Genomic DNA, 135,191 nt, shown 5'->3' on the forward strand with positions numbered 1-135,191 from the left:
TCGGTTCCAGCTCGCATCTCAGCCTGCCTGTTGGATATTTCACACTGGATGAAAGATCATCATCTTCAGCTGAACCTCGCAAAAACGGAAATGCTTGTAGTTTCTGCCAACCCGACTCTACACCATAACTTTCATCTTGTAACGCTGGACAGAATGTGGCCCAGGATATATGCTCAGTGCACGTGTTAGCAGTTGCAAGGCAGCAAAATACCTAATTCGTCCCTGGGTGGGCTTGAACCACCAACCTTTCAGTTAACAGCCGAACGCGCTAACCGATTGCGCCACAGAGACTTAGTATGAGGTCACCTACAGTGGTAGAAAGGCGGAACTTTGTTTCAAAAGGTCTGCTATATAAACCCTAATGAAAGTTTGCTAATAGAGGCAACAGAAACACCCAACGTGGGGCTCGAACCCACGACCTTGAGATTAAGGTTTTCATGCTCTACCGACTGAACTAGACGAGCTGATGAGGAGTCCTTTCAAGAGCTAGACACCGTTTACTGTAATACCTTCCCTACCCGTGTCAACCTTCTGCTAAATCCTAATTTCATTTTTTAACGCTGGACAGAATGTGGCCCAGGATCTATGCCCAGTGCACGTGTTAGCAGTTGCAAGGCAGCAAAATGCCAAATTCGTCCCTGGGTGGGCTTGAACCACCAACCAATCAGTTAACAGCCTACAAACTAACCTATTGCGCCACAGAGACTTAGGGAAAGGTAACCTACAGTGGTAGAAAGGCGTAACTCTGTCTCAAAAGGTCTGCTATATGAACCCTAATGTAAGTTTGCTGTAAGAAAGAGAGAAAAGTAACAGAAACGCTCAACGTGGGGCTCGAACCCACGACCCTGAGATTAAGAGTCTCATGCTTTAACGACTGAACTAGCTGAGCTGATGAGGAGTCCTTACAAGAGCTAGACACCGTTTACAGTAACACCTTCCCTACCCGTGACAATTTTCTGCTAAATCCTGATTTCATCTTGTAACGCTGGACAGAATGTGGCCCAGGATATATGTCCAGTGCACGTGTTAGCAGTTGTAAGGCAGCAAAATGCCTAATTTGTCACTGGGTGGGCTTGAACCACCAACCTTTCAGTTAACAGCCGAACGCACTAACCGATTGCACCACAGAGACTTAGTAAGAGGTCACCTACAGTGGTAGAAAGGCGGAACTTTGTTTCAAAAGGTCTGCTATATGAACCCTAATGTAAGTTTGCAGAGAGAGAGAGAGGCAACATAAACATCCAACGTGGGGCTCGAACCCACGACCCTGAGATTAAGAGTTTCATGCTCAACCGACTGAACTAGCTGAGCTGATGAGGAGTCCTTACAAGAGCTAGGTACCGTTTACAGTAATACCTTCCCTACCCGTGACAATGTTCTGCTAAATCCTGATTTCATCTTGTAACGCTGGACAGAATGTGGCCCAGGATCTATGTCTAGTGCACGTGTTAGCAGTTGCAAGGCAGCAAAATGCCTAATTCGTCCCTGGGTGGGCTTGAACCACCAACCTTTCAGTTAACAGCCGAACGTGCTAACCTATTGCGCCACAGAGACTTAGGGAAAGGTCAACTACAATGGTAGAAAGCCGTAACTTTGTCTCAAAAGGTCTGCTATATGAACCCTAATGTAAGTTTGCTGAGAGAGAGAGAAAAGTAACAGAGACACCCAATGTGGGGCTCGAACCCACGACCCTGAGATTAAGAATCACATGTTCTACAGACTGAACTAGCCGGGCTGATAAGAAGCTCTTTCAAGAGCTAGACAACGTTTTCAGTAATACCTTCCCTACCCGTGACAATCTTCTGCTAAATCCTGATTTCATCTTGTAATGCTGGACGGAATGTGGCCCAGGATATATGCCCAGTGCACGTGTTAGCAGTTGCAAGGCAGCAAAATGCCTAATTCGTCCCTGGGTGGGCTTGAACCACCAACCTATCAGTTAACAGCCTACAAGCTAACCTATTGCGCCACAGAGACTTAGAGAAAGGTCATCTACAGTGGTAGAAACGCGTAACTTTGTCTCAAAAGGTCTGCTATATGAACCCTAATGTAAGTTTGCTGAGAGAGAGAGGGAAAAGTAACAGAAACGCCCAACGTGGGGCTCGAACCCAGGACTCTGAGATTAAGAGTCTCATGCTCTACTGTTGGAATATCTTGCCAATTCTATGCGTGTTCAATAAGAAAAGGTCTGGAGAGGGTTTTCTTCAATGCTAAAAATATTAGTAATTTATTAGATACAAATGAATAATTCGATGACAGAGCTCTGGGTTACATTACCCCAATGCAATACAAGAATTACATTCAAGATGTTCGCAACTAACATACATTTCCTGACTCCAGCATATATACACAACTGACCTTAACAGGTGGAGTTTTGGTTTAACGTCACTTATCAGTCATTCTGCAGTCCCTTGGCCCTTTGTAACCCCTGGACATTACTTCCTCTTTCTAAGAGAGAGAGAAAAGCCACCAAATGGCTCAAACTAAAATAATCTTCAAAAATGAGTTCAAATAAAAGAATCTTAAAATCATCTTCAAATAAAAGAATCTTAAACTCATAATGATGTGTTTAAAATAAAATAATCTTAAAATGTCTTAAAATAAAAGATTATGAAAAAAACATACAAATGTCTTAAAATAAAAGATAAAAAGCATAAAAGTTATTAAACACTTAAAAAAAGTTATTTTATTAAACACTTCATCACTGTCTGACTGTCCTCTTTGCTTGCTGGCCACTCCTCCAGCCATTCATTATAGCTGTTAATCATGACTAGGAGATAAATTTTTATTCACCTGTTCTCCCATATCTCTATAATCAATTATAACCTCACCCTCATTCGTCTCTTGCAGTTTCTGATCTCTAAATATAATGAAAGTCTATAATTCATATTAGTCTTATTACCATGTGTTTTACATTCACCAGTTTACAGTTATTTGAAATGGCTTATTTATTTGGCGATCTGACTCCACTTATCTCAGACACCACTCATCCTAATATTGAGGCGTGTCATCTAATCCCCTATAATTTTTACTTACTTCCTTTAAATCTAGTTCCATATAAATGTCATAACACCTGTTTAATTTCAATCAATTAGGTGTCCACTGTTTTTCTGCACGTAAACTTTTATCAACATGCTTAATCAACACCACTCTCTCTAATAATTCAAAAATCAATCACTTTACATTTTTTCATCAGTATGACCATATTTCTGCATACACTATTAACCTCAGCTTTAAAATCTATTCTCCTTAATTGCTTCTAAATCATAGACTAAACACAATCTTATTTTGTTTGTTGCTTACTTGTAAAATTGTATTCAAATTAAATTAGTCACATCTATGTTTATAACTCAGTTAAAATTTAGCTTAAATAAAATTTCTAAAACAGATTCCATATGAGCTTGTCTAGGTGTTTCTCTTAATTGCTCAACGACATACAACCTCTTCACTACGCTGGTTAATTTTATAATCCTCCATTTAAGTATTTCACTAATAATCAATCAGTTTTTGAATTTGACACTACTTTTGATAATTCATTTTCTCAACTATTTATTACTTAGTTTCTTCTAATCATTTTTATGATTTTCTTTTGGCTACTAATTAGTTCTACGTCATTTCGGTTCAACTAGTTGCCCATACACTTTTTATATACTTTTATAAGCTAATTAAAAAATCACTAAATTTTCTCATCCGTTTCTTTCAGCTGTATTTTGACTTCATCATTAAACTTCTTCACATGGTTACATGTGAAAGAAAATCTGTTTTCTTAAACTCTTTGATTCTGTTTCAATTCTTTTATCAGATTAGAACTATAAATTTTTTACCCGATGACGTGAGTTAAATTTTTTATATTTCCATTTCTTCTTTACGCATAAATATTTTTTTTTCTGATACCAACCTTTTCTAGTTTTTAATATCCTGTCTTAATTTAGATGATTCAACATAATATTTAGTTTTAAGTAAATCTTTACTTAAATAATCAATTCCATCAAAATTTATAATTCAAATGACTTCTTCAGTTACCAATAGTTGTTTCTTCTTCTTTAGTCACCACCATACATTGTACTTCCTCCTATATCCTGTTCATGCCCTGTATCAGTAAACCTATGAAAATTTGCAAAAATAGTTAAATATCATTTCAACATTATACATTTAGAGATTCATTGAATATTTTCCTCTAAGCCTTTTTCTTAGTTATTATTTTCATAACAAAACCTTAATAAATTCTGTCTCCTTCATATTACCAGTCATCATATGGTCTCAAATGGTTCTTGACAGCACCCTGCCTCTTACTTTACCCACAAGTTCCTTTTTCTGAGTGTCTGATCTCCAGACATATTTAGCAGTTCGCTGTGGTCCGGTTTGGAGGAGCCCACATTTCTGAGGCAGACTACTGATCTTTCACAGTGCCCCTCAATACTCGGATGCTCTAGGCCTTTCAAGCATCACTGCTCCACTCCACAACCATCTCACTCAACACCTGCCTATTGTACAGGTGCCTAGTCTTCCGCGACAAAATTCCTGGCTTAGGTCGCTCCCGGTGGCCAACGAGAGTCTTACCCGTCTTTGGAATAATGTCTCATGGAGACCAGTTACTGCTCTTCTCCACTGCAACCTCTTTCTCAGTTTTCCTTCAGAACTTGGTATCTCTGATGTTAGGGAAACATGCACTCAAGAACTATGTGAGCCATAGTGACCACATTCTAGAGTTTAACCAATGAGACAGGTTTTATTAAGTTTAAAATCAATTTGACCTCCAATAATAGTTTTAAGTAAAGTTTGGCATCTTCACTCCCATCCACTCAGCACTATGGTCTGCTTAGTCTGCAGGCAAAGCTGTAGGGCACTATGATGGTGGAGACTAAAAAACAAGACACAGTTGGGTTATTATTCATAAAACACAAATTATGACATGGCCTACCATGTGATAAAATTGTTCAACATTATTGCTATATCTCAGGGTTCATATTAGGCCTTGACCCCTCATGTTTGTTTAATATATATTTTTATATCTGAAATGCAATGTTTAATTATCGATTTCTTTCTTGGTGTTTATCCTTTTTAAATTTAGAAAAATTAAACTCACTTCATCTTGTTCATCCACATCCACTAAGTGTCCATGATTTTTCTTTGACCCTAGATGATGGCTTAGATAGTCTTATGCAGCTGACTTTCATAGATGAAAACAGCCAGTGTAAGCCATAACAATTTTTTATTTATTTTTTTAATCATTATTATTACTAATATTATTATTCTATTTAGTTTTTGCACCTAAACTCAATCTTGTCCTCTCACATCAAATCTCAGTTCCTCAAAGTGTTACTTCCTCAAAGTGTTACAAGTGCAACTATTTTTCTAGTTTCTATCTCATCGGTTTAATGTCTCTGTCTTTCTCTCTCTCTATGTATATAATATTTTTCAAATATATTTTAACATATTGTTGGAATTTCTATCTCTATTCCATGCGTGTTCAAGAGAAAAGGTCTGGAGAGGTTTTTCTTCAATGTCAAAAATCGTAACAATTTATTGGATACAAATGAATAATTCGATGACAGAGCTCTGGGTTACATTACCCCAATGCAATACAAGAATTACATTCAAGAGGTTCGCAACAAACATACATTTCCTGACTTCAGCATATATACACCACCGATCTTAACAGGTGGAGTTTTGGTGTAACGTCACTTGTCAGTCATTGTTCAGTCCTCCATTGGCCACACCTTCGACATACTTCCTCTTTTTCTACGAATTCTCTGCCCAACAACAAAGTATACATCTTTCTATGTTTTGTGTTCAGTTTTAACACCTCTCTTCAGACAGGAAGTTTCTGCAGAGCTGAATTTAATTTTGGACCCGCATCTATCTACTTCTGCAAAAATGCTAATTAGTATGCACAGCACTCACCCACAACATTAGAAGTTCAGTTAATATATGACCCTTACATGACCAATACAAATAATTGTTTGATTAAAAGAAAAAGAGACAATAATAATAAAAAACTAATTGCTATTTTACAACACAACCTACCACAACTCTTAACCCAACCTCACAGTAACAAACCTCCATGTGGGTTTCATTGATTCAATGTCTTGTACATGGCACAGAATACAACCTATTGCAGTTTATTAAAATCACACCTACCCCAGCCCTAGGCCCAACCTCACAGTAACCCGCTATGTTTTATTCAATTTTACACCTACCCCAACCCTAAACACAACCTCAGAGTAACCAGTTTTAATTTTTTTTATTTTTATGAATGTCTACTACAGCTACATCAATCGCAAACCCAGCCTACGTGTGGCATAACTGCCGACCCCTTAGAGGTCATCCAGCCAACTTGCAGTGTAATCTCCTCCACTTGTAGGTCTCTGAGCTGCAGCAACACCTAAGTGCTCTGACACAGAGACACAAAAGACTTTTAACCTCCTCTTGGAGAGGAGAGAGTCTCCGACCCTGGATCTCAGGTCTTCTATGGAGGGACTGTCAGGAATCCTGGAAGAGCATCCCATCCACACAACCTCTTGCCATAAAAACAAAGCAGAATGTGTGGTGAAGGAACTCCGGGTTGACAGAGCCTTGTCCTTGCTTCAAGCAATGTGCTAACAAGGTGCTGAACAGAGTGGCACAAAGAATAGCGCTTATGACTATGGATCAGAAGATTCTCGTTACGGAAACCAAGAAACTGTGAATGAGAGAATGTGTAAGTGTATGAGTGGCACTTGTTAAAGCGGAGCAGGGACGTGCCAGCGATCAGAAAGAACTGGAGTTTGTGCCAAGACTGGGTTTCAAAAGTGGCAATTTTCATATGGTCTAGCAGTCAGGATTCCTGATTTTCACCCAGGTGACGCGGGTTCGACTCCTGGTATGGGAAGGCTTAAGTACTTTTGCTCCTGTCCTTTTTGGCCAGCGGTCGGACTGCAGCTACCTTATAGGGTGTGGTTGTGGAACTGCTACGTTGGACTTCGAAAGCTCAGTTGGTAGAGGGAGGACTGTAGGACCAATTCTTAGGTCGTAAGTTCGACTCCAGCTCAAAGGACGTCTTTTGTGCTCAGAGCCGCTTTCTTGCTTTTGCGAAGATATCATCGGCACCACTGCTCGAAGTTCACCATGGAGGTGAAAAGGAAGTTCCCTGACAAGGAATCGAACTCTGGCCGCGGCGTTGAGAGCGCCGAATCCTAATTACTAGACCACCAGGCTAGACCATCAAGCCTAGCTGTGGGCTTCCACCCAGGTGTGCTGCAGCTGCTCTGACAAAAATAACTCTAACATTTGTAACCTCCTCCTGGAGAAGAGAAAGTCTCAGAGCCTGGATCACAGTTCTTCTTGGGAGGGACTGTCACATGCTCTGTGTTAGAGCATCCTATCGACACCACAACTTGCCATGACAAGAAAGCACAGCAAGCGTTGAAGGAACTGCATGTTGACCGAGCCGTGTCCTCTTTCCAAGCAGCATGCTAATGAGCACTGCTGATGCAGACTGGGCCAGTGGCGCATACTGCCACCTGTAATTCGTGGTTATTCTTGGTTACACCGGCCAATCACGTTTCGAGTTGGAACCAAGATTTTTTTTAATTCTTGGTTACGCTGGCCAATCTTGTCCTGAGCTGGAACCAAGAATCACCCTATTCTTGGTTACGGCAGCCAATCATGTTCCGAGTTACAATGAACGCTATGGCCAATCAGAGCCCTTATAACATTCATGATTTGTACTGTATTAACAGATTTCGTTGTGGATTAATTCGGACAACAATTACAAAGTAAGTATTTTTATAACAAGCTGGTTTAAATGAATAACCATTACAGTAACATTAATTACAACAACACAATTATTATATGATTGTTATAGATGTTATATGACGTTGTTTGTTAAGATTAATGTTAGCCGACCAAGCACACTGTACAGTTTTACTACAAACATTTTAATGCAGTTATTATACATTACTTCACTTTATATTGTCATTTACTACCATAGTTACAATAATGCCCGTGCATTATTCTCACACATTAATGAATCACTTCACTAATAATAAATATAAGGCTCAATTCATCAGTCACTAATTATAAACAAATACTATAATAACGCTCACATATCACTACATCACTAATCATAAACTAATCTAATAATGCTCACGCATAATACATCACTAATCATAAAGCATAAAACAATATGGATCACGCATGATTGCATCACTAATAATAAAACAATAATATAAGGGTCACAATTTAATCCATCACTAATAATAATAACATTATTATTAGTGATGTATTGATGTGTGACCCTTATATTGTTGGTTTATTATTAGTGATGCAATCATGCATGATCCATATTAATTAATTAATAACTGCATTAAAATGTTTGTAGTAAAACTACAGTTTGCTTGGTCGGCTAACATTAATCTTACCAAATAACGTTATAAAACATCTATAACAATCATATAATAATTATGTTGTAGTAATTAACGTTACTGTAATGGTTATTCATTTAAACCATCTTGTTAAAAAAATACTTACTTTGCAATTGGTTTCCGAATTAATCCGCGACGAAATCTTTTATTACAATACAAATCATGGATGGTATAAGGGCTCTGATTGGCCATAGCGTTCATTGTAACTCGGAACACGATTGGCTGCCTTAACCAAGAATAGGGTGAATCTTGGTTCCAGCTTGAAACGTGATTGGCCTGGTAAAACCAAGAGTAAAACAAATCTTGGTTCCAGCTCACAAAGTGATTGGCCGGTTTAACCAAGAATAACCACGACTTACAGGTGGCAGTATGAGCTAACCGGCCACTTACTGCCAAGCTTAATAAAAGTCTTCTAGTTGGTGCAGCCCGGGCTAAAGAAAAAAAAATGTAAAAAAAATAATAATAAAACGGCCTTGCCAGAAAGTAGCAGAATGTCAATACAAGGCGGTGGCAATGTGCATTGATTTCTGAGTAACTCGTCATTCGGCGTACAGGGCTCCTCACACGTTTACTGGAGCAGGACCAGGTAGGGCCTTCAGTCACCTGCCCCTTGTGCACAAATTAAAACAACAGCACTGTTTTGCCTAAACCCGGGATCGAACCAGGAACCTTTATATTTTCAGTCTAACACACTCCCAACTGAGCTATTTCGTCTGCCCTTTCAAAAGTATCCTGCAGTATTCATGTCTGTGAGACTAAGCAGAATCCTGAAATGCCTCTGAGGCCTTAAAGGGTAAAAGCTTGGCCAGTACGGGGATCGAACCCAGCTGAGCTAACCGGCCACTTTCTGCCATGTTTCCTAAAAAGCTCAGAGTAACTGTCATTTTCCGGCCTTCAAGAGATAAGAATGCTATTCCAGCTTTTTTCGTGCGGTGCTGGTAAAAAAACAAAGTCCCACCGAGATTTGAACTCGGACTGCTGGATTCAGAGTCCAGAGTGCTAACCATTACACCATGGAACCTCAAGTCTTCTAGTTCGTGCTGCCCGGGCTAAACGGAAAAAAATGTAAAAAAAAAAAAAAAAAAAGAAAACGGCCTTGCCAGAAAGTAGCAGAATGTCAATACAAGGCAGTGCCAATGTGCATTGATTTCTGAGTAACTCGTCATTTGGCATGCAGGGCTCCTCACACGTTTACTGGAGCAGGACCAGGTAGGGCCTTCAAAAAAAAAGCGCACTATTCCAGGCATTTTGACGACTAAACGGCAAGCAGGGCAAAGAGGCCACCACAGAGCAAATGTGATCTTTTTTTCTAATTTGACCACGTCGAAAATCGCCAATTTTTGATTGCTCTGAGGGGAATTAGCTCAAATGGTTAAGCGCTCGCTTTACATGCTAGAGGTAGCGGGGACAATGCCTGCATTCTCCACCCCTGTTTTCATGCCTTTTTACATTGGCTTTTTTTGCAAAGCTGGTGGCACCTTGAGGGTTTAAAGCGAAACTACTTACGTCAGCTTTGCCGGTTTCTGTGTAGTACATATCATTGCAACCCTTCAGAAGCCCTATCAAGTCACAGTTTTCTTTTATTCAGCAGCGTGTCCGCAGTGGGACATCAAAACGCTAAATACATAGCATTATAGAGTGCTGTCGATCAGGCCATTGGAATCATCGCCAGAAGCAACGTGACTATCTGGGAGGAAGATAGCGTTTTGGTCAAGTGGAAGTAGGTGGACTTAAGGGTGAAGCAGCTAGGCTTTTTGGGTGACTTTCAGTCACCTGACCCTTGTGCACAAAATAGAACAACAGCACTGTTTTGCCGAAACCCGGGATCGAACCAGGGACCTTTAGATCTTCAGTCTAACGCTCTCCCAACTGAGCTATTTCGGCTGCTCATTTAAGGTATCCTGCTGCATCCATGTCTGTGAGACTAAGCAGAATCCTGAAATGCCTCTGAGGCCTTAAAGGGTAAAAGTTTGTCCAGTACAAGGATCGAACCCACGACCTTGGCATTATTAGCACCACATTCTAACCAGCTGAGCTAACCGGCCACTTTCTACCATGTTTGCTAAAAAGCTCAGTATAACTGTCATTCTCCGGCCTTCAAGAGATAAGAATGCTATTCCAGCTTTTTTTGTGCGGTGCTGGTAAAAAAACAAGGTCCCACTGAGATTTGAACTCGGATCGCTGGATTCAGAGTCCAGAGTGCTAGCCATTACACCATGGAACCTCAAGTCTTCTAATTGGTGCTGCCCGGGCTAAAGAGAAAAAAAAAAAAAAAAAAGAAAACGGCCTTGCCAGAAAGTAGCAGAATGTCAATACAAGGCAGTGCCAATGTGCATTGATTTCTGAGTAACTCGTCATTCGGCATGCAGGGCTCCTCACACGTTTACTGGAGCAGGACCAGGTAGGGCCTTCAAAAGAAAAGCGCACTATTCCAGGCATTTTGACGACTAAACGGCAGGCAGGGCAAAGAGGCCACCACAGAGCAAATGTGATCTTTTTTTTTCTAATTTGACCACGTCGAAAATCGCCAATTTTTTGATTGCTCTGCGGGGAGTTAGCTCAAATGGTAAAGCGCTCGCTTTGGATGCGAGAGATAGCGGGAACAATGCCTGCATTTTCCACCTCTGTTTTCTTGCCTTTTTAAAGCGAAAAGGTTTAAAGTGAAACTCTCCTGATTCAATCATTACCAGAAGCGACGTGACCATCTGGAAGTAAGATAGCTTTTTGGTCAAGTGGAAGCAGTTGGACTTAAGGGTGCAGCAGCTAGGCTTTTTGGGTGACTTTCGGTCACCTAACTCTTGTGCCCAAAACAGAAAAACAACACTATTTTACCAAAGCCTGGATCTAACCAGGGACCTTTAGATCTTCAGTCTAACACTCTCCCAACTGAGCTATTTCAGCTGCCATTTAACGATTTAATATTTCATAGACTAAATGGCGGGCAGGGCAAAGAGGCCACCACAGAGCAGATGTGATCTTTTTTTTTTTGACCACGCCAAAAACTACCAATTTGAATTTTTCCGAGGGGAATTAGCTCAAATGATAGAGCGCTCGCTTAGCATAGGAAGGGGCCCAATCTTCTCGCTCACTCGCAAGCGAACAAGCCGCAAAAAACGGAAAAATGCGTCAAATTTCGCTTGCAGTAGTGTTCGCGGCTTTGTCACTGTGCATAATGTGGTATTTTGGTTGCATATTGCATGTCATTCTAAATGTCATTTTTTGCATGCTGGATTCGAACACACGATCTGTGTAACAAAATATCCAATCAGTGTCAGTTTCAGCGGAGCCAATCAGCTGCGCTCTTATTGAAATTTTACTGACGTAACACAGGCAATTATATTGATATTACTATTATTATGTGGATATTGTTCTTATATATATATTAATATATGTTATATTTCTTTATGTAATAACTTTAAATGAATGCACACAAAAACAAGTAATATGCAAAATGGTTTATTAAAATGAATACAAATATTAAAATCGCAAAACAATTTTAAAAATGTAAAAAACAAAATAAAAACATATCTTAATATATAAACTATATAATATACAATAAATAAAAACAATACAATATATATTTATTTATTATGCACATATAATATATTAAAACAATACTATATATAAATATATTTATTTATTATACACATTATATAAAAACAATACTCTGTATTTATATTTATTTTTATATACACAATATATTAAACAATAATATAAATAAATAATAAAATGCAAGAGTGGGGGCACTTATTATATAAAATATAGTATTTAAGCAATGTATAAAATGTTATTTTTTTAAGAAATATAAATATATTTTTACATAAAATGCACACAAATATTAAATAAGAACACAAGACAAAATAAGAGTGGGCCTATAAGTGCCACTTTAAAATGCTAAATATTAACACACAAAAATTAAATAAAATGAGAGAGAGTACCCATGTAACATTTACAAAAATATATATAGCAATTTGTCCTTTATTCTGGAGCTGGAGTTTGTCCTTTATTTTGCTGGTGCTATTCTGCCAACCAGTCCTCTAAGGATTTGCCATTTGAAGTTTGCAGGCAAAATGTGGCATTACCAAATCGGCTATGGCCAAACTCCTTAGTCTTTGGTTGCCCACATTTGCTGCAAACATTAAAAGTAACCGCACGCACATACTTCCTTTTGTGGACTCCACTTTCCTTCTCCTGTTCCCGTGGAGCAGGTGCAGGTGGAGGAACAGCAGGTGCAGGTGGAGCAGGTGCAGGTGGAGGAACAGCAGGTGCAGGTGAAGCTGGGACTGCACTGGATGTTGGTGCAGCAAATGATGGAATCACCATTGACACACTCAATTCAATTCAATTCAGCTTTATTTGTATAGCGCTTTTACAATGTAGATTGTGTCAAAGCAGCTTCACATAAATGGTCATAGTAACTGGAACAGTGTGGTTCAGTAACTGGAACAGTGTGGTTCAGGTTTTAGTATTTAAGTTCAGTTCAGTTCAGTTTAGCTCAGTTCAGTGTGATTTAATCATTACTGAGAGTTCAACACTGAAGAGCACATTCATCGATGCGTAGCTTTACCAATCCTGAACCATGCGAGGCAGTGGCGACAGCGGAGAGGGAAAAAAAACTTCACCTGATGGGAGTGAAGAAAAAAAACCTTGAGAGAACCAGACTCAGTTGGGCACGACCATTTTAATTTCTCCGCTGGCCAAAAGTCTTGTGCAGAACTTCATTCGCCGTGGTTTAAGCTGGAAGATGGCCTCAGCGAAGACTCGTCTGTCCCTGGAGCGTCGCTGGAATCAGACTCATGTTCTCCACTCCCCACGACCATCAGCGCAGCAGCAGCTCAGGATATGGCCTGGTCCCGGATATGGAATCCTTGGGATCATCACGTCGCTGGTTTTGGATCCAATAAGTGACTCCGCATAATCTGAGGACCTCGGGATGAGTATCCCCAGGTGAAAATAGAGAATAAAGAAAATAATTAGCGTAGCTGCTGTTCATAGTGTATATAAGCAAGATGCAGAAGCCAGTGTGGAACCCGCTAGGTGATGCATTGAGTGTATGCTTTACTAAACAGATAGGTCTTTAATCTAGTTTTGAACTAGGAGAGTGTGTCTGAGCCTCGGACGTTATCAGGAAGGCTATTCCAGAGTGTAGGAGCCATGAAAGAGAAGGCTCGACCTCCTTTACTTGATTTTGCTATTCTAGGTACTACCAGAAGCCCTGAATTTTGAGATCTTAAAGAGCGAGTTGGTTTGTAGCGAGACAGAAGGTTGGTTAGATAAACAGGAGCTAGATTATTTAGAGCTTTATAGGTGAGAAGTAATATTTTAAATTCAATACGAAACTTAACAGGCAGTCGTTGTAAGGAGGATAAAATTGGGGTTATATGATCATATTTTCTAGACCTGGTCAGAACACTGGCTGCTGCATTTTGTACTAATTGAAGTTTGTTAATAGAGGATGCTGGGCAGCCAGCAAATAGAGCATTACAGTAATCCAGTCTCACAGTCATAAAAGCATGGACTAGCTTTTCTGCATCTGAGATAGATAGCATATTTCGTAATTTAGCGATATTTCTCAGATGAAAGAAGGCAGTTTTTGTGACATGGGATATATGGTTTTTAAAAGTTAGATTGCTGTCTAATATGACACCCAAATCTTTTATAGTAGAGCTAAAGCTAACTTTGTATCCCTCTAATTGTAAATTGAGTTGCGAGATCAGCTGTGTGCAAGATTTAGGCCCAATAAGTAATAATTCTGTTTTGTCGGAGTTTAAGAGAAGAAAATTGTTGGTCATCCAGTCTTTGATGTCTTTGATACACTCAGTTAGTTTAGAAAGTTCAGACGTCTCGTCAGGTTTAGTTGAAATATATAATTGAGTATCATCTGCATAGCAGTGAAAGCTGATCCCATGTCTTCTAATAATGTCTCCCAGAGGTAGCATGTAAATTGTAAACAGTAAAGGGCCTAAAACTGATCCTTGAGGCACCCCATACTTTACTGGGCAGATTTGTGAAGGCTGTCCATTAAGATTCACAAACTGGCAGCGGTCAGTTAAGTATGACTTAACCCATTGTCGAGCCTGTCCCTGGACACCTGTAGACTTTAAGCGATTTATGAGGATATTGTGGTCAATGGTGTCAAATGCCGCACTAATATCGAGTAAAACTAATAGCGAGACGCACCCTCGGTCAGCAGCTAAGAGTAAATCGTTGGTTATTTTCACTAAGGCGGTTTCTGTACTGTGGTGAGCCCTGAAACCTGACTGAAACACTTCAAAAATATTGTTCGTCTGCAGAAAAGAGCATAATTGAGTGGAAACAACTTTTTCTAGTATTTTAGACATAAATGGAAGATTTGAAATAGGCCTATAGTTAGCTAAGTTGTTGGTGTCTAGTTGCGGTTTCTTAATAATAGGCTTAATTTTGTTGGAATTGAGTCCAGCATACACGTAGCTGGTTTAGAGCTATTTATAATTTTTACTAACTCTTCATGTTCTATGATTTTGAAGCAGTGTAGGTTATTATTATGATTTAATGAAATATTTACAGGATTTGGAGTATAAGCCGGTGCAGAAAGTTTGGCATCTCCTATTTTCTGTCTAAAGCCTTCTATTTTATTACTGAAAAAATTCATGAAGTCATCACTACTAATTTGCGGTGGAGTAGTTTGTTCCAGGGATGACCGATTATTTGCTAATTTAGAGATGGTGTTAAATAAAAATCTAGGATTGTTATGATTATTTTCTATCAGTTTGCACAGGTGCTCAGTCCTGGCAGATTTTAGAGCCCTCCTATAGCTGGACATACTGTTTTTGTACGCAATTCTAAAGACCTCTAAATTAGTTTTTTTCTATTTACGTTTCAGGGCACGGGTTGCTGTTTTGAGCGCACGAGTATGACTATTATACCATGGTATAGTTTTAATCTCTCTAGCCTTTTTTAATTTGATGGGTGCCACAGTATTTAGTGTGCTAGTAAAGATGGCATCCATACTGCTGGTTACTACATCAAGATCATTTGAGTTTGCGGGTGCATTACGAAATAGAGAGAGATCAGGTAAGTTATTTATAAATTCATCTTTAGTTGACGAAACAATAGTTCTACTAGGGCGGAGTATTGGAGCGGGTTTGCTGATTTCAGGTAAACACAGCTTATATAGTAAGAGGTAGTGATCTGTAATATCATCACTTTGTGGTATAATGTCTACGTCAATAACCTTGATTCCATAAGACAGAATTAGATCTAATGTATGCTTTAAGCGATGGGTTGGACCCACAACGTTTTGCTTTATCCCAAGTGAGTGTATTAAATCCATAAACGCGAGCCCTAATGTATCGTTAGTGTCATCTATGTGGATGTTAAAGTCACCTACAATTAGCATTTTATCAGTTTTGACTAGTAAGTCAAAAATAAAATCAGAAAATTATTTTAGAAAAGTGACATAGGGTCCTGGGGGTCTATATATGGTGATTAAAGCGAGAGATAACATAGCTTTTTGCATAGTATCTGGAAGCTGAACATTAAGCGATAATACTTCAAAGGAGCTAAACATAAGTCCTTTTCTCTAATTAATATTAAGGAAATCACTAAAGATTGATGCAACTCCACCACCACGACCAGTTTGACGAGCCATGTTTATATAAGAATCCTGGAGGAGTTGCTTCATTTAAGCTAATATAGTCATTTTGTTTCAGCCAGGTTTTAGTGAGACAGAGTGCATTAAGATTGTTTTCTGTTATTATTTCATTAATGATAAGTGCTTTAGGTGCAAGTGACCAGGGGCCTCATGTATCAACGCTGCGTACGCACAAAAACTTTGCAGACGCCTGGTTTCACGCTCAGAATATAAGGTATATAAGGTTTCCATACCATACATTTGACCAGCTAAACATTAAAGCACAATTTGCAGCAGTCGCCTGTTTTCCCAATGTAATCTGAGCTATCTACCACACGCACATTGCTATAAAGACACTATCTGAAGATGAATTTGCATGCGTGAATCAGAAACATTTACATTCAATAAATGTGCAAATAAAATATGATGCTTATTGATATGAACTTATTGATGATTCCTACTTGTCATTCTCGTGATAAATAGTTGGCAAAATCTGATATGTAGCGGGGGAAAAAACAAGAAAGAGTTCATCAGACGCTGGATTCGAGCCGAGTTCATGTTCAAACATATCAATTCTTGATCACATGCGTCTTACGAGTAGTGCCACTGAGACTGTTAAGCGTCCTGCAACATTTTACAGATATAAACCACACTATTTCTTTTTTTTAACACACTCAGTGCGATGTTCAGACCCAACTGTGTTGACCGCATCAGCTAAACTCTCCCACTCTATTTTTTTCTTTTGTTGTTAATTCCGGAGAACAAACTTGCAAATAACACCGCTTTTCTCCGGTCTACCTCCAAAAGCAGCACCTCCAATTCACATTCTGTTCAAAGTTTCTCTTTTTGCTTGCTTTGCCATTACTTTTTCGTTGGGTTTTGCCATTAGCATAGTCATTAGCATATTCATACGGCAGGAGGCAGGGAGGGGTTTAGTGCTCGTGTATGTTGCGCTCAGTTTCACGTTCATTCAGATGTACAAAAGAATATGCGTGAGATTCGGCGTACGCAGTGTTTCATACATCTGAATTTTTTTCTGCGTACGCACATTTACGCTTTGTGCGTACGCAATGTTTTAGTAAGATTTCCACGCAAGTCTTCGTACATGAGGCCCCTGATGTTTAGGAGACCAAGCCTTACGAAATTTGTATTTTCACTTTCTACTGGTTTTTCTGGTTTGATTCTTAATAGATTTTTTCTGGAGCACACAGTACGTTTATTTCTTAATCTAATAATACGAGGAAGAGACACAGTCTCTATAGGATTTGCCAGATATGCGTTACTGATGTTTAAGTGGGACGAACAAGAGTCTAGGTGGCTATAATGTGAATTTTGTGAATTTTTACCTGCTAGTCAGATGGTGCGAAGTAATCTGGAGATGTTGTCTGACAGGAGTTCAGCTCCGGCTCGACTGGGGTGCAGGCCGTCAGCACGGAAGAGCCTAGGACGCTCCCAGAAAAGATTCCAGTTATTAGCAAAGAGCAATTTCTGTTCTTTACACCATGTTATTAGCCATTCATTCAGAGCTAAAAGTCTACTGAACCTTTCATTTCCTCGGCGGTAGGTAGGAAGCGGCCCAGAAACGATGATCTGCGAGGCGGGCGAGGTGCGTCGAACCGCCTCGATCAGGCTCCTGAAGTCCTTCTTCAGGATCTCCGACTGCCTGAGCCTGGTGTCTTTTGTCCCCACGTGGAGGACAACGGCACCAGGGCTCTCGGCAGCACCCAGGATGGTTGGAATCTGTGTAGAAATATTTCTCACACGGGCACCAGGAAAGCAGAAAGTACGTACTTTATTACCTTTTGAGGAGGCGGCACGGACGTGACGAACGATCGAGTCACCGATGATGGCCACATCGGGACCCGACTCGCGGAGAGGGGAGAAGCGGTTCTCCGTGGAGATCTCGAACACGGGAGGAGGAGACGTTCTGCCCCAGGATCTGGCAAGCACCTTACGCGGCTGCACCCAGGCGCCGTGGTAGCCGGGTGTCGGTGTGAATGACGCCTGGCCGAGCCGAGCCGCGCCCCGGGTGCGCTGTGCCTGGACAGAGAAGGACGCGGGTTGAGGTAGAGGGAATGATGTGGTTGTAATTTCCACGTACCTTAGATGATGAGGCGGCCTTAGCATTAGGCACAACAAGCAGTTGTTCCTGCAGCCGCGTCCACCTCATCAGAAGTGCCCGGATCTGGGACTCCACTTCTTCCAGCTCCAGCTCCAACGCCTCCATCGATGCTTCTCCTGCACACAAGGACAGAGACGCAAGCAACATTTTACAGGGTAAAGAGCAAAGCCAGTATGTCAAAAGTGTATGGTAAAAGAGGTTGGTAGCTTTAGCTGACCAGCGGTGCTAGCAGGCTAAATCTACAAACAACAGGCGGATGCTCGAGGGACAGACCGTTTTAAAGCAGTTTTGTTTGTATAAATGTATTAAGGGTTTGTTCACCCTAAGTAGGAGAGAAAAATAGTTAGCGAATGAGGAAGAATTTTATGATTAAGATTTAAATTGCGAGTAAATAGCGAGTCCAAACTTCAAGAAAACGCAGTAGGCGACCGAACGGAGACAGTGACGTCAGTGACGTCACTCGAGCCCTTGCAGGTGTACTGTGTTTTACAGGGCATTATGTCTTACGTAAAAACGACTTTCAAAGAATTCCAATTTGTCAGCAGATAGTGTCGCCACATATAATATTTCTTGCATAGTGGCTTGCTGGTCTAGGAGTATGATTCTCGTTCATGCCATGAGAAATCCTAGGTTCAAATTTCAGGTGAACCCTTACAGTTGTCTTTTGTTTTGTAAGGGCGTTGTGGCTTACACAGAGGCCTTTTTTCTGAGAATGCCAGTTTGTCAGCAGATAGTGTTGCTATGTAAAGTGGCTGTTTTGCAGTTGCTCGTTGGTCTACGGGCTTGATTCTCGCATAAGGTGCGAGAGGTCCCGTTTTCAAAGCCTGGACTAACCTTTGCAGAAGTCCCGGGTGCAAATGAAGCAAAAGCCCTGCTTCAATGTTTGTAAGATAAGGATTTCTGACCATCTGTTGCTTCTGATGTCTTGTGATATATTCAAGCTTTTGTGGCTTGTTGGTCTAGGGGTATGATTCTCGCTTAGAGTGCGAGAGGTCCTGGGTTCAAATCCGTGACGAGCCCTTGCAATTGTTCTGTTGTTTTACAGGGCTTTATGGCTTTCATAAAAAACGTTTTTCGAAGAATCCCAGTTTGTCAGCAGATAGTGTCGGCACATAAAACATTCCTTTGCATAGTGGTTTGGTTGTCTAGGAGTATGCTTCTCGTTCATGCCGTGAGAAATCCCAGATTTAAATTTCGGTTGAGCCCTTACAGTTTTCTGCTGTTTTGTAAGGGCGTTGTGGCTTACACAGAGGCCTTTTTTCTGAGAATGCCAGTTCGTCAGCAGATAGTGTTGCCATATAAAGTTACTGTTTTGCAGTGGCTCATTGGTCTAGGGGTATGATTCTCACTTAGGGTGCCCTTGATTCGTTAGAGAAAGTTTTCTGACTATCTGATGCTTTTGAGGCCATGTGAAACTGTTCCAATTTAGTGGCTCGTTGGTCTAGGGGTATGATTCTCGCTTCCGGTGTGAGAAGTCACGGGTTCAAATCCCGAACGAGCCCTTGCAGGTGTCATGTGTTTTACAGGGCACTATGTCTTTCATTAAAATGTCTTTCGAAGAATTCCAGTTTGTCAGCAGAGTGTCGCCACATAAAACATTCCTTTGCATAGTGGCTTGCTGGTCTAGGCGTATGACTTTCGTTCATGCAATGAGAAATCCCAGATTCAAATTTCGGTTGAGCCCTTACAGTTGTCTACTGTTTTGTAAGGTCGTTGTGGCTTACACAGAGGCCTTTTTTCTGAGAATGCCGGTTTGTCAGCAGATAGTGTTGCCATATAAATTTGCTGTTTTGCAGTGGCTCGGTGGTCTAGGGGTATGACTCTCACTTAGGGTGCCCTTGATTCGTTAGAAAAAGATTTCTGACTATCTGACGCCTTGTGAAATTGTCTCAGTTTTATGGCTCATTGGTCTATGGGTGTGATTCTCGCTTCGGTTGCGAGAGGACCCGGGTTCAATAACCGGATGAGCCCTTGAAGGTGTACTGTGTTTTACAGGGCATTATGTCTTTCGTAAAAACGTCTTTCAAAGAATTCCAATTTGTCAGCAGATAGTGTCGCCACATAAAATATTTCTTGAATAGTGGCTTGCTGGTCTAGGAGTATGATTCTCCTTTATGCCATGAGAAATCCTAGGTTCAAATTTCAGTTGAACCCTGTGATGGTTGATGGATCAGATGACATTAATCATTTGAGACGCAAAAGATCACTGATGTATTCTGATATTCCTATGCGTAAAAGCACAACTCTTAGTGATGAAGTGAAACGTAAGAGGCAGAACAGAAGGCTCCGGCAGAGGGCGCGCCGAATCAACAAACCAGCTGGACGAACTCTCTGTGAACCTTTAGGTGCCTCAGGCTACCCCCTCCTGTGTACTTTGAATGAACCCCCTCCCCGTACTTCTACCGAGCTCTCTACCCAGCTCCTGGCCGAGTTTGAACAGCTAAATCTGGGGTATAACTGAGAGAAGTGAGGCCGATATTACAAAGGCCCATGTATTGATTTTATGTACTCATATATCTGTTTTCCTATTGTTCAAGCGATTTAGCATGCTCCTTGAATGTATGAATTAAGCAGTTTTTGCATGATTTATGAACACTATTATATGAGACACTGAGTATAAAAGCTGACTTGTACTGTTCAGCTTTGCGCTTTCTGACTTCTGTATACTGGGAGTTGTAGGCCCTTTATTCTCACCGGAGAATGAAGTAAGGATTTTGTTTCTGTTATTTGTCTTTTGTTTATTCTACTTTTTCACTGGATTTTGTTTTATTAATAAAAGTGTATTTTATTACTTTTCTTCACTGGAGTGGACATTGAATTCATTTTCCAGAACCCATCAGAGTTACCCTGTGTGGTAAAGTATGATCTAATTTATTCTTTTGCAAAATACATTCTTTAAAGACGATCCTTTAACTAAACTCTAGCTAAGAAATATAGCGAAGGGAGGATCCTGATTTTAACTTTGTTTAATTAGGGTGATTAAATAAAGGCGAATCAGCACATGGAGGCCCCAGCGAGGAATGTTAATATTTTTGCGAAAAGAGAATTAGATTAAGAGAGAAAGTAGGGGACGCCCGAAAAAGAAATCTCTCGAGCAAGTATAGAATAAAGTGCACATAGACCTAAAGAAGGATCTATATTCTATACAAAAACATGACTGACGCTTCGGGTATTCAAATCCATCTTATCTCAAATGAGGAGTTGAAAACACGTAAAAAGGAGAATCCTTTACATGTTTCGCCTCAATCGTGTACAATAGGTAATTGTGTTTACATAGGCGTAAGCGATCAAGAAAATAACTGGCTGGAATTGTTCGACGCTATAGACAAAGCTACGGGTACCGGTGAACAGGTAGATTTAATTCTACATAACCATAAAGGTCCCGTACAATTCCCAGAGCGATTCAGAGGACGAATAAGAGTGCTAAAAAATAGCACAACCGTGAGCCCTGAATTTTATGCTGAATCAGAGGATGAAAGAGCTGGTTCAATTTTGGGCGAGCAGGCTCATGCCGCCGCTCCATACAGGTCGGAAATTACCTTTTTGCCTTCGCAAAGAGACAAAGAACCTGAGACTGATCGACAGATTCAGTGGGGTCCATCTACTAGTACACCGTATGATGAAACCCTAATGCGAAAAGCGAGAGCTAAAACAAAACATACCCCTTTAAATCCTCTAAAAGCCGCAACAAATAGGATTCACAAAATGAGTCCTTTAAGAAAAGACAGCTCGAGCGACTCGTCATCAGAAGAAGATAGAGTTCTCCAGATAAGGGGTAGGATCAGGCAAAAGAATGCCAGGCCGAGCTCAAAAGACAGAAAAACGTCAGCTCACGTTGATGGGCGCTTTATTGAAGCAGGGAACAGGAGAGTTACCATCCCCAAAGGGTTTAAAATACAGCTGAAAAAGGTTGAGGGCAACACGCGCTCAGAGCAGAAAGATAACGCTGACATGATTTACCTGGCGACAGCATGTACCGCAGATGAGATCCTTGAACGGACAGATATAAATCAAAAAGCCAAATTAGACATGGTATGCGAGCTTGCCGACGCGCTTCAAGCTTTAATCAGCGGAATAATCTGGTCCGGGATGACTGAAGATGAAAACGCGTCGAGCAAATACGATCCTAAATTAGGAACAGTACATAAGATAAGAAAGCACTTTGCTAAAAGTGACTACCAGACAATCACCGGGGGAAATAGGAGACAGGACACCCCGCTCCCGAGTGAATCAAGCGAGACTGAAAGCTCTGAAGCAACAGGCTCCTCCGATGATGAATTTTCAGTAAGAAAATCCATCATGCTGGCGGGAAAAAATAAAAAGACTAAATCTTCTCAGGTCGTTAGTGAACTAAAAGAAAGAGCCCTCTATCCGCTATCTCAGCTATCTTTTCCTGCGGAAGCAACCATTATGGATAAAGCTCAAGAAATTGTTAGAATGGGCGAACTTTATAAAGCGGATGACGATCTAATAGAAGCTATGATCGTGCATCACACGCGCAAAAGAATTGCACCCGCTACTGTAAGGTTGCAGCTAGGCACAATTCTGGGCAAGAGCCCAGAAGATGAAAGAAACGATCGCGCTGAAATGATCAGAGCAATTGGAGTTTACCCGTATTGTCTTGATAGACAGGGTAAAGTCGAATCAGTGTATGCACTGATAAGAGAACTCCAAGAGGTGACAGATTTAGTCCCTGGCTTAGCTGAAGCGAGACTTTTAGGGCCAGAAACCACCTGGATAGAATTATCTAATTTCGCCATCAGGTGGGAGAGGAAGAGAAGGTTAATCTCAGAGAAGCAGAGAATTCAGCCTCCGAGAGCAGCAGCTCAGAGAGCACAAAGAGCCCCGCCCGCAAGAAGAGGCAGGCAGCAGAGACACAGAGCAGACGCTGCTGCTACAGAGAGACATCAAAAGTCAATGCAGGAAAAACCAAAGAGCAGAAATAAATTCCAAAAATCAGATTTCAAGCAGAAACCTGCAGAAAGTGATTATGTCTCAAAAGAGAACTGGGAAAGAATGACCCCAGAGCAGAGACAGGAATTACTAGATAAAAGAAATAAAAAGAAGCAGTCAAAATCAAAAAATAAAACTAGAGAAGTTAAGAGCAACGAGAGAGTCGTGAATAGTAACCGAAAAACGCCCCGAAATCAAGAGGAATAGGGTTGCCTGACTCCAGGAAAAAAGGCCATAATGTCTAAACAGGTTACAGAAACGGCAGATATGAATTTAAACATAAATTACGAGGGAATATTATTTGATCTTGATACAGGAGCAGATGTTACGGTAGTAAGTCAGCTGCCTAAAGAAGCAAAAGAAACAAAAAACGCGTTTAATGTAAAAGACTTTAGAGGTAATATAGAAACGCATAAAGTTTATGATTGGAAAAACTTGCAAATTATCAAAGGTGTTAATAATTTAATGACACTAAAAGATGCCAGTACAATAATAGAAAGCAAACAAATAGGCTGGTTAAAACAAATAAACCTGGAGCAGGAAATAAAAAGAATGGCCGAAACCAGCAAAGCCGACCGTACTAAAGTTACAGAGATATTAAGAAAATATCAAACTCACGCCGCAAGAAGTAAAAATGATTGCGGAAAATTATCTGATAAATGGCAGTACGAAATAAAAGGTGGTATTCCACCACCACAAAGGCAGTATCCGATTAACAAAAGCGCGTTGCCTGAAATAAAAATCACAATTGAAGAATTAAAACGAAAAGGGATAATTAAAGAAGTTGATAATGCGCCAACAAATTCCCCTATTCAAGCGGTAGCAAAACCCGACGGGGGGTGGAGGTTGGTAACAAATTATAAAGCATTAAACAAACAAACTGTACCAGATACAAGATATCTGATTAATGCAAGAGATGCTACGGGCGCAGCCCCAGAGGGGAGACTGTTGTCCAAAATAGATCTTGCGAATGGATTTTGGTCTGTGCCGCTTAAGCCTGAGAGCAGAGCGCGCACCGCATTTACCTTTGAGAACAAACAGTATGTATATAATGTTCTACCACAAGGATTTAAGAATTCTCCAAATGCTTTTCAAGCCATAATGATGGAAATTCTTAAAGGCCTTCCTATTGTAGTGTACATAGATGACATTTTAATCGTTACTAATGATGAAGAAGAACATCTTAAAATACTAGATGAGACCTTAAGCCGACTAACTAAAGAAGGATTCAGATTAAACTACAAAAAGATGGAAATCGCTAAAGATGATGTTGAATTTTTAGGATTTCAAATAACTGGTAATGAACGATTTCTGTCGCAAACTACAGAAAATAAACTGAAGGAATTGAGAGGAAAAGAAATAACCACTTTAAAACAATTACAAAGCATGCTGGGCACATTAAACTTTGTAAGAGATTTAATCCCCGGATATGCTAGACATGCGAAACCTCTTTATAATGCGACTAAAGGGGGAGTTTTAACTTGGAATGAGAAACTTTCCGAAATAAAGGCTAAACTCATAGATGAAGCTTTAAATAGTGGTCGTCTTGTGAGAAGAGACGAAACCACTCCGTTAGTAGCAAAGATAGCTAATACGGAGGATGAAATTGAGATAATAATTTACAATGCGTCAAATGAAAAACACCCTGTTAATTTCATATCCTACAGCAAGCCAGCAAACCAGAGAAAGCTGCAGAACATGAGTGGCGGCGACCTTTTAGCCACACTCGCTAAATCTTTACTAACTCTGAAAGCCCTCGCACTAGACCAGCAGATACTGGTTAAAGCCAAAGGTGAAGGAATAAATCAAATAGTAAGGGAATCGAAAAATTTAATCTGTGAAAATAGACGCGTTCACCGTCATACGTGGGCTAAGTGGTCGTCAATCTTAAACGATACTCAGTTCAGCTTTCACTCTGACAAAATTCCTAAGGCCGAAAAGACTACCAAGGTCCCCATAGACAAAGTCTGTTATTATACTGACGGCACAACCGAGCAGGGAATAACTAGATGGGGATGGATACGAAAGAAAGGCCGAAAAGTCACTGAGTCAGATAAAGGTAGCTTAGAGGCAGGGCTAAGCGCACAAGCTGCTGAAGTAAAAGCATTCAGGAAAGCTTTAGAGAAAGCCAAACAGCTGAATGACCTTAAATGTTTTATAGTAACTGATAGTGATTATATCTATCAAGCTGTAGAGGAACATTTAGGTGCATGGAAAAATAATGATTTTAATACTTCCAAAGGGAAGCCATTAAAACAAGCCGACGACTGGAGGGTAATAGATGAGCTGATCACAGAAATTACACCAACAGTGTTGCATCAAACCAGCCATACGTCACAGAATACGACGGCTGCTATAGGGAATAAGGAAGTAGACAGTTATGTGCGTAGAGTACGGGCTGTTACCAAGGAAAGTCAAAAGGACTTACTTGAAAAATTACATATAGAGTTAAAGCATCCTACCACGAAATATTTAGCGGTATATTGTCATGCTTTAGGCCTAAATATACAAAACTTAAAGTCTGAGTACTATAAGATAAAAGTGAACTGTCCAAATTGCAGAAAAGCAATTGATTCACGTTTTAATGATTACGGATCTATAAAAACAGATCATGAGAACGATGAAATTAGCATGGATTTTGCTGGACCTATTAGACCGCAAACGAAAAAGAAAAATTGTTATTTTCTTTTGATCACAGACAACGCGAGTGAGTATACGCAGATCTTTCCTTGTAAACAAGCTACAGAAGAAGTAGTAATTGAAAGTTTACAACAATGGTTCAAATTTAGGGGAGTACCTAATCGAGTCAGAGCCGACGGAGCTTTTAACCTTTCAGGTCGAAAGGTAGAACAGTTTATAAAAGATTCAGGGGCAAAATTAATTAAATCCGTGAAATATCAACCCTCGAGTAATGGAATCGCCGAGAGGCGAATAAAAGAAATTAAAAATTATTTTTGTAAAAATTCAGATTTACCTTGGGACGAACAGCTTATTGATTGCTTAAAATTTGTAAATTACAGAGTCCCTGTACCTGAAAAGGAGGAAAATCCACCAAGAAACAGGGCCAAAATAAAGGTAGGCGACATAGTCTACATACAGAAAAGAGTCCGAGGGCATAGATTTAAAGAAAATCTAGGCACGGAAGATAAAGTTAAATCAATACCATCTAATACTACCGTAGAATTAGAAGCCAACGGTATTTGGAGTCTCAGAGACATAATAAAGAAGCCGGAATAATGGCAGACACAAACTTGACCTGTGACCTCAAAACTTGTGAAGGCCTTTATAAGCAAAAAGGCTTCATCAGAATTGTTAGAGGTTTTTCTGGACACTTAACCATTGAAAAATGGCTTAAGCCAGAATATGATAGAGCTCTGGGAAGAAAATCTGTTAGTGTACCAGGAACACCAGCTACCAGTTATAGGATCGAAGACTGCGCCGTATGTGGAAAACCTAATGTAGCGTTTAAACTAGCTGAAGGCTTATATGCAAATAGGCCGAATAAAGCAGAGTTGCTAATTCAGCATGGTTTAGGAGCTCATTTCCCGTGGTGGAATGAGTTAGGAGATATCGATGCGTGTGCTTTGCATGATGTCACCATCTGTGGTGATTGCAGAGAGTCACACCAGAAGGTCGAAATCGAACAATATGAGATAAAGCAGGATGGATGCTTATGCCGAAACTGTCAGTCATGTAAACAACGGTTTATTGCCCTAGGAAGGGAATGCCGATGTGTGTATGATGGGGAAGAATTTACATCGTGTGACAGATGTAAGAGTCTATTCAGTTGCAAGTGCTTAAAGTTGATTAGCAAAAAGCAAATATGGATGACTCGAAAATCCAGAAAGGCCTTAGGGGCCTTAGTTGAAAATAGAATAATGACAATGTGGGACATAAACCCAGTGTCCCTAATGACAAATGCAGATTCAAAATGGATGGCCCAAAGACTCAGAGAACTGTCCTTTTGTCCAGGAGGATTACCAGGCGGGCAGGAGTCTTTGAACGGAAACGAGAGTTTTCGGAATGGCCTGATATATCTCACTCACTTAGGTGGATGGGAGACCGCTGTCAGAATGCAGTTGCACAAACATGTCAGCCACAAGAGAGGTGGCCTAGGAGCATGTGTATGGCTTTTGCATGACAGTGAGTGGTTTAAATGTGAACTTTCTGACGCTATAATAATTAAAGCAAAAGAAATGACATTTAATCAATGCATCAAAGTATGCGAACCGAAAGACGAACCCAGTTATTTCACTGAAACAAACATCTCAGTTTATGGATCTTCACAATCCTTTAGAGAAGGGACAGCAAAACTCAAAATAATCAGATCCACACAACCATATCATTTAATGACTCGTGAACCGAGTGATGAGGATAAATCTAGGATAGAAATTCTGGATTTAACTGTTCTGTTAAATTTAACAGGAAGTTACCTGGGTATTGGTGAATGTATTCAGGGAATAAATGTTTATCTGAATAGATCAAAAGATAACCAGGATTTGGAATCAGGAAATAAAATAATACAATTGAAAAAGTGGATCTCCAAAAAATTCAGTCGAGGGACAGAATAGGATGAAACGAGTTTGTCTCTGTTCTCTGTTACAGGAAGCATGGAGAAAGGTGAGCCGGAGCAGAGAGGAAGGGCCAGCAGGAAGTGTACAGAGTCACAGATTAAAGATGCTGTGATGAGTATATTGATAACTAGCTCTTTACTCCTAATCGTATTAGGCTTAATCTTCAGAGGACTTGAGATACAAACTCAAAGCACAGAAGAAACCCGACATGTATGTAGACATGTTGAGAAAACAGAAAATTGGGTATGTCCAAATCAGGAAATAACTGTGAAAAATAAAACCTACAATAGTAGTGATTTTGTAACAATGATAAGATCATACATCAGAAATATTGACGACAAATTTTGGGTATGTAATCATTCGAACCCAAGTGCTTTATTCATACCATCCAAATATAATGGTCTGATTAATAATAAAGTACGGTATAAATGGGATAGGCTTATAGTTTTAAATGCATCCCATGTAAAACTGATTGGGCTTGAAATCCTAAATGAAAACCAGACTATGTGGACTAATGAAAGTAGCCTGAGCGTCTGGAGTTTGGAATTAGGAGTTGAAGTAAGCAAATCAGTAGGACATTGTTGGCAGAACTTGACAGACGCTAAACAATGGATAATGTCCGACTCCATTTCTGTACCCAGAAATGACAAAATACTTAGAGGCCTACACACTAGCCGAATAAGTAAAGTGGGTATATTGTCAGAAACAGGTAATGACAGCTCAAGAAAACGCAGATTAACAAATTGGTTAATGGCGGGAGCTAAAGGACATGTGACATATTGGCCTGACGATTTGAACAGTAGCCATCTAATATTAGGTGTGTATAAGACAAAACCAGTCATTCCTTATGAGGAATTAGAATGGGTAACATGTAAAAAGCATTTCACCCAAGGAAAATATTGCGACAGTGAAAGAGATTGCATTTATAAATTAGGGATGAGGCCTTTTGGCGCTACGGGGGCTAAATTTCTTATTAAGCGATATGGATCATTAAAACCAGATTCATGGGCATCCTTTTTCCAACACAATATGGTAAAATATTGTACAGATCTGACTAAAGCCAGTTATTGGTATTGCTACATAGAGGGTCAGTCACTCTATGATCAAGATCTGATGGATCAATATGAAAGTGTAATATTTGATAAATGGAAATCTTATGTCAGATATATGGGCCTTAGAGAAGAAAGGGTTCTAAATGAAACCTGTCAAACCATAAAATGTTTCATTGACAAAAATTGGCTAGAGAATCGTGGAATACACCCCTGGCTGTTAGATAGCAGTCATGGTATGCCAGAAGATTTGGCCAATAAAAGTGGAATAACAGATTTTATTAAATCTATTCCGGATCAACAATATAGAATGGCTCTAGCTTTATATGTATACAAATGGGAAATGATGTCAGTAACGCAATATAAAATTAGGCCAAGCCCGGTCCATATGGGATTGGTAGACAGTGTGCACGGCCTATGGCATAATAAGTTCTACATTAAATTTGATTTTAGCCATAAGCTCATGGGAGCTTATCGCCATCAATTTAATAAGCTAGGATTCTTTAATACAAATTTTAGAAAAACAATTTTCACCAGGAATTTGGTTGATGTTTCATATGGAAACTCTACTAATGAACCCTGGAAGGGCGAATCTACCTTAAATATGGGTTTTAGTGGATTCAAATGGAATTTGTATAAAGACAATGAACTAAACAATACTGCAAGCCTAATAGGGGCTGAGTTACAAGAGTGTGATCCAGATATCTTTAATAATTGGACTTATAAATATATTCCACCGTATGCTAGACAAGGAGAAGAAATACGATTATTAAAGGGAGAAAATAACTTCTGCTCTTGGGAAAACTATTCTATCATAACTGGAAAGATCAGGGATAAGTGTGACAGAATTAACTGCTCCATCCCTTGGCATGCAATGTTTGTGTCAGTACTCCCTCTAGTGGCGAAGTACGAGAACCAAGTTAAAAAACATTGTGCTTCAATTGGGCTGGAACCATATGACCCTAAAAGAAAAATTGTTCAATTAATCGATGATTATATTGAAGGTGTAAGTTTGGGTCCTAATTGGCATTTTGTGCACAATTGGATATCAGCATTAGAGATTGAAGACTACGAGGTTCCAACAATTGTTAAGATTAAAAAGACTTTGCAAAATGCAGGCATAATATTTAGCATGGGTGTAGGAACAACAGTTGAAATTATTAAACGAACCATAATGAGCTGGTGGGGATGGGTGAAACTAGTTCTGATTATCATAGGATGTATAATCGCAGTGATATTACTTGTGTCTATCTCCCTGAAATTTGTGAAATTATGCAGCTCATTGGGAGCCCTCAGCTGCCTGTGTACAAGGAGAAAATATATGAAGCTGAGGTCAAAGTAGCAAAGCTGACAAAGGCATACTGCAAGGCCGTCCTCTATGATATAAACTCACCATCCTTTAGCATAGATGCAAACTTAAGACGGCAGAGCTGAGGAAAAGTCTTTTGACCTAACTCCTGAATTTGAAGCTGAAAAACTTCTAAGATGGCATCTCAAAGCAACAATTATGGACCTACTGGTATCGTTGTGTCGGGAGCAGACTATGCACAGGTAAATTGAATTCTGATCCACTAAATTGTAATAATATTGAATGAATATAGTTCTATTATTACTTTAAATTTAAATGGAAAAGAAAAAGCAGTTATGATTGCATTAACAGGTGTTATGTCTGTTTATTCAATCATAACAGAGGTGCCAAATACCTGTGTACAAGACACAATGATAAGCAGTTTGGGGGGTTTTTGGGTTTTTTATGGTTTTTGAGATTTTTCTAAGAAGAAATTTTTTTATTTTTGACTTTTAAAGACTCAATGCATATTAAACTAATAATCTTTTTGGTTTCTCAAATTTGTAACCTATTAAAATACATAATTGTTCAAGAACGAATATTACATTTACTCAAGTAATGAAAATGAAACAGAAAGTAATTTGTCTCTAAAGGGTAACATTGGGGTAAATTATGACATATGATTCCCTCAGATCCCGCTTGGAGGAAACTCCTACAGGATGAGTCCTGACTGCGACCATCAGAGACGAGCCGCATGCAAGATATATTGGCACATGAACGGTGTTAGGAAATTCTGTTGTATGGACTGTTTCATATTTGGGGGGCAGGATTTCAACAAGATCCATTATATACTTTGTTGGAGTGATAGCTATTTACAGCCTTTACTAAGAACTTTAACATGTGCAGTGGGTCAGTCAATTATGCCATGGAAACCCGTTATTACTTACAGGGGGCGAGGAAGGGCAAAGTATTTTGTCCACCCCTATTGGGTTAATGGGGAAGTGTTAATGGGAGTTAAATCCTCAGCTGGTGTTTTATATGTGAAATTCTCAGATCGAAGTTCTGGCATGGAAGCAGGATCAATGGGTTTGTTCCAAGTTGGAGGACATTCTGTTGACGGATCGTCTGATTCTCAGACTGCCCTGGGACCAATTGCCGAACTTGACCTCATCTGCTCGACCCTTCTTGAGGATGAGGAGGATTGGAAGGAGACTACTGACCTCCCTGGGACAGAGTAACTTACTAACTGTCCAACTTTCATACCAAAAAAGGGAAAAGAAATTTAATCTTTGGTCAATTGGCTTTGATGGATGGGCTATTCCTCTAGAACAGTGTATATATGGATCTTGTGTACTAGATGAATTGGATAATGATTATTTTGTGTCTCAATTGAGAATGTCAAGAGGGGGTGTGATGGTTGATGGATCAGATGACATTAATCATTTGAGACGCAAAAGATCACTGATGTATTCTGATATTCCTATGCGTAAAAGCACAACTCTTAGTGATGAAGTGAAACGTAAGAGGCAGAACAGAAGGCTCCGGCAGAGGGCGCGCCGAATCAACAAACCAGCTGGACGAACTCTCTGTGAACCTTTAGGTGCCTCAGGCTACCCCCTCCTGTGTACTTTGAATGAACCCCCTCCCCGTACTTCTACCGAGCTCTCTACCCAGCTCCTGGCCGAGTTTGAACAGCTAAATCTGGGGTATAACTGAGAGAAGTGAGGCCGATATTACAAAGGCCCATGTATTGATTTTATGTACTCATATATCTGTTTTCCTATTGTTCAAGCGATTTAGCATGCTCCTTGAATGTATGAATTAAGCAGTTTTTGCATGATTTATGAACACTATTATATGAGACACTGAGTATAAAAGCTGACTTGTACTGTTCAGCTTTGCGCTTTCTGACTTCTGTATACTGGGAGTTGTAGGCCCTTTATTCTCACCGGAGAATGAAGTAAGGATTTTGTTTCTGTTATTTGTCTTTTGTTTATTCTACTTTTTCACTGGATTTTGTTTTATTAATAAAAGTGTATTTTATTACTTTTCTTCACTGGAGTGGACATTGAATTCATTTTCCAGAACCCATCAGAGTTACCCTGTGTGGTAAAGTATGATCTAATTTATTCTTTTGCAAAATACATTCTTTAAAGACGATCCTTTAACTAAACTCTAGCTAAGAAATATAGCGAAGGGAGGATCCTGATTTTAACTTTGTTTAATTAGGGTGATTAAATAAAGGCGAATCAGCACAACCCTTACAGTTGTCTTTTGTTTTGTAAGGGCATTGAGGCTTACACAGAGGTCTTTTTTCTGAGAATGCCAGTTTGTCAGCAGATAGTGTTGCCATGTAAAGTTGCTGTTTTGCAGTTGCTCGTTGGTCTACAGGCTTGATTCTCGCATAAGGTGCGAGAGGTCCCGTTTTCAAATCCTGAACGAACCATTGCAGAAGTCCCGGGTTCAAAAGAAGCAAAAGCCCTGCTTCAATGTTTGTAAGATAAGGATTTCTGACCATCTGTTGCTTCTGATGTCTTGTGAAATAGTCAAGCTTTTGTGGCTCGTTGGTCTAGGGGTATGATTCTCGCTTAGGGTGCGAGAGATCCCGGGTTCAAATCCCGGACGAGCCCTTGCAGTTATTCTGTTGTTTTACAGGGCATTATGGCTTTCATAAAAAAACAATTTACAAAGAATTCCAGTTTGTCAGCAGATAGTGTCGGCACATAAACATTCCTTTCCATAGTGATTTGGTTGTCTAGCAGTATGCTTTTCGTTCATGCCGTGAGAAATCCCAGATTCAAATTTCGGTTGAGCCCTTACAGTTGTCTGCTGTTTTGTAAGGGCATTGTGGCTTACACAGAGGCCTTTTTTCTGAGAATGCCAGTTCGTCAGCAGATAGTGTTGCCATATAAAGTTACTGTTTTGCAGTGGCTCGTTGGTCTAGGGGTATGATTCTCGCTTTGGGTGTGAGAGGTCCCGGGTTCAAATCCCGGACGAGCCCTTGCAGGTGTCATGTGTTTTACAGGGCACTATGTCTTTCATTAAAATGTCATTCGAAGAATTCCAGTTTGTCAGCAGATAGTGTCGCCACATAAAACATTCCTTTGCATAGTGGCTTGCTGGTCTAGGCGTATGATTTTCGTTCATGCAATGAGAAATCCCAGATTCAAATTTCGGTTGAGCCCTTACAGTTGTCTGCTGTTTTGTAAGGTCGTTGTGGCTTACACAGAGGCCTTTTTTCTGAGAATGCCAGTTTGTCAGCAGATAGTGTTGCCATATAAAGTTGCTGTTTTGCAGTGGCTCGGTGGTCTAGGGGTATGATTCTCGCTTAGGGTGCCCTTGATTCGTTAGAGAAAGATTTCTGACTATCTGACGCCTTGTGAAATTCTCTCAATTAAGTGGCTCATTTGTCTATGGGTATGATTCTCGCTTCGGTTGCGAGAGGACCTGTGTTTAATACCCGGATGAGCCCTTGCAGGTGTACTGTGTTTTACAGGGCATTATGTCTTTCGTAAAAACGTCTTTCAAAGAATTCCAATTTGTCAGCAGATAGTGTCGCCACATAAAATATTTCTTGAATAGTGGCTTGCTGGTCTAGGAGTATGATTCTGCTTCATGCCATGAGAAATCCTAGGTTCAAATTTCAGTTCAACCCTTACAGTTGTCTTTTGTTTTGTAAGGGCGTTGTGGCTTACACAGAGGCCTTTTTTCTGAGAATGCCGGTTTGTCAGCAGATAGTGTTGCCATGTAAAGTGGCTGTTTTGCAGGTGCTCGTTGGTCTACGGGCTTGATTCTCGCATAAGGTGCGAGAGGTCCCATTTTCAAAGCCTGGACGAACCATTGCAGAAGTCCCGGGTCCAAATGAAGCAAAAGCCCTTCTTCAATGTTTGTAAGATAAGGATTTCTGACCATCTGTTGCTTCTGATGTCTTGTGAAATCCTCAAGCTTTTGTGGCTCGTTGGTCTAGGGGTATGATTCTCGCTTAGGGTGCGAGAGGTCCCGGGTTCAAATCCCGGACGAGCCCTTGCAATTGTTCTGTTGTTTTACAGGGCTTTATGGCTTTCATAAAAAACGTTTTTCGAAGAATTCCAGTTTGTCAGCAGATATTGTCGGCACATAAAACATTTCTATGCTTAGTGGCTTCGTTGTCTAGGAGTATGCTTCTCGTTCATGCCGTGAGAAATCCCAGATTCAAATTTCGGTTGAGCCCTTACAGTTGTCTGCTGTTTTGTAAGGGCGTTGTGGCTTACACAGAGACTTTTTTTCTGAGAATGCCAGTTCGTCAGCAGATAGTGTTGCCATATAAAGTTACTGTTTTGCAGTGGCTCGTTGGTCTAGGGGTATGATTCTCGCTTCGGGTGTGAGAGGTCCTGGGTTCAAATCCCGGATGAGCCCTTGCAGGTGTCATGTGTTTTACAGGGCACTATGTCTTTCATTAAAATGTCTTTTGAAGAATTCCAGTTTGTCAGCAGATAGTGTCGCCACTTAAAACATTCCTTTGCATAGTGGCTTGCTGGTCTAGGCGTATGATTTTCGTTTATGCAATGAGAAATCCCAGATTCAAATTTCGGTTGAGCCCTTACAGTTGTCTGCTGTTTTGTAAGGTCGTTGTGGCTTACACAGAGGCCTTTTTTCTGAGAATGCCAGTTTGTCAGCAGATAGTGTTGCCATATAAAGTTGCTGTTTTGCAGTGGCTTGGTGGTCTAGGGGTATGACTCTCACTAAGGGTGCCCTTGATTCGTTAGAGAAAGATTTCTGACTATCTGACGCCTTGTGAAATTCTCTCAATTAAGTGGCTCATTGGTCTATGGGTATGATTCTCGCTTCGGTTGCGTGAGGACCTGTGTTTAATACCCGGATGAGCCCTTGCAGGTGTACTGTGTTTTACAGGGCATTATGTCTTTCGTAAAACTGTCTTTCAAAGAATTCCAATTTGTCAGCAGATAGTGTCGCCACATAAAATATTTCTTGAATAGTGGCTTGCTGGTCTAGGAGTATGATTCTCCTTCATGCCATGAGAAATCCTAGGTTCAATTTTCAGTTGAACCCTTACAGTTGTCTTTTGTATGGGCGTTGTGGCTTACACAGAGGCCTTTTTTCTGAGAATGCCGGTTTGTCAGCAGATAGTGTTGCCATGTAAAGTGGCTGTTTTGCAGTTGGTCTACGGGCTTGATTCTCGCATAAGGTGCGAGAGGTCCCGTTTTCAAAGCCTGGACGAACCATTGCAGAAGTCCCGGGTCCAAATGAAGCAAAAGCCCTGCTTCAATGTTTGTAAGATAAGGATTTCTGACCATTTGTTGCTTCTGATGTCTTGTGAAATATTCAAGTTTTTGTGGCTCGTTGGTCTAGGGGTATGATTCTCGCTTAGGGTGCGAGAGGTCCCGGGTTCAAATCTCGGACGAACCCTTGCAATTATTCTGTTGTTTTACAGGGCATTATGGCTTTCATAAAAAAACGTTTTTCGAAGAATTCCAGTTTGTCAGCAGATAGTGTCGGCACATAAAACATTCCTTTCCATAGTGGTTTGGTTGTCTAGAAGTATGCTTTCCGTTTATGCCGTGAGAAATCCCAGATTCACATTTCGGTTGAGCCCTTACAGTTGTCTGCTGTTTTGTAAGGGCGTTGTGGCTTACACAGAGGCCTTTTTTCTGAGAATGCCAGTTCGTCAGCAGATAGTGTTGCCATATAAAGTTACTGTTTTGCAGTGGCTCGTTGGTCAAGGGGTATGATTCTTGCTTAGGGTGCCCTTGATTCTATAGAGAAAGTTTTCTGACTATCTGATACTTCTGAGGCCATGTGAAATGCTCTCAATTTAGTGGCTCGTTGGTCTAGGGGTATCATTCTTGCTTCGGGTGTGAGAGGTCCTGGGTTCAAATCCCGGACGAGCCCTTTCAGGTGTCATGTGTTTTACAGGGCACTATGTCTTTCATTAAAATGTCTTTCGAAGAATTCCAGTTTGTCAGCAGATAGTGTCGCCACATAAAACATTTCTATGCTTAGTGGCTTGGTTGTCTAGGAGTATGCTTCTCGTTCATGCCGTGAGAAATCCCAGATTCAAATTTCGGTTGAGCCCTTACAGTTGTCTGCTGTTTTGTAAGGTCGTTGTGGCTTACACAGAGGTCTTTTTTCTGAGAATGCCAGTTTGTCAGCAGATAGTGTTGCCATGTAAAGTGGCTGTTTTGCAGTTGCTTGTTGGTCTACGGGCTTGATTCTCGCATAAGGTGTGAGAGGACCCGTTTTCAAAGCCTGGACGAACCATTGCAGAAGTCCCGGGTCCAAATCAAGCAAAAGCCCTGCTTCAATGTTTGTAAGATAAGGATTTCTGACTATCTGATGCTTCTGATGTCTTGTGAAATAGTCAAGCTTTTGTGGCTCGTTGGTCTAGGGGTATGATTCTCGCTTAGGGTGCGAGAGGTCCCGGGTTCAAATCCCGGACGAGCCCTTGCATTAATTCTGTTGTTTTACAGGGCTTTATGGCTTTCATAAAAAACGTTTTTCGAAGAATTCCAGGTTGTCAGCAGATAGTGTCGGCACATAAAGCATTTCTTTGCTTAGTGGCTTGGTTGTCTAGGAGTATGCTTCTCGTTCATGCCGTGAGAAATCCCAGATTTAAATTTCGGTTGAGCCCTTACAGTTGTCTGCTGTTTTGTGAGGGCGTTGTGGCTTACACAGAAGCCTTTTTTCTGAGAATGCCAGTTCGTCAGCAGATAGTGTTGCCATATAAAGTTACTGTTTTGCAGTGGCTAGTTGGTCTAGGGGTATGATTCTCGCTTCAGGTGTGAGATGTCCCGGGTTCAAATCCCGGACGAGCCCTTGCAGGTGTCATGTGTTTTACAGGGCACTATGTCTTTCATTAAAATGTCTTTCGAAGAGTTCCAGTTTGTCAGCAGATAGTGTCGCCACATAAAACATTCCTTTGCATAGTGGCTTGCTGGTCTAGGCGTATGATTTTCGTTCATGCAATGAGAAATCCCAGATTCAAATTTCGGTTGAGCCCTTACAGTTGTCTGCTGTTTTGTAAGGTCGTTGTGGCTTACACAGAGGCCTTTTTTCTGAGAATGCCGGTTTGTCAGCAGATAGTGTTGCCATGTAAAGTGGCTGTTTTGCAGGTGCTCGTTGGTCTACGGGCTTGATTCTCGCATAAGGTGCGAGAGGTCCCATTTTCAAAGCCTGGACGAACCATTGCAGAAGTCCCGGGTCCAAATGAAGCAAAAGCCCTTCTTCAATGTTTGTAAGATAAGGATTTCTGACCATCTGTTGCTTCTGATGTCTTGTGAAATCCTCAAGCTTTTGTGGCTCGTTGGTCTAGGGGTATGATTCTCGCTTAGGGTGCGAGAGGTCCCTGGTTCAAATCCCGGACGAGCCCTTGCAATTGTTCTGTTGTTTTACAGGGCTTTATGGCTTTCATAAAAAACGTTTTTCGAAGAATTCCAGTTTGTCAGCAGATAGTGTCGGCACATAAAACATTTCTATGCTTAGTGGCTTGGTTGTCTAGGAGTATGCTTCTCGTTCATGCCGTGAGAAATCCCAGATTCAAATTTCGGTTGAGCCCTTACAGTTGTCTGCTGTTTTGTAAGGGCGTTGTGGCTTACACAGAAGCCTTTTTTCTGAGAATGCCGGTTCGTCAGCAGATAGTGTTGCCATATAAAGTTACTGTTTTGCAGTGGCTCATTGGTCTAGGGGTATGATTCTCGCTTCGGGTGTGAGAGGTCCCGGGTTCAAATCCCTGACGAGCACTTGCAGGTGTCATGTGTTTTACAGGGCACTATGTCTTTCATTAAAATGTCTTTTGAAGAATTCCAGTTTGTCAGCAGATAGTGTCGCCACTTAAAACATTCCTTTGCATAGTGGCCTGCTGGTCTAGGCGTATGATTTTCGTTTATGCAATGAGAAATCCCAGATTCAAATTTCGGTTGAGCCCTTACAGTTGTCTGCTGTTTTGTAAGGTCGTTGTGGCTTACACAGAGGCCTTTTTTCTGAGAATGCCAGTTTGTCAGCAGATAGTGTTGCCATATAAAGTTGCTGTTTTGCAGTGGCTCGGTGGTCTAGGGGTATGACTCTCACTAAGGGTGCCCTTGATTCGTTAGAGAAAGATTTCTGACTATCTGACGCCTTGTGAAATTCTCTCAATTAAGTGGCTCATTGGTCTATGGGTATGATTCTCGCTTCGGTTGCGAGAGGACCTGTGTTTAATACCCGGATGAGCCCTTGCAGGTGTCCTGTGTTTTACAGGGCATTATGTCTTTCGTAAAAACGTCTTTCAAAGAATTCCAATTTGTCAGCAGATAGTGTCGCCACATAAAATATTTCTTGAATAGTGGCTTGCTGGTCTAGGAGTATGATTCTCCTTCATGCCATGAGAAATCCTAGGTTCAAATTTCAGTTGAACCCTTACAGTTGTCTTTTGTATGGGCGTTGTGGCTTACACAGAGGCCTTTTTTCTGAGAATGCCGGTTTGTCAGCAGATAGTGTTGCCATGTAAAGTGGCTGTTTTGCAGTTGCTCGTTGGTCTACGGGCTTGATTCTCGCATAAGGTGCGAGAGGTCCCGTTTTCAAAGCCTGGACGAACCATTGCAGAAGTCCCGGGTCCAAATGAAGCAAAAGCCCTGCTTCAATGTTTGTAAGATAAGGATTTCTGACCATCTGTTGCTTCTGATGTCTTGTGAAATATTCAAGTTTTTGTGGCTCGTTGGTCTAGGGGTATGATTCTCGCTTAGGGTGCGAGAGGTCCCGGGTTCAGATCTCGGACGAACCCTTGCAATTATTCTGTTGTTTTACAGGGCATTATGGCTTTCATAAAAAAACGTTTTTCGAAGAATTCCAGTTTGTCAGCAGATAGTGTCGGCACATAAAACATTCCTTTCCATAGTGGTTTGGTTGTCTAGAAGTATGCTTTTCGTTCATGCCGTGAGAAATCCCAGATTCACATTTCGGTTGAGCCCTTACAGTTGTCTTTTGTTTTGTAAGGGCGTTGTGGCTTACACAGAGGTCTTTTTTCTGAGAATGCCGGTTTGTCAGCAGATAGTGTTGCCATGTAAAGTGGCTGTTTTGCAGTTGCTCGTTGGTCTATGGGCTTGATTCTCGCATAAGGTGTGAGAGGACCCGTTTTCAAAGCCTGGACGAACCATTGCAGAAGTCCCGGGTCCAAATGAAGCAAAAGCCCTGCTTCAATGTTTGTAAGATAAGGATTTCTGACTATCTGATGCTTCTGATGTCTTGTGAAATCCTCAAGCTTTTGTGGCTCGTTGGTCTAGGGGTATGATTCTCGCTTAGGGTGCGAGAGGTCCCGGGTTCAAATCCCGGACGAGCCCTTGCATTAATTCTGTTGTTTTACAGGGCTTTATGGCTTTCATAAAAAACGTTTTTCGAAGAATTCCAGGTTGTCAGCAGATAGTGTCGGCACATAAAGCATTTCTTTGCTTAGTGGCTTGGTTGTCTAGGAGTATGCTTCTCGTTCATGCCGTGAGAAATCCCAGATTTAAATTTCGGTTGAGCCCTTACAGTTGTCTGCTGTTTTGTAAGGGCGTTGTGGCTTACACAGAAGCCTTTTTTCTGAGAATGCCAGTTCGTCAGCAGATAGTGTTGCCATATAAAGTTACTGTTTTGCAGTGGCTAGTTGGTCTAGGGGTATGATTCTCGCTTCGGGTGTGAGATGTCCCGGGTTCAAATCCCGGACGAGCCCTTGCAGGTGTCATGTGTTTTACAGGGCACTATGTCTTTCATTAAAATGTCTTTCGAAGAGTTCCAGTTTGTCAGCAGATAGTGTCGCCACATAAAACATTCCTTTGCATAGTGGCTTGCTGGTCTAGGCGTATGATTTTCGTTCATGCAATGAGAAATCCCAGATTCAAATTTCGGTTGAGCCCTTACAGTTGTCTGCTGTTTTGTAAGGTCGTTGTGGCTTACACAGAGGCCTTTTTTCTGAGAATGCCGGTTTGTCAGCAGATAGTGTTGCCATGTAAAGTGGCTGTTTTGCAGGTGCTCGTTGGTCTACGGGCTTGATTCTCGCATAAGGTGCGAGAGGTCCCATTTTCAAAGCCTGGACGAACCATTGCAGAAGTCCCGGGTCCAAATGAAGAAAAAGCCCTTCTTCAATGTTTGTAAGATAAGGATTTCTGACCATCTGTTGCTTCTGATGTCTTGTGAAATCCTCAAGCTTTTGTGGCTCGTTGGTCTAGGGGTATGATTCTCGCTTAGGGTGCGAGAGGTCCCGGGTTCAAATCCCGGACGAGCCCTTGCAATTGTTCTGTTGTTTTACAGGGCTTTATGGCTTTCATAAAAAACGTTTTTCGAAGAATTCCAGTTTGTCAGCAGATAGTGTCGGCACATAAAACATTTCTATGCTTAGTGGCTTGGTTGTCTAGGAGTATGCTTCTCGTTCATGCCGTGAGAAATCCCAGATTCAAATTTCGGTTGAGCCCTTACAGTTGTCTACTGTTTTGTAAGGGCGTTGTGGCTTACACAGAAGCCTTTTTTCTGAGAATGCCGGTTCGTCAGCAGATAGTGTTGCCATATAAAGTTACTGTTTTGCAGTGGCTCATTGGTCTAGGGGTATGATTCTCGCTTCGGGTGTGAGAGGTCCCGGGTTCAAATCCCTGACGAGCACTTGCAGGTGTCATGTGTTTTACAGGGCACTATGTCTTTCATTAAAATGTCTTTTGAAGAATTCCAGTTTGTCAGCAGATAGTGTCGCCACTTAAAACATTCCTTTGCATAGTGGCCTGCTGGTCTAGGCGTATGATTTTCGTTTATGCAATGAGAAATCCCAGATTCAAATTTCGGTTGAGCCCTTACAGTTGTCTGCTGTTTTGTAAGGTCGTTGTGGCTTACACAGAGGCCTTTTTTCTGAGAATGCCAGTTTGTCAGCAGATAGTGTTGCCATATAAAGTTGCTGTTTTGCAGTGGCTCGGTGGTCTAGGGGTATGACTCTCACTAAGGGTGCCCTTGATTCGTTAGAGAAAGATTTCTGACTATCTGACGCCTTGTGAAATTCTCTCAATTAAGTGGCTCATTGGTCTATGGGTATAATTCTCGCTTCGGTTGCGAGAGGACGTGTGTTTAATACCCGGATGAGCCCTTGCAGGTGTACTGTGTTTTACAGGGCATTATGTCTTTCGTAAAAACGTCTTTCAAAGAATTCCAATTTGTCAGCAGATAGTGTCGCCACATAAAATATTTCTTGAATAGTGGCTTGCTGGTCTAGGAGTATGATTCTCCTTCATGCCATGAGAAATCCTAGGTTCAAATTTCAGTTGAACCCTTACAGTTGTCTTTTGTATGGGCGTTGTGGCTTACACAGAGGCCTTTTTTCTGAGAATGCCGGTTTGTCAGCAGATAGTGTTGCCATGTAAAGTGGCTGTTTTGCAGTTGCTCGTTGGTCTACGGGCTTGATTCTCGCATAAGGTGCGAGAGGTCCCGTTTTCAAAGCCTGGACGAACCATTGCAGAAGTCCCGGGTCCAAATGAAGCAAAAGCCCTGCTTCAATGTTTGTAAGATAAGGATTTCTGACCATCTGTTGCTTCTGATGTCTTGTGAAATATTCAAGTTTTTGTGGCTCGTTGGTCTAGGGGTATGATTCTCGCTTAGGGTGCGAGAGGTCCCGGGTTCAAATCCCGGACGAGCCCTTGCAATTGTTCTGTTGTTTTACAGGGCTTTATGGCTTTCATAAAAAACGTTTTTCGAAGAATTCCAGTTTGTCAGCAGATATTGTCGGCACATAAAACATTTCTATGCTTAGTGGCTTCGTTGTCTAGGAGTATGCTTCTCGTTCATGCCGTGAGAAATCCCAGATTCAAATTTCGGTTGAGCCCTTACAGTTGTCTGCTGTTTTGTAAGGGCGTTGTGGCTTACACAGAGACTTTTTTTCTGAGAATGCCAGTTCGTCAGCAGATAGTGTTGCCATATAAAGTTACTGTTTTGCAGTGGCTCGTTGGTCTAGGGGTATGATTCTCGCTTCGGGTGTGAGAGGTCCCGGGTTCAAATCCCGGACGAGCCCTTGCAGGTGTCATGTGTTTTACAGGGCACTATGTCTTTCATTAAAATGTCTTTTGAAGAATTCCAGTTTGTCAGCAGATAGTGTCGCCACTTAAAACATTCCTTTGCATAGTGGCTTGCTGGTCTAGGCGTATGATTTTCGTTTATGCAATGAGAAATCCCAGATTCAAATTTCGGTTGAGCCCTTACAGTTGTCTGCTGTTTTGTAAGGTCGTTGTGGCTTACACAGAGGCCTTTTTTCTGAGAATGCCAGTTTGTCAGCAGATAGTGTTGCCATATAAAGTTGCTGTTTTGCAGTGGCTTGGTGGTCTAGGGGTATGACTCTCACTAAGGGTGCCCTTGATTCGTTAGAGAAAGATTTCTGACTATCTGACGCCTTGTGAAATTCTCTCAATTAAGTGGCTCATTGGTCTATGGGTATGATTCTCGCTTCGGTTGCGTGAGGACCTGTGTTTAATACCCGGATGAGCCCTTGCAGGTGTACTGTGTTTTACAGGGCATTATGTCTTTCGTAAAACTGTCTTTCAAAGAATTCCAATTTGTCAGCAGATAGTGTCGCCACATAAAATATTTCTTGAATAGTGGCTTGCTGGTCTAGGAGTATGATTCTCCTTCATGCCATGAGAAATCCTAGGTTCAATTTTCAGTTGAACCCTTACAGTTGTCTTTTGTATGGGCGTTGTGGCTTACACAGAGGCCTTTTTTCTGAGAATGCCGGTTTGTCAGCAGATAGTGTTGCCATGTAAAGTGGCTGTTTTGCAGTTGGTCTACGGGCTTGATTCTCGCATAAGGTGCGAGAGGTCCCGTTTTCAAAGCCTGGACGAACCATTGCAGAAGTCCCGGGTCCAAATGAAGCAAAAGCCCTGCTTCAATGTTTGTAAGATAAGGATTTCTGACCATTTGTTGCTTCTGATGTCTTGTGAAATATTCAAGTTTTTGTGGCTCGTTGGTCTAGGGGTATGATTCTCGCTTAGGGTGCGAGAGGTCCCGGGTTCAAATCTCGGACGAACCCTTGCAATTATTCTGTTGTTTTACAGGGCATTATGGCTTTCATAAAAAAACGTTTTTCGAAGAATTCCAGTTTGTCAGCAGATAGTGTCGGCACATAAAACATTCCTTTCCATAGTGGTTTGGTTGTCTAGAAGTATGCTTTCCGTTTATGCCGTGAGAAATCCCAGATTCACATTTCGGTTGAGCCCTTACAGTTGTCTGCTGTTTTGTAAGGGCGTTGTGGCTTACACAGAGGCCTTTTTTCTGAGAATGCCAGTTCGTCAGCAGATAGTGTTGCCATATAAAGTTACTGTTTTGCAGTGGCTCGTTGGTCAAGGGGTATGATTCTTGCTTAGGGTGCCCTTGATTCTATAGAGAAAGTTTTCTGACTATCTGATACTTCTGAGGCCATGTGAAATGCTCTCAATTTAGTGGCTCGTTGGTCTAGGGGTATCATTCTTGCTTCGGGTGTGAGAGGTCCTGGGTTCAAATCCCGGACGAGCCCTTTCAGGTGTCATGTGTTTTACAGGGCACTATGTCTTTCATTAAAATGTCTTTCGAAGAATTCCAGTTTGTCAGCAGATAGTGTCGCCACATAAAACATTTCTATGCTTAGTGGCTTGGTTGTCTAGGAGTATGCTTCTCGTTCATGCCGTGAGAAATCCCAGATTCAAATTTCGGTTGAGCCCTTACAGTTGTCTGCTGTTTTGTAAGGTCGTTGTGGCTTACACAGAGGTCTTTTTTCTGAGAATGCCAGTTTGTCAGCAGATAGTGTTGCCATGTAAAGTGGCTGTTTTGCAGTTGCTTGTTGGTCTACGGGCTTGATTCTCGCATAAGGTGTGAGAGGACCCGTTTTCAAAGCCTGGACGAACCATTGCAGAAGTCCCGGGTCCAAATCAAGCAAAAGCCCTGCTTCAATGTTTGTAAGATAAGGATTTCTGACTATCTGATGCTTCTGATGTCTTGTGAAATAGTCAAGCTTTTGTGGCTCGTTGGTCTAGGGGTATGATTCTCGCTTAGGGTGCGAGAGGTCCCGGGTTCAAATCCCGGACGAGCCCTTGCATTAATTCTGTTGTTTTACAGGGCTTTATGGCTTTCATAAAAAACGTTTTTCGAAGAATTCCAGGTTGTCAGCAGATAGTGTCGGCACATAAAGCATTTCTTTGCTTAGTGGCTTGGTTGTCTAGGAGTATGCTTCTCGTTCATGCCGTGAGAAATCCCAGATTTAAATTTCGGTTGAGCCCTTACAGTTGTCTGCTGTTTTGTAAGGGCGTTGTGGCTTACACAGAAGCCTTTTTTCTGAGAATGCCAGTTCGTCAGCAGATAGTGTTGCCATATAAAGTTACTGTTTTGCAGTGGCTAGTTGGTCTAGGGGTATGATTCTCGCTTCGGGTGTGAGATGTCCCGGGTTCAAATCCCGGACGAGCCCTTGCAGGTGTCATGTGTTTTACAGGGCACTATGTCTTTCATTAAAATGTCTTTCGAAGAGTTCCAGTTTGTCAGCAGATAGTGTCGCCACATAAAACATTCCTTTGCATAGTGGCTTGCTGGTCTAGGCGTATGATTTTCGTTCATGCAATGAGAAATCCCAGATTCAAATTTCGGTTGAGCCCTTACAGTTGTCTGCTGTTTTGTAAGGTCGTTGTGGCTTACACAGAGGCCTTTTTTCTGAGAATGCCGGTTTGTCAGCAGATAGTGTTGCCATGTAAAGTGGCTGTTTTGCAGGTGCTCGTTGGTCTACGGGCTTGATTCTCGCATAAGGTGCGAGAGGTCCCATTTTCAAAGCCTGGACGAACCATTGCAGAAGTCCCGGGTCCAAATGAAGAAAAAGCCCTTCTTCAATGTTTGTAAGATAAGGATTTCTGACCATCTGTTGCTTCTGATGTCTTGTGAAATCCTCAAGCTTTGTGGCTCGTTGGTCTAGGGGTATGATTCTCGCTTAGGGTGCGAGAGGTCCCGGGTTCAAATCCCGGACGAGCCCTTGCAATTGTTCTGTTGTTTTACAGGGCTTTATGGCTTTCATAAAAAACGTTTTTCGAAGAATTCCAGTTTGTCAGCAGATAGTGTCGGCACATAAAACATTTCTATGCTTAGTGGCTTGGTTGTCTAGGAGTATGCTTCTCGTTCATGCCGTGAGAAATCCCAGATTCAAATTTCGGTTGAGCCCTTACAGTTGTCTACTGTTTTGTAAGGGCGTTGTGGCTTACACAGAAGCCTTTTTTCTGAGAATGCCGGTTCGTCAGCAGATAGTGTTGCCATATAAAGTTACTGTTTTGCAGTGGCTCATTGGTCTAGGGGTATGATTCTCGCTTCGGGTGTGAGAGGTCCCGGGTTCAAATCCCTGACGAGCACTTGCAGGTGTCATGTGTTTTACAGGGCACTATGTCTTTCATTAAAATGTCTTTTGAAGAATTCCAGTTTGTCAGCAGATAGTGTCGCCACTTAAAACATTCCTTTGCATAGTGGCCTGCTGGTCTAGGCGTATGATTTTCGTTTATGCAATGAGAAATCCCAGATTCAAATTTCGGTTGAGCCCTTACAGTTGTCTGCTGTTTTGTAAGGTCGTTGTGGCTTACACAGAGGCCTTTTTTCTGAGAATGCCAGTTTGTCAGCAGATAGTGTTGCCATATAAAGTTGCTGTTTTGCAGTGGCTCGGTGGTCTAGGGGTATGACTCTCACTAAGGGTGCCCTTGATTCGTTAGAGAAAGATTTCTGACTATCTGACGCCTTGTGAAATTCTCTCAATTAAGTGGCTCATTGGTCTATGGGTATAATTCTCGCTTCGGTTGCGAGAGGACCTGTGTTTAATACCCGGATGAGCCCTTGCAGGTGTACTGTGTTTTACAGGGCATTATGTCTTTCGTAAAAACGTCTTTCAAAGAATTCCAATTTGTCAGCAGATAGTGTCGCCACATAAAATATTTCTTGAATAGTGGCTTGCTGGTCTAGGAGTATGATTCTCCTTCATGCCATGAGAAATCCTAGGTTCAAATTTCAGTTGAACCCTTACAGTTGTCTTTTGTATGGGCGTTGTGGCTTACACAGAGGCCTTTTTTCTGAGAATGCCGGTTTGTCAGCAGATAGTGTTGCCATGTAAAGTGGCTGTTTTGCAGTTGCTCGTTGGTCTACGGGCTTGATTCTCGCATAAGGTGCGAGAGGTCCCGTTTTCAAAGCCTGGACGAACCATTGCAGAAGTCCCGGGTCCAAATGAAGCAAAAGCCCTGCTTCAATGTTTGTAAGATAAGGATTTCTGACCATCTGTTGCTTCTGATGTCTTGTGAAATATTCAAGTTTTTGTGGCTCGTTGGTCTAGGGGTATGATTCTCGCTTAGGGTGCGAGAGGTCCCGGGTTCAAATCCCGGACGAGCCCTTGCAATTGTTCTGTTGTTTTACAGGGCTTTATGGCTTTCATAAAAAACGTTTTTCGAAGAATTCCAGTTTGTCAGCAGATATTGTCGGCACATAAAACATTTCTATGCTTAGTGGCTTCGTTGTCTAGGAGTATGCTTCTCGTTCATGCCGTGAGAAATCCCAGATTCAAATTTCGGTTGAGCCCTTACAGTTGTCTGCTGTTTTGTAAGGGCGTTGTGGCTTACACAGAGACTTTTTTTCTGAGAATGCCAGTTCGTCAGCAGATAGTGTTGCCATATAAAGTTACTGTTTTGCAGTGGCTCGTTGGTCTAGGGGTATGATTCTCGCTTCGGGTGTGAGAGGTCCCGGGTTCAAATCCCGGACGAGCCCTTGCAGGTGTCATGTGTTTTACAGGGCACTATGTCTTTCATTAAAATGTCTTTTGAAGAATTCCAGTTTGTCAGCAGATAGTGTCGCCACTTAAAACATTCCTTTGCATAGTGGCTTGCTGGTCTAGGCGTATGATTTTCGTTTATGCAATGAGAAATCCCAGATTCAAATTTCGGTTGAGCCCTTACAGTTGTCTGCTGTTTTGTAAGGTCGTTGTGGCTTACACAGAGGCCTTTTTTCTGAGAATGCCAGTTTGTCAGCAGATAGTGTTGCCATATAAAGTTGCTGTTTTGCAGTGGCTTGGTGGTCTAGGGGTATGACTCTCACTAAGGGTGCCCTTGATTCGTTAGAGAAAGATTTCTGACTATCTGACGCCTTGTGAAATTCTCTCAATTAAGTGGCTCATTGGTCTATGGGTATGATTCTCGCTTCGGTTGCGTGAGGACCTGTGTTTAATACCCGGATGAGCCCTTGCAGGTGTACTGTGTTTTACAGGGCATTATGTCTTTCGTAAAACTGTCTTTCAAAGAATTCCAATTTGTCAGCAGATAGTGTCGCCACATAAAATATTTCTTGAATAGTGGCTTGCTGGTCTAGGAGTATGATTCTCCTTCATGCCATGAGAAATCCTAGGTTCAATTTTCAGTTGAACCCTTACAGTTGTCTTTTGTATGGGCGTTGTGGCTTACACAGAGGCCTTTTTTCTGAGAATGCCGGTTTGTCAGCAGATAGTGTTGCCATGTAAAGTGGCTGTTTTGCAGTTGGTCTACGGGCTTGATTCTCGCATAAGGTGCGAGAGGTCCCGTTTTCAAAGCCTGGACGAACCATTGCAGAAGTCCCGGGTCCAAATGAAGCAAAAGCCCTGCTTCAATGTTTGTAAGATAAGGATTTCTGACCATTTGTTGCTTCTGATGTCTTGTGAAATATTCAAGTTTTTGTGGCTCGTTGGTCTAGGGGTATGATTCTCGCTTAGGGTGCGAGAGGTCCCGGGTTCAAATCTCGGACGAACCCTTGCAATTATTCTGTTGTTTTACAGGGCATTATGGCTTTCATAAAAAAACGTTTTTCGAAGAATTCCAGTTTGTCAGCAGATAGTGTCGGCACATAAAACATTCCTTTCCATAGTGGTTTGGTTGTCTAGAAGTATGCTTTCCGTTTATGCCGTGAGAAATCCCAGATTCACATTTCGGTTGAGCCCTTACAGTTGTCTGCTGTTTTGTAAGGGCGTTGTGGCTTACACAGAGGCCTTTTTTCTGAGAATGCCAGTTCGTCAGCAGATAGTGTTGCCATATAAAGTTACTGTTTTGCAGTGGCTCGTTGGTCAAGGGGTATGATTCTTGCTTAGGGTGCCCTTGATTCTATAGAGAAAGTTTTCTGACTATCTGATACTTCTGAGGCCATGTGAAATGCTCTCAATTTAGTGGCTCGTTGGTCTAGGGGTATCATTCTTGCTTCGGGTGTGAGAGGTCCTGGGTTCAAATCCCGGACGAGCCCTTTCAGGTGTCATGTGTTTTACAGGGCACTATGTCTTTCATTAAAATGTCTTTCGAAGAATTCCAGTTTGTCAGCAGATAGTGTCGCCACATAAAACATTTCTATGCTTAGTGGCTTGGTTGTCTAGGAGTATGCTTCTCGTTCATGCCGTGAGAAATCCCAGATTCAAATTTCGGTTGAGCCCTTACAGTTGTCTGCTGTTTTGTAAGGTCGTTGTGGCTTACACAGAGGTCTTTTTTCTGAGAATGCCAGTTTGTCAGCAGATAGTGTTGCCATGTAAAGTGGCTGTTTTGCAGTTGCTTGTTGGTCTACGGGCTTGATTCTCGCATAAGGTGTGAGAGGACCCGTTTTCAAAGCCTGGACGAACCATTGCAGAAGTCCCGGGTCCAAATCAAGCAAAAGCCCTGCTTCAATGTTTGTAAGATAAGGATTTCTGACTATCTGATGCTTCTGATGTCTTGTGAAATAGTCAAGCTTTTGTGGCTCGTTGGTCTAGGGGTATGATTCTCGCTTAGGGTGCGAGAGGTCCCGGGTTCAAATCCCGGACGAGCCCTTGCATTAATTCTGTTGTTTTACAGGGCTTTATGGCTTTCATAAAAAACGTTTTTCGAAGAATTCCAGGTTGTCAGCAGATAGTGTCGGCACATAAAGCATTTCTTTGCTTAGTGGCTTGGTTGTCTAGGAGTATGCTTCTCGTTCATGCCGTGAGAAATCCCAGATTTAAATTTCGGTTGAGCCCTTACAGTTGTCTGCTGTTTTGTAAGGGCGTTGTGGCTTACACAGAAGCCTTTTTTCTGAGAATGCCAGTTCGTCAGCAGATAGTGTTGCCATATAAAGTTACTGTTTTGCAGTGGCTAGTTGGTCTAGGGGTATGATTCTCGCTTCGGGTGTGAGATGTCCCGGGTTCAAATCCCGGACGAGCCCTTGCAGGTGTCATGTGTTTTACAGGGCACTATGTCTTTCATTAAAATGTCTTTCGAAGAGTTCCAGTTTGTCAGCAGATAGTGTCGCCACATAAAACATTCCTTTGCATAGTGGCTTGCTGGTCTAGGCGTATGATTTTCGTTCATGCAATGAGAAATCCCAGATTCAAATTTCGGTTGAGCCCTTACAGTTGTCTGCTGTTTTGTAAGGTCGTTGTGGCTTACACAGAGGCCTTTTTTCTGAGAATGCCGGTTTGTCAGCAGATAGTGTTGCCATGTAAAGTGGCTGTTTTGCAGGTGCTCGTTGGTCTACGGGCTTGATTCTCGCATAAGGTGCGAGAGGTCCCATTTTCAAAGCCTGGACGAACCATTGCAGAAGTCCCGGGTCCAAATGAAGCAAAAGCCCTTCTTCAATGTTTGTAAGATAAGGATTTCTGACCATCTGTTGCTTCTGATGTCTTGTGAAATCCTCAAGCTTTTGTGGCTCGTTGGTCTAGGGGTATGATTCTCGCTTAGGGTGCGAGAGGTCCCTGGTTCAAATCCCGGACGAGCCCTTGCAATTGTTCTGTTGTTTTACAGGGCTTTATGGCTTTCATAAAAAACGTTTTTCGAAGAATTCCAGTTTGTCAGCAGATAGTGTCGGCACATAAAACATTTCTATGCTTAGTGGCTTGGTTGTCTAGGAGTATGCTTCTCGTTCATGCCGTGAGAAATCCCAGATTCAAATTTCGGTTGAGCCCTTACAGTTGTCTGCTGTTTTGTAAGGGCGTTGTGGCTTACACAGAGGTCTTTTTTCTGAGAATGCCAGTTTGTCAGCAGATAGTGTTGCCATGTAAAGTGGCTGTTTTGCAGTTGCTTGTTGGTCTACGGGCTTGATTCTCGCATAAGGTGTGAGAGGACCCGTTTTCAAAGCCTGGACGAACCATTGCAGAAGTCCCGGGTCCAAATCAAGCAAAAGCCCTGCTTCAATGTTTGTAAGATAAGGATTTCTGACTATCTGATGCTTCTGATGTCTTGTGAAATAGTCAAGCTTTTGTGGCTCGTTGGTCTAGGGGTATGATTCTCGCTTAGGGTGCGAGAGGTCCCGGGTTCAAATCCCGGACGAGCCCTTGCATTAATTCTGTTGTTTTACAGGGCTTTATGGCTTTCATAAAAAACGTTTTTCGAAGAATTCCAGGTTGTCAGCAGATAGTGTCGGCACATAAAGCATTTCTTTGCTTAGTGGCTTGGTTGTCTAGGAGTATGCTTCTCGTTCATGCCGTGAGAAATCCCAGATTTAAATTTCGGTTGAGCCCTTACAGTTGTCTGCTGTTTTGTAAGGGCGTTGTGGCTTACACAGAAGCCTTTTTTCTGAGAATGCCAGTTCGTCAGCAGATAGTGTTGCCATATAAAGTTACTGTTTTGCAGTGGCTAGTTGGTCTAGGGGTATGATTCTCGCTTCGGGTGTGAGATGTCCCGGGTTCAAATCCCGGACGAGCCCTTGCAGGTGTCATGTGTTTTACAGGGCACTATGTCTTTCATTAAAATGTCTTTCGAAGAGTTCCAGTTTGTCAGCAGATAGTGTCGCCACATAAAACATTCCTTTGCATAGTGGCTTGCTGGTCTAGGCGTATGATTTTCGTTCATGCAATGAGAAATCCCAGATTCAAATTTCGGTTGAGCCCTTACAGTTGTCTGCTGTTTTGTAAGGTCGTTGTGGCTTACACAGAGGCCTTTTTTCTGAGAATGCCGGTTTGTCAGCAGATAGTGTTGCCATGTAAAGTGGCTGTTTTGCAGGTGCTCGTTGGTCTACGGGCTTGATTCTCGCATAAGGTGCGAGAGGTCCCATTTTCAAAGCCTGGACGAACCATTGCAGAAGTCCCGGGTCCAAATGAAGCAAAAGCCCTTCTTCAATGTTTGTAAGATAAGGATTTCTGACCATCTGTTGCTTCTGATGTCTTGTGAAATCCTCAAGCTTTTGTGGCTCGTTGGTCTAGGGGTATGATTCTCGCTTAGGGTGCGAGAGGTCCCTGGTTCAAATCCCGGACGAGCCCTTGCAATTGTTCTGTTGTTTTACAGGGCTTTATGGCTTTCATAAAAAACGTTTTTCGAAGAATTCCAGTTTGTCAGCAGATAGTGTCGGCACATAAAACATTTCTATGCTTAGTGGCTTGGTTGTCTAGGAGTATGCTTCTCGTTCATGCCGTGAGAAATCCCAGATTCAAATTTCGGTTGAGCCCTTACAGTTGTCTGCTGTTTTGTAAGGGCGTTGTGGCTTACACAGAAGCCTTTTTTCTGAGAATGCCGGTTCGTCAGCAGATAGTGTTGCCATATAAAGTTACTGTTTTGCAGTGGCTCATTGGTCTAGGGGTATGATTCTCGCTTCGGGTGTGAGAGGTCCCGGGTTCAAATCCCTGACGAGCACTTGCAGGTGTCATGTGTTTTACAGGGCACTATGTCTTTCATTAAAATGTCTTTTGAAGAATTCCAGTTTGTCAGCAGATAGTGTCGCCACTTAAAACATTCCTTTGCATAGTGGCCTGCTGGTCTAGGCGTATGATTTTCGTTTATGCAATGAGAAATCCCAGATTCAAATTTCGGTTGAGCCCTTACAGTTGTCTGCTGTTTTGTAAGGTCGTTGTGGCTTACACAGAGGCCTTTTTTCTGAGAATGCCAGTTTGTCAGCAGATAGTGTTGCCATATAAAGTTGCTGTTTTGCAGTGGCTCGGTGGTCTAGGGGTATGACTCTCACTAAGGGTGCCCTTGATTCGTTAGAGAAAGATTTCTGACTATCTGACGCCTTGTGAAATTCTCTCAATTAAGTGGCTCATTGGTCTATGGGTATGATTCTCGCTTCGGTTGCGAGAGGACCTGTGTTTAATACCCGGATGAGCCCTTGCAGGTGTCCTGTGTTTTACAGGGCATTATGTCTTTCGTAAAAACGTCTTTCAAAGAATTCCAATTTGTCAGCAGATAGTGTCGCCACATAAAATATTTCTTGAATAGTGGCTTGCTGGTCTAGGAGTATGATTCTCCTTCATGCCATGAGAAATCCTAGGTTCAAATTTCAGTTGAACCCTTACAGTTGTCTTTTGTATGGGCGTTGTGGCTTACACAGAGGCCTTTTTTCTGAGAATGCCGGTTTGTCAGCAGATAGTGTTGCCATGTAAAGTGGCTGTTTTGCAGTTGCTCGTTGGTCTACGGGCTTGATTCTCGCATAAGGTGCGAGAGGTCCCGTTTTCAAAGCCTGGACGAACCATTGCAGAAGTCCCGGGTCCAAATGAAGCAAAAGCCCTGCTTCAATGTTTGTAAGATAAGGATTTCTGACCATCTGTTGCTTCTGATGTCTTGTGAAATATTCAAGTTTTTGTGGCTCGTTGGTCTAGGGGTATGATTCTCGCTTAGGGTGCGAGAGGTCCCGGGTTCAGATCTCGGACGAACCCTTGTAATTATTCTGTTGTTTTACAGGGCATTATGGCTTTCATAAAAAAACGTTTTTCGAAGAATTCCAGTTTGTCAGCAGATAGTGTCGGCACATAAAACATTCCTTTCCATAGTGGTTTGGTTGTCTAGAAGTATGCTTTTCGTTCATGCCGTGAGAAATCCCAGATTCACATTTCGGTTGAGCCCTTACAGTTGTCTTTTGTTTTGTAAGGGCGTTGTGGCTTACACAGAGGTCTTTTTTCTGAGAATGCCGGTTTGTCAGCAGATAGTGTTGCCATGTAAAGTGGCTGTTTTGCAGTTGCTCGTTGGTCTATGGGCTTGATTCTCGCATAAGGTGTGAGAGGACCCGTTTTCAAAGCCTGGACGAACCATTGCAGAAGTCCCGGGTCCAAATCAAGCAAAAGCCCTGCTTCAATGTTTGTAAGATAAGGATTTCTGACTATCTGATGCTTCTGATGTCTTGTGAAATAGTCAAGCTTTTGTGGCTCGTTGGTCTAGGGGTATGATTCTCGCTTAGGGTGCGAGAGGTCCCGGGTTCAAATCCCGGACGAGCCCTTGCATTAATTCTGTTGTTTTACAGGGCTTTATGGCTTTCATAAAAAACGTTTTTCGAAGAATTCCAGGTTGTCAGCAGATAGTGTCGGCACATAAAGCATTTCTTTGCTTAGTGGCTTGGTTGTCTAGGAGTATGCTTCTCGTTCATGCCGTGAGAAATCCCAGATTTAAATTTCGGTTGAGCCCTTACAGTTGTCTGCTGTTTTGTAAGGGCGTTGTGGCTTACACAGAAGCCTTTTTTCTGAGAATGCCAGTTCGTCAGCAGATAGTGTTGCCATATAAAGTTACTGTTTTGCAGTGGCTAGTTGGTCTAGGGGTATGATTCTCGCTTCGGGTGTGAGATGTCCCGGGTTCAAATCCCGGACGAGCCCTTGCAGGTGTCATGTGTTTTACAGGGCACTATGTCTTTCATTAAAATGTCTTTCGAAGAGTTCCAGTTTGTCAGCAGATAGTGTCGCCACATAAAACATTCCTTTGCATAGTGGCTTGCTGGTCTAGGCGTATGATTTTCGTTCATGCAATGAGAAATCCCAGATTCAAATTTCGGTTGAGCCCTTACAGTTGTCTGCTGTTTTGTAAGGTCGTTGTGGCTTACACAGAGGCCTTTTTTCTGAGAATGCCGGTTTGTCAGCAGATAGTGTTGCCATGTAAAGTGGCTGTTTTGCAGGTGCTCGTTGGTCTACGGGCTTGATTCTCGCATAAGGTGCGAGAGGTCCCATTTTCAAAGCCTGGACGAACCATTGCAGAAGTCCCGGGTCCAAATGAAGAAAAAGCCCTTCTTCAATGTTTGTAAGATAAGGATTTCTGACCATCTGTTGCTTCTGATGTCTTGTGAAATCCTCAAGCTTTTGTGGCTCGTTGGTCTAGGGGTATGATTCTCGCTTAGGGTGCGAGAGGTCCCGGGTTCAAATCCCGGACGAGCCCTTGCAATTGTTCTGTTGTTTTACAGGGCTTTATGGCTTTCATAAAAACCTTTTTTCGAAGAATTCCAGTTTGTCAGCAGATAGTGTCGGCACATAAAACATTTCTATGCTTAGTGGCTTGGTTGTCTAGGAGTATGCTTCTCGTTCATGCCGTGAGAAATCCCAGATTCAAATTTCGGTTGAGCCCTTACAGTTGTCTACTGTTTTGTAAGGGCGTTGTGGCTTACACAGAAGCCTTTTTTCTGAGAATGCCGGTTCGTCAGCAGATAGTGTTGCCATATAAAGTTACTGTTTTGCAGTGGCTCATTGGTCTAGGGGTATGATTCTCGCTTCGGGTGTGAGAGGTCCCGGGTTCAAATCCCTGACGAGCACTTGCAGGTGTCATGTGTTTTACAGGGCACTATGTCTTTCATTAAAATGTCTTTTGAAGAATTCCAGTTTGTCAGCAGATAGTGTCGCCACTTAAAACATTCCTTTGCATAGTGGCCTGCTGGTCTAGGCGTATGATTTTCGTTTATGCAATGAGAAATCCCAGATTCAAATTTCGGTTGAGCCCTTACAGTTGTCTGCTGTTTTGTAAGGTCGTTGTGGCTTACACAGAGGCCTTTTTTCTGAGAATGCCAGTTTGTCAGCAGATAGTGTTGCCATATAAAGTTGCTGTTTTGCAGTGGCTCGGTGGTCTAGGGGTATGACTCTCACTAAGGGTGCCCTTGATTCGTTAGAGAAAGATTTCTGACTATCTGACGCCTTGTGAAATTCTCTCAATTAAGTGGCTCATTGGTCTATGGGTATAATTCTCGCTTCGGTTGCGAGAGGACCTGTGTTTAATACCCGGATGAGCCCTTGCAGGTGTACTGTGTTTTACAGGGCATTATGTCTTTCGTAAAAACGTCTTTCAAAGAATTCCAATTTGTCAGCAGATAGTGTCGCCACATAAAATATTTCTTGAATAGTGGCTTGCTGGTCTAGGAGTATGATTCTCCTTCATGCCATGAGAAATCCTAGGTTCAAATTTCAGTTGAACCCTTACAGTTGTCTTTTGTATGGGCGTTGTGGCTTACACAGAGGCCTTTTTTCTGAGAATGCCGGTTTGTCAGCAGATAGTGTTGCCATGTAAAGTGGCTGTTTTGCAGTTGCTCGTTGGTCTACGGGCTTGATTCTCGCATAAGGTGCGAGAGGTCCCGTTTTCAAAGCCTGGACGAACCATTGCAGAAGTCCCGGGTCCAAATGAAGCAAAAGCCCTGCTTCAATGTTTGTAAGATAAGGATTTCTGACCATCTGTTGCTTCTGATGTCTTGTGAAATATTCAAGTTTTTGTGGCTCGTTGGTCTAGGGGTATGATTCTCGCTTAGGGTGCGAGAGGTCCCGGGTTCAAATCTCGGACGAACCCTTGCAATTATTCTGTTGTTTTACAGGGCATTATGGCTTTCATAAAAAAACGTTTTTCGAAGAATTCCAGTTTGTCAGCAGATAGTGTCGGCACATAAAACATTCCTTTCCATAGTGGTTTGGTTGTCTAGAAGTATGCTTTTCGTTCATGCCGTGAGAAATCCCAGATTCACATTTCGGTTGAGCCCTTACAGTTGTCTGCTGTTTTGTAAGGGCGTTGTGGCTTACACAGAGGCCTTTTTTCTGAGAATGCCAGTTCGTCAGCAGATAGTGTTGCCATATAAAGTTACTGTTTTGCAGTGGCTCGTTGGTCAAGGGGTATGATTCTTGCTTAGGGTGCCCTTGATTCGTTAGAGAAAGTTTTCTGACTATCTGATACTTCTGAGGCCATGTGAAATGCTCTCAATTTAGTGGCTCGTTGGTCTAGGGGTATCATTCTTGCTTCGGGTGTGAGAGGTCCTGGGTTCAAATCCCAGACGAGCCCTTGCAGGTGTCATGTGTTTTACAGGGCACTATGTCTTTCATTAAAATGTCTTTCGAAGAATTCCAGTTTGTCAGCAGATAGTGTCGCCACATAAAACATTCCTTTGCATAGTGGCTTGCTGGTCTAGGCGTATGATTTTCGTTCATGCAATGAGAAATCCCAGATTCAAATTTCGGTTGAGCCCTTACAGTTGTCTGCTGTTTTGTAAGGTCGTTGTGGCTTACACAGAGGTCTTTTTTCTGAGAATGCCAGTTTGTCAGCAGATAGTGTTGCCATGTAAAGTGGCTGTTTTGCAGTTGCTTGTTGGTCTACGGGCTTGATTCTTGCATAAGGTGTGAGAGGACCCGTTTTCAAAGCCTGGACGAACCATTGCAGAAGTCCCGGGTCCAAATGAAGCAAAAGCCCTGCTTCAATGTTTGTAAGATAAGGATTTCTGACTATCTGATGCTTCTGATGTCTTGTGAAATCCTCAAGCTTTTGTGGCTCGTTGGTCTAGGGGTATGATTCTCGCTTAGGGTGCGAGAGGTCCCGGGTTCAAATCCCGGACGAGCCCTTGCATTAATTCTGTTGTTTTACAGGGCTTTATGGCTTTCATAAAAAACGTTTTTCGAAGAATTCCAGGTTGTCAGCAGATAGTGTCGGCATATAAAACATTTCTTTGCTTAGTGGCTTGGTTGTCTAGGAGTATGCTTCTCGTTCATGCCGTGAGAAATCCCAGATTCAAATTTCGGTTGAGCCCTTACAGTTGTCTGCTGTTTTGTAAGGGCGTTGTGGCTTACACAGAAGCCTTTTTTCTGAGAATGCCAGTTCGTCAGCAGATAGTGTTGCCATATAAAGTTACTGTTTTGCAGTGGCTCGTTGGTCTAGGGGTATGATTCTCGCTTCGGGTGTGAGATGTCCCGGGTTCAAATCCCGGACGAGCCCTTGCAGATGTCATGTGTTTAACAGGGCACTATGTCTTTCATTAAAATGTCTTTCGAAGAGTTCCAGTTTGTCAGCAGATAGTGTCGCCACATAAAACATTCCTTTGCATAGTGGCTTGCTGGTCTAGGCGTATGATTTTCGTTCATGCAATGAGAAATCCCAGATTCAAATTTCGGTTGAGCCCTTACAGTTGTCTGCTCTTTTGTAAGGTCGTTGTGGCTTACACAGAGGCCTTTTTTCTGAGAATGCCAGTTTGTCAGCAGATAGTGTTGCCATATAAAGTTGCTGTTTTGCAGTGGCTCGGTGGTCTAGGGGTATGACTCTCACTAAGGGTGCCCTTGATTCGTTAGAGAAAGATTTCTGACTATCTGACGCCTTGTGAAATTCTCTCAATTAAGTGGCTCATTGGTCTATGGGTATGATTCTTGCATAGGTTGCGAGAGGACCCGGGTTCAATACCCGGATGAGCCCTTACAGGTGTACTGTGTTTTACAGGGCATTATGTCTTTCGTAAAAACGTCTTTCAAAGAATTCCAATTTGTCAGCAGATAGTGTCGCCACATAAAATATTTCTTGAATAGTGGCTTGTTGGTCTAGGAGTATGATTCTCCTTCATGCCATGAGAAATCCTAGGTTCAAATTTCAGTTGAACCCTTACAGTTGTCTTTTGTTTTGTAAGGGCGTTGTGGCTTACACAGAGGTCTTTTTTCTGAGAATGCCGGTTTGTCAGCAGATAGTGTTGCCATGTAAAGTGGCTGTTTTGCAGTTGCTCGTTGGTCTATGGGCTTGATTCTCGCATAAGGTGCGAGAGGTCCCGTTTTCAAAGCCTGGACGAACCATTGCAGAAGTCCCGGGTCCAAATGAAGCAAAAGCCCTGCTTCAATGTTTGTAAGATAAGGATTTCTGACCATCTGTTGCTTCTGATGTCTTGTGAAATGTTCAAGTTTTTGTGGCTCGTTGGTCTAGGGGTATGATTCTCGCTTAGGGTGCAAGAGGTCCCGGGTTCAAATACCGGACGAGCCCTTGCAGTTATTCTGTTGTTTTACAGGGCAATATGGCTTTCATAAAAAAACGTTTTTCGAAGAATTCCAGTTTGTCAGCAGATAGTGTCGGCACATAAAACATTCCTTTCCATAGTGGTTTTGTTGTCTAGAAGTATGCTTTTCGTTCATGCCGTGAGAAATCCCAGATTCACATTTCGGTTGAGCCCTTACAGTTGTCTGCTGTTTTGTAAGGGCGTTGTGGCTTACACAGAGGCCTTTTTTCTGAGAATGCCAGTTTGTCAGCAGATAGTGTTGCCATATAAAGTTACTGTTTTGCAGTGGCTCGTTGGTCTAGGGGTATGATTCTCGCTTCGGGTGTGAGATGTCCCGGGTTCAAATCCCGGACGAGCCCTTGCAGATGTCATGTGTTTAACAGGGCACTATGTCTTTCATTAAAATGTCTTTCGAAGAGTTCCAGTTTGTCAGCAGATAGTGTCGCCACATAAAACATTCCTTTGCATAGTGGCTTGCTGGTCTAGGCGTATGATTTTCGTTCATGCAATGAGAAATCCCAGATTCAAATTTCGGTTGAGCCCTTACAGTTGTCTGCTCTTTTGTAAGGTCGTTGTGGCTTACACAGAGGCCTTTTTTCTGAGAATGCCAGTTTGTCAGCAGATAGTGTTGCCATATAAAGTTGCTGTTTTGCAGTGGCTCGGTGGTCTAGGGGTATGACTCTCACTAAGGGTGCCCTTGATTCGTTAGAGAAAGATTTCTGACTATCTGACGCCTTGTGAAATTCTCTCAATTAAGTGGCTCATTGGTCTATGGGTATGATTCTTGCATAGGTTGCGAGAGGACCCGGGTTCAATACCCGGATGAGCCCTTACAGGTGTACTGTGTTTTACAGGGCATTATGTCTTTCGTAAAAACGTCTTTCAAAGAATTCCAATTTGTCAGCAGATAGTGTCGCCACATAAAATATTTCTTGAATAGTGGCTTGTTGGTCTAGGAGTATGATTCTCCTTCATGCCATGAGAAATCCTAGGTTCAAATTTCAGTTGAACCCTTACAGTTGTCTTTTGTTTTGTAAGGGCGTTGTGGCTTACACAGAGGTCTTTTTTCTGAGAATGCCGGTTTGTCAGCAGATAGTGTTGCCATGTAAAGTGGCTGTTTTGCAGTTGCTCGTTGGTCTATGGGCTTGATTCTCGCATAAGGTGCGAGAGGTCCCGTTTTCAAAGCCTGGACGAACCATTGCAGAAGTCCCGGGTCCAAATGAAGCAAAAGCCCTGCTTCAATGTTTGTAAGATAAGGATTTCTGACCATCTGTTGCTTCTGATGTCTTGTGAAATGTTCAAGTTTTTGTGGCTCGTTGGTCTAGGGGTATGATTCTCGCTTAGGGTGCAAGAGGTCCCGGGTTCAAATACCGGACGAGCCCTTGCAGTTATTCTGTTGTTTTACAGGGCAATATGGCTTTCATAAAAAAACGTTTTTCGAAGAATTCCAGTTTGTCAGCAGATAGTGTCGGCACATAAAACATTCCTTTCCATAGTGGTTTTGTTGTCTAGAAGTATGCTTTTCGTTCATGCCGTGAGAAATCCCAGATTCACATTTCGGTTGAGCCCTTACAGTTGTCTGCTGTTTTGTAAGGGCGTTGTGGCTTACACAGAGGCCTTTTTTCTGAGAATGCCAGTTTGTCAGCAGATAGTGTTGCCATATAAAGTTACTGTTTTGCAGTGGCTCGTTGGTCAAGGGGTATGATTCTCGCTTAGGGTGCCCTTGATTCGTTAAAGAAAGTTTTCTGAATATCTGATACTTCTGAGGCCATGTGAAATTCTCTCAATTTAGTGGCTCGTTGGTCTAGGGATATGATTCTCGCTTCGGGTGTGAGAAGTCCCGGGTTCAAATCCCGGACGAGTCCTTGCAGGTGTCATGTGGTTTACAGGGCACTATGTCTTTCACTAAAATGTCTTTCGAAGAATATCAGTTTGTCAGCAGATAGTGTCGCCACATAAAACATTCCTTTGCATAGTGGCTTGCTGGTCTAGGCATATGATTTTCGTTCATGCAATGAGAAATCCCAGATTCAATTTTCGGTTGAGCCCTTACAGTTGTCTGCTGTTTTGTAAGGTCGTTGTGGCTTACACAGAGGCCTTTTTTCTGAGAATGCCAGTTTGTCAGCAGATAGTGTTGCCATATAAAGTTGCTGTTTTGCAGTGGCTCGGTGGTCTAGGGGTATGACTCTCACTTAGGGTGCCCTTGATTCGTTAGAGAAAGATTTCTGACTATCTGACGCCTTGTGAAATTGTCTCGATTTAGTGGCTCATTGGTCTATGGGTATGATTCTTGCTTCGGTTGCGAGAGGACCCGGGTTCAATTCCTGGATGAGCACTTGCAGGTGTACTGTGTTTTACAGGGCTTTATGTCTTTCGTAAAAACGTCTTTCAAAGAATTCCAATTTGTCAGCAGATAGTGTCGCCACATAAAATATTTCTTGCATAGTGGCTTGCTGGTCTAGGAGTATGATTATCGTTCATGCCATGAAAAATCCTAGGTTCAAATTTCAGTTGAACCCTTACAGTTGTCTTTTGTTTGTAAGGGTGTGTGGCTTACACAGAGGCCTTTTTTCTGAGAATGCCGGTTTGTCAGCAGATAGTGTTGCTATGTAAAGTGGCTGTTTTGCAGTTGCTCGTTGGTCTACGGGCTTGATTCTCGCATAAGGTCCCGTTTTCAAATCCTGGACGAACCATTGCAGAAGTCCCGGGTTCAAAAGAAGCAAAAGCCCTGCTTCAATGTTTGTTAGATAAGGATTTCTGACCATCTGTTGCTTCTGATGTCTTGTGAAATATGCAAGTTTTTGTGGCTTGTTGGTCTAGGGGTATGATTCTCGCTTTGGGTACGATAGGCCCTGGGTTCAAATCCCGGACGAGTCCTTGCAGTTTCTCTGTTGTTTTACAGGGCATTATGGCTTTTATAAAAAACGTTTTTCGAAGAATTCCAGTTTGTCAGCAGATAGTGTCGGCACATAAAACATTCCTTTGCATAGTGGCATGGTTGTCTAGGAGTATGATTCTCGTTCATGCCATGATAAATCCCAGATTCAAATTTCGGTTGAGCCCTTACAGTTGTCTGCTGTTTTGTAAGGGCGTTGTGGCTTACACAGAGGCCTATTTTCTGAGAATGCCAGTTCGTCAGCAGATAGTGTTGCCCTGTAAAGTTGCTGTCTGAGTGAACTATGCTTTTAAGCCAGGGGTCACCAAACCTGTTCCCGGAGGTCTTAAAATGACAACCAAAGAGGTTGTTTCCAGTTTTTTCCAGTTGTTTACACACAATTTCTGAAAGCATGTTTCATATTGTCAGAACTCTACACACAAATCACAAAACACACACACATTGGGCAAAACTCTTCAATTCTTCTGCAAAATGAAACTATAAGTTCAAAACAATGTGATTTCTTCTCAAAATGGTATTTTGTTTTCAAATGACACACACAAGCCATCACATTAACAGACATTCATAAGATAAGTTAAACACTAATGTGCTTAATGTAAAACACTATGACGACTTCTCTATTCATCATAATGACTTTCTGTAAGCCTTCTTCTGTTCAGTGTTACACTTACTACAGACAGTACATAGAACTACAGAAGTGCATTGTAAAATTTTTCGAAAATTGTTTTTATACAAAACAAACAAATACCAAATATATTTTACTGTATTTTCCCCACAAAAACAGTGTACAGTGTTCATCCCAACCAACACAAAGTTGCAGAAAATGTGGTCTACATATACCATCAACAGAAGTATTTACTAAATACAGTTACAGTAAAAAAAAAAAAATAATAAAAAAAACAGCTATACTGCATTCTCTTTTCTGTATTGGTGTGGCCAAGCAGTGGGGGAAATGTCACCTTGCATGGCAAATCCAGCCATGAAAAGCATCAACTGCTATAGCTTGGAGAAGGGGTATACGTGTGTTTGGATTTCGGTCATACACTTTTCATCTCCAGGCAGGAAAAAAGTCCTCAATAGGTTTGAGGAATGGAGAATATGGAGGGGGAGATAAACAACTTAAAAACATGGGTGTGCAGTCAACTAGTTGTGAATCAGATGAGCTCTCAAATGTAACTCAATTTGTCGCACTATCCATTATGCCTCAAAGCTATACAGTTTTATAATTAATTTCGTTAATCTCTATAAAAAAAAGCACACGCACCACCTGAACTAAGGCGCTGCTGGGATTTAAGCCCAGGATCTCCTGTTTACAAGACAGGCATTTTGACCAGCTAAGCCACAGCGCCACAAAAATTAATTGTAAGAGACATTTGCCCGATAACAAAAATAGAAGAAGAAAAAAATACACAACAAAAACCAGCATGTCAGGATGCAGAAAATGCTGACAAGACGGACGTGGTCTTTTAGAGTCTGGATGATCATATCTCAAACTTGACCGGTAACCTGGCCTCTGTTCAAGATCAAAGCAAAAAATGCATTATTTTATTTTTTATTTAATCTACCCTTAATCATGTGTTAAGTGTTTTTTGGAATATCCAGTTTCATTACATCCAAACCCTCTGTCTGCTCGGAAAATGGAAATCATTTCATCTAAGACAATGAATAGTGCATTGGACTTCTTGGCTGTGAACTGAGTCATTTAAAGGTTTTGAATTCAAGTCTCACCAGCGTTGCAAGCTTTGCCCTTTTTCTTCACTGACTTAGGAGTGGTGCGTTTCCAACATTTTTGGCATCTGTCCATCCTGTTCTGCTTTTTAATTTCATTGCGCAGTGCAGGCTCAGATACTAGGGGTACTCTACAATGAAGCCGATGACTTAATTGAGCTGTTTTAAATAAGGGAGATTAGAAAACGGTGCAGGGCCAAGTAAGCTTAAGGAATGACTCAAAGGCAACCTGTGGTTTTGGGCAAAAGTGTCTACCACCTATTGTTGAGATCACGCCTTTTGGAATTGTCGTACAAGAGCCTCTTTATGCATGTGCAAAGTAACTAAGTAGAAAGCATAGTAAATTTTGCTTTTCCCCCACTGTCTTAGATGAAACTGCGTTTGGAAGTATCGTATCCAGAGGTTTTTTCTTTTAGTGTTAAGACTAAGTTGGCCAGAGCACCTGTCTTGGGAACAGCAGGTCCTAGGTTCAAATCCAAATTGCACCTTTCCCTCAGATTTCCATTTTCCGAGCTGAATCTGGGTTTGGATGTAATGAAACTGGAGATTCCAAAAAACACTTGACACTTGATTAAGGGTAGATTAAATAAATATAAATCAATGCATTTTTTGCTTTGATCTTGAACGGAGGCCAGGTTACTGGTCAGGTTTGAGACATGATCATCCAGACTCTAAAAGACCATGTCCATCTTGTCGGCATTTTCTGCATCTTGACATGCTGGTTTTTGTTGTGTATTGGTTTATTCTTCTTCGATTTTTGTTATCGGACAAATGTCTCTTACGGTCATTCATTGTGGTGCTGTGGCTTAGCTGGTCGACGTGCCTCTCTTGTAACCAGGAGATCCTGGGCTTGATTGATCCTGGGCTAAATTGATCCAGGTGGTGAATGCGCTTGTTTTATAGAGCTTACCGGAATGCATAATAAAATTGTATAGCTTTGAGGCGTAATGAATAGTGCGACAAATAGAGTTAAACAACCTCTTTGATTGCCATTTTAGACTTGCTGTCTTTTTTTAGTCTCTGTGTGCAAAACCGTCTAGCCTTTTTTTCAGCTTTGGTGCTGTGGCTTAGTTGGTCAAAGCGCCTGTCTTGTAAACAGGAGATCCTGGGTTCAACTCCCAGCAGTGCCTAATGTACATGTGGCAGGGTTGCTTTTTCCTAAGAGTTACGAGTGTTTACGCAGCGGGATGTTTAGCAGTCGGTTTCTAAACAAAACTCAAATCCTTAAGATCGCTACTCGTTCAAGAGGACTTCGGACGATGGCTTTATATAGCATAATGTGGTAATGCTTAACCAATTGGACTTTAATATTTCAAGTCCAGACATTCACACATGCAGCGCTACCATTGTTAGTTTTTTTCTTTTCTTTTTTCGATTAAACAATTAGCCCTTGTCAACGTCGTTTGACCCTGTGGCTTAGTTGGTCAAAACGCCTGTCTAGTAAACAGGAGATCCTGAGTTCAAATCCCAGCAGTACTTTGTCTGCAGTTGGCTGTTCTTTCATGGGCCAGAGAGTCCCAAAAAGTGCTTTTTGGTGTAGGCTCTGTGGTGCAATGGATAGCCCATTGGACTTCTAGGTTGTGAGCTGAGCCATTCAAAGGTTGTAGGTTCGAGTCCCACAAGAGTTGCAAGCTTTGCCCTTTTTCTTCACTGACTTAAGGTGTGGTGCGTTTCCAACATTTCAGGCATCTGTCCATCCCATTTTGCTTCTTTCTTTCATTGCGCAGTGCAGGCTCAGATACTAGGGGTACTCTACAATGAAGCCGATGACTTAATTGAGCTGTTTTAAATAAGGAAGATTATAAAACGGTGCAAGACCGAGTGGACTTAAGGAATGACTCGAAGGCAACCTGTGGTTTAGGGCAAAAGTGACTGCCACCTATTGTTAAGATCACACCTTTTGGATTTGTCGTACAAGAGCCTCTTTATGCATGTGCAAAGTAACTGAGTAGAAAGCATAGTAAATTTTGCTTCCCCCCACTGTCTTACATGAAACTGCGTTTGGAAGTATCGTATCCACAGTTTTTTTCTTTTAGTGTTAAGACTAACGGCTGTTTCACACCGCAAGCGCCAACAGCGCGTGTTTTTTCGGCGTCCATGTTAACAGATTAGAGCTTTCATATCGCACGCAGCAGCAGCGCGTCAGCGCGAGGCGTGAGCGTCGCTGAAGCAGCAGTGCAGCGATAGTTTTGGCGCCGGGTCTATTTTTGACGCGCTGCTCACGCTCAATTAAAGTGACAGTGCATTAATAATGACCAAAACACAATGAATGACAGTAAAAAGTAGCAATTGTACCCAATAAATGCCTTAATAATGTCAACTGATTTATATATAGTAAATTGTAACCCAGGTTACTAGTGGGTAGTACACAGCAATAGAGCAAATAGAAATACCCTTATAAATATGAAAAAAAAAACATTGGCAGAATACTCGATTAAATAATATATATTAAAATTATTTATTTATATAAATAAATCATAATAGAGTATTAAACAGCATTCAAAGGAATAGTGCTTTAGAATAACATCATCGTGCCTTACACTATAGCAGATCAGATTTACAAACAATAACAAATCTCTCTTGTCTGTTAGCTTGTGTTTACCGTTGCTATGGTGATTCAGTGTTTGCAAGGGAATGCAGAGATGTAAGTTTTTAAATTAATAACAGTAGAAAACTATTAGATATATATATCTTTTAATGTTTTAAATGTGTATTAACTGTGAAAACTGACCATTAATAAGATGCTGAAATGATTTCTATCATATACCTTTAATGAAGGATTGAGAGAAAAAAAACAAGATTTGTATCTGTGAGTGAAATCTGCACACGAGTGCCACCTGGAGTTTTCCTGGTTTTTCGTTTTGATTTTGAATGATTTTCTTGATGAGTTCGTTTTTTTTTTTTTTTTTTTATTGTTTTCATTATAACATGATTTAAACTAGTGTCAAAAATGTGTTTTATCAATTAACAATTTGTTAGGTCTAGTGAAAACACAAGTGATTGTGTAAAGTTTAAGTGAGATAGTTTAAGTAAAATGCTGTCATTTGTAAAAAGAAAATGCCAAATAGGAGAAAGAAATAGGAAAAACACAGAAATTCAGCAGAGAGAAGTATATACATGGTTATTTATTGTTGCTGTTTATTTACAAATATGTTAAGCTGAGATAATGCATACACTGTAAAATGCTAATGTTTTTTTTCCCCTTTGTTTGTTTGCTTGTGCATCTTCTGGTTTTTCATCGGTGAGATGTTCTATTGAAGTCAGTTGCTGAATGTGATCTGCTCTGGATTCTAATTAATTGAAGTGTGAACTCTTTTCTGGATTTGGATTGTCTCAACTTCCATCGGTGCGTGTCTAATTGTGGAGTTGGACTGGCGAGCCTCCCGTTAAGTGGATTCTTTGGATACACCTGTTGGAAAGATACAAAGTGAAACCTATTCAGAGTCATGGTAGGAGTGTAAATTTACAACACACTCACAAGTGCAATATCCTGGATCTCTGGAACTGAATTTGCAACCTAGTTGTTTTGCAAAAGAATCTTTTTGAGTGTTCATCACCTGTACTGGACTTTTGGGACATTTTGAAATGTTTTAAGTGAATGTTTTATTTTCATTTTTATTTTATTTGTACAGTTTCATTGGAGTGTTCATTTGTTGCATTTTTTGAAGCTTTATAGAGAGAAGTTAATTGGTTTAAGAAGGGAAACCTTGATTATATATTGAATAATAAAACAATTTTAATATTGTACTATTAAGAGGGTTTTGGACGATGGCATTATATAGCATGGTAAGGTGATGCGTAACCAATTGGATTTTAAAATTTTTAAGTCTAGACATTCAAACATGCAGTTAGTCATTAGTTGGTCAAAACACCTGTCTAGTAAACAGAAGATCCTATGTATGAATCCCAGCAGTACCTTATCTGCAGTGAGCTGTGCTTTTATGGGCCAGAGAGTACCAAAAATTGCTTTCTGTGCATCAGTGCTAGAGGCAGGAGCTCTGTGGTGCAATGGATAGTGCATTGGACTTCTAGGCTGTGAGCTGAGGCCAGTGCGAGCCAGGACGAGCCGGGGCAATTGCCCAGGAGGTTAAGCAGTGAGGCCGAAATCATGCTGCGTTTCCACTGTCGGGCTAGTAGCTTGCAGCACGTCACGCAAACCCCGCCCCATAACATCCCCCGAATCAAACGTCACACAACCCGCCCACTTCAGTAGGAATCAGCCAGATAAAGCACACCATCACATCCTCACGAAACCTTTCAAATAAAGACAACTGAAACAAACAATTGACACGTTACTGTACAACATAACATTTTATGTCTATACGCACATGCCTGTGTGTTCTCATTCATCATATTCATGTACTCACCGACCGACTGAATTTGAAACTAATTTTCATGCGAAGCAACACGCCCCTTCAGCTACTCCAGAACGCAGCAGCATGAGTGGTCTTTAATGAATTGAAAAGAGCACATGTCACTCCGCTACTCACCCGTTTGCACTGGCTGCCAGTTGCTGCTCGCATCAAATTCAAAGCTCTGATGTTTGCCTACAAAGCAACCTCTGGCTTTGCTCCCTCTTATCTGCTCTCACTTCTGCAGATTTATATGCCCTCAAGAAACTTGCGTTCTGTGAATAAACGTCGCCTCGTGGTTCCATCCCAAAGAGGGAAGTAATCACTTTCCCGAACTCTCACATTCAATCTGCCCAGTTGGTGGAATGAACTCCCTAACTGCAACAGAACGGCAGAGTCACTTGCTGTCTTCAAGAAACGACTTAAAACTCAACTATTTAGTCTCCACTTCACTTCCTGATCTGCAATTGCCTCTAGCTATACCACTAACTGTACTCAAAAAATAATAATAATAATAATTCTTACATTACTAATGCTTTCCTTCTTAGACTTTACAGCCCTGAAACTTGCCTACAGCACTTATTTATTGTTGCTCTTATAGTTGTGATAATTGCTTCCTTGTCCTCATTTGTTAGTCGCTTTGGATAAAAGCGTCTGCTAAATGACTAAATGTAAATGTAAAACAGCAAGCTGTGTACACACCCTTAAAATGACACATTATAACACATTATAATAAAAAAATCTGGATTGTGTTTTGAACTGAACCTAGACTGGCACACTCAGAAGAACCATAATAATAATGTTAAATCATTAAAAAAGGGGTAAACTATGTGCCCTTTAAGCAATGTGTTTACTTTATTAATTATTCAATAATCATCAAGATTGATAAAAAAGTTCAACACACACAGCAGTGAACGTGTGCACACACACATCAGTGAACATGTATACACACACACACACACATCAGTGAACATGTATACACACACACACACACAGTTGGTACAGTAGGCCTACATACTGTATCTACCTTGGAAGAAGTGATATGGTTCTTAAAGTGTTGTTTTATGTATGGAGCCTGATTGAATTTTATTATAGTGTTTTCGTAAAAACATCTGTCCATAATTCCTGAAAATAGAAAAAATATATATATAAATAAAGAAACTGCAAAGAAACGATTCAATCATATTAAAGAGATTTGAACTAACCTTCTAACACAACTAGCGGTCCAGGTCCCTGACGGAATATGGCTCCCCAGACATGAATTTTTACTGGATACTTTGCTTTCGGGTTCACAACATGGCGGTTTATTAATAGGGTATGTCCTATTAATAAATTTGTAGGACATGTAAGCTCGTATAAAGCAAATAGCCTAAATAAAGAGATGCATGGATTAATGTAAATAAATAAATCTTTTCATTATGGCATTGTTCAAAATGGCTTACCTGGCTTTTCCAGAGGTCCACCTGAGTTGTTTTACTGGTTTTCTAATATTGCAGACTGATGCTTTTAACTGTATTCTAAACAGAAGCTCACTCTGAATCTTTTTAGCAGATCGCTATTGTGGATTGTGCTGCACAGCCAACTTAAAAGGGACTGCATCAAAGGCAACCCAGGTGGCCCATACTAAAAACAACAAGAACAAAAAGTATTTATAAAAAAGTAAGATTTTTTTTTGGCACAGCAGGGTCTTTCTTCAGGGCTCGTTAATCAAGGGGTATGATTCTCGCTTAGGATGCGAGAGGTCCTGGGTTCAATCCCCCGACGAGCCCTACAGCTGTCACAGAAGAAGCAGTGGAACTTTGGCATTTCTACATTAATTGTAGCACCTTTTGCTGTGACTTTAGTTAATGAACATTTAGTGGACTTCTAATTTAAATTAGTTTAACATGTACAATTATACAGACAAAACCGTCTGCTACCCTCAGGCAGATGGTTCCGCAGCATCTGGTTACGCACCAGCCGGCTAAAGGAAAGTTTCTTCCCTCAGACTATCAGGCTGATGAACACTTAACACACAGGCTCTTCCATACCCTCACTGCACACCATCGATATGTAGCATGCACTGACCTTTAGCCAATCCATACTTGAAACAACACTGCCTACAACTATGTGGACACCTATTCATTGTACATATCGCTGTCAATTTCACATTGTCATTTTATTTGTCTGTTATTTGTACTGTCGTTGTATTTGCACTGTCATTGTTTTTGCACTATCTGTATTTTTTACTGTTTGTACAGATAATTTTTCATGTTTTTTGGTGAATTTTTCATGATTTTTGGTGATTTTTCAAGATTTTTTCATGATTTTTCAAGATTTTTTCATCTTTCATGATTTTTCGTGATTTTTCAAGTTTTTTCATTTTTTCATTTTTTATGATTTTTCTTGATTTTTCATGATTTTTTGATTTTTTTATGTTTTTTCAAAATTTTTTTCATTTTTCGTGATTTTTCGTTATTTTTAAAAAAAATTCATTTTTCTAGATTTTTTGTGATTTTCATATTTTACGATTTTTCAAAAAATTTTAATTTTTTGTGATTTTTTTTGATTTTTCAAAAAATTTTAATTTTTTTTGATTTTTCAAAAAAATTTCATTTTTTGTGATTTTTCAAAAAATTTTCATTTTTTGGGATTTTTCAAAAATGTTTCATATTTTGCGATTTTTCAAAAAATTTTAATTTTTTGCGATTTTTCAAAAAATTTTCATATTTTGCAATTTTTAAAAAAATTTTCATTTTTTGCGATTTTTCAAAAATTGTTCATATTTTCCAAATTTTCTAAAATTTTTCAGTTTTTGTGATTTTTCAAAAAATTTTTATATTTTGCGATTTTTTAAAAAAAATTCATTTATTGTGATTTTTAAAAAAAAATTCATATTTTGCGATTTTTCAAAAAAATTTCATTTTTTGCGATTTTTCAAAAATTTTTCATATTTTGTGATTTTTCAAAAATTTTTCAGTTTTTGTGATTTTTCAAAAAAATGTTATATTTTGCGATTTTTCAAAAAAATTTTCATTTTTGTGATTTTTAAAAAAAATTTCATATTTTGCAATTTTTCAAAAATTTTTCATTTTTTGTGATTTTGCGATTTTTCAAAAAAAATTTCATTTTTTGTGATTTTTCAAAAAAATTTAATATTTTGCGATTTTTCAAAAAATGTAAATTTTTTGTGATTTTTAAAAAAAATTTCATTTTTTGTGATTTTTTGCGATTTTTCAAACAATTTTCATTTTTTTGTGATTTTTTGCGATTTTTTAAAATTGTTCATATTTTGCGATTTTTCAAAAATTTCATTTTTTGCGATTTTTCAAAAAATTATATTTTGCGATTTTTCCAAAAATTTTCATGTTTTTGTGATTTTTCAAAAAAGTTTCATGTTTTGCGATTTTTCAAAAAAAATTTATATTTTGCGATTTTTCAAAAAAATTTCATTTTTTGTGATTTTTTTGCGATTTTTCCAAAAATTTTCATATTTTGCGATTTTTCAAAAATTTTTTATATTTTGCGATTTTTCAAAAATTTTTCATGTTTTGCGATTTTTCAAAAAATATTCATGTTTTGCGATTTTTCAAAAAAATTTTCATGTTTTGCGATTTTTCAAAAAAATTTCATATTTTGCGATTTTTCAAAAAATTTAAATTTTTTGTGATTTTTAAAATTTTTTTTCATTTTTTGTGATTTTTTGCGATTTTTCAAACAATTTTCATTTTTTGTGATTTTTTGCGATTTTTCAAAAATTGTTCATATTTTGCGATTTTCCAAAAATTTTCATGTTTTGCGATTTTTCAAAAAATTTTCATTTTTTGTGATTTTTCAAAAAAATTTCATGTTTTGCGATTTTTCAAAAAAAAATCATATTTTGCGGTTTTTCCAAAAATTTTCATTTTTTGTGATTTTTTGCGATTTTTCAAAAAATATTCATGTTTTGCGATTTTTCAAAAAAATTTTCATGTTTTGTGATTTTTCAAAAAATTTTCATTTTTTGTGATTTTTTGCGATTTTTCCAAAAAAATGTCATGTTTTGCGATTTTTCAAAAAAATTCATATTTTGCGATTTTCAAAAAATTTTCATATTTTGCAATTTTTCAAAAAATTTTCATTTTTTGTGATTTTCTGCGATTTTTCAAAAAATTTTCATGTTTTGCGATTTTTCAAAAAATTTTCATATTTTGCGATTTTTCAAAAAAAATTTATATTTTGCGATTTTTCAAAAAATTTTCATGTTTTGCGATTTTTCAAAAAATATTCATGTTTTGCGATTTTTCAAAAAAATTTTATATTTTGCGATTTTTCAAAAAATTTTCATTTTTTGCAATTGTCATATTTTGCAATTTTTCTAAAAATTTTCATTTTTTGTGATTTTTTGCGATTTTTCAAAAAATTTTCATGTTTTGCGATTTTTCAAAAAAAATTCATATTTTGCGATTTTTCAAAAAAATTTTATATTTTGCGATTTTTCAAAAAATGTTCATGTTTTGCGATTTTTCAAAAAATATTCATGTTTTGCGATTTTTCAAAAAAATTTTCATGTTTTGCGATTTTTCAAAAAAATTTCATATTTTGCGATTTTTCAAAAAATTTAAATTTTTTGTGATTTTTAAAAAATTTTTTCATTTTTTGTGATTTTTTGCGATTTTTCAATTTTCATTTTTTGTGATTTTTTGCGATTTTTCAAAAATTGTTCATATTTTGCGATTTTCCAAAAATTTTCATGTTTTGCGATTTTTCAAAAAATTTTCATTATTTGTGATTTTTCAAAAATATTTCATGTTTTGCGATTTTTCAAAAAAAAATCATATTTTGCGGTTTTTCAAAAAATTTTCATTTTTTGTGATTTTTTGCGATTTTTCAAAAAATATTCATGTTTTGCGATTTTTCAAAAAAATTTTCATGTTTTGCGATTTTTCAAAAAATTTTCATTTTTTGTGATTTTTTGCGATTTTTCCAAAAAAATGTCATGTTTTGCGATTTTTCAAAAAAATTCATATTTTGCGATTTTTCAAAAAAATTTCATATTTTGCAATTTTTCAAAAAATTTTCATTTTTTGTGATTTTTTGCGATTTTTCAAAAAATTTTCATGTTTTGCGATTTTTCAAAAAAATTTTATATTTTGCGATTTTTCCAAAAATTTTCATGTTTTGCGATTTTTCAAAAAATGTTCATTTTTTGCGATTTTTCAAAAAATTTTCATATTTTGCGATTTTTCAAAAAAATTTCATATTTTGCGATTTTTCAAAAAATTTTCATATTTTGCGACTTCAAAAAAATTTCATTTTTTGCGATTTTTCAAAAATTGTTCATATTTTGCGATTTTTCTAAAATTTTAACTTTTTTGTGATTTTTCAAAAAATTGTCATATTTTGCAATTTTTCTAAAAATTTTCATTTTTTGTGATTTTTTGCGATTTTTCAAAAAATTTTCATGTTTTGCGATTTTTCAAAAAAAATTCATATTTTGCGATTTTTCAAAAAAATTTTATATTTTGCGATTTTTCAAAAAATGTTCATGTTTTGCGATTTTTCAAAAAATATTCATGTTTTGCGATTTTTCAAAAAAATTTTCATGTTTTGCGATTTTTCAAAAAAATTTCATATTTTGCGATTTTTCAAAAAATTTAAATTTTTTGTGATTTTTAAAAAATTTTTTCATTTTTTGTGATTTTTTGCGATTTTTCAAACAATTTTCATTTTTTGTGATTTTTTGCGATTTTTCAAAAATTGTTCATATTTTGCGATTTTCCAAAAATTTTCATGTTTTGCGATTTTTCAAAAAATTTTCATTATTTGTGATTTTTCAAAAATATTTCATGTTTTGCGATTTTTCAAAAAAAAAATCATATTTTGCGGTTTTTCAAAAAATTTTCATTTTTTGTGATTTTTTGCGATTTTTCAAAAAATATTCATGTTTTGCGATTTTTCAAAAAAATTTTCATGTTTTGCGATTTTTCAAAAAATTTTCATTTTTTGTGATTTTTTGCGATTTTTCCAAAAAAAATGTCATGTTTTGCGATTTTTCAAAAAAATTTATATTTTGCGATTTTTCAAAAAATTTTCATATTTTGCGATTTTTCAAAAAAATTTCATTTTTTAAGATTTTTTAAAAAATTTTCATTTTTTGTGATTTTTTGTGATTTTTCAAAAAATTTTCATGTTTTGCGATTTTTCAAAAATTGTTCATATTTTGCGATTTTTCAAAAAATTTAAATATTTTGTGATTTTTCAAAAAAAATTTATATTTTGCGATTTTTCAAAAAATTTTCATTTTTTGCGATTTTTCAAAAATTGTTCATATTTTGTGATTTTTCAAAAAAATTTTCATGTTTTGCGATTTTTCAAAAAAATTTTATATTTTGCGATTTTTCCAAAAATTTTCATGTTTTGCGATTTTTCAAAAAATGTTCATTTTTTGCGATTTTTCAAAAAATTTTCATATTTTGCGATTTTTCAAAAAAATTTCATATTTTGCGATTTTTCAAAAAATTTTCATATTTTGCGACTTCAAAAAAATTTCATTTTTTGCGATTTTTCAAAAATTGTTCATATTTTGCGATTTTTCTAAAATTTTAACTTTTTTGTGATTTTTCAAAAAATTGTCATATTTTGCAATTTTTCTAAAAATTTTCATTTTTTGTGATTTTTTGCGATTTTTCAAAAAATTTTCATGTTTTGCGATTTTTCAAAAAAAATTCATATTTTGCGATTTTTCAAAAAAATTTTATATTTTGCGATTTTTCAAAAAATGTTCATGTTTTGCGATTTTTCAAAAAATATTCATGTTTTGCGATTTTTCAAAAAAATTTATATTTTGCGATTTTTCAAAAAATGTTCATGTTTTGCGATTTTTCAAAATTTCATATTTTGAGATTTTTCAAAAAATTTTCATATTTTGCGATTTTTCAAAAAATTATCATATTTTGCGATTTTTCAAAAAATTTTCATATTTTGCGTTTTTTCAAAAAATTTTCATATTTTGCGATTTTTAAAAAAAATGTCATTTTTTGCGATTTTTCAAAAAATGTTCATATTTTGCGATTTTTCAAAATTTTTTAATTTTTTGTGATTTTTCAAAAAATTGTCATATTTTGCAATTTTTCTAAAAATTTTCCTTTTTTGTGATTTTTTGCGATTTTTCAAAAAATCTTTATATTTTGCGATTTTTCAAAAAATTTTCATGTTTTGTGATTTTTCAAAAAATTGTCATATTTTGCAATTTTTCTAAAAATTTTCCTTTTTTGTGATTTTTTGCGATTTTTCAAAAAATCTTTATATTTTGCGATTTTTCAAAAAATGTTCATGTTTTGCGATTTTTCAAAAAATATTCATGTTTTGCGATTTTTCAAAAAAATTTATATTTTGCGATTTTTCAAAAAATGTTCATGTTTTGCGATTTTTCAAAATTTCATATTTTGAGATTTTTCAAAAAATTTTCATATTTTGCGATTTTTCAAAAAATTATCATATTTTGCGATTTTTCAAAAAATTTTCATATTTTGCGTTTTTTCAAAAAATTTTCATATTTTGCGATTTTTAAAAAAAATGTCATTTTTTGCGATTTTTCAAAAAATGTTCATATTTTGCGATTTTTCAAAATTTTTTAATTTTTTGTGATTTTTCAAAAAATTGTCATATTTTGCAATTTTTCTAAAAATTTTCCTTTTTTGTGATTTTTTGCGATTTTTCAAAAAATCTTTATATTTTGCGATTTTTCAAAAAATTTTCATGTTTTGCGATTTTTCAAAAAATATTCATGTTTTGCGATTTTTCAAAAAAATTTATATTTTGCGATTTTTCCAAATATTTTCATGTTTTGCGATTTTTCAAAAAATTTTCATTTTTTGCGATTTTTCAAAAATTGTTCATAATTTGCGATTTTTCAAAAAAATTTATATTTTGCGATTTTTCCAAATATTTTCATGTTTTGCGATTTTTCAAAAAATTTTCATTTTTTGCGATTTTTCAAAAATTGTTCATAATTTGCGATTTTTCAAAAAATTTAAATTTTTTGTGATTTTTTGCGATTTTTCAAAAAATTTTCATATTTTGCGATTTTTCAAAAAAATTTCATATTTTGCGATTTTTCAAAAAAATTTCATTTTTTGTGATTTTTTAAAAAATTTTCATTTTTTGTGATTTTTTGTGATTTTTCAAAAAATTTTCATGTTTTGCGATTTTTCAAAAATTGTTCATATTTTGCGATTTTTCAAAAAATTTAAATATTTTGTGATTTTTCAAAAAAAATTTATATTTTGCGATTTTTCAAAAAATTTTCATTTTTTGCGATTTTTCAAAAATTGTTCATATTTTGTGATTTTACAAAAAAATTTTCATGTTTTGCGATTTTTCAAAAAATCTTTATATTTTGCGATTTTTCAAAAAAGTTTCATGTTTTGCGATTTTTCAAAAAATATTCATGTTTTGCAATTTTTCAAAAAATTTTCATATTTTGCGATTTTTCAAAAAAATTTCATATTTTGCGATTTTTCAAAAAAATTTTATATTTTGCGATTTTTCCAAAAATTTTCATGTTTTGCGATTTTTCAAAAAATGTTCATTTTTTGCGATTTTTCAAAAAATTTTCATATTTTGCGATTTTTCAAAAAAATTTCATATTTTGCGATTTTTCAAAAAATTTTCATATTTTGCGACTTCAAAAAAATTTCATTTTTTGCGATTTTTCAAAAATTGTTCATATTTTGCGATTTTTCTAAAATTTTAACTTTTTTGTGATTTTTCAAAAAATTGTTCATATTTTGTGATTTTCCAAAAAAATTTTCATGTTTTGCGATTTTTCAAAAAATCTTTATATTTTGCGATTTTTCAAAAAAGTTTCATGTTTTGCGATTTTTCAAAAAATATTCATGTTTTGCAATTTTTCAAAAAATTTTCATATTTTGCGATTTTTCAAAAAAATTTCATATTTTGCGATTTTTCAAAAAAATTTTATATTTTGCGATTTTTCAAAAAATTTTCATGTTTTGCGATTTTTCAAAAAATGTTCATTTTTTGCGATTTTTCCAAAAAAATTTCATGTTTTGCGATTTTTCAAAAATATTCATATTTTGCGATTTTTCAAAAAAATTTCATATTTTGCAATTTTTCTAAACATTTCTAAAACATTTTTAAAACAATTTTCATGTTTTGCGATTTTTCAAAAAAAATTCATATTTTGCGATTTTTCAAAAAATTTACATTTTTTGTGATTTTTTGCGATTTTTCAAAAAATTTTCATGTTTTGCGATTTTTCAAAAAAATTTTATATTTTGCGATTTTTCAAAATATTTTCATAATTTGCGATTTTTCAAAAAAATTTTATATTTTGCGATTTTTCAAAAAATTTTCGTTTTTTGTGATTTTTCAAAAATATTCATGTTTTGCGATTTTTCAAAAAAAAGTATATTTTGCGATTTTTCAAAAAATTTTCATGTTTTGCGATTTCTTAAAAAATTTTCATGTTTTGCGATTTTTCAAAAAAATTTCATATTTTGTGATTTTACAAAAAATTTTCATATTTTGCGATTTTTCAAAAATTGTTCATATTTTGCGATTTTTCAAAAATTTTTACTTTTTTGTGATTTTTCAAAAAATTGTCATATTTTGCAATTTTTCTAAAAATTTTCATTTTTTGTGATTTTTTGCGATTTTTCAAAAAATTTTCATGTTTTGCGATTTTTCAAAAAATTTTCATATTTTGCGATTTTTCAAAAAAATTTTATATTTTGCGATTTTTCAAAAATTTTTCATGTTTTGCGATTTTTCAAAAAATATTCATGTTTTGCGATTTTTCAAAAAAAAATTATATTTTGCGATTTTTCAAAAAAATTTCATTTTTTGTGATTTTTTGTGATTTTTCAAAAAAATTTCATGTTTTGCGATTTTTCAAAAAATTTTCATTTTTTGTGATTTTTTGCGATTTTTTAAAATATTTTCATATTTTGTGATTTTTTGCGATTTTTTAAAAAAAATTATTTTGTGATTTTTAGTGATTTTTCAAAAAAATTTTATTTAGTGATTTTTTGCGATTTTTCAAAATATTTTCTTTTGTGATTTTTAGTGATTTTTCAAAAATATTTCATTTTTTGTGATTTTTCATAAAATTCTTTTTTTGTGATTTTTCAAAAAATTTTCAGTTTTTGCGATTTTTCATAAAATTTTCTTTTTTTGATTTTTTGTGATTTTTCAAAAAAAATTAATTTTTTGTGATTTTTTGCGATTTCTCAAAAAATTTTCATGTTTTGCGATTTTTCAAAAAAAATTCATATTTTGCGATTTTTCAAAAAAATTTTATATTTTGCGATTTTTCAAAAAATGTTCATGTTTTGCGATTTTTCAAAAAATATTCATGTTTTGCGATTTTTCAAAAAAATTTTCATGTTTTGCGATTTTTCAAAAAAATTTCATATTTTGCGATTTTTCAAAAAATTTAAATTTTTTGTGATTTTTAAAAAAATTTTTCATTTTTTGTGATTTTTTGCGATTTTTCAAACAATTTTCATTTTTTGTGATTTTTTGCGATTTTTCAAAAATTGTTCATATTTTGCGATTTTCCAAAAATTTTCATGTTTTGCGATTTTTCAAAAAATTTTCATTATTTGTGATTTTTCAAAAATATTTCATGTTTTGCGATTTTTCAAAAAAAAAATCATATTTTGCGGTTTTTCAAAAAATTTTCATTTTTTGTGATTTTTTGCGATTTTTCAAAAAATATTCATGTTTTGCGATTTTTCAAAAAAATTTTCATGTTTTGCGATTTTTCAAAAAATTTTCATTTTTTGTGATTTTTTGCGATTTTTCCAAAAAAAATGTCATGTTTTGCGATTTTTCAAAAAAATTCATATTTTGCGATTTTTCAAAAAAATTTCATATTTTGCAATTTTTCAAAAAATTTTCATTTTTTGTGATTTTTTGCGATTTTTCAAAAAATTTTCATTTTTTGTGATTTTTTGCGATTTTTCAAAAAATTTTCATGTTTTGCGATTTCTCAAAAAATGTTCATGTTTTGCGATTTTTCAAAAAATTTTCATGTTTTGCGATTTTTCAAAAAATGTTCATATTTTGTGATTTTACAAAAAATTTTCATATTTTGCGATTTTACAAAAATTTTCATATTTTGTGATTTTTCAAAAAAAATTCATATTTTGCGATTTTTCAAAAATTTTCATATTTTGCGATTTTTCAAAAAATTTTCATATTTTGCGATTTTTCAAAAAAATTTCATATTTTGCGATTTTTCAAAAAATTTTCATATTTTGCGACTTCAAAAAAAATTTCATTTTTTGCGATTTTTCAAAAATTGTTCATATTTTGCGATTTTTCAAAATTTTTTACTTTTTTTGTGATTTTTCAAAAAATTGTCATATTTTGCAATTTTTCTAAAAATTTTCATTTTTTGTGATTTTTTGCGATTTTTCAAAAAATTTTCATGTTTTGCGATTTTTCAAAAAATATTCATGTTTTGCGATTTTTCCAATAAAAAATTTTCATTTTTTGTGATTTTTTGCGATTTTTCCAAAAAAATTTCATGTTTTGCGATTTTTCAAAAATATTCATATTTTGCGATTTTTCAAAAAAATTTCATATTTTGCAATTTTTCTAAACATTTCTAAAACATTTTTAAAACAATTTTCATGTTTTGCGATTTTTCAAAAAAAATTCATATTTTGCGATTTTTCAAAAAATTTACATTTTTTGTGATTTTTTGCGATTTTTCAAAAAATTTTCATGTTTTGCGATTTTTCAAAAAAATTTTATATTTTGCGATTTTTCAAAAAATTTTCGTTTTTTGTGATTTTTCAAAAATATTCATGTTTTGCGATTTTTCAAAAAAAAGTATATTTTGCGATTTTTCAAAAAATTTTCATGTTTTGCGATTTCTTAAAAAATTTTCATGTTTTGCGATTTTTCAAAAAAATTTCATATTTTGTGATTTTACAAAAAATTTTCATATTTTGCGATTTTACAAAAATTTTCATTTTTTGCGATTTTTCAAAAATTGTTCATATTTTGCGATTTTTCAAAAATTTTTACTTTTTTGTGATTTTTCAAAAAATTGTCATATTTTGCAATTTTTCTAAAAATTTTCATTTTTTGTGATTTTTTGCGATTTTTCAAAAAATTTTCATGTTTTGCGATTTTTCAAAAAATTTTCATATTTTGCGATTTTTCAAAAAAATTTTATATTTTGCGATTTTTCAAAAAATTTTCATGTTTTGCGATTTTTCAAAAAATATTCATGTTTTGCGATTTTTCCAAAAAAAATTATATTTTGCGATTTTTCAAAAAATTTTCATTTTTTGTGATTTTTTGTGATTTTTCAAAAAAATTTCATGTTTTGCGATTTTTCAAAAACTTTTCATTTTTTGTGATTTTTTGCGATTTTTTAAAATATTTTCATATTTTGTGATTTTTTGCGATTTTTTAAAAAAAATTATTTTGTGATTTTTAGTGATTTTTCAAAAAAATTTTATTTAGTGATTTTTTGCGATTTTTCAAAATATTTTCTTTTGTGATTTTTAGTGATTTTACAAAAAAATTTCATTTTTTGTGATATTTCAAAAAATTGTCATATTTTGCGATTTTTCAAAAAATTTTCATTTTTTGCAATTTTTTGCGATTTTTCAAAAAATGTTCATTTTTTGTGATTTTTCAAAAATGTTTCATATTTTGCGATTTTTCAAGAAAAAAAAATTTCATTTTTTGTGATTTTTCAAAAATTGTTCATATTTTGCGATTTTTCAAAAAATTTTCATATTTTGTGATTTTTCAAAAAATTAAAATTTTTTGTGATTTTTAAAAATTTTTTTCATTTTTTGTGATTTTTTGCGATTTTTCAAAAAATTTTCATATTTTGTGATTTTTCAAAAAATTTAAATTTTTTGTGATTTTTCTAAAAATTTTCATTTTTTGTGATTTTTTGCGATTTTTCAAAAAATTTTCATGTTTTGCGATTTTTCAAAACATTTTCATTTATTGTGATTTTTTGCGATTTTTCAAAAAATTTTCATATTTTGTGATTTTTTGCGATTTTTCAAAAAATTCTTTTGTGATTTTTAGTGATTTTTCAAAAACTTCAGTTTTTTTAATTTTTTGCGATTTTGTGAAAAAAAATTCATTTTTTGCGATTTTTCAAAAAAATGTTCATTTTTTGCGATTTTTCAAAAAATTTTCATTTTTTGCGATTTTTCAAAAAATTTTCTTTTTTGTGATTTATTGCGATTTTTCAAAAAAATTCGATTTTTGGTTATTTTTTTAAAAAAAATTCATTTTTTGTGATTATTCAAAAAATTTTAATGTTTTGTGAATTTTCAAAAATTTTAATTTTTTTGAATTGTTTATTATTTTTTATTTTTCGTGATTTTTTGTGCTTTTTCAAGATTTTATCATTTTTCATGATTTTTCTTGATCTTTCAAGATTTCATTTTTCGTTATTTTTCGATGTCTTTTCATTTCTCGAGATTTTTCATGACACTGAAGCGGTTCCAGCAGTACATTCTCAGCAAAGATATAGGCTTTATTTTATTTTTTTAACTACTTTATTAAAAATATATATCATGCTGGCAACATTTCATGCAAACTACAACTTGTAACTCACAGAAACCCCCAATGGACAGGCCTTTTCCTGCAGTGGCAGCCAGCTCCAGCTCATCGGGTTCTAGAGGTGACGGTGGATGCACAGATGATGCGCTACTTGTGAAAAACCCTCAATGCTTTTGAAGCACAAGGTGCACAGCAAATTCATTGGTGTTCAATTTTTAAGTGTTGTGGTAATTCAGAGTGATGAGTTGTTTAATGTGATGAGTTGTTTTAAAGATGTTGAAAATAAAAATAAATTTTATTGTGTAATTTGTTTATTTTTTTTTTATTCATTATTATTTTATTTAAAGTTTTATTCTCAGTTGATTTCATCTTTGGTTTTGGCTACTGTTGCCAGTATTTTGATATACATTTTACATATATTTTACACAATAAGAGTTTGCTAATTAACACTCTCTGAGTGGTAAAATTTTTTTTAACACTTTCAAAAGTGTTATTTTAACACTTTTATAGTGGTTCCCATATAAACACTGAGGGAGTGTTAATTTGAACTCTAAGGTAGTTAAATCTACAATCTAAAATTTGCAGTGTGTATAACCCTTTATTATTGTCTTTAATTGTTTATGTACCATAGCATAATCAATGAAACACAACATCAAAACACTGTGCTGATGAGATTGTCTTCTTGCTGCTTTGACACTGACTTTTGCCTATCTTGTGTTTTTTTTTTTTGTCCTTCTTTAGCAGTTGAGAACAAAGGCGGTCTGCCGAAGAAACCACTCAGCTCCTCTGAAAGACAAGATATATCACATAATAAATGTCACTTATTAACATTTATTCATACTGTTGTAGCATGAACTACAGTTGAGGGCCCTACTGTGAAATATTTATTTAAGGTAATGGAGCAAGGACATGTTCACAGTACTTAGGATAGTTTATTATCTTCTGAAGAAAGTTTTATTTGTTTTTTTATTTATTTTTTTCTATCGGCTACAGAACAGTGTTAACCTAGTTAAGCCTTTACTTTCCCATGCTGAATATGGTAACACTTTAGTATAATAGTCCTTTAGTTAATCAATTTATTAACACTAAGTGTCACCAATCTTGTGCCGCATTTATTAATTACAGGTCAACATTAATGCATTATTAAAATCCAAAGTTGTGCTTGTTGACATTACTTAATGCACAGTGCATTAATGAACTAACGTTATTTAACTTAAACATTAAATCGTTAACAAAGATGAATGAATACTGTAATTAATGTATTAAATTTCTTGTTCATGTTAGTAAATGCATTAACTAATATTAACTAATGAACTATTACTCTAAAGTGTTACCCTAAAGGGTGACACTTTACAATAAGTTTGTATTAGTTAATGTCAAAGCATTTACTACCATAAACAAGCAATGAACAATACACATAATACAGTATTTGTTCGTGTTACAGTCATCCATGCCAACTCACAGTCCATCAACTAAGCATTAAATATTATTTTAATAAAGCATTAGTACATGTTGAACTATGATTAAAAATGTTGTACAAGCATTGTTAATAATTAGTACATGTTAGTAAATACATTATCTAATGAAACCTTATTGTAAAGTGTGACCCAATATTATGTTCTGTCATCATGGCAAAGATAAATTATAAGAAATTAGTTATTAGAACTATTATGTTTAGAAATGTGCCTGAACAAGTCCTCTCTCCATTACACATAAATTGTGAAAAATAAACTCAAATTTAACAGGGGGGTTATAATTCCGGCTTCAACTGTGTGCATTAATAAATAAAAGTCGTCACACAAAGACACTGTCTTCTGATAATCACAACTGTGCTCATTTAGGAGCCGGGGAAGCAAAGAGAAGAAAACGTTCCTGTGAAGATCTGTCACAGAAGCCCCACTCAGACTCTCCACTGTCTGCTGTAAGTTCATCGTTTGTACATCACAATTAGGTGGTTTATATATTCCTGAATACAGTTTTGTGAGCATAGATGGGGAGGCCGTGCAAAAAGTATGATTATGTCAATGAAAAAGGTTTTAACTATTATACTTACTTTGTTGAAGGCTCCTGCATCGACTTCTTTATTGGAGGCTCCTGCATCAGCCTCATCAGTTCCTGGCCAGTCTTCTTCATCGGCTCCTGCATCAGCCTCGTCATTTCCTGCCTCGGCTTCTTCATCGGCTCCTGCATCAGCCTCGTCAGTTCCTGCCTTGGCTTTTTCTTCGGCTCCTGCATCAGCCTCGTCAGTTCCTGCCTTGGCTTCTTCTTCGGCTCCTGCATCAGCCTCGTCAGTTCCTGCCTCGGCTTCTTCATCGGCTCCTGCATCAGCCTCATCAGTTCCTGCCTCGGCTTCTTCATCGGCTCCTGCATCAGCTGCTGTGTCAGCTTCTGACGTTCAACCTAGAAGGTCATCTGGTGGGTCAACACACAGTGACCCAGCACATTCTGAGGTAACTGTCAAAGAACTCTGTGGTTGTGAAGATAAGAAAAATTAATACTTTAATACTAAAACTTTAATTGATTTTAACACAGATTTGTCTCGGTTATTCTAATTACCAGGTGTCATTTGAGGGTTGGCACAAGATGTGGGAGTCTGGTCTCCATGGGCTGCCCAGTGCAGACATACTGTGGCTTAAGGAGGATGCTGAAAGGGGACTGTTTCAGAGGGCCATGTCTTATAAAGACAAACATGGAAACAGAAAGTGGAGGAAAGTCCTGAAGGATGACCGGATGTGGTTTCACCCTCCAGAATTTCCTGGAGTGGTGGAAAGAAAAGTCCCCTGAGCAGACTCCTTTTTTCACAGCTCCGTTTTTTTCTGGAGACCAGTCGGTGTGTGGCGTTACAGTCTTCGGTGCCCAAGGTCTGACTGCCCAGCACGCACCAATCAGAAGGCTTTTCTCTACCGTTGTGGGTATTCATCCACGGTAAGACAGATCTGCCACATGTCTGGCTGGTACTCCATGCGGACTGAGGTCCTGGCATGCAACGCCTGTAGAAAGGCTGCAAAGGAGTCGGAAGAGCATACTATTGGTCGTTTCCTGTCATGGGATCAGTGCATCCTTAACCAGCTCAGTCCAGCTCACAGAGCGGTGTTTCCTGCTGTCTTGACGCTACGGTGAGTCTCTAGCAGAATACAAATCATTGTGAAATTATGCAGAGTCTTAAAAAAAGTTAAGATTCACCATCCTCTAATGATTGTCTTGCTCCTATGATTCTAGGCATGGCGTGGACAAGCAGGTGATCCGCCTGATGAGGGATCGCACTGAGGGAAACACCATGGTGAAGGTTTGGAGACAGGTGCAGGAGAGCCACTGCGAGGACTATCTGCAGAGAAAGGACTTGTACACCACTCTTCTCAGCCAGTACAACAAACCTGGGAAGATCACTAGTAAGTCAGAGTTAATTGTTTTCTTTAAGGGATAGTTTACCCAGAAATTAGTAGTTTTAAACCTTTATGAGTTTCTCTCTTTTGTTAAACACAAAAGAAGATATTCTGAAGAAAGCCGAAATCCTGTAACCATTGACTTCCATTGTAAAAAAACAAACAAATACTATTGAAGTCAATGGTTACAGGTTTCTGACATTTTTCTAAATATCTTGTTTAGTGTTTAAAAGAAACCCATAATGGTTTACAATCATTAAAAGGATCAGCAAATGATGACAGAATTATTATTTTTAAATTCCTATCCTTTTGAGCATTTATTCAAAGATTAAGCAGCAAAGTGTCTGTTTTCTCTGCTTTTAGGGAGTTTGTGCCAGCAGTTCCAGCGACCACCAGCACAGAGAGAGCCGCCATCTGCCAGACTGATGAGAAAGGCGTTCCTTATCTCAGAGGCAGATAACATCGAGGACTACCGTACTCAGATTATGTCCACATTTGGGCAAGTCCTGAAGTACGACTCCACCAAGAAGGTAAATTTAACACAATGGAAAAAAAGTCAGTTTGTAAACGTATTGCTAAACCTTTTTACTGTTATTCTTTCAGGAAATCCTTTATCAGAGAGATTTTATCCTTAAAATATTATTGTCCACTCTTGCATCATGGGACATTTTAATCATTAATTATTAATGACAATTGATAAGTAAAGTATTATTAATTGTTTAATAATAAATAATTATCAATAAATTAATATCTAATATGGGTTACTAGTGCTTTAAAATCCTGTTTGTCACCATCACACGCACCAGATTATTAATCATACTTACCTACGTCTTTGTGTGTCGTTTTCTTCACTTCAGGTTTCCTCTTGCATGCTCTGCATCCGAAATCTAATGAGCTGCAATGCAAAAACACATCATTAATTCTTTTCTGAATATTTGTGACTGTTACTTTCTTGGTCTGGTGCAGAAAAAAAAAATACAAAATACAAAAATGTTTAAATCTGTTTGTGTTGTATTTGTTATCAGATCTGCAAGAAACTCTCTGGCGATGGAAAAGGCACTGCAGAGTGGTGTACCAATGTGGCCAACGGGCAGGGGCAGATCCTCATATCTGTTCTCACCTGTGAGGAGTCATTGGAGAAGATGAGGCCGATGGCTGAAGGCCTCATGGAGAGGTACAGGAGAGCTGACGAGGCACCGCCCGAGCTCATGTATGTGGATCGCGGCTGCTGTCGCGTCCACGCCGTGTCCTCGGTTGAGCAGCTCTTCAGTGACTGGACGGACAGGGGCATGCTGGTACGGCTGGACATCTTTCATTGGATCCATTGATTCGATGCAGCCCTACGGACAGATCATCATCCAAAGTATGCCCTGTTCAAGTCTGCCCTCTCTGCTGCTGTCTTTGCCTACAACAAAGACGACATGGCTCTTCTGGTACAGGCGATACGTGCCGGTCACCCAACCAACTATGCCTCCCTGACTGACAGCCAGATCATCGAGCTGCGTGTCAGTAAATATGACCTCAGCCATTATGTCAGGAGGATCACAGTTGGTGCACAGGAAACATGTGCGCGCGTGCAGTGCGCCATTGATCTCCTGAAGGGAGCCACAGGGATGGATGAGAACCAGGTGCATCTGTTTAAGGACTCTGCAGCCATCGACCACGTCTGGGAGAACCAGCAGAAGCACCTTGAATGCATCCAGGATCCACCAGGGAGGAACATGTACACCATCACCAAGTATGTGACCCGTAACTGTGTTCGTCTTGCGCGGTACAGTACGGTGAGAGGAAGCAACAGTCTGGAGGGCTTTCATTCCTTTCTGCCTGACATGATCCCGGGACCCCACTGTGCTGCCATCCCGTTTCAAGTCTATCTGTTGGCTGGCATCGCACGCTGGAACTCTAACAGGGAGTCAGCCAGCGTCCAAGGGCGGAAAGGGAGGAAACATATGGTGTACATGTCTTCTCCGGTCCATCGCCTAAACCAAAGGTGCCAGGAGCTATTTGGGGAGGTGGAGGAGGCAAACTACAGGCCTCCGGTTCCTGCTGGTGATGAGCGCATTTGTCTGGAGTACCTGTTTTCCCAGTCCTCAGAGCCCTTCAGTGCTCCTGATCATTACGCTCAGACTAGAGAGACACTTCAGGCAGATGAGGATGAGGACGAAGATGTTCCTGCTGGGGTGGCAGAGGAAGAGGAAGAGCTGCAGGAGGAAGATGATTATGTGGGCTACTCCTCAGACCGCGAGAGGGACAGCCTGACTCCTCTGAGGAACCGTCTGTGCCTCACCGATCAGGCAGTGGCTGCTGAATTTGACACCTGTGTGGAGGACGTGTGCTGTCCCAATCATCTGCCTGGGTACCAGCACGTAGAGGATCTGTGTAAAGTCCTTGTTGAGATCGCCCTGGAGGAAGGAAAACTTGCCTTAAATGAGTCGACCAGGCAAAAGGTCATCAGCGCCTGGAACAAGCTTGACCTCCATGACTGCAGCATCCAACAATTCGACAGCCTCTACTCTGCACGCTGGGGCAATGCTCTGTTTGGCCGCACCAGTGGAGATCCGACTGAGGCGTCCCTGGTGCAGAAGCTCAAGTTCAGCAAGCGGTACTCAGCCGCACACTTGGTGGACCCCAGAAAGAACCGGCTGATGTACTGCCTGGTCAAACAGCTGTGGCTTCATCCTGGTGTTAGAGGAAAAGCTAAAGGGTCACCGCTGAAACAGCAGATCACTAAACTGTACCAGCGTGTGCAGCAGAGAGTGACGGTGGACGATGATCAGCTCAGCAAACTCGGGATTCCCATCCTGAAAATAAATTCAAAGTGCGTGAGCGAGTTCATCAGGAGGCAGGAGGCGCTGTCAGCCACAAACGTCACCGACCAGGGTCTGTCTGTCCTCCGTCGTCACCAGAGCGTCTCCAGCACCAGCCAGCCCCCCGCTGAGGAGCTTCCAGAGGAAAGACCCCATACCAGCCGGCCTGCAGTGCAGTATCAAATCACCACTTCTCTGGCCGGCACCCGAAAGTTGAAGCAAAGGCTCCCGCAAATCTTACCTGTCCCTCCCTCTGCTCTTGCTCAACCAGTTCCTGCGCCGGCCCATTTGATGCCCGCAGGACTCCGGCACACACACACTTCGCTGACTGCACCTCCCGCTGTTTCCTTGCCGCAGGCAATCACTCCGCTACTGTTGCCCTCAAAATCAACAGTCTACAAGAGGAAAAAGGCAGAACTTAGTGGCTCTGGACATCCAACCTCAGTGAAGGTTTACATCTGTGCTCTGTGTGGCCAACCAACTCAAGGCCACAAGAAATACAGAAAGAAGAGCTACTGTGAGAGCTCCAAAGCCTCCACGTCCACAAACCTTGCTGGGCAGACTTTGACTGTTTTGAAGACTTTAAAAGGGCTGTGGACGTTCTCTTGGGCTCTCAGTCTCAGGCCTCCGAGTCTGTCTAACTGGACCTCTATCCATGTTATTGTTGCAAAAATGGATATGTTATAATAACAGTTGGTTGTTTGAAAGTTTACAGTGTTTTACACTAATCTGTTGATTGTTGTAACACTGGTATTGATGCAAAAATGTATGTTATAATAACAGTTGATTTTTTAAAAGTTTACAGGTTTTTACGCTTTGCACTAATTTGTTGACTGTTTTTTACACTTATTGTTGCACAAATGTTCGCAATATTAACAGTTGACTGTTTCAGAGTACACATAGTTTTATACTAATTTGTAGATTGTAACTTATTGTTAATTTACAAAAGTTAAGCTTTTTTTTTACAGTTTGCACTAATTTGTTGATTGTTGTAGAAACAAATTTTATATTAACATTTGACTGTTTAAGTTTACAGTGTTTTACACTAATTTGTTGATTGTTGTAACACTGTTTTGTTCCAGAAATGTATGTTATATTAACAGTTTATTGTTTTACAGTTTACAGTATTTCTTTAATTGTTTTCTTGTTTTTATTTATTTATTTATTTATGTATGTATTTATTTATGTTTATTAAGTATATATTATCATAATGTTATTTAAAGTACTTTAATATAATTATTTTATTTAATTATTTATTTATTATAAAATTTTAGTAATAAAAATATATAATTATGTTATTTAAAGTACTTTAATTATTACTTTGTGATAACTAATGTTGCTTTATATACTTTAATTGTTAGCTTTGTTTTTTTTTAAGAGGATTTATTTATTTTTTTTATATCTAAATGCTTGACCTGGCAGTATTTTTTTATGTATACAAATATATTCTTATATCTATAACTGCTATCAGTAATATTAAAACTAAGGATTGTAATAGTAATGTGTTTTTTATTATGTACAAAGTATATCTATAGTATACATTTTTATGTCAGGCAGGTCTAACAATATGTTTAGAACTTTTCTTTTGCACTTTTAATAAATTTGGATAATAAAATACAATCTCGTGTTTCTTTTTGTATGTGTTGGAAGGACTTCATTGGTTTTTAAAAATTGCCTAAATCTTCTGATTTTGAATTTAATTTAGAATCATTATCTGAGTCTATGACAATAATATGCAGTCCATTTTAATAGTAACCTCTGGTACAGGCGCTCTGAAAAGTCTATTGCTCCTCTGTGTTTTTCCAAGTCCACCTCTGGAGTCGATGACAGCTTATCCTGTTGCCGTCAGATGGGATGCCACTGGATTCATCCTTAAACCACACTCCAACATCAAGCTCCACCAGCAACACACAAATACAAAAACAGTACATTATTCAAATATCCTATGACATTACACTCTCAAAATAGAAATGTTGTAATTTGTTACAAAGTAGTTAGTTACTATAATTAAAATACTTACCCAGTAACAAAGTAAGGGATTATTATTCATTTTATGTAATTGTATTACTGCTATTAGAAATATGATGGTATATCTGTATAATATAATAGAACAGAAGCAAAATGTTTCCATTTTTTGTTATACAAACATATTTAAGAATAATTCTACTAAACATTATGCATTTATAAAAAAGTTTGACCTTTAATTACTACTATTACATGTGAATATTTTATTTATAGCAATGATATTACATATATTAATTTATATATTCCATCTGTTGAGGTTTATGGGGATTTTGAGTGAAGCATTAAAAGTAATTTAATTTAAAAAGCAACTTAAATTTTAATAACAAACTTATTAAATGATCATTTCATAGTTCACTTTTGTGCACAGTTAGAGTTGTTTGCTTTAATTTCAAAAGCACCACACCATATACAACGTGTCCTGACAGTTACTACTATTTGTTTTGACGACATCACCAGGGGGTTGTTCACTCAAAAACGCAGTTCATTCATGGTTTGCTGAAACTCAATCAACCAAACACGTGCCGTAATTGCCTACACATCTATAATGAAATTTGCACGTCGTACAGGTCGATCACCATTCGCTTTCTACAGTCGTGCAATGTGTACGGTGACCGTAGATATTGTCTACTGTCTGCGACCAATGAAAACAGCGGATTGTGAATCCAGCCGTCCAATCGCTGCAAGGGGGCGTCATCCTTTCGCTCTTCTCGCCGCAATCAAAGGATGCAAACTTTAGTTTGTTGCTTTTTCTGTTTTAAACAAATGTAAATGCATAAACACTGGATTTCTTCAGCTCAATTAACCAACAACCAGCATACAACGGCGTTGCTTTGAAGGTGAGTCCACATCTGTTGATTTTACTACTCAAATCATTGACTAAGCAGACATAAAGATTAATTTTGCTGTTGTAAACAGTCTAATTGTGTTTATCAAGCTTGAAAAACTTGCAATTGGTGTTCTATTGCGACGCAGTATTGTTGTTGATTGATAAAGATTAATTTTCGGATCGTGACAAGTTACAGTATGTACAGTAAACCGGTGTTTTAACGTGTATTTAGACATTCGGTGCGACGTACTGTTTGTCCTGTTCCACCGTAACGTTCATCATGTCCCCGATTGATAAAAACAAACATAAATGACAAAACAACAATGTCTCGGACACAATATGCTTTTGTATGCTGTCTAAAAGTGAATTTACGTTTAACACAATATTTATAAACACAACGAATATATGAAAACGCTTGTTTCATCGTCACTGATGCTGTAAACATGACAAAACATTTAACAAAAGCTGATATCGATGTATGCATTTATGTAAATCAAATATAACAGTAAATATTCATGTAAAAGTCAAGACAAGTATACCTAAATATACTATTCATGGCCTTTAGCTGGTGATTATAACGTTCTATTCAAATGTTTAATGTTATTTATGTTTTTATAATGGGAAATAGTCATATCTTTAATGAGAGCACATACATAAACACCTTTGAACCACTAAAAATGTTTATAAACATGATAGGCAGCATTTTTAAAAAGCTTATTCAGCCCTGTGATTTTTAGTAATAAATACCTATGTAAACATTAACATGTGAGCTCCGTCTATGTTAATAAATCTTTATAGCATTTAGCTAGTAATTACAGCATTATATCATTTTATTATATTATTATTATGTTGCAATATTGTGAAATCATCCTAACTGCAACGATCAGCACATAAATGGGCACATTTATATCTCTGAAAACATTTATAAACATGACAGACAGCATTAAAAAAAAAAACGATACCACCTTGTAGTCATTTATTCCATTAAATATTTATGTAAACATTAAGACATGTGCTTACATTAATTAACCATTCATGTTTTGATGTAATCAACCATTCATGTTTATTTTGATGCCTTTTAGCTTGAGATTACAACATTATATCATTCAAGTCAAGCATTATATTGTTTAAAGCATGCATTTATGTTTAATAATGTTAATAATGTGTTACCATAAATTTCTAAATATATTTATGACTGCATGATATCATTCATAAGGCTTAAAACCCATCTAATATATGTGTTTTTTTTCCAGAGACCTCCGAGACCTCCAAGATGGCATTGCCGACACTCCGGATTGTAAATCCATCTGCTCCTCTGGACCGTCAGCAAGCCATTTTACAGGCGTCAAAGGAGGCCCGTTTGTACAGGGAGAGAAAGCTTAGCTTTGCTCTCCCACCGGCACAGCTCCTGAACGAACATGCTGCATTTAATCATGCAGAAAGGCTCCTTCGAGCTGAAGGAACTTTGGCTCCATCACGGCAGCAGTGTTTGGGAAAGCTGGTGCTACCTTTTGGCCAGTATGCCAACGCCCCATTCCACTGGCTGGCAGAAAATGATGTGGGCTACATGAAGTTGTAAGCACATGCCATTTTGTGTTTTATAAATTTAAGAACTACTAAAATTAGATAATATAGTTAACTTTATATTATATATAATGTCTATATTTATACAGATGTTTTCAGTCTAGTTTATTTTGCTATTTATTTGCTGTGCAATTGTTCAAATGTGTTTGCAGTGTGATCGATAAGCACAGGGAGGAACTGGCCAAGCAACCCAAAAAGATCCACAATGGCTGGATAAAGGACTGCTTGGCAGAATATGCAGAGAGCTTCCCTCAGCTGTCAGTAACCCTGGAAGCTAACGTCCACCGTGGCATCTACGGGCAGAAAGGGTTTGAAAACTACACATTTCAGGAGATGTGGGAGCTGTACAGCCAGCGTGCTGCCTTGATGGACAGGCCTGAAGATTTTAGCAGCAATCAGAAAGACCTAATTCTCAGGGCACATAACTCTGTCACCCGCTGGCTGCACACTCCTGTTACACACATCAGCAGTGTGCAGATGAAGCGGTTTAGAAAATACATATATGACAAAAAGGACCAGGTAAGTCTTATGGAATACAAAACATAAAATGTTATGTCACTTCTTATTTTTATTTGTACGTACAACATTTTGGATTAAATTTACATTTTAATGTTTTTTTTATTTATTTTTTTTACACAGAATTTAAAATCTACAGCTGATGTTCCTTCATGGTCAAGGTCAAAAGTGCCATCATCAAGAACCACATCAACATCAACATCTGCTTCTACCTCTGCCAAGGCTGCCACAGCTTCCACCACCGATATGGCTTTAACCTCTGCTATGGCTGCCACCACCTCCATGGCTTTCACCTCTGCCATGGCTGCCACCACCTCCATGGCTTTCACCTCTGCTACTGCTTCCACCTCTTACACTGCTGCCACCTCTGCTACGGCTTCTACCTCTTACACGGCTGCCACCACTGTTACGGCTTCCACTTTTTACACGGCTGCCAGCACTGCTACTGTTTTCACCTTTGCCATGGCTGCCAACACAGCTACGGCTTCAACATCTGCTTTCACATCAGCCACTGCTTCCATGTCTGCCTCCACATCCTCCACCACCAAACACAAGGAGCCAATATCCTCACCCATGAGTGACTCTTCTGTAAGTAAATATTCATGTTAAGTGCACACATGAAAATTGAATTGTTATTAAAGCAGTAAGATAATCTTTGTTCACATGTATTGCAGGTTGAACTTGAGGGTTGGGTGCGCTTGTGGGAAAACCCTAATGGCATTTCACCAGCTGACCTCTCGTGGGTGAAGGATGACACAGAAAGAGGGCTCTTCACCAACATTCAGGTCTACCAGGACAGTACAGGTGTGCTGAAGAGAAGGCGGGTAATGAAGTCGGACAGAATGTGGTTTTACCCCCCTGAACCTCCAGGCTACGTCAGCGGGACTGTGCCATCTCCAAACCTGTTCTTTCGGGGCCGCATCTTTGTCTGGAGACCAGTTGGGGTGTGGAGATATTCACTGAAGTGTCCCCGTGGTAAAGACTGTGTGGGTAGTGGAAACAAGGTGCACCTCTACAAGTCAGGATACCACACTAAGGTTTGTCTGTTTACATTTTGTATGATTTTTACAGCAATTAGTGCACTGCATCATATTTAGTTGCAATTAGTGCAACATATTGTACTTTTTTAAATGACAATTTTCAACAAATGTAAATTCATACACAGTTCAAATTACACAATGGTTTATCATGTTACAGGTTCGTTACATCTGTGATGTAGCCAACTGGTACACGATGCTGACTGAGGTCCTGTGCTGTGGGCCATGCACAAAGGAAGGCAGAAAAGGTGCTGGTGCCAAGGTGGGTCGTTGGTTGGCATGGCATCCTGAAATCCTTTGTCAGCTCAGTGAGGCTCACCAAGCCATGTTCCCTGCGATTTTAACACACAGGTAAGTAAACTGACAGGTGGCATATATTTAACATTTACCACAATAGCATCTGTTTTATCACACACTGATTATCACACTTTATAGGCGTGGTGTAGACAAGAGTGTGATCCGGCTTCTGCGGGATCGCACCGAAGGGAACACAATGATAAAAGTGTGGCGGCAGGTTCAGGAAAACCACGTGGAGGATTATCTCCACAGAAAGGACCTGTACACAACCCTCCTGATGACCCTGGTAAAACCCGGAGCGATTGTGTCAGCCTTTAGACACCAGTTTGAGGCTCCACCTCCTCAAAGAGAGATGCCTTCTGCTCACCTGCTTCGCCACGCCTTCCTTCTCGCTGAGGCCGAAAATGTGCAGGACTACAGAAGCCAGATTCTGTCCACTTTTGGCACAGTGCTGAAAATGGACTCCACTAAAAAGGTAAATACAGCAATATAGAACATTGTTAAAAATTTATATTTTTTTTTCATTAACTTACAATTATGTTGTTCCAACACCTGCATGACACTTGAGTGGTTAACAAAAACATATAGAGTAGAATGACAGATTTTGTCACTGTTCATTTAGGCCAGTGGTTCTTAAAGTAGGGGTCGGGACACCCCGGGGGATCATAAGACAATGGTGGAGAGGGGGGGTCGCTTATGTTCTTCCAAAAATCTAATTAATTTTTATTAAACTACTAGATTTACCATGTTTTATCCATAACCTACAGAAGAAAAAAACAGTTACATGAAAACAACAACATGCAAATAAAAAGCTATCAGCCTTACCTTTTTTTGCGACCCCGGGGGTGGTTATGTAATATTAAAAGACACAGCAGATTGATTTTAAGGCTGCCAGTCCCTAAGATTTTTGGTGGTAAAATCATTCAGATTTAGAACTACAGGACAGAATAACATATTCAAACATTCATAATCAGTCTATTTTAAACATATGCAGATTTTTAAATAAAGGTATATAATTAGCAGTATACAGAGATCAATTTACAGATAATAATATCCAGGCTAACTGAGTTTCTCATGTCTTGCAGGTGGTCAAGAAGCTGTCTGGGGAGGGTAAAGGCACAGCGGAGTGGTTCACCAGCATTGGCAATGAGTACTCACAAATAGTCTCATTTATTCTTACATGCGAGGAGTCCACTGAGTGCCTGAAGCCCATGTGTCAGGGAGTTATGGACAGATTCCAGCAGGCCAATCAGCCTGTCCCTAAGATCCTGTACGTTGACCGTGGCTGTTGTCGTGCACAGGGCCCGACAGCTTTGGAGTCATTGTTCAAGACATGGGTGGATGGTGGTATGGTTGTCCGTTTGGACATTTTCCATTGGATCCATCGCTTTGATGCTGCCATCCGCACAGACAGCCACTCCAAGTATGCAGTGTTCAAGTCTGCCCTTGCAGGAGCGGTGATGGCCTACAACCGCGCAGACTTGGAGTTGCTCATCAAGGCTGTCAGAGCCAAGGATCCGACAGCTTTTAACAGAGTGACAGATGAAGATATGGTGCGACTGTATGTTTCAAGTGAACGGCTAAAGCACCATGTTCGGAGAGTCACTCTTGGAGCTCAGGAGACCTTTCGACTTGTGCAGATCGCCATCGATGAGCTCAAGGGTCCTGCTGGGCTGGACGAGAGTGGAGTCAGTCTCTTCAAGTCAACAGGTACAAAAGCCTGTAAAAATTTTATCAGTACTTACAGTAATGAAAACAGCACAAAGTATATGAAGTACACAAAAAAGTCATCATCTGTATATTGGTCTATAAAGTACAACACTATTAGCATAAATACTGTATATAATACTGTTTATAACTGTATATAAGATTTTTAAATATATATTTATAATGTGACATGTTGACTCATACATACATTATTATTACCTAACAGAAGCAATAGATAGTATGTGGGAGGCCCAGCAACGGCACCTGGAGTGCATGCAAGATCCTCCGGAGATGAGCATGTACAGAGTGGCTCGCAGCACCAGCATCAATGGGGTTGATGTGCCTTACTACAAGTGTCTTCGTGGAAGCAACAGTCTGGAGGGATTTCACAAATTTCTGCCTCACATGATACCAGGTGTGTTAAGCAATATGCCTTCAGTTATTCAGTCCATATCTTGAATACTATACTTAGCTGGTTAAGGAAACCAATCATACAGTTTGCTCACCTATAATATCCCTTGAAGGTGTTCTATACTTCATACTGTTTATTGCATTGAGTTGGAGAAAAAAGTGCAACTTTGTACATGTATAAAATGCTGTGACTGCACTTACTCTTTATTGTTACGGACACACCAAGGTCACGCTCCACACGGACACTCAGTGTCATCGTCTGGTCAACTAAATCAGTCTTAGATCCCTTCTTGTTCCTGTAAAGGATTCTTCAAGTAAGTTCGTGTGCTTTGTAGTTATTAGAGGCTTCCCTGCACATCCTCTGGGCTAATCATTACCTGCTCACCTCTGCCTCACCTATCAACCTGATATACTCACTGGCTTACTCACCTTTAACATATTCACCTGCTCACCTGCTCCAGCTGAAGTGTAGCATACTCACCTGCTCCAGCTGAAGTGTAGCATACTCACCTGATATACTCACCTGCTCCAGCTGAAGTGTAGCATACTCACCTGATATACTCACCTGCTCCAGCTGAAGTGTAGCATACTCACCTGATATACTCACATGCTCCAGCTGAAGTGTAGCATACTCATTTAATGTACTCACCTGCTCTCCTGTTCCAGCCATATGTGTTGAATACTCACCTGGCATACTCATCCTGCTGTGCAAGCAATCATGCTTTTTGTGGTGTGCTTATTTCAGCTGAAAATGAAGGTGGCTTGGCTTTCTCAAATTTTTTCACCATGTCATCGTTGTTTTAAAATAAGTCACCTTTACTGTATGTGTGGCCATGACATGATTTTAATGTTCTTTTCTGTCATTTCAAGGTCCCCACTGTGCGGCACGTCCATTCCAGGTGTACCTGATTAGTGGGATTGCACGCTGGAACTCAGACCGCAGTTCTGATGCAGTGTATGGTGGCAAAGGGCGAGTGCACAGAACCTACTCCGCACCTCTAATCCAGCGTCTCAACACCCGCTGCCAGCTGTTGTTTGGAGAAACCGTGGAGGAGAATTTCCGTGCCCCTTCTGCTGTGGCATCAAACGAGCTGCTTGGTTTGGAGTACCTCTTCAGCCAGAGCACGGGTGAATCTGGTGCCAACTTCTCCCTCGCTGATCTCTCAAATGATGGACCAAGTCCAGAGCAAGAGGTGGTTCAGCCAGACCAGGCTGAACCAGATGAGGATGACGAGGCTTACCAGAGTGACCCAGAGGCAAATGATGATGGGCTGGGTGTTGCCCCAGCCCACATAACTCTTACCACCAATGAAACCACCACAGCTCACCCTCCGGCCTTTGTAAGTCTTTTTCTCTTTGTCCAAATGCATCACTTTGTTACTCTTAATTATTTAAAAAAAGAAGCCAGACAATATATGCAATCATTTAAACTTACTATGTGATTATTGTGCCTTTCATCAGGAGGATGCCTGCAGCTCCAACCCCCTACCAGGATTTCAGCAGCTGGAGAGATTCTGCTCTCTTCTGGTGGAGATCGGTTTCTCTGAAACCAAGCTGAGCCTGACGACAGACCAGAGGAATAAAATCATAGATGCATGGAATTCTGTGGAGGACCACGACAAGCAGCCACAGAGGTTTCACCAGCTGTACAGGACGCACTGGGGCAACACACTGTACTGCCGGACGAAGAGAGATGATCTTGTTGAAGCTGCCATAGTTCAGAAAGTGAAGATGGCCCAACGCTATGCGCCAGCTCAACAAGACATCAGTGCTCTTCATAACCGGCTAATGTACACGCTGGTGAAACTTCTGTGGCTGGGGTTACCTCAAGGTTCCAGCCGATCAAGCCCTGAAAAATCATCCATCCTAAAGGCTTATGGAAAAATCCAACACTGCATTTTGGTGGAGGATCCGGTTTTGAGCAAGATGGGGATTCCTCTACCAAAAATTCATTCAAAGACTGTCCGAGATTTTATCCGTCGCCAAGAGAGGCTGGTCAACCTGCAGGCAACAAAGATGCCATCCTTAGTTATATTAAAGACCACATCGGTCTCCTCGGAAGAGTTACCCCCAGCAGAGTGTCAGCCGTCGGTTCTCCCTCCTCCTGCTTACCCAGAAATGGAGTACAAGCAAATCCCCAGCACAGCAGGCACCAAGATCTTAAAGAGTAGATCAGACATTACGGCGCCAGCTCCAAAAACTCCATCCCCCACAAAACACAATACAACCCCATTACCCCAGCAGAAAGCATTATCAACCATATTCAAACCTCTGCCCAGAACTCCAACAACCACCACAGATACACCAGAGGCCCCAGCTACCTCCGCCAACACCTACAGCCAGCCTGACACCCCTGCATTCTGGTCCAGGTCCTGTGTGTATAAAAGAAAAAAAACAGACACTCTAAGTGAAGTTGGTGCAAAGCTGTCTCGGGTTCACCACTTGCCTATTTGCACACTCTGCAACCAGCCTACTCAGGGGCATAAAAAATACAAAAAGAAAAACTTTTGTGTTGTGAAAATGATGTCTACCTCCAAAGGACTGGAAAACAGAGTGTTCAGCAGTTATAAAGACTTCATGGCTGTTGTGGACACACTGAAGTGAACTCAAACACTCTTTTGATAATGTACATTTCATGTATATATATAGTTTTTTGTGGTTACAAATTTGTGTGTTATTGTTTGTTTTTTCTACAGTGTAAATATGTATATAACGACATTATTACTGTTTGCAATTTCATGCATCTGTTCTATATTTTATTCAAGTTTAGTACATTTTTGTATTTAATATTTAACAGTTTATTGTTTTTATATATTTAATATTTTATTACATATATTGTATTTACTTGCAAGCAATACTTTTTGTAAGTTCTTAAAAATAAATTCCAAATGTTTCACAATTTAAAGGAATTTGTCAGATCTTTTACATACCGCATTATATAAAAACGAGCTACAAACATATTAAAACAAAACAAATCTGTACTTCCCTCATAAAGAATGTTATGCTATTTTTATTTTAAAAGGGAACTAAGTCATAAACCTTTACAATAAACATATATACATAATATTATATATAACTGCAGTGTTACATTTAATTTTTATGTTAAATATTTAAACTGACAAATATATTTACTGTAGCTTATACAGGACACTAGTCTTTGTTCTTATACATTTAATTCAAATAATATTATATCATCAAATTTTGTTTTTTAAAATAATGGCTCAAGGACAGGAATTTCATAGTAATTTCCTGTTTTCTTTAAATAAAAAATTGAATGAATAATTAACATGGTTAAAACTAATAAAATCACTGCTTTATTTAAATAAACTGATACTTTATAAAAGGGGACAGAAGATGATGAGTTTATTTAAAATATTACTTTTAATAAATTATGAATGGGCCACAAACCTTTATTTTCAGTCATTTAATTTAATTGAAAACAAAGTAAAAACATACCATATCAAAGACATAATACATCACGTTACTTCATTAAAAACAATAAACTTTACATAAATTGCTACTTTAAAGTATGAGTAAAAAAAAACAGGGGGAGGGGCGTCGAAGACGAGACATATTAAAGCACATTGGAAAATTAACTGAAGGACGGTAGTGATTTTTTACATTGTGAACAATTACACGTGATATTACATGTACAACCTTAAATCACTTCTTCTGATATTTCCATCACCTCCCGTGCCCTAACTTTCAAGTTATAAATAAATTAAATGTCTTGAACACATATGTAAATGAAGGACTCTAAGCATAGAATTTCAGCCAATCGCGTTGTGATTAATTGCACTACCATACGTTCCGCCGCCCATTCGCAGGGGTCAGCGTGGCCGGAGTGCAATGGCCAAGCCTCGCCCTGGGTGAACCACCTTCTTGATCATGGTATCTCCCCTGCCAGGTAAGTATGAGTTGCCGGGCGGCGCAAATGGCAGCCGCCGTTTTCTATCGGCCGTACTCCAGGGCGGTGATGCCCAGCCACCGAGCATGGGGAATGGGCCAGCAACCCCTGTCTCCTGACGGCGCTGTACTTGCAGCAGACGTGCCTGTGCTTGCAAACCACTCGCTAGTAACTGTGGCAACGCATGAAGAGTTTGAGCTTCCTCCAGATGCTTGCTTCGTGTTTTGTCATCAGTTGGGGCTGCCAACACATGGATTCCACTGGACGCACTCGATCTGGGGATAACAGACCCTCTATGGGGGGAGGGGATCCTCCTGTTCTTTCTTTCTTTTCCTCCATCTGTTTTCTTCCTCTACAGATGCCGTTTTTCTCTGCTTAGTTTCTGATTTGGTCTATTTGGACATGTCGACCTCCTGCTTTGCTGCGGTTCGGACCGCCTTTGCCTAGAGCTCCGTGCTTTGCACTCTCGCCTTGTATATTTCGTGTCCTGTTTTCTTACGTCAGCCTATCAGCACAGTGCTCAAACGACATAGCTTGAAGAACACGACGGGATCTACAAACGTTCCGCAAAAGAACTTGACTGACGAAAGCGGAAGCGCTAACGGAACAACCTCCCGCTGCAGGCACCTTACATTCCTGAGACGGGAAACCACCGACGGCTGGCTGCGAAATTGCCTCTGGTTCAGATTGGTTTAGAACCGTCCCTCTGCCCAAAACGCCACAGACGTCTGCAAAAGATTGCAGTTCTTGAAACAAAGTTACCTCTGATCCGAGCAGAAGCGTTCGCTTACTTAATGGCAGATAAAATGATGACCTTTCACACGGTCTGCATTCGTTCCGTCAGTAACAGCGGCAGGCCGGCAAATAAAATCCTGACGTTCCACAGGGCACACTCGCTTGGCGGACAAAAGCCACCGGGGGCTCTCTTTGCGTGTTCCTTCACCTGGTCAAACCGCTTTGAGGGGGGACCTTTCGAGTAGTTTTTCGGCGTCTGAACAGACTCTTCTAGCGACGGGTGGGCAGGCCTTCCACTACTGGAGCAAAAGAGGCTTGGCAAAGGACGAGGAAGAGAGGGAAGCGACGCTCCAGCCGGATCCCACGCTACCGCCTGAACTCTGTCTTGAACCGCTGTGCTCAGGGGAGAGCGCGAACGCAGTCCCCCACTACCAGAAATTATGCAGTCGAGATTCCCACATTTGGGGAATTCGCAGGGGTCAGCGTGGCCGGAGTGCAATGGCCAAGCCTCGCCCTGGGTGAACCACCTTCTTGATCATGGTATCTCCCCTGCCAGGTAAGTATGAGTTGCCGGGCGGCGCAAATGGCAGCCGCCGTTTTCTATCGGCCGTACTCCAGGGCGGTGATGCCCAGCCACCGAGCATGGGGAATGGGCCAGCAACCCCTGTCTCCTGACGGCGCTGTACTTGCAGCAGACGTGCCTGTGCTTGCAAACCACTCGCTAGTTAAGCCTGATTTATACTTCTGCGTCAAACACCGGCGTATGCTACGGCGCTGACGCATAGCCCTTCGCCGTGGCCATCGCCGTCACTGACGTGCACCTCTCAAAAAATGTAACTACACGTCGCAACGACGCGTAGCATAAGCTCTGTGATTGGTCGGCTTGGTAGCGCTGACGAGTCTGGGCGGGACCGAGAGGCGCGCGAATGGCGCGACGCCGCGCGAGCGATTGTTTACAAGTGTGGAGTCCCGTGAAGGAGCTCCGGATGGAAAGTTTTGTTTTGTGTTTACCTCATAGTTAAAGTTGTTGCACGTCCGCCGGTTCCTGCCTCAAAATGAGCGAGTTTGAGCCACTTGTACATCCCGGAAGTGTTCAGGAAATGCAAAAAAGTAGCGAAGAAACTTGACACAGAGGAACATTTACACCTCACTGCCAACTAGCGTTTCGGAAGTGTTAATGCAGACCGGCAGAGACAGCGCGCAGAAGTATAAATGCACAGCCACGCGCGTTGCCTGCGCCGTGGGTTACGCCGGTCACCTGACGCAGAAGTATAAATCAGGCTTAACTGTGGCAACGCATGAAGAGTTTGAGCTTCCTCCAGATGCTTGCTTCGTGTTTTGTCATCAGTTGGGGCTGCCAACACATGGATTCCACTGGACGCACTCGATCTGGGGATAACAGACCCTCTATGGGGGGAGGGGATCCTCCTGTTCTTTCTTTCTTTTACTCCATCTGTTTTCTTCCTCTACAGATGCCGTTTTTCTCTGCTTAGTTTCTGATTTGGTCTATTTGGACATGTCGACCTCCTGCTTTGCTGCGGTTCGGACCGCCTTTGCCTAGAGCTCCGTGCTTTGCACTCTCGCCTTGTATATTTCGTGTCCTGTTTTCTTACGTCAGCCTACCAGCACAGTGCTCAAACGACATAGCTTGAAGAACACGACGGGATCTACAAACGTTCCGCAAAAGAACTTGACTGACGAAAGCGGAAGCGCTAACGGAACAACCTCCCGCTGCAGGCACCTTACATTCCTGAGACGGGAAACCACCGACGGCTGGCTGCGAAATTGCCTCTGGTTCAGATTGGTTTAGAACCGTCCCTCTGCCCAAAACGCCACAGACGTCTGCAAAAGATTGCAGTTCTTGAAACAAAGTTACCTCTGATCCGAGCAGAAGCATTCGCTTACTTAATGGCAGATAAAATGATGACCTTTCACACGGTCTGCATTCGTTCCGTCAGTAACAGCGGCAGGCCGGCAAATAAAATCCTGACGTTCCACAGGGCACACTCGCTTGGCGGACAAAAGCCACCGGGGGCTCTCTTTGCGTGTTCCTTCACCTGGTCAAACCGCTTTGAGGGGGTACCTTTCGAGTGGTTTTTCGGCGTCTGAACAGACTCTTCTAGCGACGGGTGGGCAGGCCTTCCACTACTGGAGCAAAAGAGGCTTGGCAAAGGACGAGGAAGAGAGGGAAGCGACGCTCCAGCCGGGTCCCACGCTACCGCCTGAACTCTGTCTTGAACCGCTGTGCTCAGGGGAGAGCGCGAACGCAGTCCCCCACTACCAGAAATTATGCAGTCGAGATTCCCACATTTGGGGAATTCGCAGGGGTCAGCGTGGCCGGAGTGCAATGGCCAAGCCTCGCCCTGGGTGAACCACCTTCTTGATCATGGTATCTCCCTTGCCAGGTAAGTATGAGTTGCCGGGCGGCGCAAATGGCAGCCGCCGTTTTCTATCGGCCGTACTCCAGGGCGGTGATGCCCAGCCACCGAGCATGGGGAATGGGCCAGCAACCCCTGTCTCCTGACGGCGCTGTACTTGCAGCAGACGTGCCTGTGCTTGCAAACCACTCGCTAGTAACTGTGGCAACGCATGAAGAGTTTGAGCTTCCTCCAGATGCTTGCTTCGTGTTTTGTCATCAGTTGGGGCTGCCAACACATGGATTCCACTGGACGCACTCGATCTGGGGATAACAGACCCTCTATGGGGGGAGGGGATCCTCCTGTTCTTTCTTTCTTTTACTCCATCTGTTTTCTTCCTCTACAGATGCCGTTTTTCTCTGCTTAGTTTCTGATTTGGTCTATTTGGACATGTCGACCTCCTGCTTTGCTGCGGTTCGGACCGCCTTTGCCTAGAGCTCCGTGCTTTGCACTCTCGCCTTGTATATTTCGTGTCCTGTTTTCTTACGTCAGCCTACCAGCACAGTGCTCAAACGACATAGCTTGAAGAACACGACGGGATCTACAAACGTTCCGCAAAAGAACTTGACTGACGAAAGCGGAAGCGCTAACGGAACAACCTCCCGCTGCAGGCACCTTACATTCCTGAGACGGGAAACCACCGACGGCTGGCTGCGAAATTGCCTCTGGTTCAGATTGGTTTAGAACCGTCCCTCTGCCCAAAACGCCACAGACGTCTGCAAAAGATTGCAGTTCTTGAAACAAAGTTACCTCTGATCCGAGCAGAAGCATTCGCTTACTTAATGGCAGATAAAATGATGACCTTTCACACGGTCTGCATTCGTTCCGTCAGTAACAGCGGCAGGCCGGCAAATAAAATCCTGACGTTCCACAGGGCACACTCGCTTGGCGGACAAAAGCCACCGGGGGCTCTCTTTGCGTGTTCCTTCACCTGGTCAAACCGCTTTGAGGGGGTACCTTTCGAGTGGTTTTTCGGCGTCTGAACAGACTCTTCTAGCGACGGGTGGGCAGGCCTTCCACTACTGGAGCAAAAGAGGCTTGGCAAAGGACGAGGAAGAGAGGGAAGCGACGCTCCAGCCGGGTCCCACGCTACCGCCTGAACTCTGTCTTGAACCGCTGTGCTCAGGGGAGAGCGCGAACGCAGTCCCCCACTACCAGAAATTATGCAGTCGAGATTCCCACATTTGGGGAATTCGCAGGGGTCAGCGTGGCCGGAGTGCAATGGCCAAGCCTCGCCCTGGGTGAACCACCTTCTTGATCATGGTATCTCCCTTGCCAGGTAAGTATGAGTTGCCGGGCGGCGCAAATGGCAGCCGCCGTTTTCTATCGGCCGTACTCCAGGGCGGTGATGCCCAGCCACCGAGCATGGGGAATGGGCCAGCAACCCCTGTCTCCTGACGGCGCTGTACTTGCAGCAGACGTGCCTGTGCTTGCAAACCACTCGCTAGTAACTGTGGCAACGCATGAAGAGTTTGAGCTTCCTCCAGATGCTTGCTTCGTGTTTTGTCATCAGTTGGGGCTGCCAACACATGGATTCCACTGGACGCACTCGATCTGGGGATAACAGACCCTCTATGGGGGGAGGGGATCCTCCTGTTCTTTCTTTCTTTTCCTCCATCTGTTTTCTTCCTCTACAGATGCCGTTTTTCTCTGCTTAGTTTCTGATTTGGTCTATTTGGACATGTCGACCTCCTGCTTTGCTGCGGTTCGGACCGCCTTTGCCTAGAGCTCCGTGCTTTGCACTCTCGCCTTGTATATTTCGTGTCCTGTTTTCTTACGTCAGCCTATCAGCACAGTGCTCAAACGACATAGCTTGAAGAACACGACGGGATCTACAAACGTTCCGCAAAAGAACTTGACTGACGAAAGCGGAAGCGCTAACGGAACAACCTCCCGCTGCAGGCACCTTACATTCCTGAGACGGGAAACCACCGACGGCTGGCTGCGAAATTGCCTCTGGTTCAGATTGGTTTAGAACCGTCCCTCTGCCCAAAACGCCACAGACGTCTGCAAAAGATTGCAGTTCTTGAAACAAAGTTACCTCTGATCCGAGCAGAAGCGTTCGCTTACTTAATGGCAGATAAAATGATGACCTTTCACACGGTCTGCATTCGTTCCGTCAGTAACAGCGGCAGGCCGGCAAATAAAATCCTGACGTTCCACAGGGCACACTCGCTTGGCGGACAAAAGCCACCGGGGGCTCTCTTTGCGTGTTCCTTCACCTGGTCAAACCGCTTTAAGGGGGGACCTTTCGAGTGGTTTTTCGGCGTCTGAACAGACTCTTCTAGCGACGGGTGGGCAGGCCTTCCACTACTGGAGCAAAAGAGGCTTGGCAAAGGACGAGGAAGAGAGGGAAGCGACGCTCCAGCCGGGTCCCACGCTACCGCCTGAACTCTGTCTTGAACCGCTGTGCTCAGGGGAGAGCGCGAACGCAGTCCCCTACTACCAGAAATTATGCAGTCAAGATTCCCACATTTGGGGAATTCGCAGGGGTCAGCGTGGCCGGAGTGCAATGGCCAAGCCTCGCCCTGGGTGAACCACCTTCTTGATCATGGTATCTCCCCTGCCAGGTAATTATGAGTTGCCGGGCGGCGCAAATGGCAGCCGCCGTTTTCTATCGGCCGTACTCCAGGGCGGTGATGCCCAGCCACCGAGCATGGGGAATGGGCCAGCAACCCCTGTCTCCTGACGGCGCTGTACTTGCAGCAGACGTGCCTGTGCTTGCAAACCACTCGCTAGTAACTGTGGCAACGCATGAAGAGTTTGAGCTTCCTCCAGATGCTTGCTTCGTGTTTTGTCATCAGTTGGGGCTGCCAACACATGGATTCCACTGGACGCACTCGATCTGGGGATAACAGACCCTCTATGGGGGGAGGGGATCCTCCTGTTCTTTCTTTCTTTTCCTCCATCTGTTTTCTTCCTCTACAGATGCCGTTTTTCTCTGCTTAGTTTCTGATTTGGTCTATTTGGACATGTCGACCTCCTGCTTTGCTGCGGTTCGGACCGCCTTTGCCTAGAGCTCCGTGCTTTGCACTCTCGCCTTGTATATTTCGTGTCCTGTTTTCTTACGTCAGCCTACCAGCACAGTGCTCAAACGACATAGCTTGAAGAACACGACGGGATCTACAAACGTTCCGCAAAAGAACTTGACTGACGAAAGCGGAAGCGCTAACGGAACAACCTCCCGCTGCAGGCACCTTACATTCCTGAGACGGGAAACCACCGACGGCTGGCTGCGAAATTGCCTCTGGTTCAGATTGGTTTAGAACCGTCCCTCTGCCCAAAACGCCACAGACGTCTGCAAAAGATTGCAGTTCTTGAAACAAAGTTACCTCTGATCCGAGCAGAAGCGTTCGCTTACTTAATGGCAGATAAAATGATGACCTTTCACACGGTCTGCATTCGTTCCGTCAGTAACAGCGGCAGGCCGGCAAATAAAATCCTGACGTTCCACAGGGCACACTCGCTTGGCGGACAAAAGCCACCGGGGGCTCTCTTTGCGTGTTCCTTCACCTGGTCAAACCGCTTTGAGGGGGGACCTTTCGAGTGGTTTTTCGGCGTCTGAACAGACTCTTCTAGCGACGGGTGGGCAGGCCTTCCACTACTGGAGCAAAAGAGGCTTGGCAAAGGACGAGGAAGAGAGGGAAGCGACGCTCCAGCCGGGTCCCACGCTACCGCCTGAACTCTGTCTTGAACCGCTGTGCTCAGGGGAGAGCACGAACGCAGTCCCCTACTACCAGAAATTATGCAGTCGAGATTCCCACATTTGGGGAATTCGCAGGGGTCAGCGTGGCCGGAGTGCAATGGCCAAGCCTCGCCCTGGGTGAACCACCTTCTTGATCATGGTATCTCCCCTGCCAGGTAATTATGAGTTGCCGGGCGGCGCAAATGGCAGCCGCCGTTTTCTATCGGCCGTACTCCAGGGCGGTGATGCCCAGCCACCGAGCATGGGGAATGGGCCAGCAACCCCTGTCTCCTGACGGCGCTGTACTTGCAGCAGACGTGCCTGTGCTTGCAAACCACTCGCTAGTAACTGTGGCAACGCATGAAGAGTTTGAGCTTCCTCCAGATGCTTGCTTCGTGTTTTGTCATCAGTTGGGGCTGCCAACACATGGATTCCACTGGACGCACTCGATCTGGGGATAACAGACCCTCTATGGGGGGAGGGGATCCTCCTGTTCTTTCTTTCTTTTCCTCCATCTGTTTTCTTCCTCTACAGATGCCGTTTTTCTCTGCTTAGTTTCTGATTTGGTCTATTTGGACATGTCGACCTCCTGCTTTGCTGCGGTTCGGACCGCCTTTGCCTAGAGCTCCGTGCTTTGCACTCTCGCCTTGTATATTTCGTGTCCTGTTTTCTTACGTCAGCCTATCAGCACAGTGCTCAAACGACATAGCTTGAAGAACACGACGGGATCTACAAACGTTCCGCAAAAGAACTTGACTGACGAAAGCGGAAGCGCTAACGGAACAACCTCCCGCTGCAGGCACCTTACATTCCTGAGACGGGAAACCACCGACGGCTGGCTGCGAAATTGCCTCTGGTTCAGATTGGTTTAGAACCGTCCCTCTGCCCAAAACGCCACAGACGTCTGCAAAAGATTGCAGTTCTTGAAACAAAGTTACCTCTGATCCGAGCAGAAGCGTTCGCTTACTTAATGGCAGATAAAATGATGACCTTTCACACGGTCTGCATTCGTTCCGTCAGTAACAGCGGCAGGCCGGCAAATAAAATCCTGACGTTCCACAGGGCACACTCGCTTGGCGGACAAAAGCCACCGGGGGCTCTCTTTGCGTGTTCCTTCACCTGGTCAAACCGCTTTGAGGGGGGACCTTTCGAGTGGTTTTTCGGCGTCTGAACAGACTCTTCTAGCGACGGGTGGGCAGGCCTTCCACTACTGGAGCAAAAGAGGCTTGGCAAAGGACGAGGAAGAGAGGGAAGCGACGCTCCAGCCGGGTCCCACGCTACCGCCTGAACTCTGTCTTGAACCGCTGTGCTCAGGGGAGAGCGCGAACGCAGTCCCCCACTACCAGAAATTATGCAGTTGAGATTCCCACATTTGGGGAATTCGCAGGGGTCAGCGTGGCCGGAGTGCAATGGCCAAGCCTCGCCCTGGGTGAACCACCTTCTTGATCATGGTATCTCCCCTGCCAGGTAAGTATGAGTTGCCGGGCGGCGCAAATGGCAGCCGCCGTTTTCTATCGGCCGTACTTCAGGGCGGTGATGCCCAGCCACCGAGCATGGGGAATGGGCCAGCAACCCCTGTCTCCTGACGGCGCTGTACTTGCAGCAGACGTGCCTGTGCTTGCAAACCACTCGCTAGTAACTGTGGCAACGCATGAAGAGTTTGAGCTTCCTCCAGATGCTTGCTTCGTGTTTTGTCATCAGTTGGGGCTGCCAACACATGGATTCCACTGGACGCACTCGATCTGGGGATAACAGACCCTCTATGGGGGGAGGGGATCCTCCTGTTCTTTCTTTCTTTTCCTCCATCTGTTTTCTTCCTCTACAGATGCCGTTTTTCTCTGCTTAGTTTCTGATTTGGTCTATTTGGACATGTCGACCTCCTGCTTTGCTGCGGTTCGGACCGCCTTTGCCTAGAGCTCCGTGCTTTGCACTCTCGCCTTGTATATTTCGTGTCCTGTTTTCTTACGTCAGCCTACCAGCACAGTGCTCAAACGACATAGCTTGAAGAACACGACGGGATCTACAAACGTTCCGCAAAAGAACTTGACTGACGAAAGCGGAAGCGCTAACGGAACAACCTCCCGCTGCAGGCACCTTACATTCCTGAGACGGGAAACCACCGACGGCTGGCTGCGAAATTGCCTCTGGTTCAGATTGGTTTAGAACCGTCCCTCTGCCCAAAACGCCACAGACGTCTGCAAAAGATTGCAGTTCTTGAAACAAAGTTACCTCTGATCCGAGCAGAAGCGTTCGCTTACTTAATGGCAGATAAAATGATGACCTTTCACACGGTCTGCATTCGTTCCGTCAGTAACAGCGGCAGGCCGGCAAATAAAATCCTGACGTTCCACAGGGCACACTCGCTTGGCGGACAAAAGCCACCGGGGGCTCTCTTTGCGTGTTCCTTCACCTGGTCAAACCGCTTTGAGGGGGGACCTTTCGAGTAGTTTTTCGGCGTCTGAACAGACTCTTCTAGCGACGGGTGGGCAGGCCTTCCACTACTGGAGCAAAAGAGGCTTGGCAAAGGACGAGGAAGAGAGGGAAGCGACGCTCCAGCCGGGTCCCACGCTACCGCCTGAACTCTGTCTTGAACCGTTGTGCTCAGGGGAGAGCGCGAACGCAGTCCCCCACTACCAGAAATTATGCAGTCGAGATTCCCACATTTGGGGAATTCGCAGGGGTCAGCGTGGCTGGAGTGCAATGGCCAAGCCTCGCCCTGGGTGAACCACCTTCTTGATCATGGTATCTCCCCTGCCAGGTAAGTATGAGTTGCCGGGCGGCGCAAATGGCAGCCGCCGTTTTCTATCGGCCGTACTCCAGGGCGGTGATGCCCAGCCACCGAGCATGGGGAATGGGCCAGCAACCCCTGTCTCCTGACGGCGCTGTACTTGCAGCAGACGTGCCTGTGCTTGCAAACCACTCGCTAGTTAAGCCTGATTTATACTTCTGCGTCAAACACCGGCGTATGCTACGGCGCTGACGCATAGCCCTTCGCCGTGGCCATCGCCGTCACTGACGTGCACCTCACAAAAAATGTAACTACACGTCGCAACGACGCGTAGCTTAAGCTCTGTGATTGGTCGGCTTGGTAGCGCTGACGAGTCTGGGCGGGACCGAGAGGCGCGCGAATGGCGCGACGCCGCGCGAGCGATTGTTTACAAGTGTGGAGTCCCGTGAAGGAGCTCCGGATGGAAAGTTTTGTTTTGTGTTTACCTCATAGTTAAAGTTGTTGCACGTCCGCCGGTTCCTGCCTCAAAATGAGCGAGTTTGAGCCACTTGTACATCCCGGAAGTGTTCAGGAAATGCAAAAAAAGTAGCGAAGAAACTTGACACAGAGGAACATTTACACCTCACTGCCAACTAGCGTTTCGGAAGTGTTAATGCAGACCGGCAGAGACAGCGCGCAGAAGTATAAATGCACAGCCACGCGCGTTGCCTGCGCCGTGGGTTACGCCGGTCACCTGACGCAGAAGTATAAATCAGGCTTAACTGTGGCAACGCATGAAGAGTTTGAGCTTCCTCCAGATGCTTGCTTCGTGTTTTGTCATCAGTTGGGGCTGCCAACACATGGATTCCACTGGACGCACTCGATCTGGGGATAACAGACCCTCTATGGGGGGAGGGGATCCTCCTGTTCTTTCTTTCTTTTACTCCATCTGTTTTCTTCCTCTACAGATGCCGTTTTTCTCTGCTTAGTTTCTGATTTGGTCTATTTGGACATGTCGACCTCCTGCTTTGCTGCGGTTCGGACCGCCTTTGCCTAGAGCTCCGTGCTTTGCACTCTCGCCTTGTATATTTCGTGTCCTGTTTTCTTACGTCAGCCTACCAGCACAGTGCTCAAACGACATAGCTTGAAGAACACGACGGGATCTACAAACGTTCCGCAAAAGAACTTGACTGACGAAAGCGGAAGCGCTAACGGAACAACCTCCCGCTGCAGGCACCTTACATTCCTGAGACGGGAAACCACCGACGGCTGGCTGCGAAATTGCCTCTGGTTCAGATTGGTTTAGAACCGTCCCTCTGCCCAAAACGCCACAGACGTCTGCAAAAGATTGCAGTTCTTGAAACAAAGTTACCTCTGATCCGAGCAGAAGCATTCGCTTACTTAATGGCAGATAAAATGATGACCTTTCACACGGTCTGCATTCGTTCCGTCAGTAACAGCGGCAGGCCGGCAAATAAAATCCTGACGTTCCACAGGGCACACTCGCTTGGCGGACAAAAGCCACCGGGGGCTCTCTTTGCGTGTTCCTTCACCTGGTCAAACCGCTTTGAGGGGGTACCTTTCGAGTGGTTTTTCGGCGTCTGAACAGACTCTTCTAGCGACGGGTGGGCAGGCCTTCCACTACTGGAGCAAAAGAGGCTTGGCAAAGGACGAGGAAGAGAGGGAAGCGACGCTCCAGCCGGGTCCCACGCTACCGCCTGAACTCTGTCTTGAACCGCTGTGCTCAGGGGAGAGCGCGAACGCAGTCCCCCACTACCAGAAATTATGCAGTCGAGATTCCCACATTTGGGGAATTCGCAGGGGTCAGCGTGGCCGGAGTGCAATGGCCAAGCCTCGCCCTGGGTGAACCACCTTCTTGATCATGGTATCTCCCTTGCCAGGTAAGTATGAGTTGCCGGGCGGCGCAAATGGCAGCCGCCGTTTTCTATCGGCCGTACTCCAGGGCGGTGATGCCCAGCCACCGAGCATGGGGAATGGGCCAGCAACCCCTGTCTCCTGACGGCGCTGTACTTGCAGCAGACGTGCCTGTGCTTGCAAACCACTCGCTAGTAACTGTGGCAACGCATGAAGAGTTTGAGCTTCCTCCAGATGCTTGCTTCGTGTTTTGTCATCAGTTGGGGCTGCCAACACATGGATTCCACTGGACGCACTCGATCTGGGGATAACAGACCCTCTATGGGGGGAGGGGATCCTCCTGTTCTTTCTTTCTTTTACTCCATCTGTTTTCTTCCTCTACAGATGCCGTTTTTCTCTGCTTAGTTTCTGATTTGGTCTATTTGGACATGTCGACCTCCTGCTTTGCTGCGGTTCGGACCGCCTTTGCCTAGAGCTCCGTGCTTTGCACTCTCGCCTTGTATATTTCGTGTCCTGTTTTCTTACGTCAGCCTACCAGCACAGTGCTCAAACGACATAGCTTGAAGAACACGACGGGATCTACAAACGTTCCGCAAAAGAACTTGACTGACGAAAGCGGAAGCGCTAACGGAACAACCTCCCGCTGCAGGCACCTTACATTCCTGAGACGGGAAACCACCGACGGCTGGCTGCGAAATTGCCTCTGGTTCAGATTGGTTTAGAACCGTCCCTCTGCCCAAAACGCCACAGACGTCTGCAAAAGATTGCAGTTCTTGAAACAAAGTTACCTCTGATCCGAGCAGAAGCATTCGCTTACTTAATGGCAGATAAAATGATGACCTTTCACACGGTCTGCATTCGTTCCGTCAGTAACAGCGGCAGGCCGGCAAATAAAATCCTGACGTTCCACAGGGCACACTCGCTTGGCGGACAAAAGCCACCGGGGGCTCTCTTTGCGTGTTCCTTCACCTGGTCAAACCGCTTTGAGGGGGTACCTTTCGAGTGGTTTTTCGGCGTCTGAACAGACTCTTCTAGCGACGGGTGGGCAGGCCTTCCACTACTGGAGCAAAAGAGGCTTGGCAAAGGACGAGGAAGAGAGGGAAGCGACGCTCCAGCCGGGTCCCACGCTACCGCCTGAACTCTGTCTTGAACCGCTGTGCTCAGGGGAGAGCGCGAACGCAGTCCCCCACTACCAGAAATTATGCAGTCGAGATTCCCACATTTGGGGAATTCGCAGGGGTCAGCGTGGCCGGAGTGCAATGGCCAAGCCTCGCCCTGGGTGAACCACCTTCTTGATCATGGTATCTCCCTTGCCAGGTAAGTATGAGTTGCCGGGCGGCGCAAATGGCAGCCGCCGTTTTCTATCGGCCGTACTCCAGGGCGGTGATGCCCAGCCACCGAGCATGGGGAATGGGCCAGCAACCCCTGTCTCCTGACGGCGCTGTACTTGCAGCAGACGTGCCTGTGCTTGCAAACCACTCGCTAGTAACTGTGGCAACGCATGAAGAGTTTGAGCTTCCTCCAGATGCTTGCTTCGTGTTTTGTCATCAGTTGGGGCTGCCAACACATGGATTCCACTGGACGCACTCGATCTGGGGATAACAGACCCTCTATGGGGGGAGGGGATCCTCCTGTTCTTTCTTTCTTTTCCTCCATCTGTTTTCTTCCTCTACAGATGCCGTTTTTCTCTGCTTAGTTTCTGATTTGGTCTATTTGGACATGTCGACCTCCTGCTTTGCTGCGGTTCGGACCGCCTTTGCCTAGAGCTCCGTGCTTTGCACTCTCGCCTTGTATATTTCGTGTCCTGTTTTCTTACGTCAGCCTATCAGCACAGTGCTCAAACGACATAGCTTGAAGAACACGACGGGATCTACAAACGTTCCGCAAAAGAACTTGACTGACGAAAGCGGAAGCGCTAACGGAACAACCTCCCGCTGCAGGCACCTTACATTCCTGAGACGGGAAACCACCGACGGCTGGCTGCGAAATTGCCTCTGGTTCAGATTGGTTTAGAACCGTCCCTCTGCCCAAAACGCCACAGACGTCTGCAAAAGATTGCAGTTCTTGAAACAAAGTTACCTCTGATCCGAGCAGAAGCGTTCGCTTACTTAATGGCAGATAAAATGATGACCTTTCACACGGTCTGCATTCGTTCCGTCAGTAACAGCGGCAGGCCGGCAAATAAAATCCTGACGTTCCACAGGGCACACTCGCTTGGCGGACAAAAGCCACCGGGGGCTCTCTTTGCGTGTTCCTTCACCTGGTCAAACCGCTTTAAGGGGGGACCTTTCGAGTGGTTTTTCGGCGTCTGAACAGACTCTTCTAGCGACGGGTGGGCAGGCCTTCCACTACTGGAGCAAAAGAGGCTTGGCAAAGGACGAGGAAGAGAGGGAAGCGACGCTCCAGCCGGGTCCCACGCTACCGCCTGAACTCTGTCTTGAACCGCTGTGCTCAGGGGAGAGCGCGAACGCAGTCCCCTACTACCAGAAATTATGCAGTCAAGATTCCCACATTTGGGGAATTCGCAGGGGTCAGCGTGGCCGGAGTGCAATGGCCAAGCCTCGCCCTGGGTGAACCACCTTCTTGATCATGGTATCTCCCCTGCCAGGTAATTATGAGTTGCCGGGCGGCGCAAATGGCAGCCGCCGTTTTCTATCGGCCGTACTCCAGGGCGGTGATGCCCAGCCACCGAGCATGGGGAATGGGCCAGCAACCCCTGTCTCCTGACGGCGCTGTACTTGCAGCAGACGTGCCTGTGCTTGCAAACCACTCGCTAGTTAAGCCTGATTTATACTTCTGCGTCAAACACCGGCGTATGCTACGGCGCTGACGCATAGCCCTTCGCCGTGGCCATCGCCGTCACTGACGTGCACCTCTCAAAAAATGTAACTACACGTCGCAACGACGCGTAGCATAAGCTCTGTGATTGGTCGGCTTGGTAGCGCTGACGAGTCTGGGCGGGACCGAGAGGCGCGCGAATGGCGCGACGCCGCGCGAGCGATTGTTTACAAGTGTGGAGTCCCGTGAAGGAGCTCCGGATGGAAAGTTTTGTTTTGTGTTTACCTCATAGTTAAAGTTGTTGCACGTCCGCCGGTTCCTGCCTCAAAATGAGCGAGTTTGAGCCACTTGTACATCCCGGAAGTGTTCAGGAAATGCAAAAAAGTAGCGAAGAAACTTGACACAGAGGAACATTTACACCTCACTGCCAACTAGCGTTTCGGAAGTGTTAATGCAGACCGGCAGAGACAGCGCGCAGAAGTATAAATGCACAGCCACGCGCGTTGCCTGCGCCGTGGGTTACGCCGGTCACCTGACGCAGAAGTATAAATCAGGCTTAACTGTGGCAACGCATGAAGAGTTTGAGCTTCCTCCAGATGCTTGCTTCGTGTTTTGTCATCAGTTGGGGCTGCCAACACATGGATTCCACTGGACGCACTCGATCTGGGGATAACAGACCCTCTATGGGGGGAGGGGATCCTCCTGTTCTTTCTTTCTTTTACTCCATCTGTTTTCTTCCTCTACAGATGCCGTTTTTCTCTGCTTAGTTTCTGATTTGGTCTATTTGGACATGTCGACCTCCTGCTTTGCTGCGGTTCGGACCGCCTTTGCCTAGAGCTCCGTGCTTTGCACTCTCGCCTTGTATATTTCGTGTCCTGTTTTCTTACGTCAGCCTACCAGCACAGTGCTCAAACGACATAGCTTGAAGAACACGACGGGATCTACAAACGTTCCGCAAAAGAACTTGACTGACGAAAGCGGAAGCGCTAACGGAACAACCTCCCGCTGCAGGCACCTTACATTCCTGAGACGGGAAACCACCGACGGCTGGCTGCGAAATTGCCTCTGGTTCAGATTGGTTTAGAACCGTCCCTCTGCCCAAAACGCCACAGACGTCTGCAAAAGATTGCAGTTCTTGAAACAAAGTTACCTCTGATCCGAGCAGAAGCATTCGCTTACTTAATGGCAGATAAAATGATGACCTTTCACACGGTCTGCATTCGTTCCGTCAGTAACAGCGGCAGGCCGGCAAATAAAATCCTGACGTTCCACAGGGCACACTCGCTTGGCGGACAAAAGCCACCGGGGGCTCTCTTTGCGTGTTCCTTCACCTGGTCAAACCGCTTTGAGGGGGTACCTTTCGAGTGGTTTTTCGGCGTCTGAACAGACTCTTCTAGCGACGGGTGGGCAGGCCTTCCACTACTGGAGCAAAAGAGGCTTGGCAAAGGACGAGGAAGAGAGGGAAGCGACGCTCCAGCCGGGTCCCACGCTACCGCCTGAACTCTGTCTTGAACCGCTGTGCTCAGGGGAGAGCGCGAACGCAGTCCCCCACTACCAGAAATTATGCAGTCGAGATTCCCACATTTGGGGAATTCGCAGGGGTCAGCGTGGCCGGAGTGCAATGGCCAAGCCTCGCCCTGGGTGAACCACCTTCTTGATCATGGTATCTCCCTTGCCAGGTAAGTATGAGTTGCCGGGCGGCGCAAATGGCAGCCGCCGTTTTCTATCGGCCGTACTCCAGGGCGGTGATGCCCAGCCACCGAGCATGGGGAATGGGCCAGCAACCCCTGTCTCCTGACGGCGCTGTACTTGCAGCAGACGTGCCTGTGCTTGCAAACCACTCGCTAGTAACTGTGGCAACGCATGAAGAGTTTGAGCTTCCTCCAGATGCTTGCTTCGTGTTTTGTCATCAGTTGGGGCTGCCAACACATGGATTCCACTGGACGCACTCGATCTGGGGATAACAGACCCTCTATGGGGGGAGGGGATCCTCCTGTTCTTTCTTTCTTTTACTCCATCTGTTTTCTTCCTCTACAGATGCCGTTTTTCTCTGCTTAGTTTCTGATTTGGTCTATTTGGACATGTCGACCTCCTGCTTTGCTGCGGTTCGGACCGCCTTTGCCTAGAGCTCCGTGCTTTGCACTCTCGCCTTGTATATTTCGTGTCCTGTTTTCTTACGTCAGCCTACCAGCACAGTGCTCAAACGACATAGCTTGAAGAACACGACGGGATCTACAAACGTTCCGCAAAAGAACTTGACTGACGAAAGCGGAAGCGCTAACGGAACAACCTCCCGCTGCAGGCACCTTACATTCCTGAGACGGGAAACCACCGACGGCTGGCTGCGAAATTGCCTCTGGTTCAGATTGGTTTAGAACCGTCCCTCTGCCCAAAACGCCACAGACGTCTGCAAAAGATTGCAGTTCTTGAAACAAAGTTACCTCTGATCCGAGCAGAAGCATTCGCTTACTTAATGGCAGATAAAATGATGACCTTTCACACGGTCTGCATTCGTTCCGTCAGTAACAGCGGCAGGCCGGCAAATAAAATCCTGACGTTCCACAGGGCACACTCGCTTGGCGGACAAAAGCCACCGGGGGCTCTCTTTGCGTGTTCCTTCACCTGGTCAAACCGCTTTGAGGGGGTACCTTTCGAGTGGTTTTTCGGCGTCTGAACAGACTCTTCTAGCGACGGGTGGGCAGGCCTTCCACTACTGGAGCAAAAGAGGCTTGGCAAAGGACGAGGAAGAGAGGGAAGCGACGCTCCAGCCGGGTCCCACGCTACCGCCTGAACTCTGTCTTGAACCGCTGTGCTCAGGGGAGAGCGCGAACGCAGTCCCCCACTACCAGAAATTATGCAGTCGAGATTCCCACATTTGGGGAATTCGCAGGGGTCAGCGTGGCCGGAGTGCAATGGCCAAGCCTCGCCCTGGGTGAACCACCTTCTTGATCATGGTATCTCCCTTGCCAGGTAAGTATGAGTTGCCGGGCGGCGCAAATGGCAGCCGCCGTTTTCTATCGGCCGTACTCCAGGGCGGTGATGCCCAGCCACCGAGCATGGGGAATGGGCCAGCAACCCCTGTCTCCTGACGGCGCTGTACTTGCAGCAGACGTGCCTGTGCTTGCAAACCACTCGCTAGTAACTGTGGCAACGCATGAAGAGTTTGAGCTTCCTCCAGATGCTTGCTTCGTGTTTTGTCATCAGTTGGGGCTGCCAACACATGGATTCCACTGGACGCACTCGATCTGGGGATAACAGACCCTCTATGGGGGGAGGGGATCCTCCTGTTCTTTCTTTCTTTTCCTCCATCTGTTTTCTTCCTCTACAGATGCCGTTTTTCTCTGCTTAGTTTCTGATTTGGTCTATTTGGACATGTCGACCTCCTGCTTTGCTGCGGTTCGGACCGCCTTTGCCTAGAGCTCCGTGCTTTGCACTCTCGCCTTGTATATTTCGTGTCCTGTTTTCTTACGTCAGCCTATCAGCACAGTGCTCAAACGACATAGCTTGAAGAACACGACGGGATCTACAAACGTTCCGCAAAAGAACTTGACTGACGAAAGCGGAAGCGCTAACGGAACAACCTCCCGCTGCAGGCACCTTACATTCCTGAGACGGGAAACCACCGACGGCTGGCTGCGAAATTGCCTCTGGTTCAGATTGGTTTAGAACCGTCCCTCTGCCCAAAACGCCACAGACGTCTGCAAAAGATTGCAGTTCTTGAAACAAAGTTACCTCTGATCCGAGCAGAAGCGTTCGCTTACTTAATGGCAGATAAAATGATGACCTTTCACACGGTCTGCATTCGTTCCGTCAGTAACAGCGGCAGGCCGGCAAATAAAATCCTGACGTTCCACAGGGCACACTCGCTTGGCGGACAAAAGCCACCGGGGGCTCTCTTTGCGTGTTCCTTCACCTGGTCAAACCGCTTTAAGGGGGGACCTTTCGAGTGGTTTTTCGGCGTCTGAACAGACTCTTCTAGCGACGGGTGGGCAGGCCTTCCACTACTGGAGCAAAAGAGGCTTAGCAAAGGACGAGGAAGAGAGGGAAGCGACGCTCCAGCCGGGTCCCACGCTACCGCCTGAACTCTGTCTTGAACCGCTGTGCTCAGGGGAGAGCGCGAACGCAGTCCCCTACTACCAGAAATTATGCAGTCAAGATTCCCACATTTGGGGAATTCGCAGGGGTCAGCGTGGCCGGAGTGCAATGGCCAAGCCTCGCCCTGGGTGAACCACCTTCTTGATCATGGTATCTCCCCTGCCAGGTAATTATGAGTTGCCGGGCGGCGCAAATGGCAGCCGCCGTTTTCTATCGGCCGTACTCCAGGGCGGTGATGCCCAGCCACCGAGCATGGGGAATGGGCCAGCAACCCCTGTCTCCTGACGGCGCTGTACTTGCAGCAGACGTGCCTGTGCTTGCAAACCACTCGCTAGTAACTGTGGCAACGCATGAAGAGTTTGAGCTTCCTCCAGATGCTTGCTTCGTGTTTTGTCATCAGTTGGGGCTGCCAACACATGGATTCCACTGGACGCACTCGATCTGGGGATAACAGACCCTCTATGGGGGGAGGGGATCCTCCTGTTCTTTCTTTCTTTTCCTCCATCTGTTTTCTTCCTCTACAGATGCCGTTTTTCTCTGCTTAGTTTCTGATTTGGTCTATTTGGACATGTCGACCTCCTGCTTTGCTGCGGTTCGGACCGCCTTTGCCTAGAGCTCCGTGCTTTGCACTCTCGCCTTGTATATTTCGTGTCCTGTTTTCTTACGTCAGCCTACCAGCACAGTGCTCAAACGACATAGCTTGAAGAACACGACGGGATCTACAAACGTTCCGCAAAAGAACTTGACTGACGAAAGCGGAAGCGCTAACGGAACAACCTCCCGCTGCAGGCACCTTACATTCCTGAGACGGGAAACCACCGACGGCTGGCTGCGAAATTGCCTCTGGTTCAGATTGGTTTAGAACCGTCCCTCTGCCCAAAACGCCACAGACGTCTGCAAAAGATTGCAGTTCTTGAAACAAAGTTACCTCTGATCCGAGCAGAAGCGTTCGCTTACTTAATGGCAGATAAAATGATGACCTTTCACACGGTCTGCATTCGTTCCGTCAGTAACAGCGGCAGGCCGGCAAATAAAATCCTGACGTTCCACAGGGCACACTCGCTTGGCGGACAAAAGCCACCGGGGGCTCTCTTTGCGTGTTCCTTCACCTGGTCAAACCGCTTTGAGGGGGGACCTTTCGAGTGGTTTTTCGGCGTCTGAACAGACTCTTCTAGCGACGGGTGGGCAGGCCTTCCACTACTGGAGCAAAAGAGGCTTGGCAAAGGACGAGGAAGAGAGGGAAGCGACGCTCCAGCCGGGTCCCACGCTACCGCCTGAACTCTGTCTTGAACCGCTGTGCTCAGGGGAGAGCACGAACGCAGTCCCCTACTACCAGAAATTATGCAGTCGAGATTCCCACATTTGGGGAATTCGCAGGGGTCAGCGTGGCCGGAGTGCAATGGCCAAGCCTCGCCCTGGGTGAACCACCTTCTTGATCATGGTATCTCCCCTGCCAGGTAATTATGAGTTGCCGGGCGGCGCAAATGGCAGCCGCCGTTTTCTATCGGCCGTACTCCAGGGCGGTGATGCCCAGCCACCGAGCATGGGGAATGGGCCAGCAACCCCTGTCTCCTGACGGCGCTGTACTTGCAGCAGACGTGCCTGTGCTTGCAAACCACTCGCTAGTAACTGTGGCAACGCATGAAGAGTTTGAGCTTCCTCCAGATGCTTGCTTCGTGTTTTGTCATCAGTTGGGGCTGCCAACACATGGATTCCACTGGACGCACTCGATCTGGGGATAACAGACCCTCTATGGGGGGAGGGGATCCTCCTGTTCTTTCTTTCTTTTCCTCCATCTGTTTTCTTCCTCTACAGATGCCGTTTTTCTCTGCTTAGTTTCTGATTTGGTCTATTTGGACATGTCGACCTCCTGCTTTGCTGCGGTTCGGACCGCCTTTGCCTAGAGCTCCGTGCTTTGCACTCTCGCCTTGTATATTTCGTGTCCTGTTTTCTTACGTCAGCCTATCAGCACAGTGCTCAAACGACATAGCTTGAAGAACACGACGGGATCTACAAACGTTCCGCAAAAGAACTTGACTGACGAAAGCGGAAGCGCTAACGGAACAACCTCCCGCTGCAGGCACCTTACATTCCTGAGACGGGAAACCACCGACGGCTGGCTGCGAAATTGCCTCTGGTTCAGATTGGTTTAGAACCGTCCCTCTGCCCAAAACGCCACAGACGTCTGCAAAAGATTGCAGTTCTTGAAACAAAGTTACCTCTGATCCGAGCAGAAGCGTTCGCTTACTTAATGGCAGATAAAATGATGACCTTTCACACGGTCTGCATTCGTTCCGTCAGTAACAGCGGCAGGCCGGCAAATAAAATCCTGACGTTCCACAGGGCACACTCGCTTGGCGGACAAAAGCCACCGGGGGCTCTCTTTGCGTGTTCCTTCACCTGGTCAAACCGCTTTGAGGGGGGACCTTTCGAGTGGTTTTTCGGCGTCTGAACAGACTCTTCTAGCGACGGGTGGGCAGGCCTTCCACTACTGGAGCAAAAGAGGCTTGGCAAAGGACGAGGAAGAGAGGGAAGCGACGCTCCAGCCGGGTCCCACGCTACCGCCTGAACTCTGTCTTGAACCGCTGTGCTCAGGGGAGAGCGCGAACGCAGTCCCCCACTACCAGAAATTATGCAGTTGAGATTCCCACATTTGGGGAATTCGCAGGGGTCAGCGTGGCCGGAGTGCAATGGCCAAGCCTCGCCCTGGGTGAACCACCTTCTTGATCATGGTATCTCCCCTGCCAGGTAAGTATGAGTTGCCGGGCGGCGCAAATGGCAGCCGCCGTTTTCTATCGGCCGTACTTCAGGGCGGTGATGCCCAGCCACCGAGCATGGGGAATGGGCCAGCAACCCCTGTCTCCTGACGGCGCTGTACTTGCAGCAGACGTGCCTGTGCTTGCAAACCACTCGCTAGTAACTGTGGCAACGCATGAAGAGTTTGAGCTTCCTCCAGATGCTTGCTTCGTGTTTTGTCATCAGTTGGGGCTGCCAACACATGGATTCCACTGGACGCACTCGATCTGGGGATAACAGACCCTCTATGGGGGGAGGGGATCCTCCTGTTCTTTCTTTCTTTTCCTCCATCTGTTTTCTTCCTCTACAGATGCCGTTTTTCTCTGCTTAGTTTCTGATTTGGTCTATTTGGACATGTCGACCTCCTGCTTTGCTGCGGTTCGGACCGCCTTTGCCTAGAGCTCCGTGCTTTGCACTCTCGCCTTGTATATTTCGTGTCCTGTTTTCTTACGTCAGCCTACCAGCACAGTGCTCAAACGACATAGCTTGAAGAACACGACGGGATCTACAAACGTTCCGCAAAAGAACTTGACTGACGAAAGCGGAAGCGCTAACGGAACAACCTCCCGCTGCAGGCACCTTACATTCCTGAGACGGGAAACCACCGACGGCTGGCTGCGAAATTGCCTCTGGTTCAGATTGGTTTAGAACCGTCCCTCTGCCCAAAACGCCACAGACGTCTGCAAAAGATTGCAGTTCTTGAAACAAAGTTACCTCTGATCCGAGCAGAAGCGTTCGCTTACTTAATGGCAGATAAAATGATGACCTTTCACACGGTCTGCATTCGTTCCGTCAGTAACAGCGGCAGGCCGGCAAATAAAATCCTGACGTTCCACAGGGCACACTCGCTTGGCGGACAAAAGCCACCGGGGGCTCTCTTTGCGTGTTCCTTCACCTGGTCAAACCGCTTTGAGGGGGGACCTTTCGAGTAGTTTTTCGGCGTCTGAACAGACTCTTCTAGCGACGGGTGGGCAGGCCTTCCACTACTGGAGCAAAAGAGGCTTGGCAAAGGACGAGGAAGAGAGGGAAGCGACGCTCCAGCCGGGTCCCACGCTACCGCCTGAACTCTGTCTTGAACCGTTGTGCTCAGGGGAGAGCGCGAACGCAGTCCCCCACTACCAGAAATTATGCAGTCGAGATTCCCACATTTGGGGAATTCGCAGGGGTCAGCGTGGCCGGAGTGCAATGGCCAAGCCTCGCCCTGGGTGAACCACCTTCTTGATCATGGTATCTCCCCTGCCAGGTAAGTATGAGTTGCCGGGCGGCGCAAATGGCAGCCGCCGTTTTCTATCGGCCGTACTCCAGGGCGGTGATGCCCAGCCACCGAGCATGGGGAATGGGCCAGCAACCCCTGTCTCCTGACGGCGCTGTACTTGCAGCAGACGTGCCTGTGCTTGCAAACCACTCGCTAGTTAAGCCTGATTTATACTTCTGCGTCAAACACCGGCGTATGCTACGGCGCTGACGCATAGCCCTTCGCCGTGGCCATCGCCGTCACTGACGTGCACCTCTCAAAAAATGTAACTACACGTCGCAACGACGCGTAGCTTAAGCTCTGTGATTGGTCGGCTTGGTAGCGCTGACGAGTCTGGGCGGGACCGAGAGGCGCGCGAATGGCGCGACGCCGCGCGAGCGATTGTTTACAAGTGTGGAGTCCCGTGAAGGAGCTCCGGATGGAAAGTTTTGTTTTGTGTTTACCTCATAGTTAAAGTTGTTGCACGTCCGCCGGTTCCTGCCTCAAAATGAGCGAGTTTGAGCCACTTGTACATCCCGGAAGTGTTCAGGAAATGCAAAAAAAGTAGCGAAGAAACTTGACACAGAGGAACATTTACACCTCACTGCCAACTAGCGTTTCGGAAGTGTTAATGCAGACCGGCAGAGACAGCGCGCAGAAGTATAAATGCACAGCCACGCGCGTTGCCTGCGCCGTGGGTTACGCCGGTCACCTGACGCAGAAGTATAAATCAGGCTTAACTGTGGCAACGCATGAAGAGTTTGAGCTTCCTCCAGATGCTTGCTTCGTGTTTTGTCATCAGTTGGGGCTGCCAACACATGGATTCCACTGGACGCACTCGATCTGGGGATAACAGACCCTCTATGGGGGGAGGGGATCCTCCTGTTCTTTCTTTCTTTTACTCCATCTGTTTTCTTCCTCTACAGATGCCGTTTTTCTCTGCTTAGTTTCTGATTTGGTCTATTTGGACATGTCGACCTCCTGCTTTGCTGCGGTTCGGACCGCCTTTGCCTAGAGCTCCGTGCTTTGCACTCTCGCCTTGTATATTTCGTGTCCTGTTTTCTTACGTCAGCCTACCAGCACAGTGCTCAAACGACATAGCTTGAAGAACACGACGGGATCTACAAACGTTCCGCAAAAGAACTTGACTGACGAAAGCGGAAGCGCTAACGGAACAACCTCCCGCTGCAGGCACCTTACATTCCTGAGACGGGAAACCACCGACGGCTGGCTGCGAAATTGCCTCTGGTTCAGATTGGTTTAGAACCGTCCCTCTGCCCAAAACGCCACAGACGTCTGCAAAAGATTGCAGTTCTTGAAACAAAGTTACCTCTGATCCGAGCAGAAGCATTCGCTTACTTAATGGCAGATAAAATGATGACCTTTCACACGGTCTGCATTCGTTCCGTCAGTAACAGCGGCAGGCCGGCAAATAAAATCCTGACGTTCCACAGGGCACACTCGCTTGGCGGACAAAAGCCACCGGGGGCTCTCTTTGCGTGTTCCTTCACCTGGTCAAACCGCTTTGAGGGGGTACCTTTCGAGTGGTTTTTCGGCGTCTGAACAGACTCTTCTAGCGACGGGTGGGCAGGCCTTCCACTACTGGAGCAAAAGAGGCTTGGCAAAGGACGAGGAAGAGAGGGAAGCGACGCTCCAGCCGGGTCCCACGCTACCGCCTGAACTCTGTCTTGAACCGCTGTGCTCAGGGGAGAGCGCGAACGCAGTCCCCCACTACCAGAAATTATGCAGTCGAGATTCCCACATTTGGGGAATTCGCAGGGGTCAGCGTGGCCGGAGTGCAATGGCCAAGCCTCGCCCTGGGTGAACCACCTTCTTGATCATGGTATCTCCCTTGCCAGGTAAGTATGAGTTGCCGGGCGGCGCAAATGGCAGCCGCCGTTTTCTATCGGCCGTACTCCAGGGCGGTGATGCCCAGCCACCGAGCATGGGGAATGGGCCAGCAACCCCTGTCTCCTGACGGCGCTGTACTTGCAGCAGACGTGCCTGTGCTTGCAAACCACTCGCTAGTAACTGTGGCAACGCATGAAGAGTTTGAGCTTCCTCCAGATGCTTGCTTCGTGTTTTGTCATCAGTTGGGGCTGCCAACACATGGATTCCACTGGACGCACTCGATCTGGGGATAACAGACCCTCTATGGGGGGAGGGGATCCTCCTGTTCTTTCTTTCTTTTCCTCCATCTGTTTTCTTCCTCTACAGATGCCGTTTTTCTCTGCTTAGTTTCTGATTTGGTCTATTTGGACATGTCGACCTCCTGCTTTGCTGCGGTTCGGACCGCCTTTGCCTAGAGCTCCGTGCTTTGCACTCTCGCCTTGTATATTTCGTGTCCTGTTTTCTTACGTCAGCCTATCAGCACAGTGCTCAAACGACATAGCTTGAAGAACACGACGGGATCTACAAACGTTCCGCAAAAGAACTTGACTGACGAAAGCGGAAGCGCTAACGGAACAACCTCCCGCTGCAGGCACCTTACATTCCTGAGACGGGAAACCACCGACGGCTGGCTGCGAAATTGCCTCTGGTTCAGATTGGTTTAGAACCGTCCCTCTGCCCAAAACGCCACAGACGTCTGCAAAAGATTGCAGTTCTTGAAACAAAGTTACCTCTGATCCGAGCAGAAGCGTTCGCTTACTTAATGGCAGATAAAATGATGACCTTTCACACGGTCTGCATTCGTTCCGTCAGTAACAGCGGCAGGCCGGCAAATAAAATCCTGACGTTCCACAGGGCACACTCGCTTGGCGGACAAAAGCCACCGGGGGCTCTCTTTGCGTGTTCCTTCACCTGGTCAAACCGCTTTGAGGGGGGACCTTTCGAGTGGTTTTTCGGCGTCTGAACAGACTCTTCTAGCGACGGGTGGGCAGGCCTTCCACTACTGGAGCAAAAGAGGCTTGGCAAAGGACGAGGAAGAGAGGGAAGCGACGCTCCAGCCGGGTCCCACGCTACCGCCTGAACTCTGTCTTGAACCGCTGTGCTCAGGGGAGAGCGCGAACGCAGTCCCCTACTACCAGAAATTATGCAGTCGAGATTCCCACATTTGGGGAATTTGCAGGGGTCAGCGTGGCCGGAGTGCAATGGCCAAGCCTCGCCCTGGGTGAACCACCTTCTTGATCATGGTATCTCCCTTGCCAGGTAAGTATGAGTTGCCGGGCGGCGCAAATGGCAGCCGCCGTTTTCTATCGGCCGTACTCCAGGGCGGTGATGCCCAGCCACCGAGCATGGGGAATGGGCCAGCAACCCCTGTCTCCTGACGGCGCTGTACTTGCAGCAGACGTGCCTGTGCTTGCAAACCACTCGCTAGTAACTGTGGCAACGCATGAAGAGTTTGAGCTTCCTCCAGATGCTTGCTTCGTGTTTTGTCATCAGTTGGGGCTGCCAACACATGGATTCCACTGGACGCACTCGATCTGGGGATAACAGACCCTCTATGGGGGGAGGGGATCCTCCTGTTCTTTCTTTCTTTTCCTCCATCTGTTTTCTTCCTCTACAGATGCCGTTTTTCTCTGCTTAGTTTCTGATTTGGTCTATTTGGACATGTCGACCTCCTGCTTTGCTGCGGTTCGGACCGCCTTTGCCTAGAGCTCCGTGCTTTGCACTCTCGCCTTGTATATTTCGTGTCCTGTTTTCTTACGTCAGCCTACCAGCACAGTGCTCAAACGACATAGCTTGAAGAACACGACGGGATCTACAAACGTTCCGCAAAAGAACTTGACTGACGAAAGCGGAAGCGCTAACGGAACAACCTCCCGCTGCAGGCACCTTACATTCCTGAGACGGGAAACCACCGACGGCTGGCTGCGAAATTGCCTCTGGTTCAGATTGGTTTAGAACCGTCCCTCTGCCCAAAACGCCACAGACGTCTGCAAAAGATTGCAGTTCTTGAAACAAAGTTACCTCTGATCCGAGCAGAAGCGTTCGCTTACTTAATGGCAGATAAAATGATGACCTTTCACACGGTCTGCATTCGTTCCGTCAGTAACAGCGGCAGGCCGGCAAATAAAATCCTGACGTTCCACAGGGCACACTCGCTTGGCGGACAAAAGCCACCGGGGGCTCTCTTTGCGTGTTCCTTCACCTGGTCAAACCGCTTTGAGGGGGGACCTTTCGAGTGGTTTTTCGGCGTCTGAACAGACTCTTCTAGCGACGGGTGGGCAGGCCTTCCACTACTGGAGCAAAAGAGGCTTGGCAAAGGACGAGGAAGAGAGGGAAGCGACGCTCCAGCCGGGTCCCACGCTACCGCCTGAACTCTGTCTTGAACCGCTGTGCTCAGGGGAGAGCGCAAACGCAGTCCCCTACTACCAGAAATTATGCAGTCGAGATTCCCACATTTGGGGAATTCGCAGGGGTCAGCGTGGCCGGAGTGCAATGGCCAAGCCTCGCCCTGGGTGAACCACCTTCTTGATCATGGTATCTCCCTTGCCAGGTAAGTATGAGTTGCCGGGCGGCGCAAATGGCAGCCGCCGTTTTCTATCGGCCGTACTCCAGGGCGGTGATGCCCAGCCACCGAGCATGGGGAATGGGCCAGCAACCCCTGTCTCCTGACGGCGCTGTACTTGCAGCAGACGTGCCTGTGCTTGCAAACCACTCGCTAGTAACTGTGGCAACGCATGAAGAGTTTGAGCTTCCTCCAGATGCTTGCTTCGTGTTTTGTCATCAGTTGGGGCTGCCAACACATGGATTCCACTGGACGCACTCGATCTGGGGATAACAGACCCTCTATGGGGGGAGGGGATCCTCCTGTTCTTTCTTTCTTTTCCTCCATCTGTTTTCTTCCTCTACAGATGCCGTTTTTCTCTGCTTAGTTTCTGATTTGGTCTATTTGGACATGTCGACCTCCTGCTTTGCTGCGGTTCGGACCGCCTTTGCCTAGAGCTCCGTGCTTTGCACTCTCGCCTTGTATATTTCGTGTCCTGTTTTCTTACGTCAGCCTATCAGCACAGTGCTCAAACGACATAGCTTGAAGAACACGACGGGATCTACAAACGTTCCGCAAAAGAACTTGACTGACGAAAGCGGAAGCGCTAACGGAACAACCTCCCGCTGCAGGCACCTTACATTCCTGAGACGGGAAACCACCGACGGCTGGCTGCGAAATTGCCTCTGGTTCAGATTGGTTTAGAACCGTCCCTCTGCCCAAAACGCCACAGACGTCTGCAAAAGATTGCAGTTCTTGAAACAAAGTTACCTCTGATCCGAGCAGAAGCGTTCGCTTACTTAATGGCAGATAAAATGATGACCTTTCACACGGTCTGCATTCGTTCCGTCAGTAACAGCGGCAGGCCGGCAAATAAAATCCTGACGTTCCACAGGGCACACTCGCTTGGCGGACAAAAGCCACCGGGGGCTCTCTTTGCGTGTTCCTTCACCTGGTCAAACCGCTTTGAGGGGGGACCTTTCGAGTAGTTTTTCGGCGTCTGAACAGACTCTTCTAGCGACGGGTGGGCAGGCCTTCCACTACTGGAGCAAAAGAGGCTTGGCAAAGGACGAGGAAGAGAGGGAAGCGACGCTCCAGCCGGGTCCCACGCTACCGCCTGAACTCTGTCTTGAACCGCTGTGCTCAGGGGAGAGCGCGAACGCAGTCCCCCACTACCAGAAATTATGCAGTCGAGATTCCCACATTTGGGGAATTCGCAGGGGTCAGCGTGGCCGGAGTGCAATGGCCAAGCCTCGCCCTGGGTGAACCACCTTCTTGATCATGGTATCTCCCCTGCCAGGTAAGTATGAGTTGCCGGGCGGCGCAAATGGCAGCCGCCGTTTTCTATCGGCCGTACTTCAGGGCGGTGATGCCCAGCCACCGAGCATGGGGAATGGGCCAGCAACCCCTGTCTCCTGACGGCGCTGTACTTGCAGCAGACGTGCCTGTGCTTGCAAACCACTCGCTAGTAACTGTGGCAACGCATGAAGAGTTTGAGCTTCCTCCAGATGCTTGCTTCGTGTTTTGTCATCAGTTGGGGCTGCCAACACATGGATTCCACTGGACGCACTCGATCTGGGGATAACAGACCCTCTATGGGGGGAGGGGATCCTCCTGTTCTTTCTTTCTTTTCCTCCATCTGTTTTCTTCCTCTACAGATGCCGTTTTTCTCTGCTTAGTTTCTGATTTGGTCTATTTGGACATGTCGACCTCCTGCTTTGCTGCGGTTCGGACCGCCTTTGCCTAGAGCTCCGTGCTTTGCACTCTCGCCTTGTATATTTCGTGTCCTGTTTTCTTACGTCAGCCTACCAGCACAGTGCTCAAACGACATAGCTTGAAGAACACGACGGGATCTACAAACGTTCCGCAAAAGAACTTGACTGATGAAAGCGGAAGCGCTAACGGAACAACCTCCCGCTGCAGGCACCTTACATTCCTGAGACGGGAAACCACCGACGGCTGGCTGCGAAATTGCCTCTGGTTCAGATTGGTTTAGAACCGTCCCTCTGCCCAAAACGCCACAGACGTCTGCAAAAGATTGCAGTTCTTGAAACAAAGTTACCTCTGATCCGAGCAGAAGCGTTCGCTTACTTAATGGCAGATAAAATGATGACCTTTCACACGGTCTGCATTCGTTCCGTCAGTAACAGCGGCAGGCCGGCAAATAAAATCCTGACGTTCCACAGGGCACACTCGCTTGGCGGACAAAAGCCACCGGGGGCTCTCTTTGCGTGTTCCTTCACCTGGTCAAACCGCTTTGAGGGGGGACCTTTCGAGTAGTTTTTCGGCGTCTGAACAGACTCTTCTAGCGACGGGTGGGCAGGCCTTCCACTACTGGAGCAAAAGAGGCTTGGCAAAGGACGAGGAAGAGAGGGAAGCGACGCTCCAGCCGGGTCCCACGCTACCGCCTGAACTCTGTCTTGAACCGCTGTGCTCAGGGGAGAGCGCGAACGCAGTCCCCCACTACCAGAAATTATGCAGTCGAGATTCCCACATTTGGGGAATTCGCAGGGGTCAGCGTGGTCGGAGTGTAATGGCCAAGCCTCGCCCTGGGTGAACCACCTTCTTGATCATGGTATCTCCCCTGCCAGGTAAGTATGAGTTGCCGGGCGGCGCAAATGGCAGCCGCCGTTTTCTATCGGCCGTACTCCAGGGCGGTGATGCCCAGCCACCGAGCATGGGGAATGGGCCAGCAACCCCTGTCTCCTGACGGCGCTGTACTTGCAGCAGACGTGCCTGTGCTTGCAAACCACTCGCTAGTAACTGTGGCAACGCATGAAGAGTTTGAGCTTCCTCCAGATGCTTGCTTCGTGTTTTGTCATCAGTTGGGGCTGCCAACACATGGATTCCACTGGACGCACTCGATCTGGGGATAACAGACCCTCTATGGGGGGAGGGGATCCTCCTGTTCTTTCTTTCTTTTCCTCCATCTGTTTTCTTCCTCTACAGATGCCGTTTTTCTCTGCTTAGTTTCTGATTTGGTCTATTTGGACATGTCGACCTCCTGCTTTGCTGCGGTTCGGACCGCCTTTGCCTAGAGCTCCGTGCGTTGCACTCTCGCCTTGTATATTTCGTGCCCTGTTTTCTTACGTCAGCCTATCAGCACAGTGCTCAAACGACATAGCTTGAAGAACACGACGGGATCTACAAACGTTCCGCAAAAGAACTTGACTGACGAAAGCGGAAGCGCTAACGGAACAACCTCCCGCTGCAGGCACCTTACATTCCTGAGACAGGAAACCACCGACGGCTGGCTGCGAAATTGCCTCTGGTTCAGATTGGTTTAGAACCGTCCCTCTGCCCAAAACGCCACAGACGTCTGCAAAAGATTGCAGTTCTTGAAACAAAGTTACCTCTGATCCGAGCAGAAGCGTTCGCTTACTTAATGGCAGATAAAATGATGACCTTTCACACGGTCTGCATTCGTTCCGTCAGTAACAGCGGCAGGCCGGCAAATAAAATCCTGACGTTCCACAGGGCACACTCGCTTGGCGGACAAAAGCCACCGGGGGCTCTCTTTGCGTGTTCCTTCACCTGGTCAAACCGCTTTGAGGGGGGACCTTTCGAGTAGTTTTTCGGCGTCTGAACAGACTCTTCTAGCGACGGGTGGGCAGGCCTTCCACTACTGGAGCAAAAGAGGCTTGGCAAAGGACGAGGAAGAGAGGGAAGCGACGCTCCAGCCGGGTCCCACGCTACCGCCTGAACTCTGTCTTGAACCGCTGTGCTCAGGGGAGAGCGCGAACGCAGTCCCCCACTACCAGAAATTATGCAGTCGAGATTCCCACATTTGGGGAATTCGCAGGGGTCAGCGTGGCCGGAGTGCAATGGCCAAGCCTCGCCCTGGGTGAACCACCTTCTTGATCATGGTATCTCCCCTGCCAGGTAAGTATGAGTTGCCGGGCGGCGCAAATGGCAGCCGCCGTTTTCTATCGGCCGTACTTCAGGGCGGTGATGCCCAGCCACCGAGCATGGGGAATGGGCCAGCAACCCCTGTCTCCTGACGGCGCTGTACTTGCAGCAGACGTGCCTGTGCTTGCAAACCACTCGCTAGTAACTGTGGCAACGCATGAAGAGTTTGAGCTTCCTCCAGATGCTTGCTTCGTGTTTTGTCATCAGTTGGGGCTGCCAACACATGGATTCCACTGGACGCACTCGATCTGGGGATAACAGACCCTCTATGGGGGGAGGGGATCCTCCTGTTCTTTCTTTCTTTTCCTCCATCTGTTTTCTTCCTCTACAGATGCCGTTTTTCTCTGCTTAGTTTCTGATTTGGTCTATTTGGACATGTCGACCTCCTGCTTTGCTGCGGTTCGGACCGCCTTTGCCTAGAGCTCCGTGCTTTGCACTCTCGCCTTGTATATTTCGTGTCCTGTTTTCTTACGTCAGCCTACCAGCACAGTGCTCAAACGACATAGCTTGAAGAACACGACGGGATCTACAAACGTTCCGCAAAAGAACTTGACTGACGAAAGCGGAATCGCTAACGGAACAACCTCCCGCTGCAGGCACCTTACATTCCTGAGACGGGAAACCACCGACGGCTGGCTGCGAAATTGCCTCTGGTTCAGATTGGTTTAGAACCGTCCCTCTGCCCAAAACGCCACAGACGTCTGCAAAAGATTGCAGTTCTTGAAACAAAGTTACCTCTGATCCGAGCAGAAGCATTCGCTTACTTAATGGCAGATAAAATGATGACCTTTCACACGGTCTGCATTCGTTCCGTCAGTAACAGCGGCAGGCCGGCAAATAAAATCCTGACGTTCCACAGGGCACACTCGCTTGGCGGACAAAAGCCACCGGGGGCTCTCTTTGCGTGTTCCTTCACCTGGTCAAACCGCTTTGAGGGGGTACCTTTCGAGTGGTTTTTCGGCGTCTGAACAGACTCTTCTAGCGACGGGTGGGCAGGCCTTCCACTACTGGAGCAAAAGAGGCTTGGCAAAGGACGAGGAAGAGAGGGAAGCGACGCTCCAGCCGGGTCCCACGCTACCGCCTGAACTCTGTCTTGAACCGCTGTGCTCAGGGGAGAGCGCGAACGCAGTCCCCCACTACCAGAAATTATGCAGTCGAGATTCCCACATTTGGGGAATTCGCAGGGGTCAGCGTGGCCGGAGTGCAATGGCCAAGCCTCGCCCTGGGTGAACCACCTTCTTGATCATGGTATCTCCCTTGCCAGGTAAGTATGAGTTGCCGGGCGGCGCAAATGGCAGCCGCCGTTTTCTATCGGCCGTACTCCAGGGCGGTGATGCCCAGCCACCGAGCATGGGGAATGGGCCAGCAACCCCTGTCTCCTGACGGCGCTGTACTTGCAGCAGACGTGCCTGTGCTTGCAAACCACTCGCTAGTAACTGTGGCAACGCATGAAGAGTTTGAGCTTCCTCCAGATGCTTGCTTCGTGTTTTGTCATCAGTTGGGGCTGCCAACACATGGATTCCACTGGACGCACTCGATCTGGGGATAACAGACCCTCTATGGGGGGAGGGGATCCTCCTGTTCTTTCTTTCTTTTCCTCCATCTGTTTTCTTCCTCTACAGATGCCGTTTTTCTCTGCTTAGTTTCTGATTTGGTCTATTTGGACATGTCGACCTCCTGCTTTGCTGCGGTTCGGACCGCCTTTGCCTAGAGCTCCGTGCTTTGCACTCTCGCCTTGTATATTTCGTGTCCTGTTTTCTTACGTCAGCCTATCAGCACAGTGCTCAAACGACATAGCTTGAAGAACACGACGGGATCTACAAACGTTCCGCAAAAGAACTTGACTGACGAAAGCGGAAGCGCTAACGGAACAACCTCCCGCTGCAGGCACCTTACATTCCTGAGACGGGAAACCACCGACGGCTGGCTGCGAAATTGCCTCTGGTTCAGATTGGTTTAGAACCGTCCCTCTGCCCAAAACGCCACAGACGTCTGCAAAAGATTGCAGTTCTTGAAACAAAGTTACCTCTGATCCGAGCAGAAGCGTTCGCTTACTTAATGGCAGATAAAATGATGACCTTTCACACGGTCTGCATTCGTTCCGTCAGTAACAGCGGCAGGCCGGCAAATAAAATCCTGACGTTCCACAGGGCACACTCGCTTGGCGGACAAAAGCCACCGGGGGCTCTCTTTGCGTGTTCCTTCACCTGGTCAAACCGCTTTGAGGGGGGACCTTTCGAGTGGTTTTTCGGCGTCTGAACAGACTCTTCTAGCGACGGGTGGGCAGGCCTTCCACTACTGGAGCAAAAGAGGCTTGGCAAAGGACGAGGAAGAGAGGGAAGCGACGCTCCAGCCGGGTCCCACGCTACCGCCTGAACTCTGTCTTGAACCGCTGTGCTCAGGGGAGAGCGCGAACGCAGTCCCCTACTACCAGAAATTATGCAGTCGAGATTCCCACATTTGGGGAATTTACAGGGGTCAGCGTGGCCGGAGTGCAATGGCCAAGCCTCGCCCTGGGTGAACCACCTTCTTGATCATGGTATCTCCCTTGCCAGGTAAGTATGAGTTGCCGGGCGGCGCAAATGGCAGCCGCCGTTTTCTATCGGCCGTACTCCAGGGCGGTGATGCCCAGCCACCGAGCATGGGGAATGGGCCAGCAACCCCTGTCTCCTGACGGCGCTGTACTTGCAGCAGACGTGCCTGTGCTTGCAAACCACTCGCTAGTAACTGTGGCAACGCATGAAGAGTTTGAGCTTCCTCCAGATGCTTGCTTCGTGTTTTGTCATCAGTTGGGGCTGCCAACACATGGATTCCACTGGACGCACTCGATCTGGGGATAACAGACCCTCTATGGGGGGAGGGGATCCTCCTGTTCTTTCTTTCTTTTCCTCCATCTGTTTTCTTCCTCTACAGATGCCGTTTTTCTCTGCTTAGTTTCTGATTTGGTCTATTTGGACATGTCGACCTCCTGCTTTGCTGCGGTTCGGACCGCCTTTGCCTAGAGCTCCGTGCTTTGCACTCTCGCCTTGTATATTTCGTGTCCTGTTTTCTTACGTCAGCCTACCAGCACAGTGCTCAAACGACATAGCTTGAAGAACACGACGGGATCTACAAACGTTCCGCAAAAGAACTTGACTGACGAAAGCGGAAGCGCTAACGGAACAACCTCCCGCTGCAGGCACCTTACATTCCTGAGACGGGAAACCACAGACGGCTGGCTGCGAAATTGCCTCTGGTTCAGATTGGTTTAGAACAGTCCCTCTGCCCAAAACGCCACAGACGTCTGCAAAAGATTGCAGTTCTTGAAACAAAGTTACCTCTGATCCGAGCAGAAGCGTTCGCTTACTTAATGGCAGATAAAATGATGACCTTTCACACGGTCTGCATTCGTTCCGTCAGTAACAGCGGCAGGCCGGCAAATAAAATCCTGACGTTCCACAGGGCACACTCGCTTGGCGGACAAAAGCCACCGGGGGCTCTCTTTGCGTGTTCCTTCACCTGGTCAAACCGCTTTGAGGGGGGACCTTTCGAGTGGTTTTTCGGCGTCTGAACAGACTCTTCTAGCGACGGGTGGGCAGGCCTTCCACTACTGGAGCAAAAGAGGCTTGGCAAAGGACGAGGAAGAGAGGGAAGCGACGCTCCAGCCGGGTCCCACGCTACCGCCTGAACTCTGTCTTGAACCGCTGTGCTCAGGGGAGAGCGCGAACGCAGTCCCCTACTACCAGAAATTATGCAGTCGAGATTCCCACATTTGGGGAATTTGCAGGGGTCAGCGTGGCCGGAGTGCAATGGCCAAGCCTCGCCCTGGGTGAACCACCTTCTTGATCATGGTATCTCCCTTGCCAGGTAAGTATGAGTTGCCGGGCGGCGCAAATGGCAGCCGCCGTTTTCTATCGGCCGTACTCCAGGGCGGTGATGCCCAGCCACCGAGCATGGGGAATGGGCCAGCAACCCCTGTCTCCTGACGGCGCTGTACTTGCAGCAGACGTGCCTGTGCTTGCAAACCACTCGCTAGTAACTGTGGCAACGCATGAAGAGTTTGAGCTTCCTCCAGATGCTTGCTTCGTGTTTTGTCATCAGTTGGGGCTGCCAACACATGGATTCCACTGGACGCACTCGATCTGGGGATAACAGACCCTCTATGGGGGGAGGGGATCCTCCTGTTCTTTCTTTCTTTTCCTCCATCTGTTTTCTTCCTCTACAGATGCCGTTTTTCTCTGCTTAGTTTCTGATTTGGTCTATTTGGACATGTCGACCTCCTGCTTTGCTGCGGTTCGGACCGCCTTTGCCTAGAGCTCCGTGCTTTGCACTCTCGCCTTGTATATTTCGTGTCCTGTTTTCTTACGTCAGCCTACCAGCACAGTGCTCAAACGACATAGCTTGAAGAACACGACGGGATCTACAAACGTTCCGCAAAAGAACTTGACTGACGAAAGCGGAAGCGCTAACGGAACAACCTCCCGCTGCAGGCACCTTACATTCCTGAGACGGGAAACCACCGACGGCTGGCTGCGAAATTGCCTCTGGTTCAGATTGGTTTAGAACCGTCCCTCTGCCCAAAACGCCACAGACGTCTGCAAAAGATTGCAGTTCTTGAAACAAAGTTACCTCTGATCCGAGCAGAAGCGTTCGCTTACTTAATGGCAGATAAAATGATGACCTTTCACACGGTCTGCATTCGTTCCGTCAGTAACAGCGGCAGGCCGGCAAATAAAATCCTGACGTTCCACAGGGCACACTCGCTTGGCGGACAAAAGCCACCGGGGGCTCTCTTTGCGTGTTCCTTCACCTGGTCAAACCGCTTTGAGGGGGGACCTTTCGAGTGGTTTTTCGGCGTCTGAACAGACTCTTCTAGCGACGGGTGGGCAGGCCTTCCACTACTGGAGCAAAAGAGGCTTGGCAAAGGACGAGGAAGAGAGGGAAGCGACGCTCCAGCCGGGTCCCACGCTACCGCCTGAACTCTGTCTTGAACCGCTGTGCTCAGGGGAGAGCGCGAACGCAGTCCCCTACTACCAGAAATTATGCAGTCGAGATTCCCACATTTGGGGAATTTGCAGGGGTCAGCGTGGCCGGAGTGCAATGGCCAAGCCTCGCCCTGGGTGAACCACCTTCTTGATCATGGTATCTCCCTTGCCAGGTAAGTATGAGTTGCCGGGCGGCGCAAATGGCAGCCGCCGTTTTCTATCGGCCGTACTCCAGGGCGGTGATGCCCAGCCACCGAGCATGGGGAATGGGCCAGCAACCCCTGTCTCCTGACGGCGCTGTACTTGCAGCAGACGTGCCTGTGCTTGCAAACCACTCGCTAGTAACTGTGGCAACGCATGAAGAGTTTGAGCTTCCTCCAGATGCTTGCTTCGTGTTTTGTCATCAGTTGGGGCTGCCAACACATGGATTCCACTGGACGCACTCGATCTGGGGATAACAGACCCTCTATGGGGGGAGGGGATCCTCCTGTTCTTTCTTTCTTTTCCTCCATCTGTTTTCTTCCTCTACAGATGCCGTTTTTCTCTGCTTAGTTTCTGATTTGGTCTATTTGGACATGTCGACCTCCTGCTTTGCTGCGGTTCGGACCGCCTTTGCCTAGAGCTCCGTGCTTTGCACTCTCGCCTTGTATATTTCGTGTCCTGTTTTCTTACGTCA

The 135,191-nt window shown here is 42.8% G+C and overlaps 3 protein-coding genes, 1 long non-coding RNA gene, 55 other non-coding genes and 1 pseudogene across 60 annotated transcripts; 26 read left to right on the forward strand and 34 right to left on the reverse strand.

Moving 5' to 3' along the window:
* Positions 1 to 217: 217 nt before the first annotated feature.
* trnan-guu (transfer RNA asparagine (anticodon GUU)) lies at positions 218 to 291 on the reverse strand. The gene has a single exon. It is a non-coding gene; the product is annotated as a tRNA-Asn (tRNA).
* A 9,063-nt stretch (positions 292 to 9,354) lies between these two features.
* trnaq-cug (transfer RNA glutamine (anticodon CUG)) lies at positions 9,355 to 9,426 on the reverse strand. Its single transcript has one exon. It is a non-coding gene; the product is annotated as a tRNA-Gln (tRNA).
* A 790-nt stretch (positions 9,427 to 10,216) lies between these two features.
* On the reverse strand, positions 10,217 to 10,289 carry trnaf-gaa (transfer RNA phenylalanine (anticodon GAA)). The gene has a single exon. It is a non-coding gene; the product is annotated as a tRNA-Phe (tRNA).
* Positions 10,290 to 10,557: 268 nt separating this feature from the next.
* trnaq-cug (transfer RNA glutamine (anticodon CUG)) lies at positions 10,558 to 10,629 on the reverse strand. The gene has a single exon. It is a non-coding gene; the product is annotated as a tRNA-Gln (tRNA).
* A 21,932-nt stretch (positions 10,630 to 32,561) lies between these two features.
* Positions 32,562 to 32,633, forward strand: trnap-agg (transfer RNA proline (anticodon AGG)). The gene has a single exon. It is a non-coding gene; the product is annotated as a tRNA-Pro (tRNA).
* A 299-nt stretch (positions 32,634 to 32,932) lies between these two features.
* Positions 32,933 to 33,004, forward strand: trnap-ugg (transfer RNA proline (anticodon UGG)). The gene has a single exon. It is a non-coding gene; the product is annotated as a tRNA-Pro (tRNA).
* A 951-nt stretch (positions 33,005 to 33,955) lies between these two features.
* Positions 33,956 to 34,027, forward strand: trnap-agg (transfer RNA proline (anticodon AGG)). Its single transcript has one exon. It is a non-coding gene; the product is annotated as a tRNA-Pro (tRNA).
* A 299-nt stretch (positions 34,028 to 34,326) lies between these two features.
* On the forward strand, positions 34,327 to 34,398 carry trnap-cgg (transfer RNA proline (anticodon CGG)). The gene has a single exon. It is a non-coding gene; the product is annotated as a tRNA-Pro (tRNA).
* A 1,975-nt stretch (positions 34,399 to 36,373) lies between these two features.
* trnap-agg (transfer RNA proline (anticodon AGG)) lies at positions 36,374 to 36,445 on the forward strand. The gene has a single exon. It is a non-coding gene; the product is annotated as a tRNA-Pro (tRNA).
* Positions 36,446 to 37,297: 852 nt separating this feature from the next.
* On the forward strand, positions 37,298 to 37,369 carry trnap-agg (transfer RNA proline (anticodon AGG)). Its single transcript has one exon. It is a non-coding gene; the product is annotated as a tRNA-Pro (tRNA).
* A 1,873-nt stretch (positions 37,370 to 39,242) lies between these two features.
* Positions 39,243 to 39,314, forward strand: trnap-agg (transfer RNA proline (anticodon AGG)). The gene has a single exon. It is a non-coding gene; the product is annotated as a tRNA-Pro (tRNA).
* An 852-nt stretch (positions 39,315 to 40,166) lies between these two features.
* On the forward strand, positions 40,167 to 40,238 carry trnap-agg (transfer RNA proline (anticodon AGG)). Its single transcript has one exon. It is a non-coding gene; the product is annotated as a tRNA-Pro (tRNA).
* A 1,317-nt stretch (positions 40,239 to 41,555) lies between these two features.
* trnap-agg (transfer RNA proline (anticodon AGG)) lies at positions 41,556 to 41,627 on the forward strand. The gene has a single exon. It is a non-coding gene; the product is annotated as a tRNA-Pro (tRNA).
* Positions 41,628 to 41,926: 299 nt separating this feature from the next.
* On the forward strand, positions 41,927 to 41,998 carry trnap-cgg (transfer RNA proline (anticodon CGG)). Its single transcript has one exon. It is a non-coding gene; the product is annotated as a tRNA-Pro (tRNA).
* Positions 41,999 to 43,973: 1,975 nt separating this feature from the next.
* On the forward strand, positions 43,974 to 44,045 carry trnap-agg (transfer RNA proline (anticodon AGG)). Its single transcript has one exon. It is a non-coding gene; the product is annotated as a tRNA-Pro (tRNA).
* An 851-nt stretch (positions 44,046 to 44,896) lies between these two features.
* Positions 44,897 to 44,968, forward strand: trnap-agg (transfer RNA proline (anticodon AGG)). Its single transcript has one exon. It is a non-coding gene; the product is annotated as a tRNA-Pro (tRNA).
* A 1,317-nt stretch (positions 44,969 to 46,285) lies between these two features.
* On the forward strand, positions 46,286 to 46,357 carry trnap-agg (transfer RNA proline (anticodon AGG)). The gene has a single exon. It is a non-coding gene; the product is annotated as a tRNA-Pro (tRNA).
* Positions 46,358 to 46,656: 299 nt separating this feature from the next.
* Positions 46,657 to 46,728, forward strand: trnap-cgg (transfer RNA proline (anticodon CGG)). Its single transcript has one exon. It is a non-coding gene; the product is annotated as a tRNA-Pro (tRNA).
* A 1,975-nt stretch (positions 46,729 to 48,703) lies between these two features.
* Positions 48,704 to 48,775, forward strand: trnap-agg (transfer RNA proline (anticodon AGG)). The gene has a single exon. It is a non-coding gene; the product is annotated as a tRNA-Pro (tRNA).
* An 852-nt stretch (positions 48,776 to 49,627) lies between these two features.
* On the forward strand, positions 49,628 to 49,699 carry trnap-agg (transfer RNA proline (anticodon AGG)). The gene has a single exon. It is a non-coding gene; the product is annotated as a tRNA-Pro (tRNA).
* Positions 49,700 to 50,182: 483 nt separating this feature from the next.
* Positions 50,183 to 50,254, forward strand: trnap-agg (transfer RNA proline (anticodon AGG)). The gene has a single exon. It is a non-coding gene; the product is annotated as a tRNA-Pro (tRNA).
* An 852-nt stretch (positions 50,255 to 51,106) lies between these two features.
* Positions 51,107 to 51,178, forward strand: trnap-agg (transfer RNA proline (anticodon AGG)). The gene has a single exon. It is a non-coding gene; the product is annotated as a tRNA-Pro (tRNA).
* Positions 51,179 to 53,051: 1,873 nt separating this feature from the next.
* On the forward strand, positions 53,052 to 53,123 carry trnap-agg (transfer RNA proline (anticodon AGG)). The gene has a single exon. It is a non-coding gene; the product is annotated as a tRNA-Pro (tRNA).
* Positions 53,124 to 53,975: 852 nt separating this feature from the next.
* Positions 53,976 to 54,047, forward strand: trnap-agg (transfer RNA proline (anticodon AGG)). Its single transcript has one exon. It is a non-coding gene; the product is annotated as a tRNA-Pro (tRNA).
* Positions 54,048 to 56,400: 2,353 nt separating this feature from the next.
* Positions 56,401 to 56,472, forward strand: trnap-agg (transfer RNA proline (anticodon AGG)). The gene has a single exon. It is a non-coding gene; the product is annotated as a tRNA-Pro (tRNA).
* Positions 56,473 to 56,771: 299 nt separating this feature from the next.
* trnap-cgg (transfer RNA proline (anticodon CGG)) lies at positions 56,772 to 56,843 on the forward strand. Its single transcript has one exon. It is a non-coding gene; the product is annotated as a tRNA-Pro (tRNA).
* A 1,323-nt stretch (positions 56,844 to 58,166) lies between these two features.
* On the forward strand, positions 58,167 to 58,238 carry trnap-cgg (transfer RNA proline (anticodon CGG)). Its single transcript has one exon. It is a non-coding gene; the product is annotated as a tRNA-Pro (tRNA).
* Positions 58,239 to 62,050: 3,812 nt separating this feature from the next.
* On the reverse strand, positions 62,051 to 62,124 carry trnat-ugu (transfer RNA threonine (anticodon UGU)). Its single transcript has one exon. It is a non-coding gene; the product is annotated as a tRNA-Thr (tRNA).
* Positions 62,125 to 63,559: 1,435 nt separating this feature from the next.
* trnat-ugu (transfer RNA threonine (anticodon UGU)) lies at positions 63,560 to 63,633 on the forward strand. The gene has a single exon. It is a non-coding gene; the product is annotated as a tRNA-Thr (tRNA).
* A 1,967-nt stretch (positions 63,634 to 65,600) lies between these two features.
* On the reverse strand, positions 65,601 to 68,478 carry LOC141381919 (uncharacterized). Its single transcript, XR_012402825.1, has 4 exons — positions 68,298 to 68,478; positions 68,061 to 68,224; positions 67,883 to 67,980; positions 65,601 to 65,912 (listed from the first exon to the last, which is right to left on the reverse strand). It is a non-coding gene; the product is annotated as an uncharacterized lncRNA (long non-coding RNA).
* Positions 68,479 to 81,044: 12,566 nt separating this feature from the next.
* On the reverse strand, positions 81,045 to 82,834 carry LOC103910876 (uncharacterized). Its single transcript, XM_073949023.1, has 2 exons — positions 82,442 to 82,834; positions 81,045 to 81,174 (listed from the first exon to the last, which is right to left on the reverse strand). The coding sequence occupies exons 1-2, from the start codon at positions 82,756 to 82,758 to the stop codon at positions 81,126 to 81,128; spliced, it is 366 nt and encodes a 121-aa protein (XP_073805124.1). The 5' UTR covers positions 82,759 to 82,834; the 3' UTR covers positions 81,045 to 81,125.
* A 767-nt stretch (positions 82,835 to 83,601) lies between these two features.
* Positions 83,602 to 85,104, forward strand: LOC137491002 (uncharacterized). The gene is made up of 3 exons (XM_068220035.2): positions 83,602 to 83,777; positions 84,135 to 84,301; positions 84,797 to 85,104. The coding sequence occupies exons 1-3, from the start codon at positions 83,639 to 83,641 to the stop codon at positions 85,097 to 85,099; spliced, it is 609 nt and encodes a 202-aa protein (XP_068076136.1). The 5' UTR covers positions 83,602 to 83,638; the 3' UTR covers positions 85,100 to 85,104.
* Positions 85,105 to 90,667: 5,563 nt separating this feature from the next.
* Positions 90,668 to 97,659, forward strand: LOC137489411 (uncharacterized). 2 transcript variants are annotated; one of them, XM_073948302.1, is made up of 11 exons: positions 90,668 to 91,004; positions 91,166 to 91,532; positions 91,653 to 92,117; positions 92,204 to 92,566; positions 92,727 to 92,917; positions 93,002 to 93,338; positions 93,949 to 94,573; positions 94,797 to 94,985; positions 95,208 to 95,295; positions 95,852 to 96,321; positions 96,443 to 97,485. In XM_073948302.1, exons 1-9 carry the CDS (start codon positions 90,703 to 90,705, stop codon positions 95,261 to 95,263), a joined length of 2,895 nt encoding a protein of 964 aa, XP_073804403.1. In that variant the 5' UTR covers positions 90,668 to 90,702; the 3' UTR covers positions 95,264 to 95,295; positions 95,852 to 96,321; positions 96,443 to 97,485. The 2 variants fall into 2 exon arrangements, with proteins under 2 accessions (XP_073804403.1, XP_073804404.1); XM_073948303.1 differs by lacking the exons at positions 90,668 to 91,004; positions 91,166 to 91,532; positions 91,653 to 92,117; ... (3 more) ...; positions 93,949 to 94,573; positions 95,208 to 95,295 and having other exon boundaries at positions 94,859 to 94,985; positions 96,443 to 97,659.
* Positions 97,660 to 98,750: 1,091 nt separating this feature from the next.
* LOC137494490 (U1 spliceosomal RNA) lies at positions 98,751 to 98,896 on the reverse strand (annotated as a pseudogene).
* Positions 98,897 to 100,023: 1,127 nt separating this feature from the next.
* Positions 100,024 to 100,187, reverse strand: LOC137494213 (U1 spliceosomal RNA). The gene has a single exon (XR_011014173.2). It is a non-coding gene; the product is annotated as a U1 spliceosomal RNA (small nuclear RNA).
* Positions 100,188 to 101,872: 1,685 nt separating this feature from the next.
* Positions 101,873 to 102,036, reverse strand: LOC141384124 (U1 spliceosomal RNA). The gene has a single exon (XR_012405180.1). It is a non-coding gene; the product is annotated as a U1 spliceosomal RNA (small nuclear RNA).
* Positions 102,037 to 103,163: 1,127 nt separating this feature from the next.
* Positions 103,164 to 103,327, reverse strand: LOC141384125 (U1 spliceosomal RNA). Its single transcript, XR_012405181.1, has one exon. It is a non-coding gene; the product is annotated as a U1 spliceosomal RNA (small nuclear RNA).
* A 1,127-nt stretch (positions 103,328 to 104,454) lies between these two features.
* LOC141384136 (U1 spliceosomal RNA) lies at positions 104,455 to 104,618 on the reverse strand. The gene has a single exon (XR_012405192.1). It is a non-coding gene; the product is annotated as a U1 spliceosomal RNA (small nuclear RNA).
* Positions 104,619 to 105,745: 1,127 nt separating this feature from the next.
* On the reverse strand, positions 105,746 to 105,909 carry LOC141384132 (U1 spliceosomal RNA). The gene has a single exon (XR_012405188.1). It is a non-coding gene; the product is annotated as a U1 spliceosomal RNA (small nuclear RNA).
* Positions 105,910 to 107,036: 1,127 nt separating this feature from the next.
* LOC141384122 (U1 spliceosomal RNA) lies at positions 107,037 to 107,200 on the reverse strand. The gene has a single exon (XR_012405178.1). It is a non-coding gene; the product is annotated as a U1 spliceosomal RNA (small nuclear RNA).
* Positions 107,201 to 108,327: 1,127 nt separating this feature from the next.
* LOC141384143 (U1 spliceosomal RNA) lies at positions 108,328 to 108,491 on the reverse strand. The gene has a single exon (XR_012405199.1). It is a non-coding gene; the product is annotated as a U1 spliceosomal RNA (small nuclear RNA).
* A 1,686-nt stretch (positions 108,492 to 110,177) lies between these two features.
* LOC141384126 (U1 spliceosomal RNA) lies at positions 110,178 to 110,341 on the reverse strand. The gene has a single exon (XR_012405182.1). It is a non-coding gene; the product is annotated as a U1 spliceosomal RNA (small nuclear RNA).
* Positions 110,342 to 111,468: 1,127 nt separating this feature from the next.
* LOC141384127 (U1 spliceosomal RNA) lies at positions 111,469 to 111,632 on the reverse strand. Its single transcript, XR_012405183.1, has one exon. It is a non-coding gene; the product is annotated as a U1 spliceosomal RNA (small nuclear RNA).
* A 1,127-nt stretch (positions 111,633 to 112,759) lies between these two features.
* On the reverse strand, positions 112,760 to 112,923 carry LOC141384137 (U1 spliceosomal RNA). The gene has a single exon (XR_012405193.1). It is a non-coding gene; the product is annotated as a U1 spliceosomal RNA (small nuclear RNA).
* Positions 112,924 to 114,608: 1,685 nt separating this feature from the next.
* Positions 114,609 to 114,772, reverse strand: LOC141384128 (U1 spliceosomal RNA). Its single transcript, XR_012405184.1, has one exon. It is a non-coding gene; the product is annotated as a U1 spliceosomal RNA (small nuclear RNA).
* Positions 114,773 to 115,899: 1,127 nt separating this feature from the next.
* Positions 115,900 to 116,063, reverse strand: LOC141384129 (U1 spliceosomal RNA). The gene has a single exon (XR_012405185.1). It is a non-coding gene; the product is annotated as a U1 spliceosomal RNA (small nuclear RNA).
* A 1,127-nt stretch (positions 116,064 to 117,190) lies between these two features.
* Positions 117,191 to 117,354, reverse strand: LOC141384138 (U1 spliceosomal RNA). Its single transcript, XR_012405194.1, has one exon. It is a non-coding gene; the product is annotated as a U1 spliceosomal RNA (small nuclear RNA).
* Positions 117,355 to 118,481: 1,127 nt separating this feature from the next.
* On the reverse strand, positions 118,482 to 118,645 carry LOC141384133 (U1 spliceosomal RNA). The gene has a single exon (XR_012405189.1). It is a non-coding gene; the product is annotated as a U1 spliceosomal RNA (small nuclear RNA).
* A 1,127-nt stretch (positions 118,646 to 119,772) lies between these two features.
* On the reverse strand, positions 119,773 to 119,936 carry LOC141384123 (U1 spliceosomal RNA). The gene has a single exon (XR_012405179.1). It is a non-coding gene; the product is annotated as a U1 spliceosomal RNA (small nuclear RNA).
* Positions 119,937 to 121,063: 1,127 nt separating this feature from the next.
* LOC141384060 (U1 spliceosomal RNA) lies at positions 121,064 to 121,227 on the reverse strand. The gene has a single exon (XR_012405109.1). It is a non-coding gene; the product is annotated as a U1 spliceosomal RNA (small nuclear RNA).
* A 1,686-nt stretch (positions 121,228 to 122,913) lies between these two features.
* On the reverse strand, positions 122,914 to 123,077 carry LOC141384130 (U1 spliceosomal RNA). The gene has a single exon (XR_012405186.1). It is a non-coding gene; the product is annotated as a U1 spliceosomal RNA (small nuclear RNA).
* Positions 123,078 to 124,204: 1,127 nt separating this feature from the next.
* Positions 124,205 to 124,368, reverse strand: LOC141384160 (U1 spliceosomal RNA). The gene has a single exon (XR_012405216.1). It is a non-coding gene; the product is annotated as a U1 spliceosomal RNA (small nuclear RNA).
* A 1,127-nt stretch (positions 124,369 to 125,495) lies between these two features.
* Positions 125,496 to 125,659, reverse strand: LOC141384134 (U1 spliceosomal RNA). Its single transcript, XR_012405190.1, has one exon. It is a non-coding gene; the product is annotated as a U1 spliceosomal RNA (small nuclear RNA).
* Positions 125,660 to 126,786: 1,127 nt separating this feature from the next.
* On the reverse strand, positions 126,787 to 126,950 carry LOC141384061 (U1 spliceosomal RNA). The gene has a single exon (XR_012405110.1). It is a non-coding gene; the product is annotated as a U1 spliceosomal RNA (small nuclear RNA).
* A 1,127-nt stretch (positions 126,951 to 128,077) lies between these two features.
* LOC141384156 (U1 spliceosomal RNA) lies at positions 128,078 to 128,241 on the reverse strand. Its single transcript, XR_012405212.1, has one exon. It is a non-coding gene; the product is annotated as a U1 spliceosomal RNA (small nuclear RNA).
* Positions 128,242 to 129,368: 1,127 nt separating this feature from the next.
* On the reverse strand, positions 129,369 to 129,532 carry LOC141384062 (U1 spliceosomal RNA). Its single transcript, XR_012405111.1, has one exon. It is a non-coding gene; the product is annotated as a U1 spliceosomal RNA (small nuclear RNA).
* Positions 129,533 to 130,659: 1,127 nt separating this feature from the next.
* Positions 130,660 to 130,823, reverse strand: LOC141384131 (U1 spliceosomal RNA). Its single transcript, XR_012405187.1, has one exon. It is a non-coding gene; the product is annotated as a U1 spliceosomal RNA (small nuclear RNA).
* A 1,127-nt stretch (positions 130,824 to 131,950) lies between these two features.
* On the reverse strand, positions 131,951 to 132,114 carry LOC141384163 (U1 spliceosomal RNA). The gene has a single exon (XR_012405219.1). It is a non-coding gene; the product is annotated as a U1 spliceosomal RNA (small nuclear RNA).
* Positions 132,115 to 133,241: 1,127 nt separating this feature from the next.
* Positions 133,242 to 133,405, reverse strand: LOC141384161 (U1 spliceosomal RNA). Its single transcript, XR_012405217.1, has one exon. It is a non-coding gene; the product is annotated as a U1 spliceosomal RNA (small nuclear RNA).
* A 1,127-nt stretch (positions 133,406 to 134,532) lies between these two features.
* On the reverse strand, positions 134,533 to 134,696 carry LOC141384162 (U1 spliceosomal RNA). Its single transcript, XR_012405218.1, has one exon. It is a non-coding gene; the product is annotated as a U1 spliceosomal RNA (small nuclear RNA).
* Positions 134,697 to 135,191: the final 495 nt, after the last annotated feature.

The sequence above is a fragment of the Danio rerio genome, chromosome 4, assembly GCF_049306965.1.
Source record: "Danio rerio strain Tuebingen ecotype United States chromosome 4, GRCz12tu, whole genome shotgun sequence".
In the NCBI taxonomy this organism is placed as follows: domain Eukaryota; kingdom Metazoa; phylum Chordata; class Actinopteri; order Cypriniformes; family Danionidae; genus Danio; species Danio rerio.

Bases quoted from the DNA above. Each gene is read 5' to 3' on its own strand.
- LOC103910876 (XM_073949023.1), bottom strand. From the start codon at position 82,758: ATGCAGGAGCCGATGAAGAAGCCGAGGCAGGAACTGATGAGGCTGATG. The intron at 81,175-82,441 runs GTAAGTATAATA...CTTGTCTTTCAG, and splicing joins ATGCAGGAGCCTTCAACAAA to AGGAGCTGAGTGGTTTCTTC.
- LOC137491002 (XM_068220035.2), top strand. From the start codon at position 83,639: ATGAGGGATCGCACTGAGGGAAACACCATGGTGAAGGTTTGGAGACAG. The intron at 83,778-84,134 runs GTAAGTCAGAGT...CTCTGCTTTTAG, and splicing joins CAAACCTGGGAAGATCACTA to GGAGTTTGTGCCAGCAGTTC. The intron at 84,302-84,796 runs GTAAATTTAACA...ATTTGTTATCAG, and splicing joins AGTACGACTCCACCAAGAAG to ATCTGCAAGAAACTCTCTGG.
- LOC137489411 (XM_073948302.1), top strand. From the start codon at position 90,703: ATGGCATTGCCGACACTCCGGATTGTAAATCCATCTGCTCCTCTGGAC. The intron at 92,918-93,001 runs GTAAGTAAACTG...CACACTTTATAG, and splicing joins CCTGCGATTTTAACACACAG to GCGTGGTGTAGACAAGAGTG. The intron at 93,339-93,948 runs GTAAATACAGCA...CATGTCTTGCAG, and splicing joins AAATGGACTCCACTAAAAAG to GTGGTCAAGAAGCTGTCTGG.